General features: G+C 43.7%; 3 protein-coding genes and 1 pseudogene across 4 annotated transcripts in view; all 4 read right to left on the bottom strand.

The window, feature by feature from the left end:
- LOC115356928 (NACHT, LRR and PYD domains-containing protein 3-like) overlaps positions 1 to 9346 on the bottom strand; it is a 22222-nt gene extending 12876 nt beyond the window's left edge. The window contains exons 1-4 of the mRNA XM_030048231.1: positions 9310 to 9346; positions 5353 to 7153; positions 5080 to 5253; positions 4834 to 4925 (exon numbers count right to left, since the gene is read on the bottom strand). Coding sequence (XP_029904091.1) covers positions 4834 to 4925; positions 5080 to 5253; positions 5353 to 7153; positions 9310 to 9346 — 2104 coding nt within the window. The remainder of the gene's footprint in view (positions 1 to 4833; positions 4926 to 5079; positions 5254 to 5352; positions 7154 to 9309) is intronic.
- A 41925-nt stretch (positions 9347 to 51271) lies between these two features.
- LOC115359846 (stonustoxin subunit beta-like) lies at positions 51272 to 53269 on the bottom strand (the record flags this gene model as incomplete). Its single annotated transcript, XM_030052535.1, has 4 exons — positions 51272 to 51971; positions 52566 to 52612; positions 52784 to 52957; positions 53112 to 53269. Coding segments are annotated over 4 exons (906 nt in total), but the record flags the coding sequence as incomplete, so codon positions are not given.
- A 13119-nt stretch (positions 53270 to 66388) lies between these two features.
- On the bottom strand, positions 66389 to 132881 carry LOC115357308 (protein CXorf40A). Of its 2 annotated transcripts, none has more exons than XM_030048738.1 (2): positions 132190 to 132881; positions 66389 to 66624 (listed from the first exon to the last, which is right to left on the bottom strand). In XM_030048738.1, exons 1-2 carry the CDS (start codon positions 132446 to 132448, stop codon positions 66416 to 66418), a joined length of 468 nt encoding a protein of 155 aa, XP_029904598.1. In that variant the 5' UTR covers positions 132449 to 132881; the 3' UTR covers positions 66389 to 66415. The 2 variants fall into 2 exon arrangements, with proteins under 2 accessions (XP_029904598.1, XP_029904606.1); XM_030048746.1 differs by lacking the exon at positions 66389 to 66624 and adding an exon at positions 129020 to 129670 and having other exon boundaries at positions 132190 to 132492.
- Positions 132882 to 137708: 4827 nt separating this feature from the next.
- LOC115357263 (wiskott-Aldrich syndrome protein family member 3-like) overlaps positions 137709 to 144179 on the bottom strand; it is a 9089-nt pseudogene continuing 2618 nt past the window's right edge.

Here is a 144179-nt window from a genome sequence, read left to right as displayed (position 1 = left end):
CAGGCACTTTCATATGACATACACAATCTCCCACGCACGCACGCACGCACGCACGCACGCACGCACACACGCACGCACAGTTTGACAAGCTGTTGTTGTGATGAAGTGATGAACCACAGGATTCACTCTTCAGACAATATTTACATACTTAGATCTTTAATAAGAAATAAATTAGCAGGGCTGCCTGTTGCTCCTGACAGAAGTGTGTGCTGAATGATGTGATGTAACCTAAACATCTCATACACACCTGCACGCTCCACCTGTACAGTCACAGGTGTGTTTGGGCCAGGGCCTGATACCGCCCAGACAAAAATGTAACAACTATGTTCAGATTCGGTCACGTCAGCATTATTTTAGTGAAACTTTAGAGTGAAATAAATAAAAACAAAGGACCTACTGTCTGTTCTGGGCAACTTCCTGCACAGTGCTGGAGTTTACATGATGACACTGAAGGCAACACGTAGGCTGCTCCAGGTGGTAAATTTCACCTGGAGCAGAATGTGGGCCCCGGTCGGGGTCAAAAGAAAAGATTTACATTAACCTTGATAAATGAGAGAACTGTGAGAAGACAATATATTGTAAGATTAATGCACATATTTGGACATCGTGGACACAGTTTTGTTTACATATTCTAAGGCACATATTTTTATATTTCTTTTGTTTTTTTCTACTTCTTATAATTGAATTCTTCTCTTTAGAAGTTAAGCAACTGCAACTAACCAAGTTTCACCTCAGGGATCAATAAAGTATTTCTGATTCTGATTCTGATTGTTCCTGGGGTTATTTTCTACTTGTAAATAGTTCAATAAGTTTATAATAACAATTAAAAATAAAAATCCATTGCAGTGAACTGTCATGTCAGCAGCTGTCTCTGATCAGCAGTGTGAAGACGTGACTCTCACTCCTCAGATCTCACACAGAGACACTGAGGAACCAGACCCAACCCAAAAGCCTGGGTACAGAGGTTCAGTGAAGGTGCTGTTGAAGGTGCGGAGGTGGATCAGTGTGTCAGAGGAGACGCTGTAGAAGGACAGAGAGCCAGCGGGCCAGTCCAGATACACTGCCACTCTGTGAGAGGAGCAGGAGGCAGGGACGTCTGTCTCTCTGTTATTGTGTCTGGCAACAAAACTTCCATCAGTGCAGATCAGACTCCAGGAGTTTTCATTCCATCCAAGACCACAGGCGTCACTGTCTCCTCTCCTGCTGATTCCTCTGTAAGTCACTGCTGTATTAACCAATCCTTTCCACTCGACCTCCCAGTAGCAGCGACCAGTCAGACCATCACCACACATGATCTGTTCCCAGTAGTCAAACCTGTCTGGGTGATCAGGATATGGCTGCTTCTGTTTCACTGCTGTCACCTTCCTGTTGTCCTCAGACAGGACAAGGTTTCTGTTTGCTGTGTTTGTGTCCAGTTTGAGTTCACAGGAATCTGATGGAGAGAACAAGACACAACAGACCTGCTGTGGTTATTATCTGCTGATTTATTAACAGTTTGATTATTGATTTGTTAACACTTTGATGAAGACACGTGTCAGCTGTGCAATATTGGAATGGGAAGGAGTGTATGTGTGCATGTGATTGTTTTTTTTTTTAAACTCATTTTTATTATTTATTATCTTTTTGAACTGAAGGATTGCACCTAATTTCGTGGTTAACGATTACAATGACAAAAGAGTGATTCTTATTCTTATTCTTCATTCACAGCAGGATCTGAATGAATGGACGTCACAAACTGCTGTGGAAATGCACTTTACATCTGGAATTTATACACAAACTAAACTACATTTACACTTTATATATTGTTTCATAGAGATGTGGATATTTCCCTATTAGTATTTTATCCAATTTATATTTACTTGGTGAAAACTACATACACAAAATACTTCATGCATAATCTAAATTGTCCATCCATCCATCTTCTGCCGCTTATCCAGGGCTGAGTCACGAGGGCAGCAGTCTATGCAGAGACACCCAGACTTCCCTCTCCCCACTTCCGCCAGCTCCTCAGGAGGAACACCAAGGCATTCCTAGGCCAGCCGAGAGACATAGTCCCTCCAGCGTGTGTGGCATGCCCGGAACACCTCCCCAGGGAGGCATCCAGGGGGCACCCGGAACAGATGCCCGAGCCACCTCAACTGGTTCCTCTCAATGTGGAGGAGCTCTACTCCGAGCTCCTCACCCTATCTCTAAGGGAGCACCCAGCCACCCTGCGAAGGAAACTCATTTCAGCCGCTTGTATCTGCGATCTTGTCCTTTCGGTCATTACCCAAAGCTCATGATCATAGGTAAGGATAGGAACATAGATTGACTGGTAAATCGAGAGATTTGCCTTTTGGCTCAGCTCCTTCTTCACCACGACGGATTGGTACACCGACCGCATCACTGCGTAGACTGCACCGATCCGCCTGTCAATCTCACTCTCCATCCTTCCCTCACTCGTGAACAAGACCCCGAGATACTTGAACTCCTCCACTTCAGGCAGGACTTCTCCGCCAACCCGGAGAGGGCATGCCACCTTTTTCTGATTGAGAACCATGGCCTCGGACTTGGAGGTGCTGATTCTCATCCCAGCCGCTTCACACTCGGCTGCGAACCGCCCCAATGCCTGCTGAAGGTCCTGCCTCGAAGGAGCCAACAGGACAACATCATCCGCAAAAAGCAGCGATGAAAAACCGCATTGTTCCTCCTGAATCTGAGGTTCGACTATCAGCCGAATCCTCCTCTCCAGTACCCTGGCGTAGACTTTCCCGGGTAGGCTGAGAAGTGTGATCCCCCTGTAGTTGGAACACACCCTCCGGTCCCCCTTTTTAAAAAGAGGGACCACCACCCCGGTCTGCCACTCCAGAGGTACTGTCCCCAACTGCCACGTGATGTTGCAGAGGCGTGTTAGCCAAGACAGCCCCACAACATCCAGAGACTTGAGATACTCAGGGCGGGTCTCATCCACCCTGGCCACCCTGCCACTGAGGAGCTTACAAACCTCCCCAGTGACCTCAGCTTGGGTGATGGACAATTCCACCTCTGGGTTCTCAGCCTCTGCTTCCTCGATGGAAGACGTGATGATGGGATTGAGGAGGCCCTCGAAGTATTCCTTCCACTGCCCGACAATATCCCCAGTCGAGGTCAGCAGTCCCCCATCTGCACTGTAAACAGTGTTGGCAGAGTACTGCTTCCCCCTCCCGAGGCGCTGGACTCTTTGCCAGAATCTCTTCGAGGCTGACCTCCTCCATGGCCTCACCGAACTCCTCCCAGCTTCGAGGTTTTGCCTCCGCTTCTGCTCGAGCCGCGGCACGCCTGGCCTGCCGGTACCCATCGGCTGCCTCAGGAGTTCCACAGGCCAACATGGACCAGTAGGACTCCTTCCTCAGCTTGACAGCATCCCTTACTTCTGGTGTCCACCACCAGGTTCTGGGATTGCCGCCACGACAAGCACCAGAGACCTTTCGGCCACAGCTCCGAACAGCTGCATCGACAATGGAGGCCGAGAACATGGTCCATTCGGACTCAATGTCCCCAGCCTCCCTCGGGGGCTGGGAGAAGCTCTCCCAGAGGTGGGAGTTGAAGACCTCCCCAACAGAGGGTTCAGCCAGACATTCCCAACAGACCCTCACAGTACGTTTGGGCCTGCCAGGCCTGTCAAGCTTCCCCCTCCGCCAGCGGATCCAACACATCAACAGGTGGTGATCAGTTGACAGCTCAGCCCCTCTCTTCACCCGAGTGTCCAAGACATACGGCTGGAGATCAGATGAAACAACAACAAAGTCGATCATTGACCTCCGGTGTCCTGGTGCCACGTGCACTTATGGACACCCCTGTGCTCGAACATGGTGTTCATTATGGACAAACTGTGACTGGCACAGAAGTCCAATAACAGAACACCACTCGGGTTCAGATCGGGGAGGCCGTTCCTCCCAATCACCCCACTCCAGGTGTCACTGTCCACGTGGGCATTGAAGTCCCCCAGTAGAACAATGGAGTCCCCAGTTGGAGCACTATCCAGTACCCCTTCCAGGGACTCCAAGAAGGCCGGGTACTAAACTGCCATTTGGCCCGTAAGCACAAACAACAGTGAGAGCCCACTCCCCAACCCGAAGGCGCAGAGAGGTGACCATCTTGTTCATCGGGGAGAACCCCAACACATGGCGGCTAAGCTGGGGGGCTATGAGTAAGCCCACACCTGCCCGCCGCCTCTCACCGAGGGCAACTCCAGAGTAGTGGAGGGTCCAGCCCCTCTCGAGGAGATGGGTTCCAGAGCCCAAGCTGTGCGTAGAGGTGAGCCCGACTACTTCTAGCCGGTACCTCTCAACCTCCCGCACAAGCTCAGGCTCCTTTCCCCCCAGTGAGGTGACATTCCATGTCCCCATCGCCAGCCACTGTGTCCGGGGATCGGGTCGCCGAGGCCCCCGCCTTCGACTGCCGCCCAATCCACAAAGCACACAAAGCACACCAAGCATAGAGCAGAAACTGCAGCTGTACCATCTAAACAGCTGAAGGTTTTGTGTTGATGAATCAAACTAAATCCACACTTACACTTCCTCAGGCCTGGTTTCAGCCTCTGCTCTCCACCATGGTCCACCCTGGAGGAAGAAACAGAGTCAGAGCAGCAGATTCTCTTTGAGGATGGAAACATGGGCAGTAAATAACCTTCCCTATGAAGGATTTAGCAGACCACGGCACTCATATCCACCATTTAACATGAAACAATACTCCCCAGCCCCCTGTAAGACATTGTGTGTGTCTCTCCATACCTGAGAGCCTCCAGTCTCCAGGTTGGATCCTCCAGTCCAGCAGAGAGCAGCTTCACTCCTGAGTCTCCTGGATGATTGTAGCTCAGGTCCAGCTCTCTCAGATGGGAGGGGTTGGAGCTCAGAGCTGAGGCCAGAGAAGCACAGCCTTCCTGTGTGAGCAGACAGCCTGACAGCCTGCACACCATCACAAACACAATCAGTCCACCACATCATCTGCTTTGTGTTTTCACAAAAACCTACACAGCTTAGGAATGTGTTCAGTGACATGAAGCTGCATGGAAATCAGGACTGAACTGGTCATGTGTTGAGTAGGTTGAGGAATCCTGACCTGAGAGCCTCCAGTCTGCAATGTGGACTCTCCAGTGCAGCAGAGAGACGCTTCACTCCTGAATCCTGCAGCTGGTTGTCACTCAGGTCCAGCTCTCTCAGACTAGAGGACTGGGAGCTGAGAACTGAGGCCAGAGCTGCACAGCTTCTCTCTGACAGATTACAGCCACTCAGTCTGAGGAGGAATCAAAGATGAAGAAAACAGCTGTCATTTTTCTCTCTCTTGAGTAGAAAGCATCATGTGTTTAATATGTCCAGTTTTCTATGAACCTACACAGATTTCCTGGAGGCTTTGACCACTGGCAGCAGCCTCAGAAGAGCCTCCTCTGAAGCAGAGTATTTCTTCAGGTCAAACACCTCCAGATCTTCTTGAGATGACAGTAAGATGAAGACCAGAGCTGACCACTGATCAGGGGACAGTTTGTCTGTGGAGAGAAGTCCTGATCTCAGGTACTGTTGGATCTCCTCCACTAGAGAATGGTCATTCAGCTCATTCAGACAGTGGAACAGGTTGATGCTTCTCTCTGGAGAGAGATTCTCCCTGATTTTCTCCTTGATAAACTCAACTATTTTCTGATTGGTCTGTGAGCCACTTCCTGTCCTTTTCATCAGGCATTGTAGGAGAGTCTGACTGCTCGGCAGTGAAAGACCCAGGAGGAAGCGCAGGAACAAGTCCAGGTGTCCATTTGGACTCTGTAAGGCCTTGTCCACAGCACACTGAAGGAGGTGTTTTAGTTTAGATTTCTTGTTGAACAGTACAGACCAGCAGGAAGCTGATTGTTGGAAAAGCAGATTGACTCCAGAGTTGATGAATGTCAGAAAGACATAAAGAGCAGCCAGAAACTCCTGAAGGCTCAGATGGATGAAGCAGAAAACCTTGTCCTGGTGCAGCCCACGCTCCTCTTTAAAGATCTGTGTGAACATTCCTGAGCACACTGAGGCTGCTCTGATATCAATGCCACACTCTGCCAGGTCTGCTTCATAGAAGATCAGGTTGCCTTTCTCCAGCTGCTCAAAAGCCAGTTTTCCCAGAGACAGGATCATCTCCCTGGTCTCTGGAGTCCAGAGTGGATCTGTCTCAGCTCTCCCATGATAATTGACGTTCTGCACTTTGGACTGAACCAGCAGGAAGTGGATGTACATCTCAGTGAGGGTCTTGGGCAGGTCTCCTCCCTCACTGGTCTTCAACACGTCCTCCAGAACTGTAGCAGTGATCCAGCAGAAGACTGGGATGTGGCACATGATGTGGAGGCTTCGTGACGTCTTGATGTGGGAAATGATCCTGCTGGCCTGCTCCTCATCTCTGAATTTCTTCCTGAAGTATTCCTCCTTCTGTGGGTCAGTGAAGCCTCTCACCTCTGTCACCATGCCAACACACTCAGGAGGGATCTGATTGGCTGCTGCGGGTCGTGTGGTTATCCAGAGGCGAGCAGAGGGAAGCAGGTTCCCCTTGATGAGGTTTGTCAGCAGAACGTCCACTGAGGTGGACTCTGTAACATCAGTCAGGATCTGGTTGTTGTTGAAGTCCAGAGGAAGTCGACACTCATCCAGACCGTCAAAGATCAACACAACCTGGAACTGCTCAAACCTGCTGATTCCTGCTTCTTTGGTCTCAGTGAAGAAGTGATGAACAAGTTCCACCAAGCTGAACTTTTTCCCTCTCAGCAGATTCAGCTCTCTGAAAGTGAATGGAAATGTGAAGTGGACATGCTGGTTGGCTTTGTGTTCAGCCCAGTCCAGAGTGAACTTCTGTGTTAAGACTGTTTTCCCAATGCCAGCCACTCCCTTTGTCATCACTGTTCTGATTGGTCCATCTCTTCCAGGTAAAGGTTTAAAGATGTCCTCACATGTGATTGTTGTTTCTGGTCTGGCTGGTTTCCTGGCTGCTGTTTCAATCCATCTGACCTCATGTTCCTCATTGAGCTCTCCACTCCCTCCCTCTGTGATGTACAGCTCTGTGTAGATCTGATTCAGAAGTGTTGGGTTTCCTTCTTTAGCAATCCTCTCAAACACACACTCACACTTCTTCTTCAGCTTAGATCTGAGTTCACGTTGGCACACCGCAGCCTCAGTTTCTTAATGAACAAACAACAAAAACATCAGTCAATGAATGTCACATTAATTAGAGAAATGTGAATATTTGCTGGTAAATGTATCTGAGTGTCAGGACTGGGATGCCGGGAATGGACCCAATTGCACTACTCTAAGACAGGCGGTATAATAACAAGTCTTTTATTCCGCAAACAGAGTTCATTCACAGGAGGCCGTCAGGATCTCGGCAGTCAAACACAGAGGCCTAGGCAAAAGGCAGCACCCAAAAACCAAAAGTAGTAACAAAAAAAACAAAAAAACAAAAAACAATGAGGGCTTAATATGAGGAAAGAATACTGGAACGTGAAGACACAAAAGGCAACAACGAACTGGCACAGAGAGCAGGGAACACAGACTAAATACACAAGCAGGGAAGACAACAAGGCACAAAACATAACTTAAGGTGCTGGATGAGACATGACACTGAGTTGTGGCTGCATGGCATCGATTTAGCTCATAGCTGCTGGTGGAAAAACGGGTCCTGACTGTTTGCAGCCAAATGTGAAAGGCAACATTTTCCATGTCAACTTTGTGTTCAGCATTTTACACAAATATGAACAAATCAACACTTTAACCAGGTTCTCCATGAGGATTGTGCTCATTTCCCTTCCAATCAGGGATTGCTGAGCTCTTGTTTTAGAAATGTCTGTATTTACAGCAGAGGTTACAAATGCAAACATTCAGTTTTCCTATCATTCCTCCTTTCCATTCTGTTAAAGGAGTTAAAAGCCTCTTACTGCTCCACAGACGCTCAGCCAGCTCCTCCTGCTTCATTCTCCTTAGGAGGTGCAGTGTGATCTGCAGAAAAGCCTCCCTGCTGCTCCTCCTCTGCTCTTCCTCCTCACCGTCCAACACCTCCTCATCCTCCCTCTGCCTCTCTGAGCATTCTGGGTAATCTGGACTCAGAGACCTCTGAAGGTTTTTCAGCTCCTTCTTCACAAAGGTGTTGATGTTCTCCTCCAGCAGCTGCAACAGAAAAATCAAAGAATTCAAGTTCCATTTTGAAATTTGGACCCAAAACACAAAATCAGATCCAGATTGAAGAGCCTGAAAGTCCAAAGTGCAGCATGGAGACCATTATGAGCTGAGCTGCTGCTCAGTTTGGACCTGGTTGTTGATTCTACAACAGGTAGTGCCAGTGGAGCAATCTGATTGGACAAGAGGCGTTCCATGAGAGCTGATGTTCAGTAGAACAGCACTTGCTCTGGTGTCATATCGCTGCATTTACACACCAGAAATATGGAGGCCAGGTGTGTTTGATGCTCCTGGGCAGACTGACCACTGGGAACCTCTGAGCTCTGCTGCTGGATTCTGAGGAGGACACACACACACACACAGAGAGAGACACACACATACATACATATACACACAGACACACGTGATTAAAGGTGCTGTGCTCTGTCAGGATGAATCCTGGCAGAAACACAAAATGAACTCCATGTTAGAAGCTGCTCTGATTATTGGATGTGATGTTTTGAAAGAGGAAACTCAGTCGACAGAGTCTGAGGGGCCGAACCGATTCTGGATCTTTAAATAATTACCCATCATCAGCAGAGGGCTGTGTGTCTTTGAAGTGAATAGGTCGACCCCTAGACCGGTCGCTCTTGAAGGACACACAGCTGGGTCCAGGGGAGTCTGGTCTCTCCTCCTGGATCCTGATAGAAACATCATGAACACAGCAGTGGTTTAAAAACTCATCAAATCCATACTTAAGGAAAAGTAAAGATACATCGTTCAACAACAACTCAGGTAAGACTGAAAGTTCCCCATTACAGTACTACTTAGGTAAAAATCCTAAAGAATTTGTTCAGTAGTAGTTCTAGATAGTAATTTATTTTTCCAAGTGTCTTGCAGCAAAAGGTGGCCAGCCTGCATGGGCTGCCAGGACACTACAGAACATAACAGACAGGGGACTTCCGATTGAGCCTTTGGAGAGATGTAGACGTTTCGCCCTGAGCTCCCCATATTAACCTTTATTTTAGTCAACAAAGCCAGTTTCCATTAAGGTTTGGTTGTACCGCAATATAAGCTGAGTGTAGACATTTATACCGTGAATTTTTTTTTTTTTTTTTTTACTTTATTGAGTTTTCTGACAATATTTTGCCTCAGAGATGGGTGGTCAGGGTAAGCCGATTATTACCACAAGGAGCCAGGGTGGTGCTAGCGATGATGAACATGTGGGCGAGGAAGGACAATCAGCCATTCTCGATGCAATCACGTCTTTAAAAACTGAACTGTTAGCCAAAATAGACGAGAAAGCAGAGTCACAGAACACCGAATTCTGCAGGCAGATCAACTTGTTGTGAGGGGAAATGAAAGCTGCCACTGACCAGGCCAATGCCAGGGCTACGGCACTGGAACAACACACTGCCAGCCTGGAAGATTCAGCTAACACACATTTCGACGACATCGCGACCCTTAACCGACAGGTTGCTAAACTGAAACAAGAAGTGGCCAGTCTTACGGCTAAGAGTGAGGACTTGGAGGCACGTTCGCATAGATGCAATCTGCGCATATTTGGTGTAAAAGAAGGATGCAAGCATGGCGTTCGCCAGAGCACATTCATTGCTGAGATGCTGGGGAAGGCACTAAAAATGGACAAACCACCCGTCCTGGACAGGGCGCATCGCAGCTTGCAGAAAACCCCAGAGGAAGGACAGCAACAATGGGCCTTCGTGATTAGGTGCCACTACTACCAGGAGAAAGAAGAGATCTTGAGGAGAGCATTGGCAACACCAAATCTGGTGACTGAGCAAGGAGACAGGATCTGAGTGTTTCCTGATTTCACACAGGAAGTCGCCTGGCAGAGAGCCGCTTTCAAACAAGTGAGAGAACTACTACGGCAATGTGATGGAGTGAAGTATGGAATGTGGTATCCTGCCAAGCTGAAGATCACAACTTGAGAGGGTGTACAGAAAACCTTCACAGACCCAACGAAGGCTGAAGCTTTTGTGAAAGAACTTTCCACTGGACCATAATTGAGAAACAGACAGGATCACACTCGTAGTCCTGGGGGTAAGAAGTAGGCTAATCGAGCCTGACATACGACATTATAAGAAGGGTTTTCTAGCTAATGTTTTCTCTACTGTTAATTAATGAGGACTGGTAATGACAAATTGTCAATAATAATAATAATAATAATAATAATAAATGTTATTTAAAGGCGCCTTTCTTGGCACTCAAGGTCGCCGTACAGGACACATTTAAAAAACATCAGAACACATTTAAAACATCAGGACATATTTAAAAAAAACAACAGCAGCAATAAGAATAAAGAATAAAACACCAGAAAGAGGCAGAGAAATTAACATCAGGTGAGGTAAGCAGTTTTGAACAGATGTGTTTTGAGTTGTGACTTGAAATGGGTGAATGAGTCAATGTTTCTGAGTTGGTGTGGTAATGAATTCCAGAGACGGGGAGCAGAGCGGCTGAATGCTCTGCTCCCCATGGTGGTGAGACAGGCGGAGGGGCCAGTTATGATGCGGGCAGCTGAATTCTGGACCAGTTGAAGTTTATGGAGGGATTTGTGAGGGAGGCCGAAGAGGAGAGAGTTGCAGTAGTCCAGGCGGGAAGTGATGAGGCTGTGAACAAGGATGGCGGCAGTGCGGGGGGTAAGGGAGGGGCGGAGGCGATTGATGTTCCGTAGATGAAAGTAGGCAGACCGGGTAATGTTGTTGATGTGGGATTGAAAGGATAGTGCGCTGTCCAGGATGACACTGAGGCTCTTGACTTGGAGGGAGGGTGAAACAGTGGAGTTGTCAATTGTGAGAGAAAAGCTGTCGGTTTTGGATAAAGTGGATTTGGTGCCAATGAGGAGAACCTCGGTTTTATTGCTGTTTAGTTTGAGGAAGTTTTGGGTGAACCAGGTCTTTATTTCAGAGATGCAGTCGGTAAGGGAGGTGGGCGGGAGAGAGGACGAGGGTTTGGTGGTAAGGTAGAGCTGGGTGTCATCAGCATAGCAGTGGAAATGAATGTTGAATTTGCGGAAGATATTGCCGAGGGGAAGGAGGTAGATGATGAAGAGTAGGGGCCCCAGGACAGAGCCCTGGGGCACGCCAGAAGTAACGGAGGAGGGGATGGATTTAAGGGACTTGAGCTGAATGAACTGAGTGTGGCCAGAGAGGTAAGATGTGAACCAGTCCAATGGAGTGTGGGTGATGCCGATGGAAGATAGCCTGTTGAGGAGGGTGGTGTGACAGATGGTATCGAAGGCTGCACTCAGGTCGAGGAGGATGAGGATGGTGAGGAGTCCAGAATCAGCTGCCATGAGGAGGTCGTTGGTGATTTTGATAAGTGCTGTTTCTGTGCTATGGAGTGGACGGAAACCGGACTGGAACTGTTCATACAGGTTGTTGTGGGATAGATGAGAATGGAGTTGGGAGTTGGGAGGATTTTGGAGATGAACGGTAGATTAGATATAGGACGGAAGTTGTTGAAGTTGGAGGGGTCGGCACCGGGTTTTTTCAAAATTGGAGTAATGGCAGCAGTTTTGAAGGATGTAGGGACAGTTCCAGAGGTGAGAGAGGAGTGGATGATGGCAGAGATGAGGGGGACCAGGGAGGGGGAGCAGGCTTTAACAAGTTGTGTGGGGAGGGGGTCCAGTTGGCAAGTGGACGGCTTGGATTTCTGGATGAGTTCTGTGATTTCTGAGAGAGTGGGGAGATGAAAGGAGGAGAATGGGCGTGTGGACGGGTGAGAGTCGGCTGAGATGCTGAGGTGAGGGATTGATCCGAGGTGCTCGTGGATGTTCTTGATTTTTTCAGTGAAAAATGACATAATGGAGTTGCAGAAGGAGGTTGTGTAGAAGTGAGGAGGGAGAGAGTCCTGGGGTTGGGTGATATTGTTGAGTAGGGAGAAGAGTGACTTGGAGTTTCCTTTCCTTTCCTTTCAATAACAGCTGAAGCAAGCTCTTGTTTTATTTTGTGTTTTTTTTTTCTCATTTGCTGGAGTAGGCTCAGCTCTGAATATTATATAAACGTAAGACATCAGTGAATGGGCTATGCATGAGTGACGCATGTACAGAGACTCCCCAAACTGATCCCTTTATTCCGATGTGAGTACCCAATTCACTCGGCTGCACAAACATTCATTGCTTGGGCTGGAGAGGGGACGCCCATTAGTCAGGATGATGATGCTATGAGAGCCAATTATTAATTTATCATTTACTAGCCTACTGTTATTGCTTTGCTCTACAGTCATTGTAAGAGCCATATTTGTTTACATCGGTTACCAAGGTTACCAGTGCATTGTCAAGGCCGAGGGCTGGGTATTTAATCAGAGTCTAATCAAGCACAGGTGTTGCTGATTCAGGGAGGCACACAGTTTTAGACTGTGCTCAATGTGTGGTTTCAAGCATAACCGGCATGTATGTATTTTGAGTTATTTATGTAAACGTTATGCCATAAGTGATGGACATTTATTTGTTTTGTTTAGAAAATAAATCATTTTATTTCAACACTACATAAAGTTTGGACAATCACTATTTTGGGCACAAGTCGGAATAGTCAGCAGCCAGTACGGCTAATGTATAGAGCTTAGCCACTACAGTCATGATTGAGCTGTTAGTTTTATTTCTGTTCTTCATCACGAGTACACACTCAAACACACACTTTGTCACACTTACATACATACATGCTCACAGGCTTTTTACTGACATACACTCACTGATGACACATTAAATACACAGGCACACTCACACATACACATGCACACACACGCACACTCACATACACATAGCCTACACACACACACACACACACACACAGACCAGCCAATATTACACTCACACAGTTACTAAACAGGCTTTGTTGACTTAAAATTTGGATACCGATTAAGCTATATAGTATATTTCATATGGTTTTTATGGGGCTTCAGCCCCGTTAGATTAGAACTTGTTGAATGTTTACACTTTGCCATAGTGGCTTGGGATGGTGGGAGGGTGCAGCCTCTCAGTTAGGGAGAGGCCGGCATGGGATGTTAGTTATATTAGGGTTTTGCTGGTATGCATTTTGTATTGCTCCAGGGTTAAAGGTGTGGATCAACCATCAGTCGAATTGAACCTTTTCATTCCCCCCTCTCAGACATGGATCTCGCAGATAAGAACAGGACCACAACCAAATTTGTAAGTTGGAATGTGAGGGACTGAACCACCCCGTTAAACGGAGCAAAGTGTTCTCACATCTGACGAAACTCAGGGCAGAAGTAATTTTCCTGCAGGAGACACATTTGCGCACGTCAGATATCTCTAGACTGCAAAGGGGTGGGTTGTCACAGGTATTCCATTCTAGGCTCAATGCCAAGTGTCGTGGGACAGCTATTTTAATTGGGAAAAATGTTAAGTTCTTTTCCTCAAAGGTAGTAGCAGATATCAATGGGAGCTTTGTGATTGTTCAGGGCAAGCTGTATGACCACTCAGTGGTTTTAGTTAACATATACGCCCCTAATTGGGACAACCCCCATTTCTTTTAAGAGTTATTTGAGAGCATTCCAGAGATGGGGACACACCATGTGATACTGGGAGGAGACTTCAATGCAGTTCTGCATCCCTCGCTGAACAGATCTAAAAAGCCAGTGGGTGCTACCTCTAAAGCTGCTCAAATTATAGGGACATTTTGTCAATTCAGTGGGATAGCAGACCCGTGGAGCTTCAAAAATCCGACAGTGAAAGAGTTCTCCTTTTTCTCTGCAGTACACCAGATGTACTCGAGGATAGATTTTTTTTCTTTTGGACAAACAAATGCTGCCCCTGTTAAAATCTTGTAGTTACGATAGCATTGTTATCTCAGATCATTCACCAGTCATTATAGAACTCTGCCTCCTAGATAAGCCAGCCACACGGTGAAATTGGCGACTTAACCCCTCCCTTCTATCGGACAAGGATTTTGTGAATATGATCTCGACACAGATTGATTTTTTTCTTGAAACAAACCACCTACCAGACACTAATATATTTACCTTATGGGAAACATTAAAGGTTTATCTTTGGGATCATATAATTGAATATAAAGCCCGTCTGAACAAGAGTAGGTCACAACGCCTTACAGAATTAATTCAGCTCATCCATGATGTTGACCAACAACATTCGGCCTCTCCATCTGCGGACCTCTGTAAGAAGAGATTTGCTTTGCAGATGGAGTTCGATCTTCTTACAACTAAGCAAGCAGCGGAAATATTTTTGAAATCAAGACAGAGCAACTATGAATATGGAGAACGGGCAAGTAGGCTACTTTCCTATCAGCTGAGGCAATACTCGGCGGCCAACTTCATTAACGAAATACAGGCTACAGATGGCAGTATTAAGTCAGACCCGAAAGACATTAACAAGCAGTTTAAGCTTTTCTACTCTGCTCTGTACACTTCAGAAAGCATACATGATCATAGATTCTTAGATAATTTGGACTTACCTACCATAAGTGAAGAAGACAAAGCCAGCCTAGAACAACCAGTATCAGTGGTAGAGATCAGTCAAGCGATTAAACTGATGAAAACTAAAAAGGCCCCGGGCCCTAACGGGTACCCTATTGAGTTTTATAAGATATTCGCTAATAAATTGTCACCCTGACTGCGCTCTGTATATGTGGTGTCACTTCTTCAAGAGAAACTCCATTTATCTATGATGCAAGCCACAATATCTGTTTTATCAAAAAAAGGTAAAGACCCAACCAAATGTGAGTCCTACTGGCCAGTCAGCCTTCTCACATGTGATTATAAAATACTTACAAAAATCCTTGCCCTCACATTAGAATCTATAGCACCAACCATTGTCCACCCGGATCATACGGGGTTCATAAAGGGCCGACAATCATTTTACAATTTGCGTCACCTCTTTAATATATTATATTCCAAGCACTCGACCCAGACACCTGAGGTAGTCATTTCACTAGATGCACACAAAGCTTTTGACCGCATCGAATATAATCATCTTTTCAACACTTTAGGCAAATTTGGATTTTGGGCAGACTTTTATTTCTTGGATTCAGACAGTATATACTCTTCTGCAGACGGCAGTTAGGACTAACAATATTGACTCGGCCTATTTTACTCTGCAAAGGGGCACAAGACAGGGTTGTCCCTTGTCCCCTCTCCTCTTTGATCAGGCTATCGAACCTCTAGCTATAGCATTAAGGCAAAATGATGGGATAAGGGGTATAGCCAGGGGGGGGTGAGGTCCACAAGGTAGCGCTATACGCCGATGACCCCTTGCTGTTTGTGTCAGACCCTGAGGTCTCGATTCCAGAGTGCCTGGAAACCATCACACAGTTTGGCGCAGCCTCAGGTTACAAAATCAGCCTGACAAAGAGTGTGATACTCCCAATTAACAGTAAAGCAGTAGCAATGTCCCTTGATGCATATCCTTTCCGAGTAATGACTGAGGCTCTGACATATCTGGGAGTTGAGGTAACTATCTAAAGAATTTCCCAGTTTGGGATCAATAAAGTAAATCTATCTATCTATCTATCTATCTATCTATCTATCTATCTATCTAGTCTATTAAAGACCTTACTCGCTGGTCGGCTCTCCCACTCTCCCTGGCTGGTCGCATCAGTTCGGTCAAGATGGTTATCCTCCCTATATTCCTTTACTTATTTCAGACAGTCCCTGTTTTTTTTTTTTTTTTTTTTTTTTTTGTGCTGATCATTTTTTAAGGGTATAAGGGTATATAAGGGTATTTATAAATGTATAAGCACTTTTATTTGGAATAAAACGATAGCTCATGTATGCAAAGCTATATTGGAGAGGCGTAAGGCCAATGGTGGCCTGGCATTGCCTAATTTTTTAGATTATTACTGGGCAGCTAACATGCACAAAGTAACTATTTGGTATGACACTCTCATGAAGGTTGAAGGCCAAAACTGGTCCTTCATGGAACCGAAGTTGTGTGCACCTGTCTCCCCGGCTTCCATGGTCTGTGCTCCTCTGCCACTGGTCATGGGGGTCCATACGGATAATCCACTTGTGAGGGCCGCCCTACGTGTATGGACCAAACTCCGCAAGCACTTTGGCTACATTCAGGCACTAGTGTCCATGCCTACTTCCTCCAACCCTTTGTTTAGACCTTCCTTGTTGGATACTACTTTTCAAATCTGGGAAATCAAGGATCCATTTTGTGGGGGACCTGTTCATAGATGGGGTGTTTAGTTCGTTCGACCAACTGGTTAAAAAGTACAACTTACCAAGGTCCCATTTTTTCAGGTACTTACAAATCCGTGACTTCACTCGCACACAGTTCTCAACATTCCCAACCAAACCACCAACCAACGCATTGGACGAGTGTCTTAAGACTAAGCCATATCAACGTGGCTATGTGTCTAATTTATATAGTAGGATTCAAGAAATGGAAGGCTGCTCTTTTGAACACCTAAAAGCGCAGTGGGAGGAGGACTTGGGCTCAGACCTCCCTGACACGACTTGGCAATGGGCTATTGAAAGAATGCACAAGTCTTCAATCTGTGTGAGACATGGATTGATACAGTTTAAAGTGGTCAATCATTTACATTATTGTAGAACCAAACTAGCACATATATATCCGGGTTCAGACCCACACTGTCTCAGATGTCTTCAGGCCCTTGGCACCTTAGGACATATGTTTTGGCTGTGTCCGAAATTGCACAAATTCTGGTCAGAGATCTTTAACACCTTCTCCTATATCTGTGGAAAAGAAATTAAACCAGACATGGCCATTGCAATATTTGGGGTAGTCCCTAGCGACACCAAGGTGTCTACGCACCACTCAGATCTAATGGCATTCACAACATTATTGGTCCACCGCCTTATACTTCTCAACTGGATATTCCCCACTCCCCCATCCCACCCACGCTGGGTCCATGAAGACATGTCATTCCTAAAATTAGAAAAAAATTAGATGTACAGTGCTGGGCTCCTCAAATAAATTCAAGAAGACATGGCAGCCCACTAATATCGCTAATATCTTTGTGCAATATGTTTTCTTTACTGGTGATGTTTTAACCCGATATCACCTGTTTAAGTCACTGTTACAGACATTTGCAATGTGTTTGTTTTTGTAACAAGGTGCCAGCGACTATTGTGCCAGTATGTCACCATTCTACATTCTGTGTTTTTTCTTGTTTATATTGTTGAAAATTCAATAAAAACAATTTGAAATAAATAAGAACATAACAGACAGCAGCAACAATATCATGAGAGCCAAAGAACAAATATGATCCACCTTCATTGGTGTTAAACAATGTCCAAAGCAAATGTGAATAGCAGCTCCAGACATCACTGCTCTAAAACAGAGCTTTGCCACTTCTTAGCCACAGACTGTGCATTTCACTCTGAGCACTTTTAAACATAAAGCGTCTCCACACACTGTTGATAAGCATTTAACACAAACTGAGCCACATGGAACCCTTTGTACCGCAATCTGCATTCATCAGTCAAGGAAAACAAATTATTTTTAAGAAAAGCCTCTATCGATTATGATATAATGGACAATAAAACAACCAGTGCATCTCATTTTCCACCTGTCCCAGGTAACACAGGTGACACTTTCTATCCTCCTCTGGAAGTGAATGGAAAAGATCCCACATCTCAGCACAGACACACCTCTGAGCTCTGCTCAGGTTAAGGGTCACCTCGTGCTCTGACTGTCTCGTGTTCTGAAGAATTAAATATTGACCTTTATATATTGACCAGAATATATTGAGCTTTTTGGTCAGATTTATTTAGAATGAAAACTTGGTCACTTTTCCTTGTGGCAAAAATTAACATTTCATAATTCACATTTTTAGCAAAATAAATTCAACATCTCAGTGACTGTAACTTAAAAGAATGCTTGTTGAATTTCACAATCTTAAGCAAAATTGACAAGATGACACAGTTTGGTTCAATAAGTCGACTGCACGTAACTGTGAAACTGATAACAGCAAACCATCTGTTTTATCAGCAGTTTGACATATTTACCCATCATCAGCAGAGGGCTGTGTGTCTTTGGGATGAAAATGTCGATCCACAGAGCGGTCGCTCTTGAAGCACACACAGCTGGGTCCAGGGGAGTCTGGTCTCTCCTGCTGGATCCTGATAGAAACATCATGAACACAATGAAGGGATCTGTGTCTCTATGAACAACACTGTTTTACTTTCTTAGGAACACTAACATACTCAGATAATAATCACATACTTATTTTCAGAAGCAACATTATGTGTAAGAGATAATGTGAACACACACAGAGCTTTTCCTGTGAATAATGCTGCTGTGCTGATTTGCCTGCTGAGCTCTGAGATGGAGAACAGTCATGGACAGTCAGAGATCCTCATCTCACCTCTTAGCTTTGGTCTGGCTGTCATGTTCCCCAGACAGAGTGCTTTCAGAGGCAGGGAGCCCCTCCTCTCTCTCCTCACACACATCCATAGCCGAGCCGACACCTTGACACAAACACAGCGGCTGATTGATGACAACAAGCTTTCCATGACAGGATGTGTGCTGTCTTCCTGTCAGCACCATGTCACATATACAGAGTGGACGTAACACTCAGAGCAGCCGCCCTTTCCATCAAACCCACTGAGCAGCTTCATCTACAGAGGACTTTGAATCCTCTGGGACTCTTCACACATGGACTGGAAACTACTGACGTTTACAAAGCTCTCATTTCAGCCTCTCAGCAACATTCACTGCATTTTTGCTTTTCATTTTCAGCAGAGAATTTGGAGATAACTCGACGTTTAAATGTGTATTTATAATAGTTATAAATCATGTCTATTTGTTTTATTGATTACTTTTCTGTTTTTTTCTGGTAATAATTCTGCAAATGTTCATTTTTGTTTGTTTTTTTTAAAGAAAAGTTAATTTACTCATGTTTCAAAGGGTCAGCATTGAATGGTCGGTGATAGCAGTGTTACAAAAATGAAAGTAAAACAGGTGAAATAAATGATAAACATGTTTTTCTCTCTTGTTGAGTCAACAGCAGAAAAAGGGAAACTTCAGTCAAGCCGATCGAAACTGTCACACTGGCTGTTTTCTGCTTTGTTCACCAGTGAAATGAGTTCAAATTACAATCCACCTTAACTGACTTTGAACATGGATAAAAAGAAAGAAAGAAAAACACATTTTAAACATTTCAGACAAAGTTGATTTTTCCATGTCAGACATTAAAAGTGAACATGACGGCACAATGAATATTTATTTCTGTAAAACATATAAATCCCATGTTTACAGACCCTCCCACCATCTTGTGCTCCCAGTCTGCTCTGCAGTCTTCCAGCTGTGAGACACAAACATCTGTACTGATCCCTGGTTGGGTCTTTACCTGCTGAATCACATCCACATCAAATCCAAGAGACTTTCCAGCTTCATGTGGAGAGGAAACCCAGAGAGAGAAGACGCCGCTGCTTCTCCTGTTGCTCCGAGGCTGCAGTCACTTCCTCATGACTTCAGTGTCACAGTGTGGAAACGTCAGAGCCACATCCCAGCTGAGAGCGTAGAAGCTGTCAGAGACATGAAGGGGCTGCTCAGGATGAAGGACTTGTCCTGAGCTGCAGGGAGAGCGGCCAGTCCAGTGGAGTCCAGCTGCTTCACAGCAGCAACATGGACAATCTCAACTTTCAGCACAGAGGGAGCAGCACGGCCTGTTCAAAGCAGCACCAGGCTCTGCTTTCACTCTCACATTCTGTTTATGGAGCGTGAGCGCCACCGGGTGGACAGGAATGGAAGTTCTCTGGATCCTTTTCATCCATCCAGAGAATATCAAAGTGAACAGCAGGCTTCTGAACTTTTAGAAATGGCTTTGAAATCCACAGTTTTGAGGAGTTCTCATTCCAGAGCTTCTTGTCCTCCATGCCAACACTGTAAACAGCTGAGAAATATTTCTCATGAATCACCGTCCTCCCTCCAGGCTTCTCACTTGTCTCTCTGTTTTAAATGACCTACTTTTTTCATAATATTGTTTATTTTGTGTGAATTTGTCTCTTTTTACTGTGAAGTGTCTTTGAGTACCAAGAAAAGCCTAATCAAATAAAATGTATTATTATTATTATTATTATTATTGTTGTTGTTGTTGTTGTTGTTGTTATTGCTACTATTAATATTATTGCTATTATTATTGTTATTATTATTATTATTATTATTATTATTATTGTTGTTGTTGTTGTTGTTGTTAATACTTTGTTATAATATTGTATGCAGACTCAAATGACTGTGCTGTTCTTTGTATCCCTTGGTTTGATGTATTTTCAATGTCATTCAATAAATCCACTTCTTTTAGGGCTGCAGTATATTTTTGTCCACAAGGTGGCAGTCTATGGGCCGCTTCCAGCTGTGCCGGGTTCAGCCTAACCTCACTGTGACGGAGGAAGATAACAAACATCATGAAGGTCATTTGTCACAGAGCAGCAGAAGCACCAAACTGGTTCTCCTGACAGACAGTGTGAGGGGAAAAGCTGCTGGTTTCCATACAGGAACGCAGATCAGCGGCTCCGGCACAGCATAGGTAGTGTTTCCCCTGGGACTCTGGCTTTGGCCCAGGGTGAGGGCGCGCTTGGCCCGGGAACACACTCATCTTGGTGGTGATGAGTGGACCTGAGCGGCCTGTCAGGGGGAGGGAAGGCCATTTCAAACAGGAGGCCGCCGCTTTGCTTGGAGCTCGAACCCGCGGCTGTAGTGCTTGGAACGGCCGTGTGGGCGTCCATTTGACTTGGACCAGGAGTGCAAACGCGCTCATCCTCGCCACTGGTGGTGCACTCAGGCTGTGGTACAATGCGGTTAAAAAACGCTGATATTTTTGTCTGTTCTTCAGGCGGCTGGAGCGACGTGACATGAAATATTTATTTGACTTACAGGGGTTCAGGTGTGATTCTCCTCTGTTCTCCTCCTCTCTCTGGATGGGTTTGCAGGTGTGACTGCTGTGTGATCAGAGCAGAGCCCCGCCCTCCTTCTCACAAGACAGCAGAGCGCATTCCCACCAGATAGACCCCAAATTGAAATTACAGGTTTTTCCAATCGCTTTACCTCCTCTGTCAGCTCAGAAACCTTGGTATCAAAACAGTAAATTCATCGGCCTGATGAGAGGCTCTCTGGCCAAAATAACAGATTTTGTTTACAAAAGGTTCTTATGGCAAAACATTTGTAGCAGAACACAAAATACAGCTATCAGTTTGAACAAGGTTCTCCTGTGTGCTACTGTAACCCGGATGCAAAATGCAGTCAGTCACATGCGTCACGTGACTGACGTGCTGCCAGTCAGTGCCGCATAAAGGTGTGTGCGGAAGTGGCATAGCGGGTTTTTTGCTAAGTCACAGGTGTGCCGAGTTGCTGCAGGAGCCTTGTGTCCGGTCCGCCGAGAGCGAGTGTGTTTGGTCCGCCGACAGCGAGTGTGTTTGGTCCGCCGACAGCGAGTGTGTCCGGTCCGCCGAGAGCGAGTGTGTTTGGTCGTTCATAGCGAATTGGCCAGAAAAGCTGGTGAGTGTTTGAATAATTGTCTCTGTTAGCTTCGCGGTTAGCGCGGCTAACACGATGCGGCTAGCATGGCTATAGCGGCTAGCGTGGTTAGCCTAGTGTTATGAGTGCCATAGCGGCTAGCACGGCTACCGCGGCTAGCTTACATGAGCTGAATTGATTGAATTACTTTATTTTCCTTAATTGTTATTTACTTTATTTATTATTTATTTTACACTTCAGTGGAAGTGTACTCTGTGTTGAATGCTTGTTAACATGATTACATAATTGAATGTGTGCACAATAATGAACCCAGGATCCTGTCCTATACACAGACCAGGTTGATGGCGAGCTACCAGGACTGTTGACTTCATAGCCAAGCTTCTACTTCTCTCCTGCCGGTCCTGGTAGGAGGCTCCTTGCAGCCAGTGTTTTTTTTTCTCTTTTGGGAAGGACTTTTCTTTTGGAGGACTCTATTCTTTTTCTAAAGGAACTCTGGTTGATAACTAAAACCACAACAAATAACCTTCACGGACTTCGGACTATACACTTATATGGACAGCTGCCTTAACTGGCAGTAAGGGTTGAGTGTGTTATTCCGCTTGTGCTATGAAATGAATTGTGGAAAAAAAGAATTGAAGAATTAAGTTGTGAACTGTGAATTTATTTAGAATTGTTTTGTTTTGTTTTGCTTAATGGCCATTCTCCAAATGTAACAGTTGTTGCATATATTTTTTATTTTTTTGTTGTCAATACATGGTACCATTTCTTCACCAAATTGCGTCTTGTGTGATTCAGTACTGTTAATTTCCTCCCTGAGCCGAACCCTCTTCTGATTTCTAGTCCAACTGTTATTTAAATTTACTTTATATAACACATTTTTATAATTTGCTATTCATATAGGTTGCATAATTTCATGGCGAGCTAGCCAGGAGTAACTGTTACAGTGCTGAAATCACACCAGTGGGCAATAATAAGTAATCATGGATATCCTTGCTAAATATGGTATTAAAATACCCAATGCAGTGGTGATTGAGGGAATTACAAAGACAGAAACTGATGATGAAGTCCTTGACTTTTTGCAGCAATATGGTTCTGTCTCTAAATCTGAAATGATAGATGAGTCCGGCTCCACTTTCGACTCATTGTTGAATACAGTTCTGGTGACGCGTTAGCTGCATTGCGGCCCATCCTGCCACACTCTTACCAGGCAAGTAATTCAAAAGTAGTGTATAAAATTTCTGACTTATCAACCGTCTGCGTAGCCCAGGTTGAGAGCTCTGCAACAAAAACTTACCTTGCAGAGCTGCAAAATCTTGCGAAACTTACCGGGAAGGACATTGCAGATGTCCTGAAGGGTGCGATGTCTCAAATTGGTCACTCTATCCCAGTTCTGCATCCTGTCCCTGTCTCAGTGAAGGAGTTCATTGCCGCCTGAGCCTTCACACCCTGTGTCTTCTGTCACATTCCCAACTGCAAATCCTGCTGTTCTTAGCACCACTCGCCACAGCCTGAGGGGGGAGCCATTCTCTTTTCAGTCTGCATCTCAGCCCAGAACTACACCAGCCGGGCCAGCCATAGCTGCTCGTGAGATCAACCCACCAGAAATACAACGGTATGTTGTCGAGCATATAGTCAAGAATGAAGATAATGCCTTTCACCTCTCAGCACAGAGGCTCAGATCTTTCTCTGGAAAGGTGCCACGGCCACAGAATGAAACAGACTATGATACATGGCGCTCTGGTGTAGAGTTGCTGCTGCAAGACCCTGCAGTGTCCGATCTACAGAGTTCAAGGAAAATTTTTGAAAGTTTGCTGCCCCCTGCTGCTGACATGGTCAAGCACCTTCGACCTGACACACCACCAGTCATCTATTTGCAAACTCTAGACTCTGCATATGGCACGGTACAAGATGGAGATGAACTTTATGCAAAATTTATATACACTTTTCAAAATGCTGGAGAGAAATCATCCGCATATCTTCAGCGACTACAAGTTGCCTTGAATGCTGCTGTAAAGAGGGGAGGAATCTCAGAAGATGAAGTCAATAAGCATCTTCTCAACCAGTTCTGCAGAGGTTGCTGGAATGACGCTCTCATTGCCCAGTTGCAACTTAAACAGAGGAAATTGAACCCCCCTTCATTCTCTGAGTTGCTACTCTTGCTTCGCACTGAGGAAGATTGTGAAGCTGCTAAAGCAGTGAGAATGAAGCAACATCTGGGCCCCAGTAAGCCAAAAGCCATCACCCAAGCTCAATATGCCTTTACAGACAGCGATGGGAAGGGTGCATGCGCCACCTTGACAACACTCACCCAGCAACTCACAAAGCAACTGGCCGATATTCAACGACAACTAGCAACACTAACAGCTGCCCAATCTGGTCCAAAGAACCCAGCACTCCCAAAGACCACTAGTGGCAGTAAATTGGGTGGAGGTCCACGAGCTGGGAAGTCAACTGTCACACCATCAGCCATAACCCCCCCTCTTGGACCAAAGCCCGGTTACTGTTTCTGCTGTGGTGAAGACGGCCACATTAAGTTGCAGTGCGACAAACCCCCAAATCCAGCTCTTGTCACCATAAAGAGAAAAGAGTTCACAGAGAAACAGCAGAAGTGGCGGAGTTCTAATAGCCACGTTCGGCCTTTAAACTAGAGCCGGTTCCTGTTAAGGGGCGAACAGGCACCACCGTGGACCAACAGTGTCCCACCAATCAGAAACCTGCTGAGTGTGCAAAACTGAAGAGATCAAGCACAACCTGGCGGCTGCCCAAAGGACTTGTGGGCTCACGATGTACTGCAGTTGTGAATATTTCAGGCCAAGATTTTCATTGCCTTCTGGACACAGGTTCGCAAGTAACAACCATTCCAGTCTCTCTCTACAACCTGCATTTCTCAGATCAACCAGTCCAATCACTGCATGACCTCCTCCAAGTAGAGGGTGCAGCAGGTCAAGCTGTCCCATACCTGGGTTACATTGAAACAACCATAACCTTTCCCCAGGACTTCCTTGGCACAGCATTCACTGTTCCCACTCTTGCTCTCATTGTTCCTGATGTCAGATCAGACTTTCAATTATCTGTCTTGATTGGTATGAACACTCTGGAAGCATTGTATGATCAATACTCTCAGGATGACAACAACTTCTTGCCTTCATTGCATGGATATCGTGCAGTATTAAAGGTGTTGCAGATACGTCACCGACAGAACCAGGATGGAGTCATCAGACTAGCCAGCAAGGCTCCTGTATTGATTCCTGCTGGACAAACTATTGCCGTTGACGGCAAAATTGAACCCCCAGTACCCTCTACAGGACATTGTGCACTCATTGAACACCCTTCAACCCCTCTGCCTGGTGGACTCTGTGTTTCAAACTGTCTGATAACACTACGGGATCGGTCACTGTACACAGTCCCTGTTGTCTTGTGCAACAAATCTGAGCAAAATGTCTTTCTTCCACCCACCAGTATCATTGCAGCGATTAGTCCTTCCCCATGTGTTTTGTCACACCATGTGGTGCCCAACCCGCCAACATCTGAGAACCATCCCGTAACCCCCCTGAACTTTGATTTTGGAGCTTCACCTATACCAGAAGAATGGAAAGAGCGTATAACCAATAAACTCAACAATCTACAGGAGGTTTTTTCACATCATGATCTTGACTTTGGCTGTACTGATAAGGTGAAACATTCCATAAAACTCCACGATGAGACCCCCTTCAAGCATCGCGCTCGACCAATCCATCCCCATGACCTTGAAGCAGTCCGGAACCATCTGCGGGATCTGCTTGAAGCTGGTGTAATTCGTGAGTCAGATTCACCTTTCTCATCACCTATTGTTGTGGTCCGTAAAAAGAACAATGACGTTCGGCTTTGTATTGACTATCGGAAACTGAATCTCCAAACCATTAGAGATGCCTATGCTCTTCCAAACCTGGAGGAGTCGTTCTCAGCATTAACAGGTTCTCGGTGGTTCAGTGTACTTGACCTGAAATCTGGCTACTACCAGATTGAAATGAATGAAGAAGACAAACCTAAGACGGCTTTCGTGACACCCCTTGGGTTCTGGGAGTTCAACAGGATGCCCCAAGGTGTTACAAATGCTCCCAGCACTTTTCAACGCCTTATGGAGAAATGTGTGGGTAGTCTGAACTTGAAAGAAGTACTCGTCTTTCTTGATGATCTGATCATCTTCTCTGACACAAAAGAGCATGAACGCCGCTTGTTGAGAGTACTACACAGATTGAAGGAGTTTGGTCTCAAACTATCTCCTGAAAAGTGTAAATTCTTCCAGACATCAGTGCGTTATTTGGGGCATGTGGTGTCAGAGCGAGGAGTGGAAACTGACCCAGAAAAAATCAACACCTTAAAATCCTGGCCAGTGCCTACTAAACTGAAGGAGTTGAAGTCTTTTCTTGGATTTGCTGGCTATTATAGGCGCTTCATTAAAGACTATTCCACCTTGGCCAAACCTCTCAATGAGCTCACCCGAGGTTATGCGCCAACCCGAAAATCCACCAAAGGAGCTGCCCCCAGCAATGCAAAGTTCCTCAATCCTGCAGTACCCTTTGGAGAGCGGTGGACAACTGAGTGCCAGCAAGCCTTCGAAACACTGGTTGAGAAACTCACCTCTGCTCCTGTTCTTGGATTCGCCAACCCAAAGCAGCCCTATATCCTCCATACTGATGCTAGCACTATTGGATTGGGTGCTGCCCTATACCAAGAACAAGAAGGGGAGTTGAGGGTGATAGCTTACGCCAGTCGAGGTCTGACAGCCAGCGAATCCAGGTACCCAGCACACAAGTTGGAGTTCCTGGCACTGAAATGGTCAGTTACTGAGAAGTTCCATGACTATCTGTATGGAACCGCCTTCACCGTTGTCACCGACAGCAATCCATTAACATCCATCCTAACATCAGCAAAGTTGGACGCTACCAGCCATCGATGGTTAGCTGCCCTGTCAACCTACTCCTTTAAGCTGCAATACCGCTCTGGGAAGCAAAACGTGGATGCCGATGCCCTGTCCCGCCGTCCCCATAGCAATGTCTCAGATGACCTGTCCCAGAAGGAAGAGGATGCGCTTCAACAGTTTGGCTGCCAGCACCTCACTGAACTTGAGGATATGGAGGAGATTTCATGACATTCCACAGGCCATGTTGGCATGATCACTGTTTTTTATTATTTGTAAAATGCAATTATACAACCATTACCAACAAAATAAAATGTATAATGAAAATGTATCCATACTGTGGGCATTTCGCTCTCAAAATATCAAAGTTTTTTTTAGCTAGTATTCTCTCTGTTTCAGTGGAAATACAATCATCATGTCTAGAAAACATGTTAAGCCCAAGTTGGCTGACAAGGACTAGTTACCATAAGATCTCATATCTTATGGTAACTCAGTTTGAACAAGCCATAAGATCTCATATCTGACGGTAACTAGTCCTTGTCAGCCAACTTGGGCTTATCATGTTTTCTAGACATCGTGATTTCCCAAAACTGAATAAATACCACACATAGCAACACAAAACGGCTTTGCTAGCTCAATCATGTTGTAACTAGAATATCTGCTGGAAAAAAATAATTTTTTCATGGACTGATGGTTATACTTCTGCCGACTTCTCAGTCATTTTTAATCTAACAGTTGCCGTGACAACGACTCAGCAACACAGCTGATCTTTATCTACAACCAACTTATATGAACAGTTATATTTAAATACAGGCTACTGCTTTCCAGTGTCGGCACCACAACAAACATCTGTCTTTTCATAAACTCACCGGCAGATGTTTTATTTCAGCTGGGGGTGTGTCACTCCAATTTAACGTCAGCTCAGATTAATGTGGCTAAGCAGCAAAAGTAAGGACAGTAAGCAGTCACATTAAGGCTGAACAGAGTTATAGAATCACCTTTTCAGGCTCTTATCAATTTACCTCTGAAATAAAGACCACAGCTTTCACAGATGTGCTGATTTATTAAATGTTCTTTTCAATGTACAGATACAAACAAATTGGCAAATTAATTAAATCAATGGCCTAAGAAACTCATAAAGACTAAACAAATTAATAACGATTAATAGGCTAATTAATAACTGATAACATTAACACATTAATAACAAGAACAAAGTTACAGCCGCACATCTCCATGGAAACGCTGACAGGTACTGTCTGTGGTGCTGAATCTGCCTCAGCTGGTACTGTCCATGGTGCTGAATCCGCCTCAGCAGGTACTGTCTGTGGTGCTGAATCTGCCTCAGCAGGTACTGTCCGTGGTGCTGAATCTGCCTCAGCGGGTACTGTCCATGGTGCTGAATCTGCCTCCGCGGGTACTGTCCGTGGTGCTGAATCTGCCTAAGCGGGTACTGTCCGTGGTGCTGAATCAGCCTCCGCGGGTACTGTCCGTCGTGCTGAACCTGCCTCAGCAGGTACTCTCCGTGGTGCTGAATCTGCTGAGGCATTTCATTCTCTTTATTATAGAAATTAAAGCTCCATAAAATTCATGGAGGATCTTGTTTAGCTCTTCTTTCCTTACAGGTGAGAAATCAGCTGTTTGCCCGGTGTTTGTCAGGTAGTCTTGTAGACATTTGACGGCCCAAGACGTTGACCGGGCCGTACGGGCTTCATTTCCTGACCTCTCCAGCTGATCCAGCTCTTCACTCGTCTCTCTCGCGTATCTCTCCTTTTTCTCTTCTGTCTTGTCTTCCTTGTTCAGCCATTTATCCAAACTTAGGTCACCAAATAAATCAGAATTGACAACAAAATGGTCCAATATGCAGACTAACAAAGCTGACAGTGGCTTTTAATGCGGATTTCAGTGAAGCCTTTCATGTTGCCATGGAAACCACACGATGCAACACTATCTATCTATCTATCTATCTATCTATCTATCTGTGATTCTGTCTGTACAGACAGAATCAGAGATGGTCATTTCTGTGTGCTTTATGCTCTGCAAAGAGACAACAACATTATTAACATCAACTCTGATCTCAGCAGAAATTATTTCAGATCAAATCACAAACCACTGCAGCCGCTGGCTCTGCTGCCTTCACTTGGCTGATTTATTCTCACTTTAAACAAAATGAACAAAACATTTCCAAGTCTAACATGAGGTCAAAGACTGTGCCGATGTCCTGTTTTCCACACGTTTCCTACACCCCCCCCCCCACCCTCCCCCCCCTCACAGCTGATCATCATCTGATTAATCACCAGACATCCAAAATAACTGCTCAGAGGATTCATTTGACATCAGGTCATGTGTTAAATCAAAAGATTTACATTACTTTGATAAATTAGAGAACAGGAAGAAGATAATTTGCAATCAACACAACAAATGGCTCCAACAGTGACTCAGCAGTTTCCACGTCACATCGCTCCTGTGTGGAAAAAAAAAAAGACGAGTCAGGCTTAGTCTGTTACCACAGCTGATGTCAACCTGTGGTTTTCTGTTTTTGCTCATAAATAGTTCAATAAGTTTATAATAATAATTTTATAAAAATGTCTCTGCAGTGAACTGTCATGTCAGCAGCTGTCTCTGATCAGCAGTGTGAAGACGCAACTCTCACTCCTCAGATCTGACACAGAGACACTGAGGAACCAAACCCCATATAAAAGCCCGGGTACAGAGGCTGAGTGAAGGTGCTGCTGAAGGTGTGGAGGTGGATCAGTGTGTCAGAGGAGACACTGTAGAAGGACAGAGAGCCAGCAGGCCAGTCCAGATACACTGCCACTCTGTTAGAGGAGGGGGGGACAGGGATGTGTGTTCCTCTGTTATTGTGTCTGGCAGTGAAACTTGTCTCAGAGCAGATCAGACTCCAGGAGTTTTCATTCCCTCCAAGCCCAGAGTCATCAGTGACTCCTCTCCTGCTGATTCCCCTGTAAGTCACTGCTATATCAACTCCTCTTTCCCTCTGGACCTCCCAGTAGCAGCGACCAGTCAGACCATCACTACACAGGATCTGTTCCCAGTAGTCAAACCTCTCTGGGTGATCAGGATATGGCTTCTTCTCTTTCACTGCTGTCACCTTCCTGTTGTCCTCAGACAAGACGAGGTTTCTGTTTGCTGTGTTTGTGTCCAGTTTGAGTTCACAGGAATCTGATGGAGAGAACAAGACACAACAGACCTGCTGTGGTTATTATCTGCTGATTTATTAGCAGTTTGATTATTGATTTGTTAACTCTTTGACAGAGGTGGCAAAAGTACTGACATTCTGTACTTAAGTAGAAGTAAAGATACTTGTGTGAGAAAAGACTTTGGTAAAAGTAGAAGTACCAATTCAACTTCTTTACTCAAGTAAAAGTAAGAAAGTACAGGCTCTGAAATGTACTTAAGTACAAAAGTAAAAAGGATTTTTTTTTTTATTTTATTTTTTTTACCATTAATGATACATATACCTTTTTGATAACTTTTTGACGAAAAAAAAGTTCAGGGCACACAAAACAGGAACTTTTCCTCTTTTATTAACAACCTGCAATGTGCTGGTACAGAGAGAATGAAAATCACGCAACATTCTAGTTTTGCTGCAAGCCCAGTTTCACACAATAATCAAGACTGAACTGACCAGAGGTCTTGAATGAGTACCTTGATAACAGCTTTGGTACTCTCAATACTTAATATACTTAACATATATGACTTTTAACAGATTTTTTCTTGCTTCTCCGACTCTGTTTTGTTGTCGGCTAACGTTATCTTCCCTGGCAACTGTCTTCCTCCATGTCTCCAGATTTCTCTATATGGTTTTCTTTTTCTTAACTGCTCTCACGCCCCGCGCCCTCTCTCCCTTTCCCTCTCTGTGCAGGGTTTCCTCCAGGATTTTTTGAAACTGTGGGGGAGGGCTTCAGCATTAATGTTAATAATTTTTACCATGGATCTGTTGTAGCACAGAGGAGATATGCTGCTCAAACACTCAGTATGTAGTGTTAGTGTATGTTTATGAGTTGTAGAACATAAAAAATTATCTTGAAGGAGTAGATGTTGACTCCAATAATTTAAAAATGTTAAATTATTATTTGTTTTAAAAATGTAAATTACTTATCAAACAGACCTAACAATTCAACTACCAGTGAATGAGCAGTAGTATGCCTGTGATAACATAGAATGAAAAATAAGCCGAAGTGATACCACTTCTCTGAATAGACAAGCTAAGCCAGTGTGCTGCTGTTAGCCAGTGAAAATACAGCGGAGTGGCGACTCTTCACTTTGTTTCACAATCTATGTCAGTGCGCTGCTGTAGCCTGGAAAGTTTCTCTGCCTTTTGTTCTGGTACGGTGCCGGTGCAGGTGTTGTAATGTTTTTCTTGGTGGTAACGAGCCTGCCCGCCTGCACCAAAAAGAGAGAGAGAGGGAGAGAGAAGTAATGAGCCTGTTTTGACAATGTAAGGAGTAGAAAGTACAGATATTTGTGTTCAAATGTAGGGAGTAAAAGTAAAAAGTCGGCAGAAAATTAAATACTCAAGTAAAGTACAGATTAGGGATGAGCGAGTACACCACTATCTGTATCTGTATCTGTATCTGTTTAACCATCTACATTATCCGTATCCGTATCCGTACTCGGAGTGGGCGGGGCCGAAACCGGAAGTCGGCGGGGTTTGCCCCCGAAGTCGGCTGAGTTTGACCGGAAATGGGTGGGGCTTATCCGGTAGGTTATTTTAAGCCTGAAATTGATACGGGTTGATCAGAAGTTGCTATACTAAACTATTTACAGAACAAGCTTTTTATGAACACAGAACATGAATATTCTTAAGTGCATCAATGAATACAACACATGCATTAGGCAATTATGAAGTACTAGAGAGTGTGTGTATATATATATATATATATATATATATATATAGAGAGAGAGAGAGAGAGAGAGAGAGATTTATATAGCTTAATTTGTAATATTTATACTACTTCTATATTTATTTTTTATGAACTACAGTGAGAAAGTGTCAGACTCTCAGTGCATGCGGCCAAAATTAAATCAAAATAACAATATACTTTGTGTGTTGAGCTAATGTGTGTGTAAGTGGTGTGTGTGACTCTGCACCGCGTCCGGTACGAGCAAAGTTTTCCAACTAACTTTATATCAGAAACCAGCCGGTAAGAGGGAGCAGACGGTAAAAAAAAAAAAAAAAAAAAGCGCTGCGTCGGCAGTGAGAGACGCGACGCGCATTCAGCCCCAACCCCCAACCCCTAACCCTAACTCTGCTCAAAACCAGCGCGTCTGTTACCAGTCAAGTTTAGCAGAAACTCTACTGACTATCAGTGATTACAGACTGAGGGAAGAGCGAGCTGGAAAAACCCTGACTGCTACTGAAGAGAGACGCGACTGACACCTGAGTGAGTGACAGCTGAGGTTGTCCCTGTGTGTGTGTGTGTGTGTGTGTGTGCGTGTGTGTGAGCGGGGCACACGGCATAGGGGAGGGTCACTGTGTGTGTTGTGTGTGAGCAGCGCACCACTGTACTGTGTGTATGTAGGGGCGGGTCGCTGTGTGTGACTGGACTATCACACAACGTGGACACAGTCAGCTACCTAATGAAGATTTTCATTCATCACGAGCACGGATATTGACTCATATTACTCGGATCATACTCGTACTCGGCAAAAGTGCTATATCCATACCGGATACTCGTTTCAGCCGAGTATCCGGCTCATCCCTAGTACAGATACCTGAAAAATCTACTTAAGTACGGTAACGAAGTATTTGTACTTCGTTACTTCCCACCTCTGCTCTTTGATGATGACACATGGTGTCAGCTGTCCTCTTCATTCACAGCAGGATCTGAATGAATGGACGTCACAAACTGCTGTGGAAATTCACTTCTGGAAAGGCCATTTATACACAAACTAAACTACATTTACACTTAATATATTGCTTCATAGAGATGTGAAGATTTCTTAGAAATTAGTTAGAATTATTTTCAAGTTATTTTCACTTGGTATAAACTACATACACAAAATGCGTCATGCGTAATCTTTATTGTAAAAAAATAACAATCATAGGGCTACAACAAACGATTATTTTGATGATCAATTAATCTGTCGATTATTTTTTTTAAATACATCGATTAATCAAAAAAAAAATCCATCCCTTCTTTAAAAAACAGAACATTATTTTAAGTTGACGGTGCAAAAAGGTGCTCAAACAATATTGCATGAATGTCCACGAGCTGTTTAAGTTATCTTAAATTATAAATACTTTAATAAATGTTAAATTTAAATTACTATATTATTACTGACTATATTATTCTTAATGGTTTCACACACCACTTTGAAAAAATACAGCAATGTGTCTGTGAAGCTACACATCCTTGAGGGGGAAAGAACTCATAACATCCAAAATATAATTTTTAAAAGATATTTTTTAAAACTATTGGTGGAAATGTTTACTTAGGTGCAAATGAGATGCAAATGAGACACCAAAGTTCCACTGTTGAATTGTGGTTTAAAATTATTTGGTAGTGACAAGTTTTATTTTTTCCCCTATAAGGCTTCCATACATTATGTGCGCTAGATGCCTCCTGCTCTCATCTCCTACTGCTGACTGTTCAACCCTCTCAGCAATTTGAAGCTGCTAGTTCACAAACTATATAGTTTGCGTATGACACCACCATCATTGGCCAGATTTCCAACAATGGTGAGTTTTTATATCGGGAGGAAATCAACCATCTTGTAGAATGGTGCACAGAAAACAACTGACTGCTCAACGTCAGCAAAACCAAAGAGCTGATAGTTGATTTTAGAAAAAAGGAGGCAAAGACACACAACCCTGTCTACATCAATGGAGCTGAGGTGGAGCAATTGAGCAGTTTTAAGTTCCTGGGAATCAATATAGCAGAGAACCTGACATGGACTTCACATATCTCTGCCCTGGTTAAAAAAGCTCAGAAATGGCTGTATTTCTTAAGGAAACTTAAGAAAGCAAAATTCCCACGCCAAGTTCTTGTCAGCTTCTACAAAGGAGCGACTGAAAGCATCCTGACTGGAAACATCACAAACTGGCATGGGATGTGCACGGCCCAGGACAGGAAGACTCTGCAACGAGTGATTAAAACTGCCCAAAACATCACTGGAACCCATCTACCAAGCATCAGTGATATCGGAGAGGTGAGGTGAGATCCTAAAAGACAACAGCCACCCCCCCAGCCACAGCCTGTTCACCTGCTGCCGTCAGGCAAAAGATACAGAAGTATCCGCTGCCGTACCACCAGACTACAGAGCAGCTTATTCCCTCAGGCTGTGAGACTACTGAATGCACCATCTGCACTCCTCCATGTTTAATAATTTTATTTTATATACAATCAATTAATCAATCAAGAGGGAACCACTTTTTAATTTCATTATACAACCTGTTGTATAATGACCAATAAACGTCCTTATATCCTTGTATCCTTGTATATGAGGGAGCCCACTACAACAACGTTAATGATCCACACGGTGACATTATGTTATTGATGTGACATGTAAATGAGTGATAGAAAAAAAAGATTGTCTTTTTGGTGTGGGTGTGTGCGCATGTCCGTGCACTCCGTGCCTCTGCCGCCGTTAATCCCGCACTCTACTTTTATGTTAAAGTTCTCCCACACTTACAAGATTTGGGTCGGACCATTTCCTCCACCTCTGCCATGACAGCAGCTCATCTCAGCTCCGTCTGTAGGTGAAGGAAACTGCTCCGCGACATGGCAAGTGACACGTTAATCACGTGACACAACGAATCCATAACGAAATTCATTGACCTTTTAATAATCGATTTTTATGGACTATTGATTTGTTGTGGCAGCCCTAAACAATAATTATTATTATTTTTAAAATTTGTGACGACCCCTCCTCCTTTGACTGTTGGGCTGGCTTCTTTTCTTTGTGTTGCAGAAGGCCAGGAGGTGTGGTTGGGTCTTCACTTGGACCCGGTGTCCCAGTAGTATAACAGCATGCCCCATTTGAGATTCAGAGTTAAGATTCACATTTCAGATCTGTTTGTGTTTGGTTCAGCAGGTAAAAGCAGCTGAGAACAAACAGCAGAAACTGCAGCTGTACCATCTAAACAGCTGAAGGTTTTGTGTTGATGAATCAAACTAAATCCACACTTACACTTCCTCAGACTTGGTATCAACCATTGCTCTCCACCATGGTCCACCCTGGAGGAAGAAACATAGTCAGAGCAGAGGATTCTCTTTGAGGATGGAAAAATGGGCAGTAAATAACCTTCCCTATGAAGGATTTAGCAGACCACATCACTCATATCCACCATTCAACATGAAACAATACTCCTCAGCCCTCTATAAGACATTGTGTGTGTCTCTCCATACCTGAGAGCCTCCAGTCTCCAGGTTGGATCCTCCAGTCCAGCAGAGAGCAGCTTCACTCCTGAGTCTCCTGGATGGTTGTAGCTCAGGTCCAGCTCTCTCAGATGGGAGGGGTTGGAGCTCAGAGCTGAGGCCAGAGAAGCACAGCCTTCCTGTGTGAGCAGACAGCCTGACAGCCTGCACACCATCACAAACACAATCAGTCCACCACATCATCTGCTTTGTGTTTTCACAAAAACCTACACAGCTTAGGAATGTGCTCAGTGACTTGAAGCTGCATGGAAATCAGGACTGAACTGGTCATGTGTTGAGCAGGTTGAGGAATCCTGACCTGAGAGCCTCCAGTCTGCAGGGTGGACTCTCCAGTCCAGCAGAGAGCAGCTTCACTCCTGAATCCTGCAGATCGTTGTTACTCAGGTCCAGCTCTCTCAGACTAGAGGACTGGGAGCTGAGAACCGAGGCCAGAGCTGCACAGCTTCTGTCTGACAGATTACAGCCACTCAGCCTGAGGAGGAATCAAAGATGAAGACAATATCTGTCATTTTTCTCTCTCTTGAGTAGAAAGCATCATGTGTTTAACATGTCCAGTTTTCTATAAACCTACACAGATTTCCTGGAGGCTTTGACCACTGGCAGCAGCCTCAGAAGAGCCTCCTCTGAAGCAGAGTATTTCTTCAGGTCAAACACCTCCAGATCTTCTTGAGATGACAGTAAGATGAAGACTAGAGCTGACCACTGAGCAGGGGACAGTTCCTCTGTGGAGAGACGTCCTGATCTCAGGTACTGTTGGATCTCCTCCACTAGAGAATGGTCATTCAGCTCATTCAGACAGTGGAACATGTTGATGCTTCTCTCAGGAGAGGTATTCATCCTGATCTTCTCCTTGATGAATTCAGCTGTTTTCTGATTGGTCTGTGAGCCACTTCCTGCCTGTGTCATCAGGCCTCGTAGGAGAGTCTGATTGGTCGGCAGCGAAAGACCCAGGAGGAAGCGCAGGAACAAGTCCAGGTGTCCATTTGCACTCTGTAAGGCCTTGTCCACAGCACTCTGGAGGAGTTTTAGTTCAGATTTCTTGTTGAACACTGCAGAAAACCAGGAGGCTGATTGTTGTAACAGCAGATTGACTCCAGAGTTGATGAAGGTCAGAAAGACATAAAGAGCAGCCAGAAACTCCTGAAGGCTCAGATGAATGAAGGAGAAAATCTTGTCCTGGTACAGCCCACACTCCTCTTTAAAGATCTGTGTGAACACTCCTGAGTACACTGAGGCTGCTCTGATATCAATGCCACACTCTGCCAGGTCTGCTTCATAGAAGATCAGGTTGCCTTTCTCCAGCTGCTCAAAAGCCAGTTTTCCCAGAGACAGGATCATCTTCCTGGTCTCTGGAGTCCAGAGTGGATCTGTCTCAGCTCTCCCATGATACTTGACGTTCTGCACATTGGACTGAACCAGCAGGAAGTGGATGTACATCTCAGTCAGGGTCTTGGGCAGGTCTCCTCCCTCACTGGTCTTCAACACGTCCTCCAGAACTGTAGCAGTGATCCAGCAGAAGACTGGGATGTGGCACATGATGTGGAGGCTTCGTGACGTCTTGATGTGGGAGATGATTCTGCTGGCCTGCTCCTCATCTCTGAATCTCTTCCTGAAGTATTCCTCCTTCTGTGGGTCAGTGAAGCCTCTCACCTCTGTCACCATATCAACGCAATCAGGAGGGATCTGATTGGCTGCTGCGGGTCGTGTGGTTATCCAGAGGCGAGCAGAGGGAAGCAGGTTCCCCTTGATGAGGTTTGTCAGCAGAACGTCCACTGAGGTGGACTCTGTAACATCAGTCAGGATCTGGTTGTTGTTGAAGTCCAGAGGAAGTCGACACTCATCCAGACCGTCAAAGATCAACACAACCTGGAACTGCTCAAACCTGCTGATTCCTGCTTCTTTGGTCTCAGTGAAGAAGTGATGAACAAGTTCCACCAAGCTCAACTTTTTCCCTCTCAGCAGATTCAGCTCTCTGAAAGTGAATGGAAATGTGAAGTGGACATGCTGGTTGGCTTTGTGTTCAGCCCAGTCCAGAGTGAACTTCTGTGTTAAGACTGTTTTCCCAATGCCAGCCACTCCCTTTGTCATCACTGCTCTGATTGGTCGATCTCTTCCAGGTAAAGGTTTAAAGATGTCCTCACATCTGATTGGTGTTTCTGGTGTGTCTGGTTTCCTGGCTGCTGTTTCAATCCATCTGACCTCATGTTCCTCATTGAGCTCTTCACTCCCTCCCTCTGTGATGTACAGCTCTGTGTAGATCTGATTCAGAAGTGTTGGGTTTCCTGCTTTAGCAATCCCCTCAAACACACACTCACACTTCTTCTTCAGCTTAGATCTGAGTTCACGTTGGCACGCTGCAGCAGCAGTTTCTAAATGATGAACAACAAAAACATCAGTAAGTGTATGTCACATTAATGAGAGAAATGTGAATATTTCCTGGTAAATGTATCTGAGTTGTGGCTGCATGGCATCCATTTAGCTCATAGCTGCTGGTGGGAAAACCAGTCCTTACTGTCTGCAGCCAAATGTGAAAGGCAACATTTCCATGTCAACTTTGTGTTCATCATTTGACACAAATATGAACAAATGAACAATTTAACAGGTTCTCCATGAGGATTGTGCTCATTTCCCTTCCAATCTGGGATTGCTGAGCTCTTGTTTTAGAAATGTCTGTATTTCCAGCAGAGGTTACAAATGCAAACATTCAGTTTTCCCATCATTCCTCCTCTCCATCCTGTTAAAGGAGTTAAAAGCCTCTTACTGCTCCACAGACGCTCAGCCAGCTCCTCCTGCTTCATTCTCCTCAGGAGGTGCAGTGTGATCTGCAGAAAAGCTTCCCTGCTGCTCCTCCTCTGCTCTTCCTCCTCACCATCTAACACCTCCTCATCCTCCCTCTGCCTCTCTGAGCATTCTGGGTAATCTGGACTCAGAGACCTCTGGAGGTTTTTCAGCTCCTTCTTCACAAAGGTGTTGATGTTCTCCTCCAGCAGCTGCAACAGAAAAACCAAAGAATTCAAGTTCCATTTTGAAATTTGGACCCAAAACACAAAAACAGATCCAGGTTGAAGAGCCTGAAAGTCCAAAGTGCAGCATGGGGACGATTATGAGCTGAGCTGCTGCTCAGTTTGGACCTTGTTGTTGATTCTACAACAGTTAGTGCCAGTGGAGCAATCTGATTGGACAAGAGGCGTTCCATGAGAGCTGATGTTCAGTAGAACAGCACTCGCTCTGGTGTCATATCGCTGCATTTACACACCAGAAATATGGAGGCCAGGTGTGTTTGATGCTCCTGGGCAGACTGACCACTGGGAACCTCTGAGCTCTGCTGCTGGACTCTGAGGAGGACACACACACACACACACACACACACACACACACACACACACACACACACACACACACACAGACACGTGATTAAAGGTGTTGTGCTCTGTCAGGATGAATCCTGGCAGAAACACAAAATGAGCCCCATGTTAGAAGCTGCTCTTATTATCTTATTATTGGATGTGATGTTTTGAAAGAGGAAACTCAGTCAACAGAGTCTGAGGGGCCGAAGCGATTCTGGATCTTTAAATAATTACCCATCATCAGCAGAGGGCTGTGTGTCTTTGAAGACATAAGGTCGACCCTTAGACCGGTCGCTCTTGAAGGACACACAGCTGGGTCCAGGGGAGTCTGGTCTCTCCTGCTGGATTCTGATAGGAACATCATGAACACAGTGAAGGGATCTGTGTCTCTATGAACAACACTGTTTTACTTTCTCAGGAACACTAACATACTCAGATAATAATGACTTACGTATTCTCAGAAGCATCTCTATCTTTAAATTGAATAGGTTTATCCATCGACCAGTCACTCTTCATGGACACACAGCTGGGCTCCGGTCCAGGTCTAGGTCCACGTCCAGATCTCTTAGAGGCAGGGAGCCCCCCCTCTCTCTCCTCACACACATCCATAGCCGAGCCCACACCTTGACACAAACACAGCGGCTGATTGATGACAACATGCTTTCCATGACAGGAACACTCTGTATATATGATACTTAAGGATTAACAGAATGCATTACCTCTTACATTAATTTCTGCCAGAACCACATCATGCCACCCAGGGAAATTCGTTGCTTTCCCAACAACAAACCATGGGTTACCCACAGTCTCAAGGCCCTTCTTAATAAGAAGAAAAAGGCCTTTAGGGAGGGGGACAGGAATAAAACCAAATAATTGCAGAAGGAACTTAAAGTGAAGATTAAGGAAGGAAAGGAAGCATATAGACTCAAATTGGAACAACAGTTGGAACAAGATGGAGTGAAGCAGGTGTGGGTTGGAATGTGTAAGATAACAGGCATGAAGCAGAGGAGTGGCTCACTGCCTGATTGTGATCAGAATCTGGCTGATAATCTGAACAGATTCTTCAACAGATTTGACAGTCCTGTTCCGCTCCAGCCCTCCCTTCCCTGTCCGTTGTCCAAAACTGCTCTCTCCCCTTCCTCCCATTCACATAATACAGGCAACTCATCTATTACATCAACACATCAGAGCCCTGCCCTCCCCCTCCGTCTTCCCCTATATCAGGGGCCATGCTGCTCCAGCCAGTTCAGGTCGCTGGGAGCTTGGTCGACCGTAGCAGGGGAAAGCACTGGGGCCTAATAACATAAGCCCAAGACTGCTGAAGACCTGTGCTGTAGAGCTGGGTAGTATTTTAACACATCTGTTCAATCTCAGCTTGAACCTACAGAAAGTCCCTAGGCTGTGGAAGACCTCCTACTTGGCCCCTGTCCCAAAGAGGAGTAATCCTTTTGACTACAACAACTACAGACCCATCACACTCACCTCCCATGCCATGGAGACGTTTGAAAGACTGGTGCTCTCCAACATCAGGGCTGGTCTGTCTACTCATATGGACCCCTTGCAATTTGCATATCAGCCAAGAATTGGTGTTGATGGTGCTCTTATTTTCATGCTGCAGAGGGTCTATGCACATCTGGACACCCCCAATACATCTGTGGGGTTCACCTTTTTTTATTTCTCCAGTGCATTCAGCACAATATGGCCCTGCCTGTTAGGGGAGGAGATGAGAGGGATGGGTGTGGATCCATCACTGGTGTTGTGGTGCTTGGATTACTTGTCTGAACGACCACAGTATGTGTGTCTGCAAAACAGCACCTCTGCCACAATACTTCTCAGCACCGGGGCACCGCAAGGAACTGTGTTGGCCCCCTTCCTGTTCACTATTTATACATATATATATATATATATATATAGATGACTTCCAGCACAACACTGACAGCTGCTTCTTACAGAAATTCTCTGACAATTCAGCTGTCATTGGCCTCATCACAGGAGGGGAAGAGGAGGAATACAGACAAACCACCAATAACTTGGACTGGAGTGAACGCAACCATCTCCTTCTGAACACCACCAAAACCAAAAAGCTGGCTGTGGACTTCAGAAGAGGGAAGGGGAAGACCAAACTAACACCAATTATCAACAGGGGCACAGAGGTGGAGGTGGTCCCCAAACCACAGATACCTAGGTGTGCAGCTAGACAGCAAAGCCTGACTGGTAGAGCCACATGGAGGTGGCATACAGCAAGGAGCAAAGCCGTCTTTATTTCCTAAGGAGGCCCTTCAACATCTGCCAACCCCTGCTGCATAATGTCTACCATACAGCAGTGGCCAATGCTCTGTTCTTGGCAGTAGCCTGCTGGAGAGAGAGTGTGTGCACAGCAGATCAGAACAGGGCAGACAAACTAGTCAAGAAGGCTGATTCTGTGGTGGGGGTCAGACTGGAGCTGGTCCAACAGGTGGCAGAGAAAAGAATCCTGTCCAAGTTCAAGGCTATACTGAGCAACTCTGCACACCCTCTCCATTCCCTGGGGGTAATTACTAGCAGCATCTTCAGTCAAAGACTGATTGCACCAGCATGCAAGTTGGAGCGCTTGAGGGAGTCTTTTATAAGACTTTTTAATCCACAAAAACCCTCAATTTAAATCTCTGCGTTCTGTATGATCCTCATCCTCATCATCAACTGCTTTCCGAATTCAGGTCGCGGAGGAAACAGTTTCAGCAGGGGACCCCAAACTTCCCTTTCCCTGGCAACATCAACCAGCTCTGACTGGGGGATACAGATGCGCTCCCAGGCCAGTGTGGAGATATAATCTCTCCACCTGGTCCTAGGCCTGTCCCGTGGCCTCCTCCCAGCTGGACGTGCCAGGAAAACCTTCCTTGGGAGGCGCCCTGGTGGCATCCTTACCAGATGCCTGAACCATTTCAACTGGCTCCTTTCCACATAAAGTCTTTCAGTCCAAGTCTTTCACAGATGACTGAACGGATGACTGAACCTCTCACCTTATCCCTTAGGGAGACACCAGCTATCCTCCTGAGAAAACCCATTCTGTCCGCTTTTATCCACGATCTTGTTCTTTTGGTCATGACCCATCGCTCAAGACCATAGGTGAGAGTAGGAACAAAGACCGGTAGACCGAGAGCTTTGCCTTCTGGCTCAGCTCTCTTTTCGCCACAGCAGCGTGGTACAGTGAATGCAGTACGGCCCCTGCTGCTCCAATTCTCCGTAAATCTCACGTTCCAATGTTCCCTCACTCGTGAACAAGACCCAGAGATACTTAAACTACCTCACTTGGGGTAAGAACTCATTCCTGATCTGCAGTGGGCATTCCACCGGTTTCCTGCTGAGAACCATGGCCTCAGATTTAGAGGTACTGATCCTCATCCCAACTGCTTCACACTCGGCTGCGAATCGGTCAAAGTAAGTGCTGAGGGTCACAGACCAATGATGCCATTAGGACCACATCATCTGCAAAAAGCAGCGAAGCTATCCTCAGCCCACTGAACTGCAACCCCTCTCCTCCACGACTACGCCTCGATATCCTGTCCATGAAAATCACAAACAGGATTGGTGACAAAGCACAGCCCTGGCAAAGGCCAACACCAACAAGAAACAGGTCCGACTTACTGCCGAGAATCCAGACACAGGTCTTGCTTTGGGCGTACAGGGACGACCAGGACGAAAACCACATTTTCCGCTTCAATCTGAGGTCGAACCCTCCTCTCCAGCACCTTAGAGTAAACTTTCCCAGGGAGGCTGAGGAGTGTGATGCCTCTATAATTGGCACACACCCTTTGGTCCCCCTTTTTAAACAGGGGATCCACCATCCCGGTCTGCCACTCCTTCGGCACTGCACCAGCCTTCCACAAAATGTTGAAGAGGCATATCATCCATGACAGCCCCTTAACACCCAGAGCCTTCAGCATTCCCCGGGGCCTTGCCACTGCGGAGTTGTTTAACTACGTCAGTGACTTCCTCTCTAGAGATTGACAGATCCCCTGTCATCCTCCAGCTCTGCCTCTACCCTAGAGGGCGGGTTAGTTGGGTTGAGGAATCCTCAAAGTGCTCCTTCCACCTAAGGACAGCATCCTCAGTTGAGGTCAACAGCGTCCCGTCCCATCTGTATACAGCCTGGATGGTCCCCCGCTTCCCCCTCCTGAGGTGCCAGACGGTTTTCCAGATGCACCTTGGTGCCAACCAAAAGTCCTTCTCCATATCTTCTCCGAACCTCTCCCACGTCCGGTGCTTTAACATGTCCTGGAAGGCCTCCTTCTTCAGTCGGACGGCTTCCCTGACCACTGGTGTCCTCCACGATGTTTGAGGGTTACCGCCCCTTGAGGCACCCAAGACCTTCAGACCACAGCTCACAACTGCAGCTTCAGCAATGGAAGCTTTGAACATTGCCCACTCTGGTTCAATGTCCCCAGCCTCCACAGGGATGCAGGAAAAGCCCCGCCGGAGGTGGCAGTTGAAGGTTTCTCTGACTGAGGCCTCATCCACATGTTCCCAGTTCACCCTCACTATACGCTTGGGCTTACCAGGTCTGTCCAAAGGCTTCACCTGCCATCGAACCCAACTCACCACCAGATGGTGATCAGTTGACAGCTCTGCCCCTCTCTTCACCCGAGTGTCCAGAACATATGGCCGCAGGTTAGATGATATGATTACAAAATCGATCATTGACCTCTGGCCAAGGGTGCTCTTGTACCACATACACTTATGAGCATCCCTATGTTCGAACATGGTGTTGTTATGGACAATCCATGACTAGCACAGAAGTCCAGTAACAAACAACTGCTCGGATTCAGATCGGGGAGGCCGTTCCTCCCAATCACGCCCCTCCAGGTGTCTCCATCATTGCCCACGTGTGCGTTGAAATCCCCAAGTAGGACTACGGAGTCCCTTGCTGGAGTCCCATGTAGAATTCCATTCAGGGTCTCAAAGAAGGCCGAGAACTCTGAGCTGCTGTTCATTGCATAAGCACAAACAACAGTCAGAGCCCCCTGCCTCCACTGCCACCTAACGGGCAGCGCACCCGACCCCAGTGGTTCTCCCTGTAGGTGGTGGGCCCACAGGGTGGAGAGGTTGCCATGTAGCTTTTTTGGGCTGGGCCCGGCCGGGCTCCATGGCTTGCCCAGCCACAAGGCGCTCGCAAACAGGCCCTCCTTCTGGGCCTTCCTCCGGAAGTGGTCCCCAGCCTTCCAACGGGCAGGGTCACTCTTCCTCTTCCTTGTTCTTTCATGAGGTCTTTCTTTGAACCATTCTTTGTCTGGCCCCTCGCCTGAGACCAATTTGCCAAGGGTGACCCTACCAGGAGGTAACTCCAGACAACACAGCCCTCAGGGTCATAGGCACACCCAAACCTCTCCACCACGATAAGGTGATGGTTCCCGGAGATGTTCCTGTATGATGCATATATTTATTTATTTATTCACCCACTCATCAACCCTATTTTTCTGTTTATTATCATTAGACTTAAAGTGGCCAATTAGTATTGTATGAGTGTGCAATTTCATGTGCGTTGAAATGATGAAGCTGCCATGACAATGTAATTTCCTGCAAAGGATTAATAAAGTATCATTCATTCATTCAGAGCAGCCGCCCTTTACATCAAACCCACTGAGCAGCTTCATCTAGAGAAGACTTTGAATCCTCTGGGACTCTTCACACATGGACTGGAAACTACTGACGTTTACAAAGCTCTCATTTCAGCCTCTCAGCAGCATTCACTGCATTTTTGATTTTCGTTTTCTGCAGGGGATTTTTTTGGAAACTTTGAAATGTTTGTTCTCAGTAGTTATAACACATGTCTATTTGTTTAACTAATGACTTTTCTGATTTTCTCATAATAATTCCATGAATATTCTTTTTTGTGTCTTTTTTTTTTAAATTAAAGTTAATTTACTCATATGTCAAATAGTCAGTACTGAATGGTAGGTGATAGCAGTGTAAAAAAATATAAAAATTGACTCTTGGTGAGTCAACAGCGGAAAAGGAAACTTCGGTCAAGCCTCTCCAAGCTGTCAGACTGGCTCTACAACATATTTGATCCATGAGGTGTGATCATATTACAATCTGCCTGACACTGACTTTACCATTAAAAAAAGAGTCAAGTAAGACATTTCAGACAAAGTTTGTCTTCGGTGTTAGACATCAGCGCTGAAAATAATAGTACAATAATTAATTAGATCAGTAAAACATATAAATCACATCTGACAGACCATCTCGCCATCTTGTGCTCCCAGTCTGCTCTGCAGTCTTCCAGCTGTGAGACACAAACTTCTGTACTGATCCCTGGTGGGGTCTTTACCTGCTGAATCACATCCACATCAAATCCAAGAGACTTTCCAGCTTCATGTGGAGAGGAAACCCAGAGAGAGAAGACGCCGCTGCTTCTCCTGTTGCTCCGAGGCTGCAGTCACTTCCTCATGACTTCAGTGTCACAGTGTGGAAACGTCAGAGCCACATCCCAGCTGAGAGCGTAGAAGCTGTCAGAGACATGAAGGGGCTGCTCAGGATGAAGGACTTGTCCTGAGCTGCAGGGAGAGCGGCCAGTCCAGTGGAGTCCAGCTGCTTCACAGCAGCAACATGGACAATCTCAACTTTCAGCACAGAGGGAGCAGCACGGCCCGTTCAAAGCAGCACCAGGCTCTGCTTTCACTCTCACATTCTGTTTATGGAGCGTGAGTGCCACCGGGTGGACAGGAATGGAAGTTCTCTGGATCCTTTTCATCCATCCAGAGAATATCAAAGTCAACAGCAGGCTTCTGAACTTTTAGAAATGGCTTTGAAATCCACAGTTTTGAGGTGTTCTCATTCTAGAGCTTCTTGTCCTCCATGCCAACACTGTAAACAGCTGAGAAATATTTCTCATGAATCACTGTCCATCCACCGTCCTCCCTCCAGGCTTCTCACTGTCAAGTCCAAGGTCAAAGGTCGAAATAAATCAGCCAGTCCAAAGTAATGATGCTCCCTGAAGGCTGAGTGGAGCAGTGCATAGTGTCCCTGTTGAGGAGAGGGAAACCCTGTTGCTAATCAGCAGTCATTAGCTGAGTGAGATCACCTGCCTGCAGTGCTCCAGCAGAATCACTCTGCACCTCAGAGTGGCTTCAGCAGACAACAGAGGGAAACACTGTTCAGCTTGGGTCAAACCACAAAGAAGCTACTGGTATGGATTAACCGATTATATGGACTCTGATTGATAATGTTTACTGTGTAACCGGTTTAATGATTTGATACAATGATTAAATGAAATAGCAGCTCATCATGTTGAGTAGCAGTCAAGTTGCCTGCTTGGATTTGATTTTCTCTTTTGGCTATAGTTTCTGTTTAAAGTATAATGCTGCAGGTTACATATTTGTTGTCATTCTTTAAGGTTAATTGATGGTAAATGCTAGTGAAATGTGTGTAATATTAAAATAGCAAATGTGCACTGTAAAACCATTTAATTTAAAGTTAAATTACTTAAAATATTTAAGTGAGTTAAGACATTGTTTTCTTTGAAAGTGGTGATTGTAAATTTCTGTTTCCATTTGAAGGTTTTCAACCTGATATTCCTCCTATGACAAAATAAAAGCTGGAGAGAGGAAAAGAGTTGTCCTGTGCATACTTTCTGGTTGACCAGGCCTGTTTCAAGTTTGGGCAGAGGCTGAACAAAGAAAGTACACCCATGATAACTTGACACTCACTGACTCTTGAGCGCCAAGAAATGCCTAGATATATAAAATGTATTATTATTATTGTTATTATTGCTATTATTATTATTGTTGTTGTTGTTGTTAATACTTTGTTATAATATTGTATACAGACTGAAATGACTGTGCTGCTCTTTGTATCCCTTGGCTCGATGTATTTTCAATATCGTTCAATAAATCCACTTCTTTTAGGGCTGCAGTATATTTTTGTCCACAAGGTGGCAGTCTATGGGCTGCTTCCAGCTGTGCCGGGTTCAGCCTAACCTCACTGTGGCGGAGGAAGATAACAAACATCATGAAGGTCATTTGTCACAGAGCAGCAGAAGCACCAAACTGGTTCTCCTGACAGACAGTGTGAGGTTTCCATACAGGAACGCAGATCAGCGGCTCCGGCACAGCATAGGTAGTGTTTCCCCTGGGACTCTGGCTTTGGCCCGGGGTGATGAGCGCGCTTGGCCCGGGAACACACTCATCTTGGTGATGATGAGTGGACCTGAGCGGCCTCTCAGGGGGAGAGGAGGCCGTTTCAAACAGGAGGCCGCCGCTTTGCTTGGAGCTCGAACCCACAGCTGTAGTGCTGCGTCTCAAATTTTGTATGTATTTTTTTTTTAATGTGACTTGTATGTGTGACCCCGAAACTATTCATCTGCACCATTGAAATTTCTCCCGGTAACTCCGTAGTTGCACAGCTTTCAAGGCAGCCAGCAGGTGAACAATACTTCACTTGTGCCTGATGGTTTATTGTCGCCTCGCACGCAATTCACATGTTGTTGAGCTTCGTCTTTTTTGCCTGTCTTCAACACTTTGATGACTGAGGGAAGGACTATGGTATTTAATGTTGCATTCCCTGGAGAGCGCAGCGAGGTATGTTTGATATGACCATGTGGGTACAAATTTTTGCGTTATGATTTTATTTACTTGCATAATATTTGTGTGAGCCATTTGTGTGCAGAGACACGTTTGTGAAATGTTTGCGTATCCTTTAATGCAGTTTCCACGGTGCTGTGAGGAGTGGAATTTGATTAGTAAAGAAAACTACACATCAGTCGAGACTCTCAACCGTTTTACTCCGGGGGACTGCTACAGTGAAAACTCGACGCTACACCTGAGTCTCTGCCATGTTGCAGATTGTCATCTTCGTCACCTGCGAACCTGGCTTCGTTTGATTCATCGACTCATTCAGTCAAGGTCGTAAATCAGTCACAGTTTAAACAGAAATTGCAGATGAGGTGAGAGACTGTGGTTAACGCTATTATCACTCAAACAAACTGTCCTGTTTACAGGATTATTCTATGATGAACTGAATTGCTGCTTGGTGATTTTTGATTGAGTTTGCCATGTGGAAATGCTCAAATGTTTGTGTTTGAAACTTGTTTGAAACTTGTGTTTAAATAATGAATGGTTTAAGCTGAAATTGTTGCATATGGTAAAAGTTTTATTTGAAGGTTAAACAATCAAGCTAAATGTGCTCCAAGCAAAATTCCTCCTTGTCACTGACCTTGCCTCCCTCGGCCACTCACTCTCCACAACAGATGAGCCTTTTCCATTATTAGGCCTTCTTTAATCACAATGAGGCTCCTCCGTAGAGGAGCCTCATTGCCTCCGTATACTTGTTTTCTCTCGTCTGGAAGGAATATACCTTGCTTTACACTATCCTAGACACATACACTCCCTGCCACACACTTGCACACACACACCCTGTCTCTTAATTTCTCTGGCCTTCTCCAGGCTCCACACACTCATACACACACACACTCTGCCTCTCTCAAGGTTGGTGAGGATCTATGCTGCTCGCCCCCTGTTTCATACAGAGTCGGCAGTGAGCAAAGCTTTGCCAGCCCCCTACTTCATATAGAGTCTGCAAAAACGTTTACTGCTTGGCCTACTCTCCCTAAGCAGGAATAACAGAAAAGAGTCTTTTTTTCTCGTCCCTCTTTTTCTAGACGGTATAACTAAATCTACTTAAAAATAATTACAATCCCTACCGCTTGCTTCTGTAAAACAGTTATCTATTCTTGACAACTTTTTATTTTCAGCCACATTCAATCTTACCCCTATTCTCATAAATCTCACTCTAACCGTATACACTAGATAAAACAGCTGTCTATAAATCACTTCCCTACATACACAATCCCTTCACATACAACTTTCAGAACTTATCTCAAGGCTACTCTCAGTTCTACTCTACGCTTTCTTATAAACGAACCAAAACCCTTTCTTTCCTACACTCTCCTCTTACGCTGTCATATACATGTACCAGAACCCTTTTTATCTCTTTTTTCTTTACTCTCTCTCTCCTATTGTTTTCTCCTTTTTGCCGTTATTTTCACTTACCAGAACTCTTTTTTCCTGTTCTCTTACTACTATTGATAGCCAAATAAGACTACCTCAAAAAATCAGACACACAAATAGCCACTCAACTATCAGTAACTGCAACACAAGCTCTTTCATTCTTACCGCACCATGGTTAAGCATACAATAGATTCATGCAACATGCAACACAACAAATACATGCAACAAACATGCGTGCTCTTAACTCTGCCTTTATTTTGTTACTTTTTGACACATTTAATTTAGTACTAGGTTCTTTTGGAGGAGGGAGAATTACCTTTAACCTGGGCGGACTTCCTGCACTCAGACACACTCAGAATTGAGCAGAAAAAAAGGTCTGCCTTACCTTATTTTTGTGGCGCACCTGGTGTCTCTGAGATGCAGGTCGTCCTCCAAGGTCACAGGTCCCATCACCTCCTGGCTGGCTCGCCAAATGATGTGGAAACTTCTGTCCAGATCAGGCCAGATTGACTGCAGAAAACTTCTTAGGCTTGGTACCAAAAAACACCAATAAAATAAGTCTTGGAGGCTTCAAATATTAAGACTAAGAACCAGGCAGAGTCTTAAGCAGGCAGGTTTATTTTCATTCAAGATCTCAAATGGAAACAGTGAGTCGATCGCTGAGGAAGACTGCTGTTCTTAGTTTATGCACCCGTTTATATGTCCTTCCAACTGTCGTGTCAGCGATTCTGTTCATACAAAGAGATCATACATGATCTCAGGAGTAGCAGTGCCAGTGTTAAGCTAGCTGGTGAGATAACGGCTTTTAATTGGGCCAGATTTACTTTGGGTTTGTAGAACTTAGACTCAGGCCGATGCTTAGAGGTCCCTTTTCTGGATAAGAAAAGGCTGACTGGACACATTCGAACTAAGTCAGGCTTTGATCTGCATTAAAGCATGGCATTAGTGGCCAGTGCAGGTGGAGCTTTGCTCACTACAGAATATCACTTGATCCTTGTGAGCCTCTATGTCAACCCAGTGAAAAAGCATCACCTCATTGCTAGGCCTCTGCTACAAAGCATCACTGATACTGCTTAAGCCCTAACGTTTCTAGACTAATGCTGATTTATGTTCTTCATTATGAGCTCTCTTATCTTTATTACCCTCTACAGTGTTGATATTTTTCAGGCTCAGAATTACCTCTACAGGGGACTGAAGAGTGTGTTCCAATTACAGGGGGATCACACTTCTCAGCCTACCCGGGAAGGTATACGCCAGGGTACTGGAGAGGAGGATTCGGCCGATAGTCGAACCTCAGATTCAGGAGGAACAATGCGGTTTTCGTCCTGGCCCTGGAACACTGGACCAGCTCCATACCCTCCGGAGGGTGCCCGAGGGTTCATGGGAGTTTGCCCAACCAGTCCACATGTGTTTTGTGGATCTGGAGAAGGTATTCAACCGTGTCCCCCGTGGTGCCCTGTGGGGGGTGCTCCGGGAGTATGGGGTCCGAGGCCCTTTGCTAAGGGCTGTTCGGTCCCTGTACGATCGGAGCAGGAGCTTGGTTCGTATTGCCGGCAATAAGTCGGACCTGTTCCTGGTGCATGTTGGACTCAGGCAGGGCTGCCCATTATCACCGGTTCTGTTCATAATCTTTATGGACAGAATTTCTAGGTGCAGCCGGGGGCCGGAGGGAGTCCTGTTTGGGAGTCACAGGATTTCATCGCTGCTTTTTGCGGATGATGTTGTCCTGTTGGCTCCTTTGAAGCAGGACCTTCAGCAGGCACTGGGGAGCCAACATGGCCGTCTGCTGACACGCCGATGACATCACAGCAGGAGCCTGGCAGCAGCTGAGCTGTGATGAATATTCCATTAAGTGATAACAAATTACAACCTGTATTTATTCAGTTTTTACTGTTTTATGGTTCATGAGGCATTAACATTTAAATACAGCACAATATCTAAATGTCTAAATATCTAATTTTAATGATCATAAATATAGTTTTCTTGTATTTTTTTCAGTTGTTTATTTTTGTTCAGGCAGGTAATTTTCTGGTAACTGCCTTGTAATTTTGTTTTGTTTGTATCACTGTTACTATAATGTTAATTAAACATTTTTTAAACAAAGCAAAACAGTAAATTTTGATGCTGCAATTTGCAATTTGCTACAAATGAATATCAGTCCTAAATATCAGCCATCAGTGTCCTGGATTACCAAAAATCACTATCACCATCGTTCCTGAAAAATCAATATCAGCAGATCCCTAATCAATATGGAACCAAAGCTGTTAGAATAAGCCTTTATTGTCATTGTGTAATATAGTGAAATTGCAGGTGCCCTTCACAGTGCCATATACAAACCCTGAGCTATACAAACAAATGAACAACATGAAGAGACAAATGACAATAATCCAGAAGAATTAAATGAGGAAATACATGGAACTACTTTCTTTGTCATACATTTCTCTGTTTGTGTAATTAATCCAGACCATTTGATGTTATTACAAGAGAAGTTCTTGTGGCAATAAAGAGCTTTTATTGTGAAATCTGCCACCTCACGGGCCCTAATGTGGGTCCTCACGTCCACTCTCTGCTGTCCCTCGGCTGCAGGCCTCACCAGTTTGGTTCAGTGCCTCCTTAACAGGGCTGCTCCTCTGGACTCCCACGTTAAACCGTCCAAATCACAAACCACTGCAGCCGCTGGCTCTGCTACCCTCACTTGGCTGATTTATTCTCACTTTAAAAAAAATGAACAAAACATTTCCAAGTCTGACATGAGGTCAAAGACTGTGCTAATGTCCCGTTTTCCACTCGTTTCCTACAACCCCCCTCACAGCTGATCATCATCTGATTAATCACCAGACATCCAAAATAACTGCTCAGAGGAGTCATCTGACATCAGATCATGTGTTAAATCAAAAGATTTACATTAACCTTGATAAATTAGAGAACTGTGAGAAGACAATATACTGTAAGATTAAAGCACATATTTAGACATAATGGACATTGTTTACAAATTCTAAGGCACATATTTTTATATTTCCTATTTTTTTCTATATCTTATAATTGAATTCTTCTCTTGAAAAGCTGAGCAACTGCAACTGACCCAGTTTCCCCTCAGGGATCAATAAAGTATTTCTGATTCTGATTCTGATTGTTCCTGAGGATTTTTCTGCTTGTAAATAGTTCAATAAATTTATGAAAATGCCTTTGCAGTGAACTGTCATGTCAGCAGCTGTCTCTGATCAGCAGTGTGAAGACGCAACTCTCACTCCTCAGATCTGACACAGAGACACTGAGGAACCAAACCCAACCCAAAAGCCTGGGTACAGAGGCTGAGTGAAGGTGCTGCTGAAGGTGTGGAGGTGGATCAGTGTGTCAGAGGAGATGCTGTAGAAGGACAGAGAGCCAGCAGGCCAGTCCAGATACACTGCCACTCTGTTAGAGGAGGGGGGAGCAGGGATGACTGTGTCTCTGTTATTGTGTCTGGCAGTGAAACTTCCATCAGTGCAGGTCAGACTCCAGGAGTTTTCATTACATCCAAGACCACAGGCATCACTGCCTCCTTTCCTGCTGATTCCTCTGTAAGTCACTGCTATATAAACCCATCCTTCCCTCTTGACCTCCCAGTAGCAGCGACCAGTCAGACCATCTCTACACAGGATCTGTTCCCAGTGCTCAAACCTCTCTGGGTGATCAGGATATGGCTGCTTCTGCTTCACTCCTGTCACCTTCCTGTTGTCCTCAGACAGGACGAGGTTTCTGTTTGCTGTGTTTGTGTCCAGTTTGAGTTCACAGGAATCTGATGGAGAGAACAAGACACAACAGACCTGCTGTGGTTATTATCTGCTGATTGATTCACAGTTTGATTATTGATTTGTTAACACTTTGATGATGACACATGGTGTCAGCTGTCCTCTTCATTCACAGCAGGATCTGAATGAATGGACATCACAAAAAAATCACTTTACATCTGGAAGAGCCATTTAGACACAAACTAAACTATATTTACACTTCATATATTACTTCACAGAGATGTGGAGTTTTCCCTATTAGAATTATTTTCAATTTATATTCACTTGGTATAAAGTACATACAGAAAATGCTTCATGCATAATCCTCACTGTAAAAAAAAGAAAGTGATTGCAGTGCATCAGTTTTTTTTATTTTATAATTACATGCCGTTTTTCTCATTTCTAACACATTGAACTGTTTTGAGAGAAATGTGTAAAATGCTAATGGAGAAACTGTGATCATGCTTGCAGTGGAGCATCAGATTTGTTTGTGTTTGGTTCAGCAGGTAAAAGCAGCCGAGAACAAAGAGCAGAAACTGCAGCTGCACCATCTAAACAGCTGAAGGTTTTGTGTTGATGAATTAAACTAAATCCACACTTACACTTCCTCAGGCCTGGTTTCAACCTCTGCTCTCCACCATGGTCCACCCTGGAGGAAGAAACAGAGTCAGAGCAGCAGATTCTCTTTGAGGATGGAAACATGGGCAGTAAATAACCTTCCCTATGAAGGATTTAGCAGACCACGTCACTCATATCCACCATTCAACATGAAACTAAACTCGTAAGGCCTCTATAAGACATTGTGTATGTCTCTCCATACCTGAGAGCCTCCAGTCTCCAGGTTGGAACCTCCACTCCAGCAGAGAGCAGCTTCACTCCTGAGTCTCCTGGATGATTGTAGCTCAGGTCCAGTTCTCTCAGATGGGAGGGGTTGGAGCTCAGAGCTGAGGCCAGAGAAGCACAGCCTTCCTGTGTGAGCAGACAGCCTGACAGCCTGCACACCATCACAAACACAATCAGTCCACCACATCATCTGCTTTGTGTTCTCACAAAAACCTACACAGCTTAGGAATGTATTCAGTGACATGAAGCTGCATGGAAATCAGGACTGAACTGGTCATGTGTTGAACAGGTTGAGGAATCCTGACCTGAGAGTCTCCAGTCTGCAGGGTGGACTCTCCAGTCCAGCAGAGAGCAGCTTCACTCCTGAATCCTGCAGATCGTTGTTACTCAGGTCCAGCTCTCTCAGACTAGAGGACTGGGAGCTAAGAACTGAGGCCAGAGCTGCACAGCTTCTGTCTGACAGATTACAGCCACTCAGCCTGAGGAGGAATCAAAGATGGAGACAAATTTAAATCTGTTTCTCTAGTTTAGAAAAGGTCATGTTGGAGCCTATTGATTTTTTATACAATTATTTGAATGATTTGGAAAGTTATATTTCTTTGATGCTCATGTCCCTCCTCCTGGCCAGGCCAACCTCCTCCTGTGATTGGAAGTTTCTTTGGTTTTTTCCTTGGTGCTGAAGGAGTGAGGCGAGTGAGGAATGAAACAGTTTATCTACCGCTAAATTATATTTTTTATTTGCTGATTGTTTGAAGTCAACCCGGAGAATATTTCTGTTCATTTAAATTAATTCAAGACCCTTTTGTTAAAATGGAAAAATCTCCGTGAGTGCTTATTTTTTAGCGAGCTGTAGACCTCCTCCTCACAAACTACTCTGATGTTTTTTGGCATTTTTTTTGAACGCAAGAGTAGCCATAACAGGTCATGTTATGTGTTTAATATGTCCAGTTTTCTAGGAACCTACACAGATTTCCTGGAGGCTTTGACCACTGGCAGCAGCCTCAGAAGAGCCTCCTCTGAAGCAGAGTATTTCTTCAAGTCAAACACCTCCAGATCTTCTTGAGATGACAGTAAGATGAAGCCCAGAGCTGACCACTGAGCAGGGGACAGTTTGACTGTGGACAGACGTCCTGATCTCAGGTACTGTTGGATCTCCTCCACTAGAGAATGGTCATTCAGCTCATTCAGACAGTGGAACAGGTTGATGCTTCTCTCTGGAGAGAGATTCTCCCTGATCTTCTCCTTGATGAACTCAACTGTTTCCTTATTGGTCTGTGAGCCACTTCCTGTCTGTGTCATCAGGCCTCGTAGGAGAGTCTGATTGGTCGGCAGTGAAAGACCCAGGAGGAAGCGCAGGAACAAGTCCAGGTGTCCATTTGGACTCTGTAAGGCCTTGTACACAGCACTCTGGAGGAGGATTTTTAGTTCAGATGTCTTGTTAAACAGTGAAGACCACCAGGAGGCTGATTGTTGGAACAGCAGATTGACTCCAGAGTTGATGAATGTCAGAAAGACATAAAGAGCAGCCAGAAACTCCTGAAGGCTCAGATGGACGAAGCAGAAAACCTTGTCCTGGTGCAGCCCACGCTCCTCTTTAAAGATCTGTGTGAACACTCCTGAGTACACTGAGGCTGCTCTGATATCAATGCCACACTCTGCCAGGTCTGCTTCATAGAAGATCAGGTTGCCTTTCTCCAGCTGCTCAAAAGCCAGTTTTCCCAGAGACAGGATCATCTCCATGGTCTCTGGAGTCCATAGTGGATCTGTCTCAGCTCTCCCATGATACTTGACGTTCTGCACTTTGGACTGAACCAGCAGGAAGTGGATGTACATGTCAGTCAGGGTCTTGGGCAGGTCTCCTCCCTCACTGGTTTTCAACACGTCCTCCAGAACTGTAGCTGTGATCCAGCAGAAGACTGGGATGTGGCACATGATGTGGAGGCTTCGTGACGTCTTGATGTGGGAGATGATTCTGCTGGTCTGCTCCTCATCTCTGAATCTCTTCCTGAAGTATTCCTCCATCTGTTTGTCAGTGAAGCCTCTCACCTCTGTCACCATGCCAACGCACTCAGGAGGGATCTGATTGGCCGCTGCGGGTCGTGTGGTTATCCAGAGGCGAGCAGAGGGAAGCAGGTTCCCCTTGATGAGGTTTGTCAGCAGAACGTCCACTGAGGTGGACTCTGTAACATCAGTCAGGATCTGGTTGTTGTTGAAGTCCAGAGGAAGTCGACACTCATCCAGACCGTCAAAGATCAACACAACCTGGAACTGCTCAAACCTGCTGATTCCTGCTTCTTTGGTCTCAGTGAAGAAGTGATGAACAAGTTCCACCAAGCTGAACTTTTTCCCTCTCAGCAGGTTCAGCTCTCTGAAAGTCAATGGAAATGTGAAGTGGACATGCTGGTTGGCTTTGTGTTCAGCCCAGTCCAGAGTGAACTTCTGTGTTAAGACTGTTTTCCCAATGCCAGCCACTCCCTTTGTTATCACTGTTCTGATTGGTCCATCTCTTCCAGGTAAAGGTTTAAAGATGTCCTCACATGTGATTGGTGTTTCTGGTGTGTCTGGTTTCCTGGCTGCTGTTTCAATCCATCTGACCTCATGTTCCTCATTGAGCTCTCCACTCCCTCCCTCTGTGATGTACAGCTCTGTGTAGATCTGATTCAGAGGTGTTGGGTTTCCTGCTTTAGCAATCCCCTCAAACACACACTCACACTTCTTCTTCAGCTTAGATCTGAGTTCACGTTGGCACGCTGCAGCAGCAGTTTCTGAATGAACAAACAACAAAAACATCAGTAAGTGAATGTCACATTAATGAGAGAAATGTGGATATTTGCTGGCAAATGTATCTCAGTTGTGGCTGCACGGCATCCATTTAGCTCATAGCTGCTGGTGGAAAAACCAGTCCTGACAGTCTGCAGCCAAATGTGAAAGGCAACATTTTCCATGTCAACTTTGTGTTCAGCATTTTACACAAATATGAACAAATCAACACTTTAACCAGGTTCTCCATGAGGATTGTGCTCATTTCCCTTCCAATCTGGGATTGCTGAGCTCTTGCTTTAGAAATGTCTGTATTTCCAGCAGAGGTTACAAATGCAAACATTCAGTTTTCCCATCATTTTCATTTTCATTTACTTGTTTCACACATGTACAAATACAGAGAGAAAAGCGAGGAATCACATAAAAAAATACAACAACAACAAAAATCAAGAAAAATTATAGCTGCTGCGCAGCAATGGTCGGGGCCGTGCAATTTTAGGTAATTCTGAGCAACAAGTGGAGAATTGGAAGATGAAAAGAAAGATGGCATTCTTATGTGCATTTTGCATCAGTTGAGGCTTGAACTCACAGTTTCTGGCATGCAGCACAACGCTTTATCTCATTGAGCTAATTGGCTAAAAAAAAAAAAAAAAAAAGTCATCAAGCCAAAAATCTGACAATGATGATCTGGCATGGGACTGGACCTTTGTGCAAAGTTTGCTGAGTTTTGGCACATGGGAATGTTGCACAAGCTGAGGCTTGAACTCACAATCTTCGACACCGAGGCCTGGCCTCTATCTCACTGAGCTAAAACTTCACATGCAGCTTCACAAACTGACTGAGCCAATCACTGACCTGCAGGACAGCAGCCAGCCATGCATGGAAAGGCAGATTTTAAACAGCTGTCAAAAATTCAGTTATTAAGACAAATATCTGAAAATACACATATTGCATCTAGACAGCATGGAGATGTTGATCATTTGTTTTTAACAATGAGGGATTGGCTCCATAAGTGAAAAAGTGATGTTTTAAAATGTCATTCTTGCATTGACTAATTGTTCACATGAGAGCAAAATTCAAAATGCTGTCAAAAATTCAGTTTGAGATAAAACTCTGAAATTTGCCACACATCATCTACCATGACTCCAAAATTTTGTCCATCTTTTTCATGAACACTGAAGATTTATTTACCAAGAATTTGCAAGTGTATGTTTATAGTACCGTTTACAGTCAAACATTCTGATGCACTGTAGGCTCAATTTTTGATAAATCAAAAATCTGAGAAACAACGTTTGTATAGGACAGTCTGAAGATGCTCTGTATCAAATTTGGTGACATTTGAGCAAAAATTGTGGGAGGAGATAGGTTTAACAAGTTTTACAGTTTTTGAAAAAATAGAGTGATGGACTTCATAATTTGCAATAGGTTTAAGTGCACAAAAGTTTCTTCAGTATTGGGGCTACAGTTTGATGAAAGTTGCAAAGCTGTAGCACATATCGTTGATTTGTTATGAATTTTCAAAGTTCTGAGCTTTAGAGGCTTGCTGTAGCGCCACCATCAGGACTATTGGCTTGTGTTTGCATCTGAGGTAATCTGGCATGGGACTGGACCTTTGCATGGGAAGTAGGACTTCCTCAGAAGAAGAAGGAGAAGAAGAAGAAGAAGAAGAAGAAGAAGAAGAAGAAGAAGAAGATTCATGAATACAAGAAGGTCCTGGCAGCTTAGGCTGCCCGGTAGAAACCGATAGAGGCTTATATGAAAACCACACCCAAGAAATATATTAACGTTAAGATACACACAATACAAAAATCACAACTACATATTAAATGTTTAAGCTGAAAATATCATGTAAAAAGAAAAAAGAAAGGAGTTAAAAGCCTCTTACTGCTCCACAGACGCTCAGCCAGCTCCTCCTGCTTCATTCTCCTCAGGAGGTGCAGTGTGATCTGCAGAAAAGCCTCCCTGCTGCTCCTCCTCTGCTCTTCCTCCTCACTGTCCAACACCTCCTCATCCTCCCTCTGCCTCTCTGAGCATTCTGGGTAATCTGGACTCAGAGACCTCTGCAAGTTTTTCAGCTCCTTCTTCACAAAGGTGTTGATGTTCTCCTCCAGCAGCTGCAACAGAAAAATCAAAGAATTCAAGTTCCATTTTGAAATTTGGACACAAAACACAAAATCAGATCCAGGTTGAAGAGCCTGAAAGTCCAAAGTGCAGCATGGAGACAATTATGAGCTGAGCTGCTGCTCAATTTGGATGTTGTTGTTCATTCTACAACAGTTAGTGCCAGTGGAGCAATCTGATTGGACAAGAGGCGTTCCATGAGAGCTGATGTTCAGTAGAACAGCACTCGCTCTGGTGTCATATCGCTGCATTTACACACCAGAAATATGGAGGCCAGGTTTGTTTGACGCTCCTGGGCAGACTGACCACTGGGAACCTCTGAGCTCTGCTGCTGGACTCTGAGGAGGACACACACACACACACACACACACACACACACACACACACACATATGATTAAAGGTGCTGTGCTCTGTCAGGATGAATCCTGGCACAAACACAAAATGAACTCCATGTTAGAAGCTGCTCTGATTATTGGATGTGATGTTCTGAAAGAGGAAACTCAGTCAACAGAGTCTGAGGGGCCGAACCCATTCTGGATCTTTAAATAATTACCCATCATCAGCAGAGGGCTTTGTGTCTTTGAAGAGAATAATTTGATCCATAGATCCGTCGCTCTTGATGGACACACAGCTGGGTCCAGGGGAGTCTGGTCTCTCCTGCTGGATCCTGATAGAAACATCATGAACACAGCAGTGGTGTAAAAACTCATGTTTTGTAAAGATACATTGATCATTCAACAACAACTCATGTAAAAGTGAAAGTCACCAATTACAGTACTACTTAGGTAAAAATCCTAAAGTATTTGGTGGGTAGTAGTACTAGGTAGTCTGCTTCGTGTTGCCAGTAGTGGCAGATTGCTAGTCAACTGCCATCTACATGGTAACGGGAGTTGATTGGGCTTGGTGTGCTGGGGCAGCTTGTAGACAACACTAAACCTGTCTGGTCTCATGTGGTGTGAGTCTGTAATCCATTACCTGGAAGACAATAGGTTTGACGGAAGCGAATAACAAATCAACTCCATCCCACCCCCACTGGCCAGTGATGGTCAATGGTTGAACATAGGGCTAGCAACCCTATTCTGTAAAAAAATATTATATGCTATGGAAACAGCAACAAAAGAATCCTCAACATCTGGATGTGAAGGCCCACATGAGCACCAGGCTTTTATGACCGTCTCCAGTCAAAGCCCTCGGGAAGTTGGTGGCACGAAGAAGAGGGTCCTGAACACCAAAACCAAGCTTAAGAAGAGATGATGGCCGACATCACGAAGGAGTTGCCATCATTCTCTAAAAAGGCATAGAGAAATCACTAATCAAATGGAAACCCATCAACAATAGAATAATAAAAGCCAGATTAAAGGACAACATAACATCCTCACAGTTATACAGTGCTATTTCCCCACTAATGATGCCAAAGATGAAGAAAAAGACCTCTTCTATAACATCCTCCAATCAGAAGTCCAGAGAACACCTGCCCAGGATCTCCTCATAGTCAGTGGCGACTTAAATGCTAAGGTGGGCAGTGATGACAACAGCTATGAGAGGGCTATGGGTAAACATGGAAGTGGAGAAATGAACAGCCATGGTGAGAGACTAGCTGCATTCTGTCTAGCAAACAACATGGTTATTGGAGGCACTCTGTTTCCCCACAAGAACATCCACAAATTGACATGGATCTCACCAAATGGGAAAGACCAAAACCAGATTGACCACTTATTGATCAACGGTAAATGGAGAAGCTCATTGAGAGATGTCAAAGTCAGAGGAGGAGTGGATGTCTCTAGTGACCACCACCTTGTAACAGCAGATATCAAACTGAAGCTTAAAAGAACAGGACCAACACCCAAGGGGTCCCTAAGATTTGATGTTTGCATGTTAAAAGACCCATCCATAAAGAAGAAATTCACAACTCCAGAACAGATATCAAGCTCTCTCCAGTGCTACAGGAGATGATGATGTAAACGAGATCGACATCAACAAGCACTGGACAAACATAGTTGAAACTTATCAAGATGCAAGCAAGAAAATTATTGGACACAGGAAAAAGCAACATAAAGAATGGATCAGTAATGAAACTTGGAAGACTATTGAAGAGAGAAGCTACCTGAAAACCAGAATAAAAAACACCAAATCATCCAGGATCAAACAAGAACTACAAGTCCAGTACCAAAACACCAACAAGCAGCTGGAAAGGCTAGTAAGGAGAGATAAGAGAGCGTACCTGAAGGAGCTGGCAAGCGCAGCCGAAAAAGCAGCTTCCCATAACCAGCAAGGAATAATGTACAAAATCACTAACCTGATATGTGGGAGAAAAAGTAGAAACAGCAAGCATATCAGAAACTAACAAGGACAATTACTCACCACAGTAAAAGAGCAAGAAGAATGCTGGGCATAACACTTCAGAGAGATCCTCAACAGAGATCCCCCTCTACACCCAATAGATACACAAGAAGCTGCAAAAGACCTGGACATCAATACTAACCCACCAACAAAAATAGAAATCATCAAGCCATCAAGTCACTCAAAAACGGAAAGTTGCGCTGACAACCTAAATGCAGAACTCTTCAAAGCTGATCCAGAACTAGCTGCAAACATCCTCCTTCCACTGTACACCAACATCTGGGTGGAAGGGAAAATACCATCCGACTGGACAAAGGGAGTGATCATTAAGGTTCCAAAGAAAGGCGCATCAACCGACTGCAACAACTGGAGGGGCATCACACTTCTTTCTGTACCCAGAAAAATATTCTGCAAGATCATTATACATTGTATCACATCAGCAGTTGACAACGTACTCAGAGACGAACAAGCAGGATTTAGAAAAGGAAAGGGATGCGTCGACCAGATCTTCATTCTCAGGAACATCATTGAGCAGTGCAGTGAATGGCAACAACAGCTATATATGAACTTCATTGACTTCCAGAAGGCTTTTGACAACATCCATCGGGATAGCCTCTGGAAGGCATCCCTTCCCCCATAATCAACATCATACAACAATTCTATACCAGCTTTTCATGCACAAATACAGCCAGCTTTGCAGTAAGATCCGGAGTCCGCCAAGGATGTGTGATGTCGGCATTACTTTTCAATCTTGCTATGGATTGGGTGATAAGGAAAACCACAGAGGACAAGGCAAGAGGGATCCGATGGACCCTCTATTCCAACCTCGAAGACCTTGACTTTGCGGATGACCTTGCCCTCCTATCACATACACACACACACTTGCAGGAAAAAACAGACAGACTCCAACATTATGGCCAGCAAGTCGGACTGGTCATAAACAGCAGTAAAACCAAGGTTATGCCCATCAACACCAATACAGCGACACATATAAAAATAGAGGAAGAGGTTTTGGACAACACAGATCACTTTACATACCTGGGAAGCATCATTCACCATGATGGGGGGACAAGTCAAGATATTCAAAACCAGATCAACAAAGCACACACAACCTTCATAAGACTCAGACAAATCTGGAAATCCAACCAATACAGCACCAAAACAAAACTCTGGATATACAATGGCTGTGTACTGTCAACACTCCTGTATGGCACAGAATGCTGGAAGACCACAGAAACAGACATCCACAAACTATCCACCTTTCACACATCTTGCCTGCGCAAAATCCTGCATGTATTCTGGCCCAAGACCATCTCGAACAATAAATTCTTCAACATCAGTCAGCAAGATGACATGCACACCACAATCAACAGAAGTAGATGGACCTGGATTGGACATGTCCTCCGAATGAACATCAACGCTATCCCAAGAGTCGCATTACACTGGACCCCATAGGGCAAGAGAAGGACAGGGAGGCCCAAGGTGACATGGCGTAGGATGATAGAGAAGGAACTCCAGCAATACCATCAGAGCTGGGGGACCATTGAGAAGATGGCCCAAGACAGACAGAAATGGAGAGACTTAGTTGCTGCCCTATGTGCCAGAAGGCATAGTGGGGATAAGTAAGTAATAAGTACTAGGTAGTAATTTATTTTTCCAAGTGTCTTGCAGTAAAAGGTGGCCAGCCTGCATGGGCTGCCAGGACACTACAGAACATAACAGACAGCAGCAACAATATCATGAGAGCCAAAGAACAAATATGATCCACCTTCATTGGTGTTAAACAATGTCCAAAGCAAATATGAATAGCAGCTCCAGACATCACTGCTCTAAAACAGAGCTTTGCCACTTCTTAGCCACAGACTGTGCATTTCACTCCGAACCCCTTTAAACAGAAAGCGTCTCCATACACTGTTGATAAACATTTAACATAAACTGAGCCACATGGAAACCTTTGTACCGCAATCTGCATTCATCAGTAAAGGAAAACAAATCATTTTTAAGAAAAGCCTCTATCTATCGATTATGATATAATGGACAATAAAACAACCAGTGCATCTCATTTTCCACCTGTCCCAGGTAACACAGGTGACACTTTCTCTCCTCCTCTGGAAGTGAATGGAAGAGATCCCACATCTCAGCTGGGCACAGACACACCTCTGAGCTCTGCTCAGGTTAAGGCTCACCTCGTGCTCTGACTGTCTCATGTTCAGTAGAATTGAATATTGACCTGAATATATTGACCGTTTTGGTCAGATTTATTGAGAATGAAAACTTGGTCATTTTGCCTTGTAGCAAATATTAACATTTCATAATTCACATTTTTAGCAAAATAAATTCAACATCTCATTGACTGTTACTTAACAGAATGCTTGTTGAATTTCAAAATCTTAAGCAAAATTGACAAGATGGAAATTTGCACGATGGATATCACGCCTTCCTCCTGTCACCATATTCCTGTCTGGTCTCCTCTCTGTGTCACACTTTGGTTCAATAAGTTGGCTGTAGGTAACTCTGTGAAGCTGAAAACAGCAAACCATCTGTTTTATCAGCAGTTTGACATAATTACCCATCATCAGCAGAGGGCTGTGAGTCTTTGAAGACAATAATTTGATCCATAGAGCGGTCGCTCTTGAAGGACACACAGCTGGGTCCAGGGGAGTCTGGTCTCTCCTGCTGGATCCTGATAGAAACATCATGAACACAGTGAAGGGATCTGTGTCTCTATGAACAGCACTGTTTTACTTTCTTAGCAACACTAACATAATCAGATAATAATCACATACTTATTTTCAGAAGCAACATTATGTGTAAGAGATAATCTAATGTGAACACACACAGAGCTTTTTCTGTGAATAATGCTGCTGTGCTGGTTTGCCTGCTGAGCTCTGAGATGGAGAACAGTCATAGACAGTCAGAGATCCTCATCTCACCTCTTAGCTTTGGTCTGGCTGTCATGTTCCCCAGACAGAGTGCTTTCAGAGGCAGGGAGCCCCTCCTCTCTCTCCTCACACACATCCATAGCCGAGCCGACACCTTGACACAAACACAGCGGCTGATTGATGACAACAAGCTTTCCATGACAGGATGTGTGCTGTCTTCCTGTCAGCACCATGTCACATATACAGAGAGGACGTAACACTCAGAGCAGCCGCCCTTTACATCAAACCCACTGAGCAGCTTCATCTACAGAGGACTTTGAATCCTCTGGGACTCTTCACACATGGACTGGAAACTACTGACCTTTACAAAGCTCTCATTTCAGCCTCTCAGCAACATTCACTGCATTTTGGCTTTTCATTTTCTGCAGGGAATTTGGTGATAACTTTAAATGTGTATTATAGTTATCAATTATGTTTATTTGTTTTAATAATTAATTTTCTGATTTTCTTGTAATAATTCTGTCAATATTCTTTTTTGTTTGTGTCTTTTTTTTTTTGAAAGAAAAGTTAATTTACTCATGTGACAAAGGGTCAGTACTGAATGTTCGGTGATAACACTGTAAAAAATAAAAATAAAAGTAAAACAGGTGAAATAAATGATTGACATGTTTTTCTCTCTTGTTGAGTCAACAGCAGAAAAAGGAAACTTCAGTCAAGCCTGTCCAAGCTGTCAGACTGGCTCTACAACATATTTGAGGTGTTCTAGTCTGACATTTGTCTTGCACCTTGGTAGCTCCATTTACAAACATTTAACTTGACATTATACAAACAGCATTATACAAAAAGAACATCACATAGTGACCAAAGACAATAACCCTTCAGCGTGCATTCAACTCAGTCTCATTCCAAATTGTGTAATAGCTACGTTGGTCCACAAGGCAAAACGTAGTCATTTCACAAAAACGGCTCTGAAATTGTGACATGGGTACGTTTTATCTGCCAAGTCTTTTCTGCGGGCATACTTTCGGTCATGTGACTGCCCAGTTTCTCCCCGGTGTAAACAAAAAACATGGCGGACATCCCTTCTACTTTCAGTGGAAATTGCTATATTTTAAGATAACTTGTGGCTTTAGCTTTGTTTTGATAACTTTTCTAGCGACAAATGTACACTCTCTTTTCATAGTATCTATTCGGTTTATGTATACGATCCGTAGTTTTGTCGTTTCGACGTACATTCTTTCAGATCTCCCTATGAAATTGTAGTAAAAATACGTTTTTGTTGTTGCTACAGTGGTAGCCACGGACGCTATTAACAACGAACTGGAAGGAAGTTGATGTCAGTCACGGACCGAGTTGCTCTCTCTCTTTGTTGTCATGGTAACGTGACGTTTTCTGCGTCATATAACGTGGTAATAGAGTCTGCCCAACCTGATCTCACAGAAATCAGTGAAATGAGCACAACCTCTTAATAACACATTGCGTGCTCCTCGCATGAAAACTGTTTTAATCATAGATTTCTATGGTTTGAATTCCACACCACACAAACAGTGTCCACTGAAAGTCAACAAGGATCCGTGCTGGACACACGGATTCTCCGCTTCAAAGACGTCACGCTGTAGGTGGTGGTTCATAAATCCCGAAGTGCAAATTTAATCGATATTCTGAAAAATAGTTCTGATTATTAGCCATAACGTTGTAACCATCCAAGGCAGACTTACCACAAGCTATGAGGTTGTGTAATGATGGCATGTGTCCACAAGTCCCGTATAATATCAACTTTATTTTACGAAAACACGTTTTATTTGCGATGTCATATCACGAAGAAGCACTACATTACCCATAATCCTAATCAGCAACGTGTCTGATTTGACAACTTTCATCAATAAAGTGCATGAAAGTTGTCAAATCTTCTTAAAAGAAGATTATAATATGCTGATATGTTACGCCATTGAACACCACCCTTTCAGTCAGCAAAACAGAGTGGGTGGAAAAACCGTGGAAACACGTCAAAATAGCACTAAAGATTCATTTTTTTTTTTTTTTTTTTTTTTCATAACACATCTTTACTCGTGATATAAATATAGGCTACATGTTAAGGTTATACTTTTGCTGTTGAAAAACTACCGTATGTATGTTTTTTTAAACCTAATTTCACAATTTATACCCAAACCCGGAAGAGGGGTACCAGAACTACAATCTGCGCGGAGTTGCAACACACAGAGGTGTCCTGCGCCATGGGTTTTGTAGTTCCTACATGTTTTGTCTATTATATGATGTTGTGATCACTAATTTTGCAATCTTAATTAAAATTTTTGGGTGTGGGAAGAACGCCTGTTTGGTCAGATTTTATTTATTTTTTTCTTAAGATAGTGTGATCATGTTTTTTCCATGTTTTGACACTAGTCAGTGGCGCCCCCTATTGGTTTGCCATCGGGCATGATAGTAGAGGTCAAGAGCTTTCCAAAAATGTTGACCCCATGTCTGTGCCATTTTTTGTTGCTGCACTGTAAGCCTTTAATCAGGCAGACGGTACAGGGCGAAAACAAAAAAACAAAAAAAACAGCAGACTGAAAAATAGTTTTTATCCCAGTGCTGTGAACCAGTTAAATACCACCAACTTCCACTTAACAATTCTCCTGTGCAATATTGAAATGTGTGATTGAAAAGTGTTTCTGTTTCTGTGCAATACTGACTCTTACAATAACAAATCTGTGCAATATTGGAACGTGCAGTATCTTTTAGAATGTGAAGGAGTGTATGTGTATGTGTGACTGTGACTGTTTCTTTCCCTTACTTTTTTTAAAATTATTTATTATGTCTGTTTTTTTTTTGTTGTTGTTTTCTCCGTACTGCGCTGAAGGGTGGAACCTAATTTCGTTGTTAACCATGAGAATGACAATAAAGAGATTCTTATCTTATCTTATAAATGATTGACATGTTTTTTCTCTCTTGGTGAGTCAACAGCAGAAAAGGAAACCTCAGTCAAGCCTCTACAAGCTGTCAGACTGGCTCTACTACATATTTGATCCATGAGGTGTGTTCAGATTACAATCTACCTGACACTGACTTTACCATTAAAAACAAGAGTCAAGTAAAACATTTTAGACAAAGTTTGTCTTCAGTCTTAGACATCAGTGCTGAAAATAATAGTACAATAATTAATTAGATCAGTAAAACATATAAACCACATCTGACAGACCCTCCCACCATCTCCCAGTCTGCTCCCAGTCTGCTCTGCAGTCTTCCAGCTGTGAGACACAAATCTGTACTGATCCCTGGTCGGGTCTTTACCTGCTGAATCACATCCACATCAAATCCAAGAGACTTTCCAGCTTCATGTGGAGAGGAAACCCAGAGAGAGAAGACGCCACTGCTTCTCCTGTTGCTCCGAGGCTGCAGTCACTTCCTCATGACTTCAGTGTCACAGTGTGGAAACGTCAGAGTCAGAACCTTTTCAAGAGCAGGCTTTAGAGTGTGTGTGTGTGTGTGTGTGTGTGTGTGTGTGTCAGGGCAGCAGGTGGGTGGGGATCTCCACAGTCCAGACGTCTCTGCAGCCTCTGGCGGGCAGCGGCGCCTGCAGCCAGCGCGGGTTGGTCAGACGGGTCAGGTGCTTCCCCTCCAGACCAATCAGAACAGCCGATCTCTCCAGCTGCCGCAGCTCCTCCTCCGGCAGGGAGGCGGGGCACAGCCAAGTCCCGCCCACATCCACCAGCCCTGCAAAAGAAAAGGGAATTAACCCGGTGCTGCGTTCAGGTGCTGCGGTGTGTTTCCACCACACGGCTGTGCTCTGACGCCGCGGGACCGCGAGGCAGCAGACTGCTGAGGCCCTGAAGGTTTCAGAGGGACGAGAAACAAATCCAAACGTTTCTGGAGCATGACAGGTCCAGATTCTACCTGCTGCAAAACCATGCGAGTCGGCGAGTCTCAGCAGGCCACCCTGAACTCCTCTTTCAGAACATAAAAAACACAATCTGCTGCTTTGACTTGGAAATGACATGAGCTCAGTGAGGAGAAGCAGCGTGTTTTGTTGTTAGTCTCTGTGAAATGACAGAGAAACGCTCTCCACCAGGGGGGAGACTCATGTTTGACTTTTAGGTCTCTATTTTCCCGATCTGAGCTCCGGGTCTGCAGAGCCTGGTGCTGCTGCATTCAGGGCCTGTCCAGGCATGCCTGCCAAGGTAGGCCACTATTACTATCTTGATAATGAGCTTCAAATAAAATAAATACACCAGATGGACACAAGAGACTCTGCTGCGTCCACAGCGTGGTCCACATGCACACAAGTCATAATCATGATATTTCGTACAGCGCCTGAAGGCAACACCGTGCACACTGACACCCAGCAGGAGTGAGTCTGCAGGGCGGGAACAGTGAAGTCCCCCTCCAGTCATGTGACACACAGCTGTTTAATTTAACTCCAAAAACTAGTCATAGAGCTGTTTTGTTCCGTTAGCTAGTCCAGTGATTTTATGAAAAACCCTAGGACAAAGTGCAAGAGCAGCAAACTCAACTGATTTTGTATCCTCAGTTTGTCCTGAGTGAGGGGGAAAAGTCCCAAGAAATCCCATTGGTGGAAAGTTTTGAAAATCCCCTCTATATGACCATATAATACCAAAAAAACAGCCTTTTAACACACAGGGGAAAGGGGTTCAACATTTTACTTTCAGATATCACTATAAAAATTCACAAGATGATTACACACACCAAGACAAGAAAAAAAGTCAATTACAAGTTCTTTGAATTATTCTGTTTACACATGCATATCACACATTATCTGATCTGATATGCACTAATAAGGAATATAAGGAATAAATGCCAGAACAGATATTTAAACAGTGAATTAAAAGGTTACTATATACCTTTTAAAATGTTGAACCCCTTTCCCCTGTTAGTTAAAAGGCTGTTTTTTGGTATTATGTGGTCATATAGAGGTGATTTTCAAAACTTTCCAGCAATGGGATTCCTTGGGACTTTTTCCCCCTCACTCAGGACAAACTGAGGATCCAAAATCAGTTGAGTTTGCTTCTCTCGCAGTTTGTCCCAGGTTGACCCCGATTTTGGCCTAAAATTACTGGACTAACATGTGTTTGAAGTATTTCCATATGGATTCACCAGAAAAAACACATATTTTATACTGCTTTCACTGTTCATATAATAATTTAACTGTGCAATAATTTATACCTGTAGGACGTGACAACTATTGAACAGTGCAATTATTGTTGCAAAATTCCTGGAATTTTCATAGTCGGAAAATTTCCATGGGAATTTTTGGAAATTAACGGGAATAAATGGGAATAAACGGGAATTTTCAGGGAATTTTTGTGAATTTATATTCACTGCATTCACCTGGTCATACACATGTATACATAATAAACATTTTGGTTTGTTATAAGCAGATATGCATGCAAACATGTTACATTATAATTAATTTCCAGGGAATTTTCGGGAATTTTCATAACTGGCAATGAGTCTTTTACATCGCTATGGAGGAATTTTGGCCAACTCCTCTTTACAGAAATGTTTTAATTCAGCCAAATTGGAGGGTTTTCGAGCATGAAAGGCCTGTTTAAGGTCATGCCACAGTATCTTAATTGGATTTAAGTCTGGACTTTGACTAGGCCACTCCAAAACCTTCATTTTGTTTTTTTTTTTTTTGTTTTTTTAAGCCGTTCAGAGGTGGACTTGCTTGTGTGTTTTAACCCAAGTGCGCTTGAGTTTGAGGTCATGAACTGATGGCTGGACATTGTCCTTCAGGATTTTCTGGTAGAGAGCAGAATTCATGGTTCCATCAATTATGGCAAGTCATCCAGGTCCTGAAGCAGCAAAGCAGCCCCAGACCATCACACCACCACCACCATGTTTGACTTTTGGTATGATGTTATTTTCATGAAATGCTGTGTTAGTTTTATGCCAGATGTAACGGGATGCACACCTTCCAAAAAGTTCAACCTTTGTCTAACCCACAGAATATTTTCCCAAAAGTCTTGGGGATCATCAAGATGTTTTTTTGACAAATGTGAGTTCAAGGTTCAGGTTTTCTCCATTTGTTGGATAATGGCTCTCACTGTGGTTCACTGGAGTCAAAAAGCCTTAGAAGTGGCTTTGTAAAGCTTTCCAGACTGATAGATGTCAGTTACTTTGTTTCTCATCTGTTCTTGAATTTCTTAAGATTGCAGCATGATGTGTTGCTTTTTGAGATCAATTACTTTTACACATAGGGCCAGGTAGGTTTTGATAGCCTTTTTCCCTTAATAAACGAAATCATCATTTAAAAACTGTATTTTATATTTACTCGGGTTATCTTTGTCTAATATCAGAATTTGTTTGATGATCTGAAACATTTAAGTGTGACAAATATGCAAAAAAATAAGAAATCAGGAACTTTTCACAGCACTGTATGTCCCCCTCAGCAACTAAAAAAAGTGGTGATATTATTGCTGACATTCATTTTATTGATTATTGTTTTTTTCCCCATTCACCTTAAGTTAACAACAACAAAAATGAAAATTTCCAAATTTCCCAAGCTAAAATTTCCCGAGCCGAATATTCCTGGGAATTTTCGGAAAAATTGGAAAAAGAGTGAAAGCAAAAATCTCCTGAAAATTTCCAATATTCCAGAGTGAAAATTCCCACGGGAATCTTCGGAAACTTTCCAGGAAATTTACCGGAAACTTTCCACCCCTTTGCAACACTAAGTGCAATACCCCTGTGTGTATGGTATATTGAATATTTATTTTTTCATATACTCAATTTCTTATTTCCAAATTTATTGTTGTACTATCTTCGTAGGATTAATGCACAATTTTATACGTCATGCACCTTTTTTTTCTTTTTTCGAAAGTTCTAAGGCATATATTTTGATATTTCTTATGCTGTTTTCTATTTCTTTTAATTTTTTAACTCTTGTCTTTAGAGTCTGAGCAGCTGCACCTGAGCCAGTTTTCAGTAAAGTCGTCCTGATTATTTTGTGGGTGCCTGTTCTTGGTGGGAATTGTGTGTGTGTGTGTGTGTGTGTGTGTGTGTGTGTCCTGAGTGACAACCAGCTGCAGGATTCAGGAGTGAAGCGTCTCTCTGCTGGACTGGAGAGTCCACACTGCAGACTGGAGGCTCTCAGGTCAGGATTCTTCAACCTGCTCAACACATGACCAGTTCAGTCCTGATTTCCATGCAGCTTCATGTCACTGAACACATTCCTAAGCTGTGTAGGTTTTTGTGAAAACACAAAGCAGATGATGTGGTGGACTGATTGTGTTTGTGATGGTGTGCAGGCTGTCAGGCTGTCTGCTCACACAGGAAGGCTGTGCTTCTCTGGCCTCAGCTCTGAGCTCCAACCCCTCCCATCTGAGAGAGCTGGACCTGAGCTACAATCATCCAGGAGACTCAGGAGTGAAGCTGCTCTCAGCTGGACTGGAGGATCCAACCTGGAGACTGGAGGCTCTCAGGTATGGAGAGACACACACAATGTCTTATAGAGGGCTGAGGAGTATTGTTTCATGTTGAATGGTGGATATGAGTGACGTGGTCTGCTAAATCCTTCATAGGGAAGGTTATTTACTGCCCATGTTTCCATCCTCAAAGAGAATCTGCTGCTCTGACTCTGTTTCTTCCTCCAGGGTGGACCATGGTGGAGAGCAGAGGTTGAAACCAGGCCTGAGGAAGTGTAAGTGTGGATTTAGTTTGATTCCTGAACACAAAGCAACAAACATTCAGCTGTTTAGATGGTGCAGCTGCAGTTTCTGCTCTTTGTTCTCAGCTGCACCCTTCCGGAAAGAAAATATATTTACCAATATATGAAATGCAATGTATTGTAATGTATTAGAATATATTACATTTAATATGCAAACAACAATGTATAGAAATATATTATATATTTGAAAATGTCTCAGAAATAAATGGTGTAATATATAGGTGAATCATATATGTGGCATATATTTATATATTGCATCAATATATTGCAATATACACTATATTACCAAAAGTATTCGCTCACCCATTCAAATGATCAGAATCAGGTGTCCTAATCACTTGGCCTGGCCACAGGTGTATAAAATCAAGCACTCAGGCATGCAGACTGTGAAACAAGACATTTGTGAAAGAATGGGCCGCTCTCAGGAGCTCAGTGAATTCCAGCGTGGAACTGTCATAGGATGCCACCTGTGCAACAAATCCAGTCGTGAAATTTCCTCGCTCCTAAATATTCCACAGTCAACTGTCAGCTCTATTATAACAAAATGGAAGCGTTTGGGAACAACAGCAACTCAGCCACGAAGTGGTAGGCCACGTAAAGTGACGGAGAGGGGTCAGCGGATGCTGAAGCGCATAGTGCAAAGAGGTCGCCGACTTTCTGCACAGTCAATTGCTACAGAGCTACAAACTTCATGTGACCTTCAGATTAGCCCAAGTACAGTACGCACAGAGCTTCATGGAATGGGTTTCCATGGCCGAGCAGCTGCAGCCAAGCCACACATCACCAAGTGCAATGCAAAGCGTCGGATGCAATGGTGTAAAGCACGCCGCCACTGGCCTCTAGAGCAGTGGAGACGCGTTCTCTGGAGTGATGAATCACGCTTTTCCATCTGGCAATCTGATGGACGAGTCTGGGTTTGGAGGTTGCCAGGAGAACGGTACATTTCAGACTGCATTGTGCCGACTGTGAAATTTGGTGGAGGAGGAATTATGGTGTGGGGTTGTTTTTCAGGAGCTGGGCTTGGCCCCTTAGTTCCAGTGAAAGGAACTTTGAATGCTTCAGGATACCAAAACATTTTGGACAATTCCATGCTCCCAACCTTGTGGGAACAGTTTGGAGCGGGCCCCTTCCTCTTCCAACATGACTGTGCACCAGTGCACAAAGCAAGGTCCATAAAGACATGGATGACAGAGTCTGGTGTGGATGAACTTGACTGGCCTGCACAGAGTCCTGACCTCAACCCGATAGAACACCTTTGGGATGAATTAGAGCGGAGACTGAGAGCCAGGCCTTCTCGACCAACATCAGTGTGTGACCTCACCAATGTGCTTTTGGAAGAATGGTCAAAAATTCCTATAAACACTCTCCTCAACCTTGTGGACAGTCTTCCCAGAAGAGTTGAAGCTGTAATAGCTGCAAAAGGTGGACCGACATCATATTGAACTCTATGGGTTAGGAATGGGATGGCACTTCAGTTCATAGTATGAGTAAAGGCAGGTGAGCGAATACTTTTGGTAATATAGTGTATGTTTAATATATGGAAAAATACAGCAACAATTGCGCATTTCATATATTTGCCATATATTGCAATATAAATATATAATATATGTGTTCATATATTGACTTTTATATGTATAAAAGTCCTCCATAATGTATTTACATTTATGTGATGAACACTGGGTTAATATATTTATAAATACATGATCTATGACATTCCAATTATATGGGAACATGTATTGGAAATATACGTAAAATTACAGCTGCTGTGCAGCGATGGGTGGGGTCCAGGCATTTTTAGGAAGATGCTGCTCAGTGATCAGTCACACTCACGCAGTTTGGAGCACATGATTAAGATGTTCACATTACAATGTGGATTCTGCACCAGTCAAGGTTTGAACCTGCAACCTCTGGAGCCAAAGACAGTCGTTTACCGCCCTGAGCTAATTGGCAAGTAGCAGCTCAGTAGCAGCTTGACAATTTGACTAAGCCAGTGGTTACATTGTGTTTTCCTGAAACTGAATAGATACCAAACATAGCAAAATAAAATTGCTCTGCTCTCTCAATCATGTTGTAACTAGAATATCTGATGGAAAAAATTTTTTTTTCATGGACTGATAATTATACTTCTACCGACTTCTCAGTCATTTTTAACTGGCAGATGTTTCATTTCAGCTGGGGGTGTGTCATTCCAATTTAACGTCAGCTCCGATTAATGTGGCTATGCAGCAAAGGTAAGGACAGTAAGCAGCCACATTAAGGCTGAACAGAGTTATAGAATCACCTTTTCAGACTGTTATCAATTTACCTCTGAAATAAAGACGACAGTTTTCACAGATGTGTTGATTTATTAAATGTTCATTGCAATGTACAGACGCAAACAAACTGACAAATTAATTAAATAAATGGCCCAGGAAACTCATAAAGACTAGACAAATGAATAACGATTAATAGGCTAATTAATAACTGATAACAATATATGGCCGCACATCTCCGTGGAAAATCTTACAGGTAGCCTACTGTCCGTGGTGCTGACTCCGCTGAGGCACTTTATTATAGAAATTAAAATTCACGGAGGATCTTGTTTAGCTCTTGTTTACTTAAGTTGAGAAATCAGCTGTTTGCCTGGTGTTTGTCAGGTAGTCTTGTAGACATTTGACAGATTGCTCGGTCGGATCTACGCAACGCAGTCTCGTGTTATAATTTAAAAAAATCTCAAGTACCCCCTGGAGTTCCTCTAAGTAGCCTACCCCAGGCGTACGCGTACCCCCATTTGAGAAACACCGATCTAGACAACAGGGAGATGATGTTAATTTGTTTTTAACAATGATTGATTGGCTCCATAAGTGAAAAATTGATGTTTAAAAATGCCATTTTTACATTGACTCCAATTTTTCACATGAGAGCAAAATTCAAAATGCTGTCAAAAATTCAGTTTTTGAGATACAATTCTGAAATTTGCCACACATCATCAACCATGACTCCAGAATTTTGTCAATTTTTTTCATGAACATTGAAGATTTATTTAGCAAGAATTTGCGGGTATATGTTTACAGTAGCGTTTACAGTAAAACATTTTGATGCACTGTAGGCTTAATTTTTGATAAATCAAAAATCTGTGAACATCGTTTGTGTAGGACAGTCTGAAGATGCTCTGTAGCAGGTTTGGTGACATTTGAGCAAAAATTGTGGGAGGAGATAGGTTTAAGAAGTTTTGCAGTTTTTGAAAAAAAAAACAGAGTGATGGCTTCATAATTTGCAATAGGTTTAAATGTACAAAAGTTTCTTCTATATTGAGGCTACAGTTTGATGAAAATTGTGAAGCTGTAGCACATATGGTTGATTTGTTATGAATTTTCAAATTTTTGAACTTTAAAGGCTTGCTATAGCGCCACCATCAGGACTATTGGCTTGAGTTTGCAGCTGAGGTAATCTGGCATGGGACTGGACCTTTGTGCAAAGTTTGGTGAGTTTTCACCCATGGGAAGTATGATTTCCTCGGAAGAAAGAAGAAGAAAGAAAGAAAGAAAGAAAGAAAGAAAGAAAGAAGGAAGACGTGGGAATACAATAGTGTCCGGTGTCCTAAGCTGCCCGGACCCTAAATATATGCCATGCGTGGTCCATGCATATGTTATGGTTGTTTATTGGAAAATATGCAATGTTAAGAAAAATCCCAATATATTTTTTTATATATTATGTTGCGATATATATACATATATGGTATATGCATATATTGCAGTATATTTGAACATATAAAGACAAACTATTGCATGTAAAAATATAGTGCCGTTTTTGGTCTTGATTGCAATATTTTTTTTTTATATGTATCAATATATAGACATGTATGGTCTATGCATATATTTCAATATATTGTAAAATATAAAGACTAGTTCCAATGTATGGAAATGTATTATCTAATATATCACATGATATTTTCCAGTATACTGCAATATATTTTTGTTTCATAAGGGCATGCTTACACCAAGTGAATAATAATATAAATCTTCATACCTCTATAACGCCATATATGAAATGTAAATGTAGTTTAGTTTGTGAATAAATGGCTCTTCCAGATGTGAAGTGAATTTCCACAGCAGTTTGTGACGTCCATCCATTCAGATCCTGCTGTGAATGAAGAGGACGGCTGACACCATGTGTCTTCATCAAAGAGTTAACAAATCAATAATCAAACTGTTAATAAATCAGCAGATAATCACCACAGCAGGTCTGTTGTGTCTTGTTCACTCTATCAGATTCCTGTGAACTCAAACTGGACACAAACACAGCAAACAGAAGACTCGTCCTGTCTGAGGACAACAGGAAGGTGACATCAGTGGAAGAGGAGCAGCCATATCCTGATCACCCAGAGAGGTTTGAGGACTGGAAACAGATCCTGTGTAGTGATGGTCTGACTGGTTGCTGTTACTGGGAGGTCAAGTGGGAAGGAAAGGTTTATATAGCAGTGACTTACAGAGGAATCAGCAGGAGAGGAGACAGTGATGACTCTGGGCTTGGATTTAATGAAAATTCCTGGAGTCTTTTCTGCTCTGATGGAAGTTTCTCTGCCAGACACAATATCAAAGTGAACAGCAGGCTTCTGAACTTTTAGAAATGGCTTTGAAATCCACAGTTTTGAGGAGTTCTCATTCCAGAGCTTCTTGTCCTCCATGCCAACACTGTAAACAGCTGAGAAATATTTCTCATGAATCACCGTCCATCCACCGTCCTCCCTCCAGGCTTCTCACTGTCAAGTCCAAGGTCAAAGGTCAAAATAAATCAGCCAGTCCAAAGTAATGATGCTCCCTGAAGGCTGAGTGGAGCAGTGCATAGTGTCCCTGTTGAGGAGAGGGAAACCCTGTTGCTGATCAGCAGTCATTAGCTGAGTGAGATCACCTGCCTGCAGTGCTCCAGCAGAATCACTCTGCACCTCAGAGTGGCTTCAGCAGACAACAGAGGGAAACACTGTTCAGCTTGGGTCAAACCACAAAGAAGCTACTGGTATGGATTAACTGATTATATGGACTCTGACTGATAATGTTTACTGTGTAACTGGTTTAATGATTTGATACAATGATTAAATGAAATAGCAGCTCATCATGTTGAGTAGCAGTCAAGTTGCCTATAGTTTCTGTTTAAAGTATAATGCTGCGGGTTACATATTTGTTGTCATTCTTTAAGGTTAATTGATGGTAAATGCTAGTGAATGTGTGTAAAATTAAAATAGCAAATATGCACTGTAAAGTTAAAGTTAAATTACTTAAAATATTTAAGTGAGTTAATACATTGTTTTCATTGAAAGTGGTGATTGTAAATTTCTGTTTCCATTTGAAGGTTTTCAACCTGATTTTCCTCCTATGACAAAATAAAAGCTGGAGAGAGGAAAAGAGTTGTCCTGTGCATACTTTCTGGTTGACCAGGCCTGTTTCAAGTTTGGGCAGAGGCTGAACAAAGAAAGTAAACCCATGATAACTTGACACTCACTGACTCTTGAGCGCCAAGAAATGCCTAGATATATAAAATGTATTATTATTATTGTTATTATTGCTATTATTATTATTGTTGTTGTTGTTGTTAATACTTTGTTATAATATTGTATACAGACTGAAATGACTGTGCTGCTCTTTGTATCCCTTGGCTCGATGTATTTTCAATATCGTTCAATAAATCCACTTCTTTTAGGGCTTCAGTATATTTTTGTCCACAAGGTGGCAGTCTATGGGCTGCTTCCAGCTGTGCCGGGTTCAGCCTAACCTCACTGTGGCGGAGGAAGATAACAAACATCATGAAGGTCATTTGTCACAGAGCAGCAGAAACACCAAACTGGTTCTCCTGACAGACAGTGTGAGGGGAAAAGCTGCTGGTTTCCAAACGCGCTCATCCTCGCCACTGGTGGTTCACTCAGGCTGTGGTACCGTGCGGTTAAAAAACGCTGATATTTTCGTCTGTTCTTCAGGCGGCTGGAGCGACGTGACATGAATCATTTATTTCACTTTCAGGGGTGCAGGTGTGCTTCTCCTCTGTTCTCCTCCTCTCTCTGGATGGGTTTGCAGGTGTGACTGCTGTGTGATCAGAGCAGAGCCCCGCCCTCCTTCTCACAAGACAGCAAAGCACATTCCCACCAGATAGACCCCAAACTGAAATTACAGGTTTTTCCAGTCGCTTTACCTCCTCTGTCAGTTCAGAAACCCTGGTATCAAAACAGTAAATCCATCGGCCTGATGAGAGGCTCTCTGGCCAAAATAACACATTCTGTTTTCAAAAGGCTCTCATGGCAAAACATTTCATCATGCAGGAAAAGCACATTTTGTCAGCGCCCAACACAACTAATCCAGCCACTCACTCACTTCATACTCAACACCAAAATATAACTCACCCTTTTCAGTCTGAGCAGCTTCAACCTTACTTTCTCCTGTGTGTATTGCAGTCATTTTTTTTTTTTTTGACAGTTTACACAGTGTAAAGGACCATAAAGATTAAGATTGAGATTTTGTGTTTGTTTATTTTAAAACATAACATGGGATGGTTTATGGGCATGTCTTTAATTTATTTTGTTACATCTGGAACGTCTCAAATTTTGTATGTTTTTTTTTTTTTTTTTTTATGTGACTTGTATGTGCGACCCAGAAACTATTCATCTGCACCATTGAAATTTGTCCCAGTAAGTCCGTAGTTGCACAGCTTTCAAGGCAGCCGGCAGGTGAACAATACCTCACTTGTGCCTGATGGTTTATTGTCGCCTCGCACGCAATTCACATGCTGTTGAGCTTCGTCTTTTTCGCATTGCCATCTTCGTCACCTGCGAACCTGGCTTCGTTTGATTCGTCGACTCATTCAGTCAAGGTCGTAAATCAATCACAATCTAAACAGAGACTGCAGAAGCGGTGAGAGACTGTGGTTAACGCTATTATCACCCAAACGAACTGTCCTGTTAACAGGATTATTCTATGACGAACTGAATTGCTGCTTGGTGATTTTTGACTGAGTTTGCCATGTGAAAATGATTAAATGTTTGTGTTTGAAACTTGTGTTTAAATGCTGATGGATTTATAGCCTACATAAAATTGAATGGTTATTGCAATGTTTCAAATATTGAAAGGTTTAGGCTGAAATTGTTGCATATGGTAAAAGTTTTATTTGAAGGTTAAACAATCAAGCTAAATGTGCTCCAAGCAAAATTCCTCTTTGTCACTGGCCTTGCCTCTCTCGGCTACTCACTCTCCACAACAGATGAGCCAGTCAGAAATCCTGCTGTATTTACTATAAAATGTTTGCACCAACAAATATACAAATCTGTATCTCTACTTTATTTAACAAACGTTTTATTTTTACACAATAAATGCTCCAACACACAAATACATGAACAATCTAGCTATTGTATTTACATTTACTTTCCCAATTCACTTCTTATTACACTTTACCAAAAAAAAAAAAAAAGATTTATGCTACTTTTAACTATTTTCAAAGCTTTATTAGACAAGCATTGTACAAATTTATACAACATTTATGACTAGCTGGCTATTATATTATTATCTTCTTACTTATGAGACACACTATATCCCGAACACTACTACTATCCTTTTCCAACTATAACGGAGCACCTGCTGTCATCCGTTAAAAACATCGGAAAGCATCTACTGACTTTTCCATTATTTGGCCTTCTTTAATCACAATGAGGCATCTACTATCCTCCGTATACTTGTTTTCTCTCGTCCGGACAGACGGAATATACCATGCTTCACACTATCCTACACACTTCCACACACACACACACACACACACACACACACACACTCCCTGCCTCACACTTGCACACACACACACACACACCCTGTCTCTTAATTTCTCTGGCCTTCTCCAGGCTCCACACACTCATACACACACTCTCTGCCTCTCTCAAGGTCGGTGAGGATCTATGCTGCTCGTCCCGTTTCATACAGCGTCGGCAGTGAACAAAGCTTTGCCAGCCCCCTACTTCATATAGAGTCTGCAAAAACTTTTACTGCGAGGCCTACTCTCCCTAAGCAGGAATTTTTTCTCGACGGTATAACTAAATCTACATAAAAACAAACAAAAAAATACAATCCCTACCGCTTGCTTCTGTAAAAGTTATCTATTCTTGACTACTTTTTATTTTCAGCCACATTCAATCTCACCCCTATTCTCATAAATCTCACTCTAACCGTACACACCAGATAAAACAGCTGTCTATAAATCACTTCCCTACATACACAATCCCTTCACATACAACTTTCAGAACTTATCTCAAGGCTACTCTCAGTTCTCCTCTACGCTTTCTTATAAACGAACCAAAACCCTTTCTTTTCTACACTCTCCTCTTATGCTGTCGTATACACATACCAGAACCCTCTTCATTTCTTCTTTTTCTTTATTCTCTTTCCTATTGTTTTCTCCTCTATGCCGTTATTTTCACTTACCAGAACCCTTTTTTCCTGTACTCTTACTACTATTGATAGCCAAATAAGACTACCTCCAAAAATCAGACACACAAATAACCACCAAACTATCAGTAACTGCAACACAAGCCCTTTCACTCTTGCCGCACCATGGTTAAGCATACAATAGATTCATGCAACATGCAACACAACAAATACATGCAACAAACATGCGTGCTCTTAACTCTGCCTTTATTTTGTTACTTTTTGACACATTTAATTTAGTATTAGGTTCTTTTGGAAGAGGGAGAATTACCTTTGACCTGGGCGGACTTCCTGCACTCAGACACACTCAGAATTGAGCAGAAAAAAAGGTCTGCCTTACCTTATTTTTGTTGCACACTTAGTGTCTCTGAGATGCATTTCGTCTTCCAAGGTCACAGGTCCCATCACCTCCTGGCTGGCTCACCAAATGATGTGGAAACTTCTGTCCAGATCAGGCCAGATTGACTGCAGAAAACTTCTTAGGCTCGGTACCAAAAATCACCAATAAAATCAGTCTTGTTTGTAGATCTTGGACTTGGCCGATGCTTAGAGGTCCCTTTTCTGGATAAGAAAAGGCTGATTGGACACATTCAAACTAGGTCAGGCTTTGATCTGCATTAAAGCATGGCATTAGTGGCCAGTGCAGGTGGAGCTTTGCTCACTACAGAATATCACTTGATCCTTGTGGGCCTCTATGTCAACCCAGTGAAAAAGCATCATCTCACTGCTAGGCCCCTGCTACAAAGCATTGCTGATACTGCTTAAGCCCAAACGTTTCTAGACTAATGCTGATTTATGTTTTTCATTATGAGCTCTCTTATCTTTATTACCCTACAGTGTTGATATTTTTCAGGCTCAGAATTACCTCTACAGGACCGAAGAGTGTGTTCCAACTACAGGGGGATCACACTTCTCAGCCTACCCGGGAAGGTCTGCGCCAGGGTACTGGAGAGGAGGACTCAGCCGATAGTCGAACCTCGGATTCAGGAGGAACAATGCGGTTTTCGTCCCAGCCGCGGAACACTGGACCAGCTCTATACTCTCTGGAAGGGTGCTTGAGGGTTCATGGGAGTTTGCCCAACCAGTTCACATGTGTTTTGTGGATCTGGAGAAGGTGTTCGACCGTGTCCCTCATGGTACCCTGTGGGGAGTGCTCTGGGATTATGGGGTCCAAGGCCCTTTGCTAAGGGTTGTTCGATCCCTGTACGACTGGAGCAGGAGCTTGGTTCGCATTGCTGACAATAAGTCAGACCAGTTCCCAGTGCATGTTGGACTCCAGCAGGGCTGCCCTTTATCACCGGTTCTGTTCATAATCTTTATGGACAGAATTTCTAGGTGCAGCCGGGGGCCGGAGGGAGTCCTGTTTGGGAGTCACAGGATTTCATCGCTGCTTGTTGCTGATGATGTTGTCCTGTTGGCTCCTTTGAAGCAGGACCTTCAGCAGGAATTGGGGAGCCAACATGGCCGTCTGCTGACACGCCGATGACATCACAGCAGGAGCCTGGCAGCAGCTGAGCTGCGATCAGTATTCCATTAAGTGATAACCAATCACAACCTGTATTTATTCAGTTTTCACTGTTTTACGGTTTATGAGGCATAAACATTTAAATACAACACAATATCTAAATGTCTAAATATCTAATTTTAATGATCATGAGTATAGTTTTCTTGTGTTTTTTTTTTCAGTTGTTTATTTTTGTTCAGGCAGGTAATTTTCTGGTAACTGCCTTATCATTTTGTTTTGTTTGTTTCACTGTTACTATAATGTTAATTAAACATTTATTAAAGCAAAACAGTAAATTTTGATGCTGCAATTTGCAATTCGCTACAAATGAATATCAGTGCTAAATATCAGTGATCAGTGTCCTGGATTACTAATAATCACTATCACCATCGGTCCTGAAAAATCAGTATCAGTAGATTCCTAATCAATATGGAACCAAAGCTGTTAGAATAGAATAGAAGCCTTTATTGTCATTGTGTAATACAGTCAAATTGCAGGTGCCCTTCCACAGTGCCATATACAAACCCTGAGCTATACAAACGAATGAACAACATGAAGAAACAAATTACAATAATCCAGAAGAATTAAATGAGGAAATACATGGAAATACTTTCTTTGTCATACATTTCTCTGTTTGGGTAATTAATCCAGACCATTCGATGTTATTAGAGGAGAAGTTCTTGTGGCAATAAAGAGCTTTTATTGTGGAAGCTGCCGCCTCACTGGCCCTAATGTGGGTCCTCACGTCCACTCTCTGCTGTCCCTCGGCTCCAGGCCTCACCAGTTTGGTTCAGTGCCTCCTTAACAGGGCCGCTCCTCTGGACTCCCACGTTAAACCGTCCAAATCACAAGCCACTGCAGCCATTGGCTCTACTGCCTTCACTTGGCTGATTTATTCTCACTTTAAACAAAATGAACAAAACATTTCCAAGTCTAATATAAGGTCAAAGACTGTGCTGATGTCCTGTTCTCCACACGTTTCCTACACCCCCCCTCACAGCTGATCATCATCTGATTAATCACCAGACATCCAAAATAACTGCTCAGAGGATTCATTTGACATCAGGTCATGTGTTAAATCAAAAGGATTTACATCACGTTGATAAATGAGAGAACTGTGAGAAGACAATATATTGTAAGATTAATGCACATATTTAGACATAATGGACATGGTTTTGTTTACAAATTCTAAGGCACATATTTTTATATTTCTTATTTTTTTCCTATATCTTATAATTGAATTCTTCTCCTGAAAAAATGAGCAATTGTAACTGACCAAGTTTCCCCTCAGGGATCAATAAAGTATTTCTGATTCTGATTGTTCCTGAGGGTTTTTTCTGCTTGTAAATAGTTCAGTAAGTTTATAAAAATGTCTTTGCAGTGAACTGTCATGTCAGCAGCTGTCTCTGATCAGCAGTGTGAAGACGTGACTCTTACTCCTCAGATCCGACACAGAGACACTGAGGAACCAGACCCAACCCTAAAGCCCGGGTACAGAGGCTGAGTGAAGGTGCTGCTGAAGGTGTGGAGGTGGATCAGTCTGTCAGAGGAGACGCTGTAGAAGGACAGAGAGCCAGCAGGCCAGTCCAGATACACTGCCACTCTGTCAGAGGAGGGGACAGGGATGACTGTTGTTCTGTTATTGTGACTGGCAATGAAACTTCCATCAGTGCAGATCAGACTCCAGGAGTTTTTATTACATCCAAGACCACAGGCATCACTGTTTTCTCTCCTGCTGATTCCTCTGTAAGTCACTGCTATATAGACCCATCCTTCCCTCTCCACCTCCCAGTAGCAGCGACCAGTCAGACCATCTCTACACAGGATCTGTTCCCAGTCCTCAAACCTCTCTAGGTGATCAGGATATGGCTGCTCCTCTCTCCCTGCTGTCACCTTCCTGTTGTCCTCAGACAGGACGAGGAATCTGTTTGCTGTGTTTGTGTCCAGTTTGAGTTCACAGGAATCTGATGGAGAGAACAAGACACAACAGACCTGCTGTGGTTATTATCTGCTGATTTATTAAAAGTTTGATTATTGATATGTTAACACTTTGATGATGACACATGGTGTCAGCCGTCGTCTTCATTCACAGCAGGATCTGAATGAATGGACGTCACAAAATGCTGTGGAAATTCACTTTACATCTGGAAGAAGCAATTTAAACACAAATTAAATGACATTTCCACTTCATATATTACTTCACAGAGATATGGAGATTTCCCTATTAGAATTTTTAATTGATATTCACTTGGTATAAAGAACATACACAAAATGCTTCATGAATAATCTTTATTGTAAATGAAAAAGTTATTGCAGTGCATCAGTTTTTTATTGTATAATTATGTTTTTCTCATTTCTAGCACATTGAACTGTTTTGAGAGAAATGTGTAAAAATCTAATTCAGAAACTGTGATCATGTTTGCAGTGGAGCATCAGATCTGTTTGGTTCAGAAGGTAAAAGTAGCTGAGAACAAAGAGCTCAAACTGCAGCTGCACCATCTAAACAGCTGAAGGTTTTGTGTTGATGAATCAAACTAAATTCACACTTACACTTCCTCAGGCCTGGTTTCAACCACTGCACTCCACCATGGTCCACCCTGGAGGAAGAAACAGAGTCAGAGCAGCAGATTCTCTTTGAGGATGGAAACATGGGCAGTAAATAACCTTCCCTATGAAGGATTTAGCAGACCACGTCACTCATATCCACCATTCAACATGAAACAATACTCCTCAGGCCTCTAGAAGACATTGTGTGTGTCTCTCCATACCTGAGAGCCTCCAGTCTCCAGGTTGGATCCTCCAGTCCAGCAGAGAGCAGCTTCACTCCTGAGTCTCCTGGATGATTGTAGCTCAGGTCCAGCTCTCTCAGATGGGAGGGGTTGGAGCTCAGAGCTGAGGCCAGAGAAGCACAGCCTTCCTGTGTGAGCAGACAGCCTGACAGCCTGCACACCATCACAAACACAATCAGTCCACCACATCATCTGCTTTGTGTTTTCACAAAAACCTATACAGCTTAGGAATGTGTTGAGTGACATGAAGCTGCATGGAAATCAGGACTGAACTGGTCATGTGTTGAGCAGGTTGAGGAATCCTGACCTGAGAGTCTCCAGTCTGCAGGGTGGACTCTCCAGTCCAGCAGAGAGCAGCTTCACTCCTGAATCCTGCAGATCATTGTCACTCAGGTCCAGCTCTCTCAGACTAGAGGACTGGGAGCTGAGAACTGAGGCCAGAGCTGCACAGCTTCTCTCTGACAGATTACAGCCACTCAGCCTGAGGAGGAATCAAAGATGAAGACAAATTTAAATCTGTTTCTCTAGTGTAGAATACGTCATGTTATGTGTTTAATATGTTCAGTTTTCTATGAACCTACACAGATTTCCTGGAGGCTTTGACCACTGGCAGCAGCCTCAGAAGAGCCTCCTCTGAAGCAGAGTATTTCTTCAGGTCAAACTCCTGCAGATCTTCTTGACATGACGGTAAGATTAAGCCCAGAGCTGACAACTGAGCAGGGGACAGTTCCTCTGTGGAGAGACGTCCTGATCTCAGGTACTGTTGGATCTCCTCCACTAGACAATGGTCATTCAGCTCATTCAGACAGTGGAACAGGTTGATGTTTCTCTCTGGAGAGGGATTTTCCCTGATCTTCTCCTTGATGAACTCAACTGTTTCCTGATTGGTCTGTGAGCCACTTCCTGTCTGTGTCATCAGGCCTCGTAGGAGATTCTGATTGGCTGGTACTGAAAGACCCAGGAGGAAGCGCAGGAACAAGTCCAGGTGTCCATTTGGACTCTGTAAGGCCTTGTCCACAGCACTCTGGAGCAGTTTTAGTTCAGATTTCTTGTTGAACAGTGTGGGCCACCAGGAGGCTGATTGTTGGAACAGCAGATTGACTCCAGAGTTGATGAAGGTCAGAAAGACATAAAGAGCAGCCAGAAACTCCTGAAGGCTCAGATGGACGAAGCAGAAAACCTTGTCCTGGTGCAGCCCACGCTCCTCTTTAAAGATCTGTGTGAACACTCCTGAGTACACTGAGGCTGCTCTGATATCAATGCCACACTCTGCCAGGTCTGCTTCATAGAAGATCAGGTTGCCTTTCTCCAGCTGCTCAAAAGCCAGTTTTCCCAGAGACAGGATCATCTCCCTTGCCTCTGGAGTCCAGACTGGATCTCTCCCAGCTCTCCCATGATACTTGAGGTTCTGCACTTTGGACTGAACCAGCAGGAAGTGGATGTACATCTCAGTCAGGGTCTTGGGCAGGTCTCCTCCCTCACTGGTCTTCAACACGTCCTCCAGAACTGTAGCAGTGATCCAGCAGAAGACTGGGATGTGGCATATGATGTGGAGGCTTCGTGACGTCTTGATGTGGGAGATGATTCTGCTGGCCTGCTCTTCATCTGTGAATCTCTTCCTGAAGTATTCCTCCTTCTGTGGGTCAGTGAAGCCTCTCACCTCTATCACCATGCCAACGCACTCAGGAGGGATCTGATTGGCCGCTGCGGGTCGTGTGGTTATCCAGAGGCAAGCGGAGGGAAGCAGGTTCCCCTTGATGAGGTTTGTCAGCAGAACGTCCACTGAGGTGGACTCTGTAACATCAGTCAGGATCTGGTTGTTGTTGAAGTCCAGAGGAAGTCGACACTCATCCAGACCGTCAAAGATCAACACAACCTGGAACTGCTCAAACCTGCTGATTCCTGCTTCTTTGGTCTCAGTGAAGAAGTGATGAACAAGTTCCACCAAGCTCAACTTTTTCCCTCTCAGCAGGTTCAGCTCTCTGAAAGTGAATGGAAATGTGAAGTGGACATGCTGGTTGGCTTTGTGTTCAGCCCAGTCCAGAGTGAACTTCTGTGTTAAGACTGTTTTCCCAATGCCAGCCACTCCCTTTGTCATCACTGTTCTGATTGGTCCATCTCTTCCAGGTAAAGGTTTAAAGATGTCCTCACATCTGATTGTTGTTTCTGGTGTGGCTGGTTTCCTGGCTGCTGTTTCTATCCATCTGACCTCATGTTCCTCATTAAGCTCTCCACTCCCTCCCTCTGTGATGTACAGCTCTGTGTAGATCTGATTCAGAAGTGTTGGGTTTCCTGCTATAGCAATCCCCTCAAACACACACTCACACTTCTTCTTCAGGTTAGATCTGAGTTCACGTTGGCATGCTGCAGCGGCAGTTTCTGAATGAACTAGCAACAAAAACATCAGTAAGTGAATGTCACATGAATGAGAGAAATGTGAATATTTGCTGGTAAATGTATCTGAGTTGTGGCTGCATGGCATCCATTAAGCTCATAGCTGCTGGCGGAAAAACCAGTCCTGACTGTCTGCAGCCAAATGTGAAAGGCAACATTTTCCATGTCAACTTTGTGTTCAGCATTTGACACAAATATGAAGAAATCAGCACTTTAACCAGGTTCTCCATGAGGATTGTGCTCATTTCCCTTCCAATCTGGGATTGCTGAGCTCTTGTTTTAGAAATATCTGTATTTACAGCAGAGGTTACAAATCACTGATTCTTGGGAATTTGGATAAATCATGTCCCACTAAGAAAAATGCTATTTCTGTTGGAAATTTACAACATTTTAATTAATAAAAAGAATTAAGGGCATAATCAGGGGGTCCCTGCGATGGACTGGCGACCTGTCCAGGGTGTTTCCTTGCCTTTGCCCTATGAGCGCTGGGATACGCTCCAGGGTTTAGAAGATGAATGAATGCATGAATGAATGAATCAGGGGGTCCTTTGCACATTTGTAGGGTTAGGGTTAGGGTTTTATTAATTTATGATTATATGTTGGCCCATGGCCTACAAAACCAGTTGTCCTTGGATAGGAGATAATCATTTCAACTTGATTAAAACAACAAAAAGTAATAATTTCATTGAAAAATTTATTTACCACATGATAGAGTACATCATAATATGTATTAAAAACTACAAACGATGAGTTTTGAACAATATTTACTATTATTTTGTGGTTGCTCAATATGTGTCCCACATATTCATCACCACCGTTAGATATTTATTTAAAAAATACTAATAAAAAAACAACAAGGTCAATTACATTCCTGAGGAGCCCTTTTCAAACCTTCAGTTCTACTGCATGCTTCAAGACCGCTCAGGCTCCTGGAAGTTTGCTATTTTCTCGTAAATCTCTTCATATTTTTGGACACTGCTACTGTCACAACCATAACATGTCAACACCGTCACTTCTATATAAAAAATATTAAATTAGATTATGGAATAAATGTATACTTTTTAAGAAGAGGTCTGATGCAGGTAGCAACAGGGCGAAAACAAGCTGGCTAATGTGAACAACTCATGCTTATCATGTGAAAGAGCAGGTTTTTGTCACCAGCGTCAGACGTCACCACCGTCAGGTTTTCTGTGTGACGGTGATGACTGAAGTCTGAAAAATGCTTATAACAGTGTTCAGGATTCTTATTTTTTGTACCAAATAGTTAAATAAAGTTGTTAAGCAAGAGGCCATTGACTTGAGTGGTATAAATTTTGGAAATGTATGTTTTAATGAGGCGACTGTCACCACCGTCAGATTAGTGTCACCACTGTCAGAGGCAGTTATATTTGTTTTCAATCAATATGCTTACAATGTGTTTCTTTGGTGCTGTTGAGTCATTAAAGTAATAGTCTCTTTTAATACAAAAATATGTTTTTCAAATAAATAAAAAAAAAACATTACAGTGACAGTGTTGACAAAAACAAAGTAGCCTAATAACTGGAAAAGCGCCTTTTTTATGAAAAAAATGCAAAATGAGGAGGTTGCACCGGAACATTGCTGAACAGCCAAGACCTTGGCCTATAATGATATACCTTCAGATTTTCTAATTTAACTCACTTTTTTTTTCAAAGTTAAAACCTGTTTTATCCAAATTCCCATTAATCAGTGAAATGCAAACATTCAGGTTTCCCATCATTCCTCCTTTCCATCCTGTTAAAGGAGTTAAAAGCCTCTTACTGCTCCACAGATGCTCAGCCAGCTCCTCCTGCTTCATTCTCCTCAGGAGGTGCAGTGTGATCTGCAGAAAAGCCTCCCTGCTGCTCCTCCTCTGCTCTTCCTCCTCACCGTCCAACACCTCCTCATCCTCCCTCTGCCTCTCTGAGAATTCTGGGTAATCTGGACTCAGAGACCTCTGCAGGTTTTTCAGCTCCTTCTTCACAAAGGTGTTGATGTTCTCCTCCAGCAGCTGCAACAGAAAAATCAAAGAATTCAAGTTCCATTTTGAAATTTGGACCCAAAACACAAAATCAGATCCAGGTTGAAGAGCCTGAAAGTCCAAAGTGCAGCATGGAGATGATTATGAGCTGAGCTGCTGCTCAGTTTGGACCTTGCTGTTCATTATACAACAGTTAGTGCCAGTGGAGCAATCTGATTGGACAAGAGGCGTTCCATGAGAGCTGATGTTCAGTAGAACAGCACTCGCTCTGGTGTCATATCGCTGCATTTACACACCAGAAATATGGAGGCCAGGTGTGTTTGATGCTCCTGGGCAGACTGACCACTGGGAACCTCTGAGCTCTGCTGCTGGACTCTGAGGAGGACACACACACACACACACACACACACACATGTGATTAAAGGTGTTGTGCTCTGTCAGGATGAATCCTGGCAGAAACACAAAATGAACTCCATGTTAGAAGCTGCTCTGATTATTGGATGTGATGTTTTGAAAGAGGAAACTCAGTCAACAGAGTCTGAGGGGCCGAACTGATTCTGGATCTTTAAATAATTACCCATCATCAGCAGAGGGCTGTGTGTCTTTGAAGTTAAAAAGTCGACCCTTAGACCGGTCGCTCTTGATGGACACACAGCTGGGTCCAGGGGAGTCTGGTCTCTCCTGCTGGATCCTGATAGAAACATCATGAACACAGTGAAGAGATCTGTGTCTCTATGAACAACACTGTTTTACTTTCTTAGGAACACTAACATACTCAGATAATAATGACGTACTTATTTTCAGAAGCAACATTATGTGTAAGAGATAATGGAATGTGAACACACACAGAGCTTTTCCTATGAATAATGCTGCTGTGCTGATTTGCCTGCTGAGCTCTGAGATGGAGAACAGTCATGGACAGTCAGAGATCCTCATCTCACCTCTTAGCTTTGGTCTGGCTGTCATGTTCCCCAGACAGAGTGCTTTCAGAGGCAGGGAGCCCCTCCTCTCTCTCCTCACACACATCCATAGCCGAGCCGACACCTTGACACAAACACAGCGGCTGATTGATGACAACAAGCTTTCCATGACAGGATGTGTGCTGTCTTCCTGTCAGCACCATGTCACATATACAGAGTGGACGTAACACTCAGAGCAGCCGCCCTTTCCATCAAACCCACTGAGCAGCTTCATCTACAGAGGACTTTGAATCCTCTGGGACTCTTCACACATGGACTGGAAACTACTGACCTTTACAAAGCTCTCATTTCAGCCTCTCAGCAACATTCACTGCATTGTTGATTTTCATTTTCTGCAGGGAATTTTGTGATAATTTTAAATGTGTATTTATAATAGTTATTATAAGAGCCATATTTGTTTACATCCGTTACCAAGGTGACCCGTGCATTGTCAAGTCCGAGGGCCGGGTATTTAATCAGGGTCCAATCTAGCACAGGTGTTGCTGATTTGGGGAGGCACACAGTTTTAGACTGTGCTCAGTGTGGTTGAAAGTGTAAGCGGCATGTATTTTGAGTTTATGTAAACTTTATGCCGTAAGTGACAGACATTGGTTTTGTTTAGAGAATAAATCATTTGATTTCAACGCTACGTAAAGTTTGGACAATCACTATTTTGGGCACACGTCGGAACAAACCCAGTCAGCAGCCAGTAGGGGTAAGGTATAGGGCTTAGCCACTACAGTTATAAATCATGTCTATTTGTTTTACTCATTAAATTTTCTGATTTTCTGGTAATAATTCTGTGAATATTCTTTTTTTGTTTGTCTTTTTTGAAGGAAAAGTTAATTTACTCATATGTCAAAGGTTCAGTATTGAATGTTCGGTGATCGCAGTGTAAAAAAAAAATAAAAATGAAAGTAAAACAGGTGAAATAAATGACTGACATGTTTTTCTCTCTTGGTGAGTCAACAGCAGAAAAAGGAAACTTCAGTCAAGCCTGTCCAAGCTGTCAGACTGGCTCTACAACATATTTGATCCATGAGGTGTGTTCAGATTACAATCTACCTGACACTGACTTTACCATTAAAAAAAACAGTCAAGCAAAACATTTTTGGAAATTAACGGGAATAAACAGGAATAAATGGGAATTTTCAGGGAATTTTTGGGAATTTATATTCACTGCATTCACCATGTATACCATGTATACATATACATGTATACCTAATAAACATTTTGGTTTGTTATAAGCAGATATGCATACAAACATGTTACATTATAATGAATTTCCAGGGAATTTTGGGGAATTTTCATAACTGGCAATGAGTCTTTTGCATCGCTGTGGAGGAATTTTGGCCCACTCTTCTTTACAGAAATGTTTTAATTCAGCCAAAATGGAGGGTTTTCGAGCATGAAAGGCCTGTTTAAGGTCATGCCACAGTATCTCAATTGGATTTAAGTCTGGACTTTGACTAGGCTACTCCAAAACCTTCATTTTGTTTTTTTTTTTAAAGCCACTGAGAGGTGGACTTGCTGGTGTATTTTAGATCATTGTTCAAGTGCGCTTGAGTTTGAGGTCATGAACTGATGGCCGGACATTGTCCTTCAGGATTTTCTGGTAGAGAGTAGAATTCATGGTTCCATCAATTATGGCAAGTCATCCAGGTCCTGAAGCAGCAAAGCAGCCCCAGACCATCACACTACCACCACCATGTTTGACTGTTGGTATGATGTTATTTTCATGAAATGCTGTGTTAGTTTTATGCCAGATGTAACAGGATGCACACCTTCCAAAAAGTTCAACCTTTGTCTTGTCAGTCGACAGAATATTTTCCCAAAAATCTTGGGGATCATCAAGATGTATTTTGGCAAATGTGAGATGAGCCTTTGTGTTCTTTTTGGTCAGCAGTGGTTTTCGCCTTGGAACTCTCCCATGGATGCCATTTTTGCCCAGTCTCGTTCTTATTGTTGAATCATGGACACTGACCTTCACTGAGGCAAGTGAGGCCTGCAGTTCTTTAGATGTTGTTCTGGCTTCTGTTGTGACCTCTTGGATGAGTCGTCGATGCACTCTTGGAGTATTTTTGGTAGGCGAGCCACTCCTGGGAAGGTTCACCACTGTTCCAAGTTTTCTCCATTTGTGGATAATGGCTCTCACTGTGGTTCACTGGAGTCAAAAAGCCTTAGAAGTGGCTTTGTAAACCTTTCCAGACTGATTCCACCCCTTTGCAACACTAGTCCCTGCTACGTGCCAATGATCTGTGGGCGCGCATTGGGGCTTTTGTACAAATCATGTCTATTTGTCTTACTAACTACTTCTCTGTTTTTCTGGTCATAATTCTGCAAATATTTTTTTTTGTTTGTTTGTGTATTTGTTTTGGAAAGAAATCAAGTTAATCTGCTCATGTTTGGAAGGGTCAGTATTGAATGTTCGGTTATAGCAGTGTGGAAAAACAACCTGACAAACACCGGGCAAACAGCTGATTTCTCACCTATAAGGAAAGAAGAGCTAAACAAGATCCTCCGTGAATTTTATGGAGCTTTAATTTCTATAATAGAGAATGAAATGCCTCAGTGGATTCAGCACCACGGACAGTACCTGTCAGATTTTCCACGGAGATGTGCGGCTATAACTCTGTTCTTGTTTATTATCAGTTATTAATTAGCCTGTTAATCGTTATTAATTTGTTCAGTTTTTATGAGTTTCCTGGGCCAAAGATTTAATTAATTTGTCAGTTTGTTTGCATCTGTACATTGAAATGAACATTTAATAAATCAACACATCTGTGAAACTGTGGTCTTTATTTCAGAAGTAAATTGATAACAGCCTGAAAAGGTGATTCTATAACTCTGTTCAGCCTTAATGTGACTGCTTACTGTCCTTACTTTTGCTGCTTAGCCACATTAATCGGAACTGATGTTAAATTGGAGTGACACACCCCCAGCTGAAATAAAACATCTGCCGCTGAGTTTATGAAAAGACAGATGTTTGTTCTGGTGCCGACACTGGAAAGCAGTAGCCTGTATTTAAATATAACTGTTCATATAAGTTGGTTGTAGATAAAGATCAGCTGTGCTGCTGAGTCGTTGTCACGGCAACTGTTAGATTAAAAATGACTGAGAAGTCGGCAGAAGTATAACTATCAGTCCATGAAAAAAATATTTTTTCCAGCCGATATTCTAGTTCCAACATGACTGAGCTAACAGAGCAGTTTTGTTTGGCTATGTTTGGTATTTATTTAGTTTCGGGAAATCAAGATGCACTAGAAGACTAGAGGATGCGTCGAAACGCGAATCTCCCCGCTGATATTATAACTTAGCTGTTATTATCTGCTGTTCGGTCGCATTTGGACAGCCCCGCCGGACCAGCACTCACTAGTGACTGAATGTGACTCTGGTTGCGTCTCCAGCACTCTGGACACGCCCAAAGTATTGTAGCAACTCTGCTGTTATTTTGATGTTGGATGCTGTTAAGTGCAGACGTTCTGTAAGTACCTGTTATGTTACCTGAATGCACCTTGAGAGTTGGGCTAGGCATGTGAATGGCTGAGAGGGGTGAGGGGGCAGGAGAAGGGTGAGAAGGTCAGGGAGACTGTGTGTGTGTGTGCATGTGCCCCCGTGTGAGAGCGAGCGAGAAGGAGAGCAGCCAAGTTAATCTGTGCCATTCGTTTTTCTGTTGAGTTGGCGTGGTTACGGCCAACAGTAACCGGCATTTTAGCAATAAAGCACATTTCCGACAACCTGTCGCCTTCCTTCGATTGTCCAGCGGGACGCTACAGTATCTTTGACGCGCCTAAAAAAATGGATGTGTACACAGGATGTGTACTCTTCTAAAGTGTCTGGTAGTGCCGTTGCAGTGCAGGAAAGGTTCCACACGTCAGAAAGTAGTGACAGCTGTGATGCGGTGGTTGCATTGGGTTGGGATCAGGCCAGGGTGGCCAATAGGGTGGTGAGGATTCAGCGTGAGGTGGCCACGGCCACTCCCTGCCACCCCACGCCTCCGCCGGAGCGTACCACCTGCCTGATAGCCTCCACTATAGTCCCCCTGCCCAAAAAAGCAACCATCACTGCACTCAATGACTACCGGCCAGTGGCACTCACCCCTGTGTTGATGAAGTGTTTTGAGAAACTGGTCCGGAGTCATATCACATCCTTTCTCCCTCCAACCTTCAACCCTCACCAGTTTGCATACAGGGCAAACAGGTCCACAGAGGACGCCGTCGGCACAACCCTCCACACTGCACTGGCACCCGGAGCACCAGGGCTGCTACGCACGGCTGCTCTTCATAGACTACAGCTCTGTGTTTAACACCATCCTCCCCCACAGGCTGGTGTCCAAACTGTTGGACCTGGGACTCCCATACTTCACCTGCAGCTGGATCAAAGACTTCCTGACAGACCGCACTCAGAGGGTTAGAGTTGGCCCTCACACTTCCACAGCTCAGCACCTCAGCCGGTGCTGAGGCTGAGAGAACCTGACCTGGGGCGCAAACACGACCTGCTGAAAGACCAGCAGAGACTTTACTTCTTGAGGATACTGAGGAAAAACAACATCCCTCAAATACTGCTGGTGGCCTTCTACCGCTGCTCTATCGACGGTACAGGGCGATAAAAACAAAAACCAGCAGACTGAAAAACAGTTTTTATCTCAGTGCTGTGAACCAGTTAAATACCACCAACTTCCACTAAACAATTCTCCTGTGCAATATTGAAATGTGACACTGCCAAGTGTTTCTGTGCAATACTGACTCTTACAATAACAAATCTGTGCAATATTGGTACGTGCAATATCTTTTAGAATGTGAAGGAGTGTATGTGTATGTGTGACTGACTGTTTCTTTCCCTCACTTTTTTTTTATTATTATGTAATTTTTTTTTGTTGTTGTTTTCTCTGTACTGCACTGAAGGGTGGAACCTAATCTCGTTGTTAACCATGACAATGACAATAAAGAGATTCTTATCTTATCTTATCTTATCTTATAAATGATTGACATGTTTTTTCTCTCTTGGTGAGTCAACAGCAGAAAATGGAAACTTCAGTCAAGCCTGTCCAAGCTGTCAGACTGGCTCTACAACATATTTGGTGTGTTCAGATTACAGTCTACCTGACACTGACTTTACCATTAAAAAAAGAGTCAAGTAAAACATTTTAGACAAAGTTTGTCTTCAGTTTTAGAAATCAGTGCTGAAAATAATAGTACAATAATTAATTAGATCAGTAAAACATATAAATCACATCTGACAGACCCTCCCACCATCTTGTGCTCCCAGTCTGCTCTGCAGTCTTCCAGCTGTGAGACACAAACATCTGTACTGATCCCTGGTCGGGTCTTTACCTGCTGAATCACATCCACATCAAATCCAAGAGACTTTCCAGCTTCATGTGGAGAGGAAACCCAGAGAGAGAAGACGCCGCTGCTTCTCCTGTTGCTCCGAGGCTGCAGTCACTTCCTCATGACTTCAGTGTCACAGTGTGGAAACTTCAGAGCCAGACCCGTGTTCAAGGGCGGGCTTTAGAGGGCTGATCATCAGCTGGGCCCGCCCTGAAAGAAAAGTGACGAAAAGCTTCTTTTTTTTGACACGAGACATTGTACTGCTGTCTCTTTAAGTTAAATCCCCTCTCTCTCTCTCTCTCTCTCTCTCTCTCTCTCTCTCTCTCTCTCTCTCTCTCCCTCGTTAAGTTAAATCTCCATCACATTAAATCTCTGTGGTGACTCCCAGGCTATTCTGCATCTTATTTGCTTGCCTGATATTACTTTAACCAATCGAACTCCTGTGGACTAAAACCTGACCAATCCCAACCAAGGAACATGTTCGCCTGCCGCGCAAGGGAGAGAGACTTAACGTTAGTCTGTTAAAATTTGTATTATTTGTAATAAATTCGATTATACAACTATTACCAACAAAATAAAATGTATAATCAAAATGTATTCATACTGTGGGCATTTCGCTCTCAAAATATCAAAGTTTTTTGCTAGTATTCTCTCCGTTTCAGCGGAAACACATGAGATCTGACGGTAACTAGTCCTTGTCAGCCAACTTGGGCTTATCATGTTTTCTAGACATCGTGATTTCCCAAAACTGAATAAATACCACACACAGCAACACAGAACTGTTCTGCTAGCTCAATCATATTGGAACTAGAATATCCGCTGGAATTTTTTTTTTTTTTTTCATGGACTGATAGTCCATAATCTAACAGTTGCCGTGACAACAACTCACCAACACAGCTGATCTTTATCTACAACCAACTTATATGAACAGTTATATTTAAATACAGGCTACTGCTTTCCAGTGTCGGCACCACAACAAACATCTGTCTTTTCATAAAGTCACCGGCAGATGTTTTATTTCAGCTGGGGGTGTGTCACTCCAATTTAACGTCAGCTCCGATTAATGTGGCTAAGCAGCAAAAGTAAGGACAGTAAGCAGTCACATTAAGGCTGAACAGAGTTATAGAATCACCTTTTCAGGCTGTTATCAGTTTACCTCTGAAATAAAGACCACAGTTTTCACAGATGTGTTGATTTATTAAATGTTCATTTCAGTGTACAGATGCAAACAAATTGAACAAATTAATTAAATCAATGGCCCAGGAAACTCATAAAGACTAAACAAATTAATAACGATTAATAAGCTAATTCATAACTGATAACATTAACACATTAATAACAAGAACAAAGTTACAGCCGCACATCTCCGTGGAAAATCTGACAGGTAGCCTACTGTCCGTGGTGCTGAATCTGCCTCAGCAGGTACTGTCCGTGGTGCTGAATCTGCCTCAGCAGGTACTGTCCGTGGTGCTGAATCTGCTGAGTCATTTCATTCTCTTTATTATAAAAATTAAAGCTCCATAAAATTCATGGAGGATCTTGTTCAGCTCTTCTTTACTTACAGGTGAAAAATCAGCTGTTTGCCCGGTGTTTGTCAGGTAGTCTTGTAGACATTTGACGGCCCAAGACGTTGACCGGGCCGTACCGGCTTCATTTCCTGACCTCTCCAGCTGATCCAGCTCTTCACTCGTCACTCTCGTGTATCTCTTCTGTCTTGTCTTCCTCGTTCAGCCGTTTATCCAAACTTAGGTCGCCAAATAAATCAAAATTGAGAAAACGGTCCATTATGTAGGCGAACAAAGTTGACAGCAGCTTTTGATCCGGGTTTCAGTGAGAACTTAGACAAACAATCAGAAATGAGATATCCCTCTAAATCTGGCTGAAAAAATGGCTGAAAATTTTTTCGACAGCGCGGGCACTGCCCCCCCTGGGATCTTTAGTGCCACCCCCACCCCATATTCTATACAAACGTGCCGTTAAATTACTTCTGTTGTGTTTTTAGCCTACTTATTTTTCAATTTGAAAATTAATTAAATAACGTTACCTGCACCCCGTCAACAGAATGACAGGGGAAACACTTAAAGGTCTGCACCAGCAGCTCATTATGCCCTATAATGACGTTTTGAAGTTGAGCGCCCCCTAGTGGTGTGTTAAGTAATGACAGTAATGGTGTGTGTGGGGGAGCGTCGACAGAGGACTTCCAACCCGGAGACCAGAGTCTGATCTCTGACTTGCGCAATTTTTGCAATTCCAATTTTACGGAAAATTTTGGCCATCCGAAATGAATGGCCAAAAATTCGGGAGGCTCCAGGGCCCAAAGTTTTTGACCTGTGTCCACGCACCAAAACGAAAAACGTGCGTCTTGTGGAGAAGAAGCGGTGTGTCGATTTTCAAACCGATCAGACTTTCCGTTTTTCCGCAATAGCTGGGTTTCAGTCACGTGGTTATGATGACGCGCGAAGGCGGCGCAATTTCAGATGGAGGGCAGGAAGTAAAAATGGAGAGAACATCTATGGAGGAAACCGTTGCAGAGAGTCTGTATTGTACGGATTTAGATCCAGTTTCAAGACAAAGATACAATCAATTAATTAACAAATATGTTGGACGTGACCCGAATCTCATGAAGATGAGTGACTTTTCGACAGAACTTAAAGATTTGCCGACAATCAAGGCTGTTGATATCACAAACTATCTGGTCCTTCAGACATCATACTACACCAGACAGCAGATGAAAGCCTATAAAAGTCTGGAGGCATATAACTTTTTTGTCTGCAGGTGGGTCCACAACCTCGGTACCAAATGGCTCCACGATGATTATCGTTTGGTCTTCGCCAGGGTGAGTGTTTGTTCTTATATTGTTTTATGTGTTAAGATGCTAGCAGCTAGCAGTAGCGGCTATAATGTCAACAAACATGCAACACATCTTAACGACGATGTTAGCCTGACAGTCGTTTTAGTTTTTTTGGTAACCGAGGTTGACTGTCGGAGTCCAGTCTACCGCAGACGTAGATTTAAAATCCACTTTTTACGGCGTTGTTCTGTGAGCTTTTTACATTTCTCACCTTTGTGAACGACAATCTTTGGTACTCTATAAAACCCCTTTTCCTTTTCTCGGTTAGAACGTTTGGAGCAGCCGTAAACTACACAAAACATGGGCATTTTTTCAGACAGCAGGTCCTCAGTAATTAAGCTACTTCAGTTCCTGCCCTCCATCTGAATTTCGCGCTCTCACAATGCAGCAATGTGACGTCATGTGAAAGCAACCTATTCCAGTTTGAAGTCGGAATTTCGGACGCAATACACACTAATGGCGGAATGCCAGAGTGAGTGACATCACAGCTAGAGTGCAGCAGCCCTGAAAAATCATCTAAAAATTTGGTCTTTTACTCGCTCCCATGGCCACAATTTTCACTCCACATGCATAATTTCTTGGAAAGTAGTAGGGAAACTAGTTATGCTTTGAAAAATGTAAATACAAAAGCAAAGTAGCTTCAACTTTTTAAACGGTTACACTTAACGAGGCAGGAGTGTCAGCTCTCTCCCTCATAGACTCCCATTATATCTGGAACCCACCAGCTGGGGAGAGAAGGAGAAACACACACTTTTTGAACTCGCTCTAGGGCCGGCATTTTGGGAAGATGAAAAATAATTTTGACACAGTTTGAAAGCCCAAAGCCTTACCTTTCTCATGATACATTTTATTTACTGCTCAGACTTACTGTCATTGAGGAAAAAAACATTGGTTTGACCACTACTTTCAGATGATTCTCTCCCAAGCACCTCAGTCACTCTTCCAGCTTGCCCACGCAGTTTCCCCAGAACCTGCACTTTTCTAGTTATTATTGTTATACCGTTTTAAATCAACTCAGTTTTAAATCAAATCAATCAATGAACAAAGTTTTCCGTTCGGAAGCAGCGGTCGACTCCACAATGATCAAAATTACAATCAATCAATTTTCTCAGTCTATTAAAGAGCTGTTTATTTCTGCAATCAATATCAGGATAAGTCCCTGATTTATTGGTCCTCACAAGTGTAAGTGTGTGTGTGTGTGTGTGTCAGGGCAGCAGGTGGGTGGGGATCTCCACAGTCCAGACATCTCTGCAGCCTCTGGCGGGCAGCGGCGCCTGCAGCCAGCGCGGGTTGGTCAGACGGGTCAGGTGCTTCCCCTCCAGACCAATCAGAACGGCCGATCTCTCCAGCTGCCGCAGCTCCTCCTCCGGCGGGGAGGCGGGGCACAGCCAAGTCCCGCCCACATCCACCAGCCCTGCAAAAGAAAAGGGAATTAACCTGGTGCTGCGTTCAGGTGCTGCTGTGTGTTTCCGCCACACGGCTGTGCTCTGACGCCGCGGGACCGTGAAGCAGCTGACTGCTGAGGCCCTGAAGGTTTCAGAGGGACGAGAAACAAATCCAAACGTTTCTGGAGCGTGACAGGTCCAGATTCTACCTGCTGCAAAACCATGAGAGTCAGTCTCAGCAGACCACCCTGAACTCCTCTTTCAGAACATAAAAAACACATTCTGCTGCTTTGACTTGGAAATGATGAGCTCAGTGAGAAGAAGCAGCGTGTTTTGTTGTTAGTCTCTGTGAAGTGACAGAGAAACGCTCTCCACCAGGGGAGAAACTCAAGTTTGACTTTTAGGTCTCTATTTTCCTGATCTGAGCTCCGGGTCTGCAGATCCTGGTGCTGCTGCATTCAGGGCCTGTCCAGGAATGCCTGCCAAGGTAGGCCACTATTACTATCTTGATAATGAGCTTCAAATAAAATAAATACACCAGATGGACACAAGAGACTCTGCTGCATCCACAGCGTGGTCCACATGCACCCAAGTCATAATCATGATATTTCGTACAGCGCCTGAAGGCAACACCGTGCACACTGACACCCAGCAGGAGTGAGTCTGCAGGGCGGGAACAGTGAAGTCCCCCTCCAGTCATGTGACACACATCTGTTTAATTTAACTCCAAAAACAGATATTTAAACAGTGAATTAAACGGTTACTATATACCTTTTAAAATGTTGAACCCCTTTCCCCTGTTAGTTAAAAGGCTGTTTTTTGGTATTATGTGGTCATATAGAGGTGATTTTCAAAACTTTCCACCAATGGGATTCCTTGGGACTTTTTCCCCTCACTCAGGACAAACTGAGGATCCAAAATCAGTTGAGTTTGCTTCTCTTGCAGTTTGTCCCAGGTTGACCCCGATTTTGGCCTAAAATTACTGGACTAACATGTGTTTGAAGTATTTCCATATGGATTCACCAGAAAGAACACATATTTTATACTGCTTTCACTGTTCATATAATAATTTAACTGTGCAATAATTTATACCTGTAGGACGTGACAACTATTGAACAGTGCAATTAGTGTTGCAAAATTCCTGGAATTTTCATAGTCGGAAAATTTCCATGGGAATTTTTGGAAATTAACGGGAATAAATGGGAATAAACGGGAATTTTCAGGGAATTTTTGTGAATTTATATTCACTGCATTCACCTGGTCATACACATGTATACATAATAAACATTTTGGTTTGTTATAAGCAGATATGCATGCAAACATGTTACATTATAATTAATTTCCAGGGAATTTTCGGGAATTTTCATAACTGGCAATGAGTCTTTTACATCGCTATGGAGGAATTTTGGCCAACTCCCCTTTACAGAAATGTTTTAATTCAGCCAAATTGGAGGGTTTTCGAGCATGAAAGGCCTGTTTAAGGTCATGCCACAGTATCTTAATTGGATTTAATTCTGGACTTTGACTAGGCCACTCCAAAACCTTCATTTTGTTTTTTTTTTTTTGTTTTTTTAAGCCGTTCAGAGGTGGACTTGCTTGTGTGTTTTAACCCAAGTGCGCTTGAGTTTGAGGTCATGAACTGATGGCCGGACATTGTCCTTCAGGATTTTCTGGTAGAGAGCAGAATTCATGGTTCCATCAATTATGGCAAGTCATCCAGGTCCTGAAGCAGCAAAGCAGCCCCAGACCATCACACTACCACCACCATGTTTGACTGTTGGTATGATGTTATTTTCATGAAATGCTGTGTTAGTTTTATGCCTGATGTAACGGGATGCACACCTTCCAAAAAGTTCAACCTTTGTCTAACCCACAGAATATTTTCCCAAAAGTCTTGGGGATCATCAAGATGTTTTTTTGACAAATGTGAGTTCAAGGTTCAGGTTTTCTCCATTTGTTGGATAATGGCTCTCACTGTGGTTCACTGGAGTCAAAAAGCCTTAGAAGTGGCTTTGTAAAGCTTTCCAGACTGATAGATGTCAGTTACTTTGTTTCTCATCTGTTCTTGAATTTCTTAAGATTGCAGCATGATGTGTTGCTTTTTGAGATCAATTACTTTTACACATAGGGCCAGGTAGGTTTTGATAGCCTTTTTCCCTTAATAAACGAAATCATCATTTAAAAACTGTATTTTATATTTACTCGGGTTATCTTTGTCTAATATCAGAATTTGTTTGATGATCTGAAACATTTAAGTGTGACAAATATGCAAAAAAATAAGAAATCAGGAACTTTTCACAGCACTGTATGTCCCCCTCAGCAACTAAAAAAAGTGGTGATATTATTGCTGACATTCATTTTATTGATTATTGTTTATTTTTTTCCCCATTCACCTTAAGTTAACAACAACAAAAATGAAAATTTCCAAATTTCCAAAGCTAAAATTTCCCGAGCCGAATATTCCTGGGAATTTTCGGAAAAATTGGAAAAAGAGTGAAAGCAAAAATCTCCTGAAAATTTCCAATATTCCAGAGTGAAAATTCCCACGGGAATCTTCGGAAACTTTGCAGGAAATTTACCGGAAACTTTCCACCCCTTTGCAACACTAAGTGCAATACCCCTGTGTGTATGGTATATTGAATATTTATTTTTTCATATACTCAATTTCTTATTTCCAAATTTATTGTTGTACTATCTTCGTAGGATTAATGCACATTTTTATACGTCATGCACCTTTTTTTTTTTTTTTTTCGAAAGTTCTAAGGCATATATTTTGATATTTCTTATGCTGTTTTCAATTTCTTTTAATTTTTTAACTCTTCTGAGTCTGAGCAGCTGCACCTGAGCCAGTTTTCAGTAAAGTTGTCCTGATTATTTTGTGGGTGCCTGTTCTTGGTGGGAATTGTGTGTGTGTGTGTGTGTGTGTGTGTGTCCTGAGTGACAACCAGCTGCAGGATTCAGGAGTGCAGCATCTCTCTGCTGGACTGGAGAGTCCACACTGCAGACTGGAGGCTCTCAGGTCAGGATTCCTCAACCTGCTCAACACATGACCAGTTCAGTCCTGATTTCCATGCAGCTTCATGTCACTGAACACATTCCTAAGCTGTGTAGGTTTTTGTGAAAACACAAAGCAGATGATGTGGTGGACTGATTGTGTTTGTGATGGTGTGCAGGCTGTCAGGCTGTCTGCTCACACAGGAAGGCTGTGCTTCTCTGGCTTCAGCTCTGAGCTCCAACCCCTCCCATCTGAGAGAGCTGGACCTGAGCTACAATCATCCAGGAGCCTCAGGAGTGAAGCTGCTCTCTGCTGGACTGGAGGATCCAACCTGCAGACTGGAGGCTCTCAGGTATGGAGAGACACACACAATGTCTTCTAGAGGCCTGAGGAGTATTGTTTCATGTTGAATGGTGGATATGAGTGATGTGGTCTGCTAAATCCTTCATAGGGAAGGTTATTTACTGCCCATGTTTCCATCCTCAAAGAGAATCTGCTGCTCTGAAACTGTTTCTTCCTCCAGGGTGGACCATGGTGGAGAGCAGAGGTTGAAACCAGGCCTGAGGAAGTGTAAGTGTGGATTTAGTTTGATTCCTGAACACAAAGCAGCAAACATTCAGCTGTTTAGATGGTGCAGCTGCAGTTTCTGCTCTTTGTTCTCAGCTGCACCCTTCCGGAAAGAAAATATATTTACCAATATATGAAATGCAATGTATTGTAATGTATTAGAATATATTACATTTAATATGCGAACAACAATGTATAGAAATATATTATATATTTGAAAATGTCTCAGAAATAAATGGTGTAATATATAGGTGAATCATATATGTGGCATATATTTATATATTGCATCAATACATTGCAATATATGTTAATATATGGAAAAATACAGCAACAATTGCGCATTTCATATATTTGCCATATATTGCAATATAAATATATAATATATGTGTTCATATATTGACTTTTATATGTATAAAAGTCCTCCATAATGTATTTACATTTATGTGATGAACACTGGCTTAATATATTTATAAATACATGATCTATGACATTCCAATTATATGGGAACATGTATTGGAAATATACGTAAAATTACAGCTGTTGTGCAGCCATGGGTGGGGTCCAGGCATTTTTAGGAAGATGCTGCTCAGTGATCAGTCACACTCACGCAGTTTGGAGCACATGATTAAGATGTTCACATTACAATGTGGATTCTGCACCAGTCGAGGAACCTGCAACCTCTGGAGCCAAAGACAGTCGTTTACCGCCCTGAGCTAATTGGCAAGTAGCAGCTCAATAGCAGCTTGACAATTTGACTAAGCCAGTGGTCACATCGTGTTTTCCTGAAACTGAATAGATACCAAACATAGCAAAATAAAATTGCTCTGCTCTCTCAATCATGTTGTAACTAGAATATCTGATGGAAAAAATTTTTTTTTCATGGACTGATAATTATACTTCTACCGACTTCTCAGTCATTTTTAACTGGCAGATGTTTCATTTCAGCTGGGGGTGTGTCATTCCAATTTAACGTCAGCTCCGATTAATGTGGCTATGCAGCAAAGGTAAGGACAGTAAGCAGCCACATTAAGGCTGAACAGAGTTATATAATCACCTTTTCAGACTGTTATCAGTTTACCTCTGAAATAAAGACGACAGTTTTCACAGATGTGTTGATTTATTAAATGTTCATTTCAATGTACAGACGCAAACAAACTGACAAATTAATTAAATAAATGGCCCAGGAAACTCATAAAGACTAGACAAATGAATAACGATTAATAGGCTAATTAATAACTGATAACAATATATGGCCGCACATCTCCATGGAAAATCTTACAGGTAGCCTACTGTCCGTGGTGCTGACTCCGCTGAGGCACTTTATTATAGAAATTAAAATTCACGGAGGATCTTGTTTAGCTCTTGTTTACTTAAGTTGAGAAATCAGCTGTTTGCCTGGTGTTTGTCAGGTAGTCTTGTAGACATTTGACAGATTGCTCGGTCGGATCTACGCAATGCAGTCTCGTGTTATAATTTAAAAAAATCTCAAGTACCCCCTGGAGTTCCTCTAAGTAGCCTACCCCAGGCGTACGCGCACCCCCATTTGAGAAACACCGATCTAGACAACAGGGAGATGATGTTAATTTGTTTTTAACAATGATTGATTGGCTCCATAAGTGAAAAATTGATGTTTAAAAATGCCATTTTTACATTGACTCCAATTGTTCACATGAGAGCAAAATTCAAAATGCTGTCAAAAATTCAGTTTTTGAGATACAATTCTGAAATTTGCCACACATCATCAACCATGACTCCAGAATTTTGTCAATTTTTTTCATGAACATTGAAGATTTATTTAGCAAGAATTTGCGGGTATATGTTTACAGTAGCGTTTACAGTAAAACATTTTGATGCACTGTAGGCTTAATTTTTGATAAATCAAAAATCTGTGAACATCGTTTGTGTAGGACAGTCTGAAGATGCTCTGTAGCAGGTTTGGTGACATTTGAGCAAAAATTGTGGGAGGAGATAGGTTTAAGAAGTTTTGCAGTTTTTGAAAAAAAAAAACAGAGTGATGGCTTCATAATTTGCAATAGGTTTAAATGTACAAAAGTTTCTTCTATATTGAGGCTACAGTTTGATGAAAATTGTGAAGCTGTAGCACATATGGTTGATTTGTTATGAATTTTCAAATTTTTGAACTTTAAAGGCTTGCTATAGCGCCACCATCAGGACTATTGGCTTGAGTTTGCAGCTGAGGTAATCTGGCATGGGACTGGACCTTTGTGCAAAGTTTGGTGAGTTTTCACCCATGGGAAGTATGATTTCCTCGGAAGAAAGAAGAAGAAAGAAAGAAAGAAAGAAAGAAGGAAGACGTGGGAATACAATAGTGTCCGGTGTCCTAAGCTGCCCGGACCCTAAATATATGCCATGCGTGGTCCATGCATATGTTATGGTTGTTTATTGGAAAATATGCAATGTTAAGAAAAATCCCAATATATTTTTTTATATATTATGTTGCGATATATATACATATATGGTATATGCATATATTGCAGTATATTTAAACATATAAAGACAAACTATTGCATGTAAAAATATAGTGCCGTTTTTGGTCTTGATTGCAATATTTTTTTTTTATATGTATCAATATATAGACATGTATGGTCTATGCATATATTTCAATATATTGTAAAATATAAAGACTAGTTCCAATGTATGGAAATGTATTATCTAATATATCACATGATATTTTCCAGTATACTGCAATATATTTTTGTTTCATAAGGGCATGCTTACACCAAGTGAATAATAATATAAATCTTCATACCTCTATAACGCCATATATGAAATGTAAATGTAGTTTAGTTTGTGAATAAATGGCTCTTCCAGATGTGAAGTGAATTTCCACAGCAGTTTGTGACGTCCATTCATTCAGATCCTGCTGTGAATGAAGAGGACGGCTGACACCATGTGTCTTCATCAAAGAGTTAACAAATCAATAATCAAACTGTTAATAAATCAGCAGATAATGACCACAGCAGGTCTGTTGTGTCTTGTTCTCTCCATCAGATTCCTGTGAACTCAAACTGAACACAAACACAGCAAACAGAAGACTCGTCCTGTCTGAGGACAACAGGAAGGTGACATCAGTGGAAGAGGAGCAGCCATATCCTGATCACCCAGAGAGGTTTGACTACTGGAAACAGATCCTGTGTAGTGATGGTCTGACTGGTTGCTGTTACCGGGAGGTCAAGTGGGAAGGAAAGGTTTATATAGCAGTGACTTACAGAGGAATCAGCAGGAGAGGAGACAGTGATGACTCTGGGCTTGGATTTAATGAAAATTCCTGGAGTCTTTTCTGCTCTGATGGAAGTTTCTCTGCCAGACACAATATCAAAGTGAACAGCAGGCTTCTGAACTTTTAGAAATGGCTTTGAAATCCACAGGTTTGAGGAGTTCTTATTCCAGAGCTTCTTGTCCTCCATGCCAACACTGTAAACAGCTGAGAAATATTTCTCATGAATCACCGTCCATCCACCGTCCTCCCTCCAGGCTTCTCACTGTCAAGTCCAAGGTCAAAGGTCAAAATAAATCAGCCAGTCCAAAGTAATGATGCTCCCTGAAGGCTGAGTGGAGCAGTGCATAGTGTCCCTGTTGAGGAGAGGGAAACCCTGTTGCTGATCAGCAGTCATTAGCTGAGTGAGATCACCTGCCTGCAGTGCTCCAGCAGAATCACTCTGCACCTCAGAGTGGCTTCAGCAGACAACAGAGGGAAACACTGTTCAGCTTGGGTCAAACCACAAAGAAGCTACTGGTATGGATTAACTGATTATATGGACTCTGATTGATAATGTTTACTGTGTAACTGGTTTAATGATTTGATATAATGATTAAATGAAATAGCAGCTCATCATGTTGAGTAGCAGTCAAGTTGCCTGCTTGGATTTTTTTTCTCTTTTGGCTATAGTTTCTGTTTAAAGTATAATGCTGCGGGTTACATATTTGTTGTCATTCTTTAAGGTTAATTGATGGTAAATGCTAGTGAATGTGTGTAAAATTAAAATAGCAAATATGCACTGTAAAGTTAAAGTTAAATTACTTAAAATATTTAAGTGAGTTAATACATTGTTTTCATTGAAAGTGGTGATTGTAAATTTCTGTTTCCATTTGAAGGTTTTCAACCTGATATTCCTCCTATGACAAAATAAAAGCTGGAGAGAGGAAAAGAGTTGTCCTGTACATACTTTCTGGTTGACCAGGCCTGTTTCAAGTTTGGGCAGAGGCTGAACAAAGAAAGTAAACCCATGATAACTTGACAGTCACTGACTCTTGAGCGCCAAGAAATGCCTAGATATATAAAATGTATTATTATTATTGTTATTATTGCTATTATTATTATTGTTGTTGTTGTTGTTAATACTTTGTTATAATATTGTATACAGACTCAAATGACTGTGCTGCTCTTTGTATCCCTTGGCTCGATGTATTTTCAATATCGTTCAATAAATCCACTTCTTTTAGGGCTGCAGTATATTTTTGTCCACAAGGTGGCCGTCTATGGGCTGCTTCCAGCTGTGCCGGGTTCAGCCTAACCTCACTGTGACGGAGGAAGATAACAAACATCATGAAGGTCATTTGTCACAGAGCAGCAGAAACACCAAACTGGTTCTCCTGACAGACAATGTGAGGGGAAAAGCTGCTGGTTTCCAAACGCGCTCATCCTCGCCACTGGTGGTTCACTCAGGCTGTGGTACCGTGCGGTTAAAAAACGCTGATATTTTCGTCTGTTCTTCAGGCGGCTGGAGCGACGTGACATGAATCATTTATTTCACTTTCAGGGGTGCAGGTGTGCTTCTCCTCTGTTCTCCTCCTCTCTCTGGATGGGTTTGCAGGTGTGACTGCTGTGTGATCAGAGCAGAGCCCCGCCCTCCTTCTCACAAGACAGCAAAGCACATTCCCACCAGATAGACCCCAAACTGAAATTATAGGTTTTTCCAGTCGCTTTACCTCCTCTGTCAGTTCAGAAACCTTGGTATCAAAACAGTAAATCCATCGACCTGATGAGAGGCGCTCTTCCCAAAATAACACATTCTATTTGCAAAACGCTCTTATGGCAAAACATTTCATCATGCAGGAAAAGCAGCGCCCAACACAACTAACCCAGCCACTCACTCACTTCATACTCAACTCCAAAATGCAACTCACCCTTTTCAGTCTGAGCAGGTTTAACCTTACTTTCTCCTGTGTGTATTGCAGTCATATTTTTTGACAGTTTACACAGTGTAAAGGACCATAAAGATTAAGATGAGATTTTGTGTTTGTTTATTTTGAAACAATAATAACAGGGGATGGTTTATGGGCATGTCTTTAATTTATTTTGTTACATCTGGAACGTCTCAAATTTTGTATGTGTTTTTTTTTTTTTTAATGTGACGTGTATGTGTGACCCGGAAACTAACTCTGCACCACTGAAATTTGTCCCGTTAACTCCGTAGTTGCACAGCTTTCAAGGCAGCCGGCAGGTGAACAATACCTCACTTGTGCCTGATGGTTTATTGTCGCCTCGCACGCAATTCACATGTTGTTGAGCTTCGTCTTTTTCGCATTGCCATCTTCGTCACCTGCGAACCTGGCTTCGTTTGATTCGTCGACTCATTCAGTCAAGGTTGTAAATCAATCACAATTTAAACAGAAATTGCAGATGCGGTGAAAGACTGTGGTTAACGCTATTATCACTCAAACAAACTGTCCTGTTAACAGGATTATTCTTTGATGAACTGAATTGCTGCTTGGTGATTTTTGATTGAGTTTACCATGTGAAAATGCTCAAATTTGTGTTTGAAACTTGTGTTTAAATGCTGATGAATTTATAGCCTACATAAAATTGAATGGTTATTGCAATGTTTCAAATATTGAAAGGTTTAGGCTGAAATTGTTGCATATGGTAAAAGTTTTATTTGAAGGTTAAACAATCAAGCTAAATGTGCTCCAAGCAAAATTCCACCTTGTCACTGACCTTGCCTCTCTCGGCCACTCACTCTCCACAACAGATGAGCCAGTCAGACATCCTGCAGTATTTACTATAAAATGTTTGGACCAACAAATGTACAAACCTCTATCTCTACTTTATTTAAACTAATTTTTTATTTTTACACAATAAATGCTCCAACACACAAATACATGAACAATCTAGCTATTGTATTTACATTTACTTTCCCAATTCACTTCTTATTACACTTTACCAAAAAAAAAAAAAAAAAAAAAAAAAAAAAAAGATACATGCTACTTTTAACTATTTTCAAAGCTTTATTTGACAAGCACTGTACAAATGTATACAACATATATGACTAACTGGCTATATATCTATATCTATCTATCTATCTATCTATCTATCTATCTGTCTATCTATCTAGATAGATAGATAGATAGATAGATATAGATAGATAGATAGATATATAGTTATTATCTTCTTACTTATGAGACACACTATATCCCGACCACTACTACTATCCTTTTCCAACTATAACAGAGCACCTGCTGTCACCCATTCAAAAAAAAAAAAAAATCCTACTATAACGGAGCAGCTGCTGTCATCAGTTAAAAAAACATTATTAGGCCTTCTTTAATCACAATGAGGCATCTACTATCCTCCGTATACTTTTTTTCTCTTGTCCGCACGGAATATACCTTGCTTAACACTATCCTACACACTTACACACACACACACACACACACACTCCCTGCCTCACACTCGCACAAGCACACACACACACACACACACACACACACACCCTGTCTCTTAATTTCTCTGGCCTTCTCCAGGCTCCACACACTCATACACACACACACTCTGCCTCTCTCAAGGTTGGTGAGGATCTATGCTGCTCGCCCCCTGTTTCATACAGAGTCGGCAGTGAACAGAGCTTTGCCAGCCCCCTACTTCATATAGAGTCTGCAAAAACGTTTACTGCTTGGCCTACTCTCCCTAAGCAGGAATAACAAAAAAGAGTCTTTTTCTCTCGTCCCTCTTTTTCTAGACGGTATAACTAAATCTACTTAAAAAAAAAATACAATCCCTACCGCTTGCTTCTGTAAAACAGTTATCTATTCTTGACTACTTTTTATTTTCAGCCACATTCAATCTTACCACTATTCTCATAAATCTCACTCTAACCGTATACACTAGATAAAACAGCTGTCTATAAATCACTTCCCTACATACACAATCCCTTCACATACAACTTTCATAACTTGATTGTTTCATTCTGTGTTATATGAGTTGTCATTCTGTGTTGTGGCTGATTGTTTTTGTCCTACTATTGCTGGCTGCAGAGCAACTTGCCCTACGGGGATAATAAAAGACTCCTTGAACCTTGAACCTTGAACTTATCTCAAGGCTACTGTCAGTTCTCCTCTACGCTTTCTTATATACAAACCAAAACCCTTTCTTTCCTACACTCTCCTCTTACGCTGTCATATACATGTACCAGAACTATCTTTATCTCTTTTTTCTTTACTCTCTCTCTCCTATTGTTTTCTCCTCTATGCCGTTATTTTCACTTACCAGAACCCTTTTTTCCTGTTCTGTTACTACTATTGATAGCCAAATAAGACTACCTCAAAAAATCAGACACACAAATAACCTCTCAACTATCAGTAACTGCAACACAAGCTCTTTCATTCTTACCGCACCATGGTTAAGCATACAATAGATTCATGCAACATGCAACACAACAAATACATGCAACAAACATGCGTGCTCTTAACTCTGCCTTTATTTTGTTAGTTTTTGGCACATTTAATTTAGTACTAGGTTCTTTTGGAAGAGGGAGAATTACCTTTAACCTGGGCAGACTTCCTGCACTCAGACACACTCAGAATTGAGCAGAAAAAAAGGTCTGCCTTATCTACCATTTTTGTTGAGCACTTAGTGTCTCTGAGATGCAGGTTGTCTTCCAAGGTCACAGGTCCCATCACCTCCTGGCTGGCTCGCCAAATGATGTGGAAACTTCTGTCCAGATCAGGCCAGATTGACTGCAGAAAACTTCTTAGGCTTGGTACCAAAAAACACCAATAAAATAAGTCTTGGAGGCTTCAAATATTAAGACTAAGAACCAGGCAGAGTCTTAAGCAGGCAGGTTTATTTCATTTGAGATCTCAAATGGAAACAAACAGTGAGTCAATCCCAAAGAAAGACTGACATTCTTAGTTTATGCACCTGTTTATATGTCCTCCCAACTGTCGTGTCAGCGATTCTGTTCATACAAAGAGATCATACATGATCTCAGGAGTAGCAGTGCCAGTGTTAAGCTAGCTGGTGAGATAACAGCTTTTAATTGGGCCCGATTTACCTTGGGTTTGTAGATCTTGGACTTGGCTGATGCTTAGAGGTCCCTTTTCTGGATAGGAAAAGCCTGACTGGACACATTCGAACTAGGTCAGGCTTTGATCTGCATTAAAGCATGGCATTAGTGGCCAGTGCAGGTGGAGCTTTGCTCACTACAGAATATCACTTGATCCTTTGAGCCTTTATGTCAACCCAGTGAAAAAGCATCATCTCACTGCTAGGCCTCTGCTACAAATCATCACTGATACTGCTTAAGCCCTAATGTTTCTAGACTAATGCTGATTTATGTTCTTCATTATGAGCTCTCTATCTTTATTACCCTCTACAGAGTTGATATTTTTCGAGCTCAAAATTACCTCTACAGAGGACCAGAGAGTGTGTTCCAACTACAGGGGGATCACACTTCTCAGCCTACCTGGGAAGGTCTACGCCAGGGTACTGGAGAGGAGGACTCGGCTGATAGTCAAACCTCGGATTCAGGAGGAACAATGCGGATTTCGTCCCGGCCGTGGAACACTGGACTAGCTCTACACCCTCTGGAAGGGTGCTTGAGGGTTCATGGGAGTTTGCCCAACCAGTTCACATGTGTTTTGTGGATCTGGAGAAGGTGTTCGACCGTGTCCCTCGTGGTACCCTGTGGGGAGTGCTCCGGTAGTATGGGGTCCGAGGCCTTTTGCTAAGGGCTGTTCGGTCCCTGTACAACCGGAGCAGGAGCTTGGTTCGCCTTGCTGGCAATAAGTCAGACCTGTTCCCAGTGCATGTTGGACTCCGGCAGGGCTGCCCGTTATCACTGATTCTGTTCATAATCTTTATGGACAGAATTTCTAGGCGCAGCCAGTGCAGCCTCCGCAGTGATGCAGTCGGTGTACCGGTCCGTCGGGCCGGAGGGAGTCCTGTTTGGGAGCCACAGGATTTTATCGCTGCTTTTTGCGGATGATGTTGTCCTGTTGGCTCGTTTGAAGCAGGACCTTCAGCAGGCACTGGGGAGCCAACATGGCCGTCTGCTGACATGCCGATGACATCACAGCAGGAGCCTGGCAGCAGCTGAGCTGTGATCAGTATTCCATTAAGTGATAACCAATCACAACCTGTATTTATTCAGTTTTCGATGTTTTATGGTTTATGAGGCATAAACATTTAAATACAACACAATATCTAAATGTCTAAATATCTAATTTTAATGATCATGAGTATAGTTTTCTTGTATTTTTTTTTTCAGTTGTTTATTTTTGTTCAGGCAGGTAATTTTCTGGTAATTGCCTTATAATTTTGTTTTGTTTGTTTCACTGTTACTATAATGTTAATTAAACATTTATTAAAGCAAAACAGTAAATTTTGATGCTGCAATTTGCAATTCACTACAAATGAATATCAGTGCTAAATATCAGTGATCAGTGTCCTGGATTACTAATAATCACTATCACCATCGGTCCTGAAAAATCAATATCAGTAGATTCGTAATCAATATGGAACCAAAGCTGTTAGAATAGAATAGAAGCCTTTATTGTCATTGTGTAATACAGTGAAATTGCAGGTGCCCTTCACAGTGCCATATACAAACCCTGAGCTATACAAACAAATGAACAACATGAAGAGACAAATGACAATAATCCAGAAGAATTAAATGAGGAAATACATGGAACTACTTTCTTTGTCATACATTTCTCTGTTTGGGTAATTAATCCAGACCATTTGATGTTATTAGAGGAGAAGTTCTTGTGGCAATAAAGAGCTTTTATTGTGGAAGCTGCCGCCTCACGGGCCCTAATGTGGGTCCTCACGTCCACTCTCTGCTGTCCCTCGGCTCCAGGCCTCACCAGTTTGGTTCAGTGCCTCCTTAACAGGGCCGCTCCTCTGGACTCCCACGTTAAACCGTCCAAATCACAAACCACTGCAGCCGCTGGCTCTGCTGCCTTCACTTGGCTGATTTATTCTCACTTTAAACAAAATGAACAAAACATTTCCAAGTCTAACATGAGGTCAAAGACTGTCCCGATGTCCCGTTCTCCACACATTTCCTACACCTCCCCTCACAGCTGATCATCATCTGATTAATGACAAGACATCCAAAATAACTGCTCAGAGGATTAATTTGATATCAGGTCATGTGTCAAAAGAAAAGATTTACATCACCTCAACAAATTAGAGAACTGTGAGAAGACAATATTTTGAAGGATTAATGCACATACACTACCAGTCAAAAGTTTGGACACACCTTCTCATTCAATATTTTTTCTTTATTTTTACTACTTTCTACGATGTCAATACATACTGAAGACATTAAATATATGAAGCAAGATATATGGAATTATGTAGCAAAGAAAAAATTGTTAAGTAACTCTAAATATGTTTTATATTTTAGATTCCTCAAAGTAGCCACCCTTTGCTTTGTTGACAGCACTGCAAACCCTTGGCCTTCTCTCAATGAGCTTCATGATGTAGTCACCTGAAATGGTTTTCACTTCACAGGTGTGCCTTGTCAGGGTTCATTTGTGGAATTTCTTGCCTTCTTTATGGGGTTGGGACCATCAGTTGTGTTGTGCCGAAGTCAGGTTGGTACACAGCTGACAGCCCTATTTGACAACTGTTAGAATTCATATTATGGCAAGAACCAATCAGCTAAGTAAAGAGAAATGACAGTCCATCATTACTTTGAGAACTGAAGGTCAGTCAGTCTGGAAAATTGCCAAAACTTTGAATGTGTCCCCAAGTGCAGTCGCAAAAACCATCAAGCGCTACGACGAAACTGGCACACATGAGGACCGACCCAGGAAAGGAAGACCAAGAGTCACCTCTGCTTCTGAGGACAAGTTCATCCGAGTCACCAGTCTCAGAAATCGCAAGTTAACAGCACCTCAGATTAGAGCCCACATAAATGCCACACAGAGTTCTAGTGGCAGACACATCTCTACATCAACTGTGCAGAGGAGACTGCGCCAATCAGGCCTTTATGGTCAAATAGCTGCTAAGAAACCACTACTAAGGAGAGGCAACAAGCAGAAGAGATTTGTTTGGGCCAGGAAACACAAGAAATGGACATTCTTTGTGTTTCTTGACCCAAACAAAGTGGAAATCTGTGCTTTGATCTGATGAGTCCAAATTTGAGATCTTTGGTTCCACCCGTTGTGTCTTTGTGCGACGCAGAAAAGGTGAACAGATGGTCTCTACATGCTTGGCTCCCACCGTGAAGCATGGAGGAGGAGGTGTGATGGTGTGGGGGGGCTTTGCTGGTGACACTGTTGGGGATTTATTCAAAATTGAAGGCACACTGAACCAGCATGGCTACCACAGCATCCTGCAGCCCGATGAAATACATGAAATTAGAAGGTGTGTCCAAACTATTTTTTATAATTTCATTCTTCTCTTGAGAAGTTGAGAAACTGCAACTGACCCTGTTTTCCCTCAGGGATCAATAAAGTATTTCTGATTCTTATTCTGATTGTTCCTGAGGTTTTTTTCTGCTCATAAATAGTTCAATAAGTTTATAAAAATGGCATTGCAGTGAACTGTCATGTCAGCAGCTGTCTCTGATCAGCAGTGTGAAGACGTGACTCTCACTCCTCAGATCTGACACAGAGACACTGAGGAACCAGACCAAACCCAAAAGCCCGGGTACAGAGGCTGAGTGAAGGTGCTGCTGAAGGTGTGGAGGTGGATCAGTGTGTCAGAGGAGACGCTGTAGAAGGACAGAGAGCCAGCAGGCCAGTCCAGATACACTGCCACTCTGTGAGAGGAGGGGGGGGCATGGATGAGTGTTGTTCTGTTATTGTGTCTGGTAGAGAAACGTCTATCAGAGCAGTACAGACTCCAGGAGTTTTCATTCCCTCCAAGCCCCGAGTCATTAATGCCTCCTCTCCTGCTGATTCCTCTGTAAGTCACTGCAATCTCAACATCTCCTCTCCACTCGACCTCCCAGTAGCAGCGACCAGTCAGACCATCTCGACACAGGATCTGTTCCCAGTCCTCAAACCTCTCTGGGTGATCAGGATATGGCTGCTCCTCTCTCACTGCTGTCACCTTCCTGTTGTCCTCAGCCAGGACGAGGAGTCTATTCACTGTGTTTGTGTCCAGTTTGAGTTCACAGGAATCTGATGGAGAGAACAAGACACAACAGGCCTGCTGTGGTTATTATCTGCTGATTTATTAAAAGTTTGATTTTTGATTTGTTAACTCATTGATGATGACACATGGTGTCAGCTGTCCTCTTCATTCACAGCAGGATCTGAATGAATTCAGCAGGTAAAAGCAGCTGAGAACAAAGAGCAGAAATTGCAGCTGCACCATCGAAACAGCTGAAGGTTTTGTGTTGATGAATCAAACTAAATCCACACTTACACTTCCTCAGGCCTGGTTTCAACCACTGCTCTCCACCATGGTCCACCCTGGAGGAAGAAACAGAGTCAGAGCAGCAGATTCTCTTTGAGGATGAAAAAATGGGCAGTAAATAACCTTCCCTATGAAGGATTTAGCAGACCACATCACTCATATCCACCATTCAACATGAAACAATACTTCTCAGCCCTCTATAAGACATTGTGTGTGTCTCTCCATACCTGAGAGCCTCCAGTCTCCAGGTTGGATCCTCCAGTCCAGCAGAGAGCAGCTTCACTCCTGAGTCTCCTGGATGATTGTAGCTCAGGTCCAGCTCTCTCAGATGGGAGGGGTTGGAGCTCAGAGCTGAGGCCAGAGAAGCACAGCCTTCCTGTGTGAGCAGACAGCCTGACAGCCTGCACACCATCACAAACACAATCAGGCCATCACATCATCTGCTTTGTGTTTTCACAAAAACCTACACAGCTTAGGAATGTGTTCAGTGACATGAAGCTGCATGGAAATCAGGACTGAACTGGTCATGTGTTGAGCAGGTTGAGGAATCCTGACCTGAGAGCCTCCAGTCTGCAGTGTGGACTCTCCAGTCCAGCAGAGAGACACTTCACTCCTGAATCCTGCAGATCGTTGTGACTCAGGTCCAGCTCTCTCAGACTAGAGGACTGGGAGCTGAGTACTGAGGCCAGAGCTGCACAGCTTCTCTCTGACAGATTACACACACTCAGCCTGAGGAAAGATATATGGACATAGAAATGTTACTCTCTGGTCTCTAAAGTGATTCATATATGAGCTCTGACAGTCAGTGTTTAAATATTCTGTATGTAAAGTTGAGTGAAAAGAAGACTGGTTCACAAAAGTTTAAGAATTTCCATTCCAGTGGGAATGAACAGGAAAATGCCTTTTAAATCCTGAAGTTAAAGTCACAAGGTCAGCCTTTAAAGGCCCCATGCTGTCCACTTTTCCAGGGTTTTATTTGAACTGTTGATCTCCCTGCATGATGTATTTGTGGTTTTGAACCTGTGGTCTGATAAATATAGTTTCACAGCTCCTTTCTCTGGCCTTTCTCCCGGAGCTCTGGCAGCACGGTTTAGCCAATCAGAAGAGAGAATCAGCACCACACCACTGATGACTGTTTTGAGTGACATATGGTCGGGCCAATCACAGGCAAGTGACTGAAATCTACTCTGAGCCAAACAGAAAAGCAAATTTGGACTAAAATCCTGCGGAACCTTCAGCCGCTGGTCTGTCCTGTGAGTTTCTTTTGGAAGAGTGAGCAGTGAAACATGAGTCTGCTTGCATCGTCTGTGGTGCTGCAACGTTTTGGGACACGTGGCTAACCTGTTAGCTTGTTACCTGGCGAGAGGAGGTGGGCTCGCTACCTTAAGTGTGCGGAGTCGCCTTATGTGTGATATCACAGAAAGGAGGATGTGCTGTCCGCTTGTCAATAAGGGAGAGTTTCAAAGAACGGGCTGTGTGCATTTCTCTGTTTATCACAGGTTTAATGCATGGGACACTATTTATGTGGCCCTGAGACCTTCCCTATCACAAAAAAAAAACAACCATAATTGCATTTTTCATGCCATGGGGCCTTTAAATATTCAAAAACACTGACTCAAGTGCCTCCAGTCTGCAGTGTGGACTCTCCAGTCCAGCAGAGAGATGCTTCATTCCTGAATCCTGCAGCTGGTTATGACTCAGGTCCAGCTCTCTCAGACTAGAGGACTGGGAGCTGAGAACTGAGGCCAGAGCTGCACAGCTTCTCTCTGACAGATTACAGCCACTCAGCCTGAGGAAAGATATATGGACATAGAAATGTTACTCTCTAGTCTCTAATGTGATTCATATATGAGCTCTGACAGTCAGTGTTTAAATATTCTGTACGTAAAGTTGGGTGAGAGGAAGACTGGTTCACAAAAGTTCAAGGAATTCCATTCCAGTGGGAATGAACAGGAAAATGCCTTTTAAATCCTCATGTTAAACTCACAAGGCCAACCTTTAAACATTCAAAAACACTGACCTGAGAGCCTCAAGTCTGCAGTGTGGACTCTCCAGTCCAACAGAGAGTAGCTTCACTCCTGAATCCTGCAGCTCGTTGTACCTCAGGTCCAGCTCTCTCAGACTGGAGGACTGGGAGCTGAGAACTGAGGCCAGAGCTGCACAGCTTCTCTCTGACAGATTACAGCCACTCAGCCTGAAGAGGAATCAAAGATGAAGAAAACAGTTGTCATTTTTCTCTCTTGAGTAGAAAGCATCATGTGTTTAATATTCTATTTCTATGAACCTACACAGATTTCCTGGAGGCTTTGACCACTGGCAGCAGCCTCAGAAGAACCTCCTCTGAAGCAGAGTATTTCTTCAGGTCAAACACCTCCAGATCTTCTTGAGATAACAGTAAGATGAAGCCCAGAGCTGACCACTGATCAGGGGACAGTTTGTCTGTGGAGAGACTTCCTGATCTCAGGTACTGTTGGATCTCCTCCACTAGAGAATGGTCATTCAGCTCATTCAGACAGTGGAACAGGTTGATGCTTCTCCCTGGAGAGGGATTCTCCCTGATCTTCTCCTTGATTAACTCAACTGTTTTCTGATTGGTCTGTGAGCCACTTCCTGTCTGTGTCATCAGGCCTCGAAGGAGAGTCTGATTGGTTGGCAGTGAAAGACCCAGCAGGAAGCGCAGGAACAAGTCCAGGTGTCCATTTGGACTCTGTAAGGCCTTGTCCACAGCACTCTGGAGGAGGAGTTTTAGTTCAGATTTCTTGTTGAATCCTTCAGACCAGCTGGAGGCTGATTGTTGGAACAGCAGATTGACTCCAGAGTTGATGAAGGTCAGAAAGACATGAAGAGCAGCCAGAAACTCCTGAAGGCTCAGATGGACGAAGCAGAAAATCTTGTCCTGGTGCAGCCCACACTCCTCTTTAAAGATCTGTGTGAACACTCCTGAGTACACTGAGGCTGCTCTGATATCAATGCCACACTCTTTCAGGTCTCCTTCATAGAAGATCAGGTTGCCTTTCTCCAGCTGATCAAAAGCCAGTTTTCCCAGAGACAGGATCATCTCCCTGGTCTCTGGAGTCCAATGTGGATCTATCTCAGCTTTCCCATGATACTTGAGGTTCTGCACTTTGGACTGAACCAACAGGAAGTGGATGTACATCTCAGTCAGGTTCTTGGGCAGGTCTCCTCCCCCACTGGTTTTCAACACGTCCTCCAGAACTGTAGCAGTGATCCAGCAGAAGGCTGGGATGTGGCACATGATGTGGAGGCTTCGGGACGTCTTGATGTGGGAGATGATTCTGCTGGCCTGCTCCTCATCTCTGATTTTCTTCCTGAAGTATTCCTCCTTCTGTGGGTCAGTGAAGCCTCTCACCTCTGTCACAGATCTGAGTTCACGTTGGCACGCTGCAGCCGCAGTTTCTGAATGAACAAACAACAAAAACATCAGTCAGTGAATGTTACATTAATGAGAGAAATGTGAATATTTGCTGGTAAATGTATCTGAGTTGTGGCTGCATGGCATCCATTTAGCTCATAGCTGCTGGTGGAAAAACCAGTCCTGACTGTCTGCAACCAAATGTGAAAGGCAACATTTTCCATGTCAACTTTGTGTTCAGCATTTTACACAAATATGAACAAATCAACACTTTAACCAGGTTCTCCATGAGGATTGTGCTCATTTCCCTTCCAATCTGGGATTGCTGAGCTCTTGTTTTAGAAATGTCTGTATTTCCATCAGAGGTTACAAATGCAAACATTCAGTTTTCCCATCATTACTCCTCTCCATCCTGTTAAAGGAGTTAAAGCCTCTTACTGCTCCACAGATGCTCAGCCAGCTCCTCCTGCTTCATTTTCCTCAGGAGGTGCAGTGTGTTCTGCAGAAAAGCCTTTCTGCTCCTCCTCTGCTCTTCCTCCTCACCGTCCAACAGCTCCTCATCCTCCCTCTGCCTCTCTGAGCTTTCTGGGTAATCTGGACTCAGAGACCTCTGCAGGTTTTTCCGCTCCTTCTTCACAAAGGTGATGTTCTTCCCCAGCAGCTGCAACAGTGTGTCTTTGAAGTTAAAATGTCGATCAATAGACCATTCGCTCTCGAAGGACACACAGCTGAGTCCAGGGGAGTCTGGTCTCTCCTGCTGGATCCTGATAGAAACATCATGAACACAGTGAAGGGATCTGTGTCTCTATGAACAACACTGTTTTACTTTCTTAGGAACACTAACATACTCAGATAATAATGACGTACTTATTTTCAGAAGAAACATTATGTGTAAGAGATAATGGAATGTGAACACACACAGAGCTTTTCCTGTGAATAATGCTGCTGTGCTGATTTGCCTGCTGAGCTCTGAGATGGAGAACGGTCATGGACAGTCAGAGATCCTCATCTCACCTCTTAGCTTTGATCTGGCTGTCATGTTCCCCAGACAGAGTGCTTTCAGAGGCAGGGAGCCCCTTCATTCTTCTCCAAAATAGCTCCATAGCCAAGCCGACACCTTGACACAAACACAGCGGCTGATTGATGACAACAAGCTTTCCATGACAGGATGTGTGCTGTCTTCCTGTCAGCACCATGTCACATATACAGAGTGGACGTAACACTCAGAGCAGCCACCCTTTACATCAAACCCACTGAGCAGCTTCATCTACAGAGGACCCTCGAATCCTCTGGGACTGTGCACACATTAGAGAATGTTTTATTTCGGTCATTTTCAAGTTGCAGAAATCAAATATACATATGAATAGACAATACCTTATGCACATATTTTTAAACAATAAATAATATTTTATTTCCTTTCAGTGGAAAACCAAAACAAATATATGACAAATTAACACTGACCGAAAAGGTATAGGCCTTAGCTTATTTTTCCTATTCTTCTGACATTATTAAGCTTTCGTCAGCTCACTTAAATAATAAAATAAAGTAAATGAAAGACACAAAAACAAAAACAATTATAGCTGCTGCGCAGCAATGGTCGGGGCCGGGCAATTTTAGGCAATTCTGAGCAACAAGTGGAGAATAGGAAGATGAAAAGAAAGGTGGCATTCTAATGTTTTGCATCAGGTGAGGCTTGAGCTCACAATTTCTGGCATGAAGGACAAAACACTATCTCACTGAGCTAATTATCCATCCGTCCATCCATCTTCTGCCGCTTATCCGGGGCCAGGTAGCGGGGGCAGCAGTCTAAGCAGAGACACCCAGACTTCCCTCTCCCCAGACACTTCCGCCAGCTCCTCGGGAGGAACACCAAGGCGTTCCCAGGCCAGCCGAGAGACATAGTCCCTTCAGCGTGTCCTAGGTCTTCCCCGGTGCATCCTCCCGGTGGGGCATGCCCAGAATACCTCCACAGGGAGGTGTCCAGGGGGCATCCGAAACAGATGCCTGAGCCACCTCAACTGGTTCCTCTTGATCCGGAGGAGGAGCGGCTCTACTCCGAGCTCCTCCCGAGTGACCAAGCTCCTCACCCTATCTCTAAGGGAGCGCCCGGCCACCCTGCGAAGGAAACTCATTTTGGCCGCTTGTATCCACGATCTTGTCCTTTCAGTCATTACCCAAAGCTCATGACCATAGGTGAGGGTAGGAACGTCGTGAGCTTCACCTTTTGGCTCAGCTCCTTCTTCACCACGACGGACCGGTACACCGACTGCATCACTGCGGAGGCCGCAATAGAGCTGGTCCAGTGTTCCATGGCCGGGACGAAAACCGCATTGTTCCTCCTGAATCCGAGGTTCAACTATCGGCTGAATCCTCCTCTCCAGTACGCTGGCACAGACCTTCCCGGGTAGGCTGAGAAGTGTGATCCCGCTGTAGTTGGAATACACTCTCCGGTCCCCCTTCTTATAAAGAGGGACCACCACCCCGGTCTGCCACTCCAGAGGCACTGTCCCCAACCGCCACGCGATGTTGCAGAGGCGTGTCAGCCAAGACAGCCCCACAACATCCAGAGACTTGAGATACTCAGGGCGGATCTCATCCACCCTGGCCACCCTGCCACTGAGGAGCTTACAAACCACCTCAGTGACCTCAGCTTGGGTGATGGACGAGTCCACCTCCGGGTCCTCAGCCTCTGCTTCCTCAGCGGAAGACGTGACGATGGGATTTAGGAGACCCTCGAAGAATTCCTTCCACCTTCTGACAATATCCCCAGCTGACGTCAGCAGCCCCCCACCTGCACTGTAAACAGTGTCGGCAGAGTACTGCTTCCCCCTCCTGTGGCGCCAGACAGTTTGCCAGAATCTCTTCAAGGCCGACCAATAATCCTCCTCCATGGCCTCACCGAACTCCTCCCAGCTTCGAGTTTTTGCCTCTGCCACTGCCCGAGCTGCGGCACGCCTGGCCTGCCGGTACCCGTCAGCTGCCTCAGGAGTCCCACAGGCCAAGATGGACCGGTAGGACTCCTTCTTCAGCTTGACGGCATCCCTTACTTCCGGTGTACACCACCGGGTTCTGGGATTGCTGCCACGACAAGCACCAGAGACCTCCGAACAGCTGCATTGACAATGGAGGACGAAAACATGGTCCATTCGGACTCAATGTCCCCAGCCTCCCTCGGGAGTTGGGAGAAGCTTTCCCGGAGGTGGAAGTTTAAGACCTCCCTAACAGAGGGTTAAGCCAGACGTTCCCAACAGACCCTCAGTGCAGGCCAGGCCTGTCAAGCTTCCCCCTCCACCAGTGGATCCAACTCACCATCAAGTAGTGATCAGTTGACAGCTCAGCCCCTCTCTTCACCGGAGTGTCCAAGACATACGGCCGGAGATCAGATGAGATGACAACAAAGTCGTTCATCGACCTCCAGCCTAGGGTGTCCTGGTGCCACGTGCACTTATGGACACCCCTGTGCTCAAACATGGTGTTCGTTATGGACAAACTGTGACTAGCACAGAAGTCCAATAACAGAACACCACTCGGGTTCAGATCGGGGAGGCCGTTCCTCCCAATCACCCCACTCCAGGTGTCACTGTTGCTGCCCATGTGGGCGTTGAAGTCCCCCAGTAGAACAATGGAGCCCCCAGTCGGAGCACTATCCAGTACCCCTCCCAGGGACTCCAAGAAGGCCAGGTACTCTACACTGCTATTTGGCCCGTAGGCACAAACAACAGTGAGAGCCCTTTCCCCAACCCGAAGGCGCCGAGAGGCAACCCTCTCGTTCACCGGGGTGAACCCCAACACATGGCCGCTAAGCTGGGGGGCTATAAGCAAGCCCACACCTGCCTGCCGCCTCTCACCGAAGGTAACTCCAGAGTAGTGAAGGGTCCAGCCCCTCTCGAGGAGCTAGGTTCCAGAGCCCAAGCTGTGCATGGAGGTGAGCCCAACTATTTCTAGCCGGTACCTCTCAACCTCCCGCACAAGTTCAGGTTCCTTCCCCCCAGCGAGGTGACATTCCATGTCCCCATCGCCAGCCGTTGTGTCCAGGGATCGGGTCGCCGAGGCCTCTGCCTTCGACTGCCACCCAATCCACAAAGTACCAGCCCTTTACAGCTACCCTTGTGGGTGGTGAGCCCACAGAGGGTTGGACCCACGTCACCAGCTCGGGCTGGGCCCGGCCAGGCCCCATGGGCAACCAAACCCCTCCACCACAGTAAGGTTGCAGTTCAAGGGGAAAAAAAAAAAAACAGTCATCAAGACAAAAATCTGAAAATACACATATTGCATCTTGACAGCATGGAGATGTTGATCATTTGTTTTTAACAATGATTAATTTGCTCCATAAGTGAAAAACTGATGTTTAAGTGTAAAGTGTACAAAAGTTTCTTCAGTATTGGGGCTACATTTTGGTGAAAGTTGCAAAGCTGTAGCACATATGGTTGATTGATTATAAATTTTCAAAGTTTTGAAATTTAGAGGCTTGCTGTAGCACCACCATCAGGACAACTGGCTTGTGTTTGCAGCTGAGGAAATCTGGCATGGGACCTTTGTGCAAAATTTGGTGAGTTTTGGCACATGGGAATGTTGCACAAGCTGAGGCTTGAACTCACAACCTTTGACACCGAGGCCTGGCCTCTGTCTCTCTGAGCTAAAACTTGACCTTTACCTTCACAAACTGACTGAGCCAATCACTGACCTGCAGGACAGCAGCCAGCCATGCATGGAAAGGCAGATTTTAAACAGCTGTCAAAAATTCAGTTATTAAGACAAAAATCTGAAAATACACATACTGCATCTAGACAGCATGGAGATGTTGATCATTTGTTTTTAACAATGATTGATTTGCTCCATATGTGAAAAACTGATATTTAAAAATGCCATTCTTGCATTGACTCCAATTGCTCTCATGAGAGCAAAATTCAAAATGCTGTCAAAAATTCAGTTTTTGAGATATAGTTCTGAAATTTGCCACACATCTTCTACCATGACTCCAGAATTTTGTCTATATTTTTCATGAACATTGAAGATTTATTTTGCAAGAATTTGCAAGTGTATGTTTACAGTACCATTTACAGTCAAACATTTTGATGCACTGTAGGCTCAATTTTTGATAAATCAAAAATCTGTGTGGGTCGTTTGTGTAGGACAGTCTGAAGATGCTCTGTAGCAAGTCTGGTGACATTTGAGCAAAAATTGTGGGAGCAGATAGGTTTAATAAGTTTTACAGTTTTTGGAAAAAAAAAAACAGCTGAGTGATGGATTTCATAATTTGCAATAGGTTTAAGTGTACAAAAGTTTCTTCAGTATCGGGGCTAGAGTTTGATGAAAGTTGCAAAGCTGTAGCATGCATGGTTGATTTGTTATGAATTTTCAAAGTTTTGAACTTTAAAGGCTTGCTTTAGAGCCACCATCAGGACTATTGGCTTGTGTTTGCATCTGAGGTAATCTGGCATGGGACTGGACCTTTGTGCAAAATTGGTGATTTTTCACGCATGGGAAGTAGGACTTCCTCGGGAGAAAGAAAGAAAGAAAGAAAGAAGGAAGGAAGAACTTTCACGAATACAAGAGGGTCCTGGCAGTTTAGGCTTCCCGGCCCCTAAAAATGGACTGGAAACTACTGACCTTTGCAAAGCTCTCATTTCAGCCCCTCAGCAACATTCACTGCATTTTTGGCTTTTTCTGCAGAGATTTTGGTGATAAGCTTAAATATGTATTTATAATAGTCATAAATCAGGTTTAATTGTTTACTCATTAATTTTCTTTTTTCCTGGTAAAAATTCTGTGTATATTCTGTTTTTTGTTCGTCTTTTTCTCGAAAGAAAACCGGACCGGGCAGGTGTCTTGGTCAGTGACCAGGGTTAGCTTGTAGATAAGTATATAGGCTACCGTATTTCACCAATTAATCGCCGGTCCGCAAATAGCCGCCTGGTTCTTTTAAACGCCTGGGGTCCAAGTTGATTTTGCGTATTGAACGCCCGGGCTATTAATTGGGGGAGATATGCTACATGCATAGGCTATATCTATGAACGTTAGCAAGTGTTATCTAACACTGTGTTCACATCACAACACTGTAAAGTTTGCTATCACGTATCAGGCTATAACTAGTAATGCTCGTCTAATACCAGCAGGAGTACAGATACTTACCTATAACGGAAACTAATGAGCTTCTGTCAGTCGTATTTCGCACTGCATAATATAACTTCGCACTGCGTTGTATAGTGCATTACCGGTACAGCAGGAGAGAGAGAGGGAGATAAACAGCTTCCTGATAAACGATAAACTGATTTTAAAGCCCCCACCTTGCCGTCTGTCGCGGTCCATGGTGCTGCTGCAACCGTGTATAAACAAAAGTTGATTTATGATGAAAGGTATATATGGCAGTCTCTGTGCGCCGCACACCTGTCAGATCCGGCAGACCTGACCGGGTGGGCGCGGTGCCGGCCAGCATCAGGTGGGCCGGCCGCAGACACCCGGCTTAAAGTAGCAACCAGCTGACATGCCGCTGCAGCTGTCAGTTGGACGCTTTCTTAAGAAGGAGGAAGTTACGTCCGAAACTGTCAAGGTAAATAAACATCCCTTAACCTATGTCTGATTAAAACAAAAACGTCTTTTAGTTAAAAGGAAGACATGATGAACTGTATTGATTTATGATGACATCGGACCATGCCTGTTGTCTTATTTCAACGTGACGACGTGCATACTGGGGGTGATCGGCCCTAATGTGAGCAGGCCTTTACAGTAAAGTAACGAGTGTAGTTGTTGTCAACTCAGCCTGGTTGACTGTCTCTCCTCTGCTTCGCTCAGTGGAGACACACGGAGCTCAGCTCTGCCCGCGGTGAAATGGAGAGGAGAGAAACTCAGCGCAATCATAAATGACAGCAAAACGCAATAGGGCCTGTTTATTTATGTTATTTACCTAATTTATGTGAACTTGTTTAATTTCAGCTCAGTGTGAGCGTCTACTGTGTTTTGCTGTCATTTATGGTCGCACTGAGTTTCTCTCCTCGAAAACGGTGGAGCCGATGTCCTGACAGGCTGGAGCACAAACACAATAATTTACCATGATGATGATAAATAAATGCTATGTAAAACTACTGAAAACAGACCAATTCACTACACCACGACCGCTCAGACTTACTACCACCTAAGACTGCGCACTAAGCTGGAGCAGAGCTGAGGAGACCGACTCCCTCTTGTTACGTCATATGACGTGATGTTGAAAAAAAAAAAAAGCGTTTTTAGGCGGTTTGCTCAAAACGGCCACTTTTTCCTCTGAATATGTGCCCTAATATCTTGTAAGACATATGAAATCCTGCATTAACCTTTCACATGGTCATTTTCACACAAGGTTAAGTATAAATTTTGTAAAAATTTTAACCTGCAATATGCTCTTTAATTTGCTCATGTGTCAATGGGTCAGTATTGAATGTTCAGTGATAGCAATGTAAAAAAAAAAAAAAAAAAAAAAAAAAAAAGGAAAAGTAAAACAGGTGAAATAAATGATTGACATGTTTTTCTCTCTTGGTGAATCAACAGCAGAAAAAGGGAACTTCAGTCAAGCCTGTCCAAGCTGTCAGACTGGCTCTACAACATATTTGATCCATGAGGTGTGTTCAGATTACAATCTACCTGACACTGACTTTACCATTAAAAAAGAGTCAAGTAAAACATTTTAGACAATGTTTGTCTGCAGTGTTCAGTTACTCAGAGAACTGTAGTCACTAATGTAACTGAACTGACGGTCACTCAGAGCCTAATCAGCGCATTGTATCGTGGCAGCAACAATCAATACCAACGAAGTGGAAAACAGCCAAAGGTGTGCATTTTGCTGAAGTTCAATTCTCTACAGGTGAGAGAACATGGATGGAAGCTCACCTGGCTCACTCACACACACAAATCCACACAAGTCAAGGAAGAAAAGTTAATTGTCCATGTCGAGCAGAACCAAGCGCTCTGAGGCTCGCAGCGTTAAAGGGCATGTCGGTGCGCGACTCTGCTACGTGGCAATGATCTGTGGGTGCGCATACAGGCTTTTGTACAAACCATGTCTATTTGTCTTACTAACGACTTTTCTGTTTTTCTGGTAATAAATCTGCAAATATTCTTTTTTTTGTGTGTCTTTGTTTTGGAAAGAAATCAAGTTAATCTGTTCAAGTTTGGAAGGATCAGTATTGAATGTTCGGTGATAGCAACACAAATAAAAATAAAAGTAAAACGGGTGAAATAAATAATTGACATGTTTTTCTCTCTTGGTGAGTCAACAGTAGAAAAGGGAAACTTCAGTCAAGCCTCTCCAAGCTGTCAGACTGGCTCTACAACATATTTGATCCATGAGGTGTGTTCAGATTACAATCTACCTGACACTGACTTTACCATTAAAAACAAGAGTCAAGTAAAACATTTTAGACAAAGTTTGTCTTCAGTCTTAGACATCATGAAAATAATAGTACAATAATTAATTAAATCAGTAAAACATATAAATCCCATGTTGACAGACCCTCCCACCATCTTGTGCTCCCAGTCTGCTCTGCAGTCTTCCAGCTGTGAGACACAAACATCTGTACTGATCCCTGGTCGAGTCTTTACCTGCTGAATCACATCCACATGAAATCCAAGAGACTTTCCAGCTTCATGTGGAGAGGAAACCCAGAGAGAGAAGACGCCGCTGCTTCTCCTGTTGCTCCGAGGCTGCAGTCACTTCCTCATGACTTCAGTGTCACAGTGTGGAAACGTCAGAGCCAGACCCTTTTCAAGGGCAGGCTTTAGAGGGCGGTGCCCGCCCTGATCATCAGCTGGGTCCGCCCTGAACGAAAAGCATCAAACAGCTTCTTTTCTTTTGTTTTCGACACGAAACGCTGTACTGCTGTCTCTTTAAGTTAAATCCCCCCTACCCTCTCTCTCTCTCTCTCTCTCCCTCCCTGCCTCGTTAAGTTAAATCTCCATCATTAAATCTCTATTCTGCATCTAATTGGCTTACCAACAAAATAAAATGTATAATCAAAATGTATTCATACTGTGGGCATTTTGCTCTCAGAATATCAAAGTTTGTTGCTAGTATTCTCTCCGTTTCAGTGGAAACACATGAGATCTGATGGTAACTAGTCCTTGTCAGCAGCCAACTTGGGCTTATCATGTTTTCTAGACATTGTGATTTTCCAAAACTGAATAAATACCACACACAGCAACACAAAACTGCTCTGCTAGATCAATCATGTTGGAACTAGAATATCCGCTGGAAAAAATCATTTTTTCATGGACTGATAGTTACACTTCTACCGACTTCTCAGTCATTTTTAATCTAACAGTTGCCGTGACAATGACTCAGCAGCACAGCTGATCTTCATCTACAACCAGCTTATATGAACAGTTCTATTTAAATACAGGCTACTGCTTTCCAGTGTCGGCGCCACAACAAACATCTGTCTTTTCATAAACTCACCGGCAGATGTTTTATTTCAGCTGGGGGTGTGTCACTCCAATTTAACGTCAGCTCTGATTAATGTGGCTAAGCAGCAAAAGTAAGGACAGTAAGCAGTCACATTAAGGCTGAACAGAGTTATAGAATCACCTTTTCAGGCTGTTATCAATTTACCTCTGAAATGAAGACCACAGTTTTCACAGATGTGTTGATTTATTAAATGTTCATTTCAATGTACAGATGCAAACAAATTGACAAATTAATTAAATCAATGGCCTAGGAAACTCATAAAGAATAAACAAATTAATAACGATTAATAGGCTAATCAATAACTGATAACATTAACACATTAATAACAAGAACAAAGTTACAGCCGCACATCTCCCTGGAAACTCTGACATGTACTGTCCGTGGTGCTGAATCTGCCTCGACAGGTACTGTCCGTGGTGCTGAATCTGCCTCAACAGGTACTGTCCGTGGTGCTGAATCCTCTGAGGCATTTCATTCACTTTATTATAGAAATTAAAGCTCCATAAAATTCACGGAGGATCTTGTTCAGCTCTTCTTTCCTTACAGGTGAGAAATCAGCTGTTTGCCCGGTGTTTGTCAGGTAGTCTTGGAGACATTTGACGGCCCAAGACGTTGACCGGGCCGTACTGGCTTCATTTCCTGACCTCTCCACTCTCACGTATCTCTCCTTTTTCTCTTCTGTCTTGTCTTCCTCGTTCAGCCGTTTATCCAAACTTAGGTCGCCAAAGAAATCAAAATTGACAACAAAACGGTCCATTATGCAGGCGAACAAAGTTGACAGCAGCTTTTGGTGCGGGTTTCAGTGAGAACTAAGTGAGACAAACAATCAGAAATGAGATATCCCTCTAAATCTGGCTGAAAAAATGGCTGAAAAATTTTTCGACAGCACGGGCACTGCCCCCCGGGATCTTAAGTGCCACCCCCACCCCATATTCTATATAAACATGACGTTAAATTACTTCTGTTGTGTTTTTAAGCCTACTTATTTTTTAATTTGAAAATTAATTAAATAACGTTACCTGCACCCCGCCAACAGAATGACAGGGGAAACACTTAAAGGTCTGCACCAGCAGCTCATTATGCCCTATAATGACGTTTTGAAGTTGGGCGCCCCCTAGTGGTGTGTTAAGTAATGACAGTAATGGTGTGTGTGTGGGAGCATCGACAGAGGACTTCCAACCCGGAGACCAGAGTCTGATCTCCAGGTTGGGAGAAGTGTGCTATTACTTTTATAAGGAATCCGACTTGCGGAATTTTTGCAATTCCAATTTTACGGAAAATTCTGGCCATCCGAAATGAATGGCCAAAACTTCAGGAGGCTCCAGGGCCCAAAGCTTTTGACCTGTATCCACGCACCAAATTCGAAAAACGTGCGTCTTGTGGAGAAGAAGCGGTGTGTCAATTTCCAAGGCGCTCCGACTTTCCGTTTTTCCGCAATTCCAGTTTGAAGTCGGAATTTCGGACGCAGTACACATTAATGGAGTGAGCTAGAGTGAGTGACATCACGGCTAGAGTGCAGCAGCCCTGAAAAATCGTCTAAAAATTTGGTCTTTTACTTGCTCCCATGGCCACAATTTTCACTCCACGTGCATAAATTCGGGTAAAGTAGTAGGAAAACTAGTTATGCTTTGAAAAATGTAAACAAAAAAGCAAAGTAGCTTCAACTTTTTAAACGGTGACCCTTAACGAGGCAGGAGTGCCAGCTCTCTCCCCCATAGACTCCCATTATATCTGGAACCCACAAGCTGGGGAGAGAAGCAGAAACACACACTTTTTCCACTCGCTCTAGGGACGGCATTTTGGGGAGTTGAAAAATAATTCTGACACAGTTTGAAAGCCCAAAGCCTTGCCTTTCTCATGATACATTTTATTTTCTGCTCAGACTTACTGTCATTGAGGAAAAAAACATTGTTTTGACCACTACTTTCAGATGATTCTCTCCCAAGCACCTCGGTCAGTCCTCCAGCTTGCCCACGCAGTTTCCCCAGAACCTGCACTTTTCTAGTTGTTATTGTTATTCCATTTTAAATCAAAACAGTTTTAAATCAAATCAATCAATGAACAAAGTTTGTTCGGAAGTAGCGGTCGACTCCACAGTGATCAAAATTACAATCAATCAATTTTCTCAGTCTATTAAAGAGCTGTTTATTTCTGCAATTAATATCAGGATGAGTCCCTGATTTATTGGTCCTCACAAGTGTAGGTGTGTGTGTGTGTGTGTGTGTGTGTGTGTGTGTGTGTGTGTGTGTGTGTCAGGGCAGCAGGTGGGCGGGGATCTCCACAGTCCAGACGTCTCTGCAGCCTCTGGCGGGCAGCGGCGCCTGCAGCCAGCGCGGGTTGGTCAGACGGGTCAGGTGCTTCCCCTCCAGACCAATCAGAACGGCCGATCTCTCCAGCTGCCGCAGCTCCTCCTCCGGCGGGGAGGCGGGGCACAGCCAAGTCCCGCCCACATCCACCAGCCCTGCAAAAGAAAAGGGAATTAACCCGGTGCTGCGTTCAGGTGCTGCTGTGTGTTTCCGCCACACGGCTGTGCTCTGACGCCGCGGGACCGTGAGGCAGCAGACTGCTGAGGCCCTGAGGGTTTCAGAGGAACAAGAAACAAATCCAAATGATTCTGGAGCGTGACAGGTCCAGGCAGGCGCCACCTGCTGGCTCTCAGTGGTTTCACTCCCAAAACCATGAGAGTCAGCGAGTCTCAGCAGGCCACCCTGAACTCCTCTTTCAGAACATAAAAAACACATTCTGCTGCTTTGACTTGGAAATGACGAGCTCAGTGAGGAGAAGCAGCGTGTTTTGTTGTTAGTCTCTGTGAAGTGACAGAGAAACGCTCTCCACCAGGGGAAAGACTTTTAGGTCTCTATTTTCCTGATCTGAGCTCCGGGTCTGCAGAGCCTGGTGCTGCTGCATTCAGGGCCTGTCCAAGCATGCCTGCCAAGGTAGGCCACCATTACTATCTTGATAATGAGCTTCAAATAAAATAAATACACCAGATGGACACAAGAGACTCTGCTGCATCCACAGCGTGGTCCACATGCACCCAAGTCATAATCATGATATTTCGTACAGCGCCTGAAGGCAACACTGTGCACACTGACACCCAGCAGGAGTGAGTCTGCAGGGCGGGAACAGTGAAGTCCCCCTCCAGTCATGTGACACACAGCTGTTTAATTTAACTCCAACATCCAATCATAGAGCTGTTTTGTTCTGTTCGCTACATAGTCCAGTCATTTTATGAAAAACCCTAGGACAAAGTGCAAGAGAAGCAAACTCAACTGATTCTGGATCCTCAGTTTGTCCTGAGTGAGGGGAAAAAGTCCCAAGGAATCCCATTGGTGGAGAGTTTAGAAAATCACCTCTATATGACCATATATTACCAAAAAAAAAACAGCCTTTTAACACACAGGGGAAAGGGGTTCAACATTTGACTGTCAGATATCAGTATAAAAATTCACAAGTTGATTACACACACAAAGACAAGAAAAAAAGTCAATTACAAGTTCTTTGAATTATTCTGTTTACACATGCATATCACACATTATCTGATTTGATATGCACTAATAAGGAATATAAGGAATAAATGCCAGAACAGATATTTAAACAGTGAATTAAAAGGTTACTATATTTACTTTACTTTACTTTTATTGTCAGACATAAGTCTGAAATTTGTCTTGCACCTTGGTAGCTCCATTTACAAACATTTAACATGACACACATTTAACATGACATTTTACAAACAGCATCATACAAAAAAAAAAAAAAAAAAAACACATAGTGACTGAAGAACAATAACCCTTCACCGTGCCTCAGATCGAGGATTAAGCTCTGTGTTCAGTTTTAGGATTGACTGATGCACAAAAGAGTGCTTCAGTCTGATCTTATGAAACTGTGGAACTCTGTATCTTCGGTTTGATGGTAATAATTTATATTCAGTGGTCAGGACATGGTTGGGGTTCGAAACAATGCTGTTAGCCAGCCTCAACATATTATTGTGGTAGGCTGACTCATAAAGTTCCACAAGTGGCTGACCCACAATCTTAGAGCAAATTTTAATTTGATGGAACAGTTTTGATTTTAACTTAACAGACAAACACTTGTACCATGTTGTATTGCAATACTGTAAAACGCTCATAATAACGGAAGTAAAAAATAAAAGGAGAATCCGTTTGCTCGCTCCAACAGACCTGAGGCGGCGGAGAAAATAGACTTTTTGTTTTGTCTTTTTGATGACAAAACAAAAAGTCTATTTTCTAGTAACCTCGAATTAAAAGGTTATTATATAACAGTGAAGTAAAAGGTTATAGTAACCTCATATGTTAAAAAGGCTGTTGTCTGGTTTTATATGGTCATATAGAGGTGATTTTCCAAACTTTCCACCAATAGGATTTCTTGGGACTTTTTTCCCCTCACTCAGGACAAACTGAGGATCCAGAATCAGTTGAGTTTGCTTCTCTTGCAGTTTGTCCCAGGTCGACCCCAATTTTGGCCTAAAATGACTGGACTAACATGTGTCTGAAGTATTTCCATATTGATTCACCAGAAAGAACACTTATATTTTATACTGCTTTTACTGTTCATATAATCATTTAACTGTGCAATAATTTATACCTGTAGGACGTGACAACTATTGAACAGTGTGTATATGGTGTTTTTTTTTCTTTACATATACTCAATTTCTTATTTTTATATTTACTGTTGTACTGTCTTCGTATCTTTCGACAGTTTGTAAGGCACATATTTTGATATTTCTTATCTTGTTTTCTATTTCTTTTAATTTAACTCTTTTCTTTAGAATCTGGGAAGCTGCACCTGAGCCAGTTTTCAGTAAAGTCGTCCTGATTATTTTGTGGCTGGCTCTTCTTGGTGGGAAGTGTGTGTGTGTGTGTGTGTGTGTGTGTGTGCGTGTGCGTGTGTGTGTTTTAACCCCCGCTGGCCTCTGCGCTCAGCACGCAGCAGGTGCGGGGCTGCAGCTGCGGCTCTCACCTGCCACCACGCCGCGGCCGAACCTCTCCGCGGACTCCAGGAGCGCCTCTATCTGCGGCCGGTTCATCCCCAGCGCGTCGCTCAGCACCGCCCGCCACTCCTCTCCCTCCCAGTCCCGCTGCGCGACGTGCACGGCCAGCGTGCGGCTCTCCAGCGGGGCCAGCAGCGGCCTCCAGCGGCTCTCCACCGTCTTCACCCCGTCCAGAACCAGACCGGCGTACGGCTGCCGGAACGACAGACAGGCAACCTGCACGGACATCCCCGCGGAGTCCGTCCGGCAGGAAGAAGATCCAGGCAGCAACAGTCAGTGCAGCAAGGTTCCCAGTCCCACACCCGGTTAGTCAGGAGGAGCCACGGGAGAGGCGGGTCACTTGTGCTCTTTGTCGTTCACTTAAATATTATTGTTGTTTTCTTTATGAGCCGAATTACTTAAAAGACCCCAATGACTGGATAAACATCTGGATTTCTGTTCCAGCTGTTGTGTGTTTTTGCCGGCCAGCAGCGGAACATCACTCCACTGTATTTTAAGCGGAGCTCGGTGCGGGCCGCGCTGCGCCGGGACGGGGGGCCGGGCTTCTTCGTTTCCTCTGAAAGGCGAGTCTTCTTCGTCGTGTCGGTTAGATGCAGCCGAAATGCACCGTGGTCGGTCTGCTGCCCCCTGCAGGAGAAAAACTGCCACTGATCCAACCTTCTGGGTCCGACTCACACCTATCTGTACTCATTTAAAAATGACAAAAAAAATAAAATAAAATAAATTAAAAAAAAAAATTCTAATTTAAAAAACAGAAATTCCCCTGTACTCATTTAAAAATGACAAAAAAAAAATTAAAATAAAAAATAAAATAAAATTTAAAAAAAATCTAATTTAAAAAACAGAAATTCCCCCATGAAGACATGAAGTTTGTTGTTTGATTTTGTATTTCACCTGGATGACTGACAGACAGACTGAATGACCTGTTTAACCTGTGCAAATGTACATTTGTTTACTATTTTTTTTTTTTTTTTGTATTTATCTGTGCTTAAATTGATTTACTGCTTTTTGAAATCATGGATTGTGAAACACCTTGTTACAATTATTATTATTATTCTTGTTACTATTATTATTATTATTATTATGATAGTGCCATGTTTTGACTTGATTGTATTTTTGGAGAATATTAAAGCGGCTTTACACCTGCAGCAAACGCCAGATCACATGACCTGAGGTGAGGACCTTAAAGACTCAACCGATAGAAAGATGTGGTGTAAGCATGACGGTTGAATCTTCATGGCTCTCATCATGGCCGACAAACTGATCAGTGAAGCTGATCGTTTTGTCAGTTCAATGACACCGACTTCACATAACACAGACAGGCAGACAGACAGAGAGAGAGAAAGACAGACAGAGACAGACAGGCAGACAGACAGACTGAAAGACAGACAGACAGGCAGAGACAGACAGACAGACAGGCAGTCAAAGAGACTGAAAGACAGAGAGAGAGAGACAGGCAGAGATACAGGCATGCAGATAGAGATACAGACAGACAGACAGACAGACAGGCAGGCAGTAGGAGACAGAGACAAACACAGAGAGAGAGAGAGACAGGCAGACATAGAGAGAAAGACAGACAGAGAAACAGGCAGTCAGAGAGAGAGAGAGACAGACAGACAGGCAGGCAGTCAGAGAGAGAGAGACAGACAGACAGAGAGACAGGCAGTCAGAGAGAGAGAGACAGGCAGACAGAGAGACAGGTAACAGAGAGAAAGACAGATTTGTGTGCACTTTATCATGACATTTATTATCTTGTTATTTTAGCCACTGACATGCAGACCAGATCACAGAGCAGAGGAACAGACGCGAAGATCAATATCACCCAGCTGCTCTGAACACACCTGATCACAGCTGATCACCTGATCACAGCTGATCACACCTGATCACACCTGATCACAGCTGATCACACCTGATCACAGCTGATCACACCTGATCACAGCTGATCACACCTGATCACACCTGATCACCTGACCAGCTGATCACACCTGATCACCTGATCACACCTGATCACACCTGATCAGCTGATCACACCCGATCACCTGATCAGCTGATCGCACCTGATCACCTGACCAGCTGATCACACCTGATCAGACGGAGGTGGACAGGAAGGGGCGGGTCTCTGTGTTCCAGGTGTTTTATGGCAGCAGCTGCCAGAGGCTCCCTCCCACCTGGACGGGGTCCTGACAGCAGCTCTCCACTAGAGGGCGCCGCTCACTGGCCGTTCCTCTGGTGCTCAGTCTGTAGGCTGTTCTCCAACCTCCTGAGCAAAAACACTGAGCCCTCTGGTTACCAAGACAGTTTCCATGGCAACCAGCAAAGCGTTGTATCGAGACCTCGACCAATCAGGTGCGCAGCTCTCAGGAGGCCCTCAGCGGAGCCACAGAGCCGCTCTCCGCTGGCACGAAACAGCAGAGGGAAGTCAACACCAGGAAACACTGAACCGAATAAAACAGAATGAAGAAGAGAACGGCAGAGGAGGTGATGCAGTCTGTTCAGAGGCAGGTAGGTTACTCAGCAAAAAAAAAAAAAAAAGAAAAGAAAGGAAAAAATCATACTTCTGTAAAATGTTTCACTTCCTTGCAAAAACACTCAGTTTAGCAAAAAACCAATAAGCATTAAAAAAAAAAAAAGAAAACACTTGTTATGTTCTTCAGGCTGATATGAACACAGCTGATCTGGGCTCCCGTTCACTGCCCGGCGCCCGACACCAGAAGAAGAAGACAAAACAGGTTGCCACGGTGACGCTGGCGTTTCCATGACAACGAAGCCTCAGCTCTAGCTGACAGGAGGACGTCTGATAAACCCACTGATCTATAATGTACTCATGTCATATAATAAATCACCGCTCCAAATACACACACACACACATATAATAAAGTATATATGCTACATACATTAGAGCTCCATACTCGTTATATTCTATAATACATTAAATCATGTTTTCACTCTGCGTCAGTGGATAAACTGCCTTCCCCAAAAAGCCTGTCTCCTCCCAGGGAAACAAAACTGCCGCTTCACATGAACTGAAAGCAACAGATTAATACAATACAAAATAAATAATAAATAATATAAATAAATAATATAAAAATTAAAATAGTCAGACAGCAGAAAGACCAAACTGATGCCCAGCTGGAATAAAGTTTGTGTGCTGGAGTTTGAGTTTAGTTCTCCCAGATTACAGCAGCGTTTATACGAATATCAGCGTTCCATTAGAATTATAATCCACAAGATTGTCATTATTAATCCTGTGAGCCACGTCTCCGAGCAGGAGACTTCAATAAGAGCTGCTCTACGCATCAACATCTTCCAGCTCCAAGGCCGTGTCCGCCTGCAGGGGGCGCTGCACAGCCTGAACTCTCAGAAACGTGGAACATTTAGGAAGCAGATGATTGGTTCTCCTGTGGTTCTGCAGCCAGTCAGCAGCACAGAGCCTCAATGCCAGTGCTAATCTGCTCACACTCACAGCATTTTACAGCCGTGGATTATAATCTCAGTTTATAATCCTGTCTGCAGCAGAAATATGGACAGGAACAGTCCAGTTACTGATCAATATCTGGATCAAATGGACTGATCAGTTTAGAGCATTGAGCCCCACTGACCCACACAGATTCTGCTCTGTTTAGCTCAGTGCTGCCCCCGCTGGACACAACACTGACCTGCAGGCTGTTTAGCTCAGTGCTGCCCCCGCTGGACACAACACTGACCTGCAGGCTGTTTAGCTCAGTGCTGCCCCCGCTGGACACAACACTGACCTGCAGGCTGTTTAGCTCAGTGCTGCCCCCGCTGGACACAACACTGACCTGCAGGCTGTGTGTCTGGCTCCCAGCAGTCGGGGCTTCAGCTTTCTCTGAAGCTGTGTCCCAGTTCAGGGTCTGTATCCTTTGAAGTCCGCATTTGAAGGCCACTTACGTCACAACACTGCGCGAAGGCCTGTCCCAATTCATCCAAAGTCGAAGGATCCTTCAAACTCGCACTTCAAATGCGTCCTCCTGGAAGCCGATTCAGAGGATGCACTGTCCTTCTCGGGCTCCTGTATCCCAAGATGCTTTGCGTGCTGCTGCTCAGTTGGAGAAAAGTTAACTGAAATGGCGACGGCAGCATCTAGAGGGGATTCGTATTCAGATTTCACATTATAAATATTCGGGTTTTACTCATTTGAACATCCAACGCCATATATGTTAAACCAAAACCCCAGAAAAAGACGTTATATTTTTTTCTCCGGAGTTTGTTGTCATGGGAACGGCGGTTACGCGACCAGGAAATACTCCGAAGGCAAGACCGTCCCATTTGGTTGACGGGGAGGACGTGGACTTCGGAGGATGCAGACCCTGAATTGGGACGCAGCTTTTCTCTCTGTCAGATCTGGTGAAAAACGGTGGACTGACAGGGTGGCAACATTTTTGTATGAAAATTTTCAAATGTATAGATTTTCAGTTCAGATGAATTCAAATCAGCTGTAACCCTAAAATCTGAGTCCATGTTCAGTCGAACTGCTGGGAGTCGGTTCAGGTGGAGATTTTTTTAAAGATCCCAAACTGTTTAAAGCTCCAGCACTCAGAGCAGATCAGCTGACTGCCGTTTGGTTTCCCTGCTGTTCCACAGTCACCTGCTTAGAAAAATACAACACAACTGCTGATCAATACTTTCTTCCTATTGATCACACACACACTTGCACGCACGCACACACACACTCGCACGCACACACACACTCGCACACACTACTGGACCAACTCAGTTTCAGTAGAAAGACACTGATAATCAACACATTTGTCATCTTGAACTTCAGAGTTCAACAAACAAACACCAGGAGTCACGATGTACTGGCAGGAATGTTTCAGGAATTTTCTGGGAATGTTCCAGCGACGCTCTGGAAAACGTTCCTTTCCATATCTGACAGTAACTTCTCTGGAACGTTGGAGAGGAGCTGCGGGAACGTTCTGGGAACGTTCCGTCTGAAGAAAGCGTCCGGACGGATGGACACATTAATCATAATCATGGATTCAAATCACAGAACGGCGTTATTTACAGGATCGGTGGAGGGCGGAGCCGAGGGCGGAGCCGAGTTCAGCCGCTCGGACGCTGAGTCACCACACAGCCTGACAGGCAGGGCGGCGCCACCGTGTGGACAGACGCTGCACGTGCCTTACTTTACTTCCACTTCATATTTTTCTAAATCTATTTTCCCGTCGTGTACAACAGGATTACACCAGGTAATACAGCAGCTAGCTACAGCTGCACCACACACACACACACACACACACACACACACACACACACACACACACACGTCTGTAGTGAGCTGACCACCTGTTGCTGTTGCCGTGGTTTTTAGTGTGAGTTTGTGTCTGTGCTCTGTTGTCATGTCAAATGTTTGCAGGAAAGGTCGTGATCTAAGTGTCGAGCTCTTTCCTCCTCCTCCTCCTCCTCCTCCTCCTCCTCCTCTTCCTCGTCTTCCCCCTCCTCCCCCTCCTCCCCCTCCTCCTCCTCCTCAGTCGGACCACTCCTGGTCTTCAGGCTCGGACTCCTCCTCCGACTCGCTGTACTCCACGGCGATGCGTCGCGACAGGATGGTGGCGACGTCATTTCCTGTGGGCTCTCGTTTCTTGGCCTCCTCCTGCTCCCTCTGCTCCTGCACCTTCCTCAGCTGGATGCCTGCACAGCGGTGACATCATCAGTGACATCATCAGTGAACACACACCTTACGCAGGTAAGCAGTGTACAGACAGTGTGTGTGTGTGTGTGTTGACATGCGTCAGACCTCTGCGTATGGCGGCCAGCAGGTCGCTGCGCGCGTCGTTCATCGGCACGTTTGGTCCGCCAGGCGGCTTCCTGCCATCAGTCGCCGGGGGCAACGGGGGGGGCGGCGGCCGAGGGAGGGGCCGAGGGCGGGGCTCCAGGCCGCGAGGGGGAGGGAACGTAGTTAGCAGGAGGGGGAGGAGGGGGGGAGGGGCTGTAAGGGCGGGAGAGAACAGCAGCTCCGCCTAGCAGAGAAAAACAAGGAGGAGTCAGAGTGATGGAAGCAAAACAAACAAACAAACAAACAAACAAACAAGGAGGAGTCAAGCCCAACACACACCGGCAGCGTAGCGTCGCGGTGCGTCAGGTGACGCGCGTCACCTGACGCACCCGACACAAACTGGAAGCGTCGCACTGTAGAACGTCAATCGGCGTTAACTGGGAAAAAACTACATACCACGGAAAAAAGACAAATCAACCAGATCAACCAGCATTGTCTGACAGGCTACCATAACGTAATCTCCAGTGATGGGCAGGAGCTTATTGATCAAGTAGTGCGGTAGTTTCAGTTATGTTTAAAATGGAAAACCATAAAAAACGGTGCATATAACGGACATGTTTACCGCAATATATCCTTCAAACCAGCAGAGCGCTTATTTGTAATGTAAACTAGATCTGTTTGACTGACAGTTTTATTGAACTACAGGAAAGAGCCACAGAAGTAGAGAAGAAGAACAGCTACGGAAGCTGGGATGGACATCCGCAAGGGAAAAAATACGCTTTTTCAGGCGCGTCGACGCTGGAAATAGGACAGTGGCGTAAAAGGTAGCGGCGCGGCGCGTCAACGCGCGTCTAGCCGCCGCCGGTGTGCGGACACACATAGAAAATAATGGGGGCGGCTGTTTGACGCGCGTCGTACGCCGCCGGTGTGTGTTGGGCTTCAGAGTGATGGGAGCAAAACAAACAAACAAACAAACAAGGAGGAGTCAGAGTGATGGGAGCAAAACAAATAAACAAACAAACAAACAAACAAACAAGGAGGAGTCAGAGTGATGGGAGCAAAACAAATAAACAAACAAACAAACAAACAAACAAGGAGGAGTCAGAGTGATGGGAGCAAAACAAATAAACAAACAAACAAACAAACAAACAAGGAGGAGTCAGACTGATGGGAGCAAACAAACAAACAAACAAACAAACAAACAAGGAGGAGTCAGAGTGATGGGAGCAAAACAAACAAACAAACAAACAAACAAACAAGGAGGAGTCAGACTGATGGGAGCAAAACAAACAAACAAACAAACAAACAAACAAACAAACAAGGAGGAGTCAGAGTGATGGGAGCAAAACAAACAAACAAACAAACAAACAAACAAACAAGGAGGAGTCAGACTGATGGGACCAAAACAAACAAACAAACAAACAAACAAACAAACAAGGAGGAGTCAGACTGATGGGAGCAAACAAACAAACAAACAAGGAGGAGTCAGACTGATGGGAGCAAAACAAACAAACAAACAAACAAACAAGGAGGAGTCAGACTGATGGGAGCAAAACAAACAAACAAACAAACAAACAAACAAACAAGGAGGAGTCAGAGTGATGGAAGCAAAACAAACAAACAAACAAACAAACAAACAAACAAACAAGGAGGAGTCAGACTGATGGGAGCAAAACAAACAAACAAACAAACAAACAAACAAACAAGGAGGAGTCAGACTGATGGGAGCAAAACAAACAAACAAACAAACAAACAAACAAGGAGGAGTCAGACTGATGGGAGCAAAACAAACAAACAAACAAACAAACAAACAAACAAGGAGGAGTCAGACTGATGGGAGCAAAACAAACAAACAAACAAACAAACAAACAAACAAGGAGGAGTCAGAGTGATGGAAGCAAAACAAACAAACAAACAAACAAACAAACAAACAAACAAGGAGGAGTCAGACTGATGGGAGCAAAACAAACAAACAAACAAACAAACAAACAAACAAGGAGGAGTCAGACTGATGGGAGCAAAACAAACAAACAAACAAACAAACAAACAAACAAACAAGGAGGAGTCAGAGTGATGGAAGCAAACAAACAAACAAACAAACAAACAAACAAGGAGGAGTCAGACTGATGGGAGCAAAACAAACAAACAAACAAACAAACAAGGAGGAGTCAGACTGATGGGAGCAAAACAAACAAACAAACAAACAAACAAACAAACAAGGGGGAGTCAGACTGATACCTTGGTTAGCAGCAGCGGCTGTAGGCGGCAGCGCGGTTGCCGTGGCAGCAGGGTGGGCGGAGCCGTTGGGGAATATCGTCTGTCCGGCCGAGGGCGGCATGAGAGGCGGGGGAGGAGGCGGAGCTGGCGGAATCTGGTGGTCGCTATGGAAACAAGGAGAGAAAAAGTCAACATATCGGCCAAAGGTCAGCGAGACGTTCTGTGGTGTTGACATCCCATAATAGAACTAACAACTTTAATGTGCACACTGCTGCCCCCTGCTGACACTACCACTACTACTACTGTTAGTACTACTACTACTAGTACTACTACTACTACTACTGCAACTGTTAGTACTACTACTACTACTACTACTACTACTACTACTACTACTACTACTGCAACTACAACTGCTACTACTACTGTTAGTACTACTACTACAGATGTGTCTGTACTTGGCCCCCTACTACTACAACTACTACTACTACTACTGCAAGTACTACTCTTACTATTACTACTACTAGAAATATTACTGCTACTACTACTGCTACTACTACTACTAATACAGACGTGTCTATACTTGGCCTCCTGCTACTGCAACTAGTACTGCTATGCCTGCAACTACTTCCACTACTACTACTACTACTACTACTACTACTACTACTACTACTATTACTACTGCTACTGCTACTGCTACTACTACTACTACTACTACTACTACTACTATTACTACTGCCACAACTGCAACTACTACTACTGCAAATACTTCCGCTACTACTACTACTACTACTATTAGTACTACTACTGCTAATGCAACTACCACTACTACTACTGCAACTACTTCCGCTGCTACTACTGCTACTACTACTAGTACTACTATTAGTGCTACAGATGTGTGTGTACTTGGCCTCCTTGGCTGTGTTGGCCCGTGCTCCGTTCAGCGCCTGATTGGCTGATCCGGCGTGGGGGGGCAGGTGGTGGTGATGGTGCGGTTGGTTGCGGCCCAGCGAGTGCTGCCGGCCGGTCGCCGTGGCGACGGTGGAGGAGGCGGCGGGGGGGCGGAGCGCGCGGTCCAGAGACTGCGTCTGACCGCTCCCGCTGGTCACCGCGGTAACGTGGTCCTTCCCATCATGCCCCTGGGCGTCGTGGTGGGGGCTGGCGGGGAAGGAGGGCTCGTCCGACATCCCAGACCTTGAAGGAGGCACACGGGACGTTTGAGGGCGAGTCAGTAACTGTGGCGACACGCTCACATCTGCCTGAACCACGCGGTGCGTTCAGGTGCCAGGCGACAGCGCAGGAATGCCGGAGTGTTTGCTGCAGTTTCACATCATCAGTTGTCATAGCTGCTATTTTTAATCTCATTTTTATTTCACCTCACAAATAATCACTCCTGCAAACGGCCGAGATTACGTTAATGATTCCTGTTTGCGGCTACTGAGGATTGTGTTAGTGTGCAGACTGGTGTGTGTGTGTGTGTGTGTGTGTGTGTGTGTGTGTGTGTGTGTGTGTGTGTGTGTTGGCGTGCAGGATGCTCCGTGCCAACCTGTCGGGTGACAGCGAGCCGTCGGAGGCGTGGTACGGTGACGGCGTCAGACGAGCGTCTGGGCGGAGCTCCTTGTCGTACGCCATCAGGTTCCACTCCTGCCGCCGGTTGCGGGCTTTCCGCACCTTCACACAGAGCGCAGCGTCACGCAGCAGCAGGGAAGCACACACACACACACACACACACACACACACACACACACACACACACACACACAGGTGACAAGTCCTGACTTTGCTGCCATCTAGTGGATAAAACTGTCGCCTCGCTGCTCCCAGTCTATAAGGAGATCTTCATATTACATCGACGCTATTTAATCAGAAAATCACGCTGAGACTGGGATCTCATTTGAAAGTGACACCTGAGTACAGAGTTAAAATTAATGAAGACAGAATAACTATTACAGTGATGATATAGTCAAATAATAATAATAATACAATAATAAAATACTAACAAAACAACAAAGATTTAAATATACCTTCATAAAGACCAGTGGCTGTCAAATGGAGGCCCTGCATGTGTGTACCTCTTTATACATTATACGTTATTATAGGCTTTTTTTTTTTTTTTTTGCTTTTGTACTGATCTGGTTCTGGTATATTTGATGAAAAAATATTTCAAAAGAGGGTACATGATTGAAAAAGTTTGAGAACCACAAATATAGACAACAGAATGACAAATTATAAACATATTCTTTATGTGGGCGTAAAAAGGAATAAAATACGAGCAATATTTTCAAAACAAAAATATATAAGGCCACCTCCAGGAGGGACTTTTCCAGATAATCAACTCTCTAGATGATAATTAGTATTATTATTATTATTTTTTTTTTTTGTGTTGGTGAAAATGAGCAGCCGCTGGTTCAGACGATTTCTCTGAGCTCAGATGAAGGAAATGTGGAACCATTTAGGAAGCAAATGATTCCAGACACAAAGTGGTTCTGTCTCACAGCAGACACTGATGTCAGGTGTGGTCAGAGGTCACCAGAGGTCACCAGGGGTCACCAGAGGTCACCCAGAGGTCACCAGAGGTCAGTGCCACTGTGTTTTTGTGCTTTCAGCCTTAAACATCAAATGTAGCTCTGTGCAGAAAACTCACCTTCTTCACCTCCCGTCCTGAAGACTCCTCCACATGCTTCTGTTCCTGCACACACACACACACACACACACACACACAGAGTTTAATTTTCTGTAATTCTATTTGTTAAAGCTATCTTTTCTATGAAAAAGAAAAGAAGAATGACACACAGGCAGACAGACAGGCAGGCAGACAGACAGGCAGACAGACAGACAGACAGGCAGACAGGCAGACAGACCTTCTGTCGTCTCTTCTCCTTGCGTTTGTTCTCTGTCGCCTGCAGCATCTTCTCCTTCCACAGGTTGAAGAAGTACGACGGGTCAGTGTAGAACTTAAGACCATCCTTCTTATCGTCCCTGCTCACACACACACACACACACACACACACACACACACACACACACACACACACACACACACAGGTAAGTTCATCTTTGTGAAGTGGCTATATTTCCATATAAAGGAAGGAGGCGGGCCTTTTCGCAGGAGCAGCCAATAGGGAGTGTGCAGCTGTTTGAACCGGGTATGCTAACAGTGCTAATTAGTTGCTGCTGGCTGATCACAGCACCAATACAAGTTTAAAGAAATGGCTTTGTAAATTAAGGATGATTTTAAAATAAGGATGCAAGGATTCTGAGGGGCGGGGTTTAAACTGGAATCAGGAATCCTGCAGTTGTCTTTGCTCAGGATACGTCTGCCTTTTTCACCTCCGTAACTCTGCAAAGACCGGCTCCTTCCTGTCTCAAACACAGGCAGAGGAACTCGTACAACTCCCATGGTACAAAATAGTGCTCAGAATATAATATAGGCTATGTTTCACTTAATTTAATGGTTAATTGGTAGTTTGGCCCTATTGGCCAGGGAGCACTCCATCACAACTGTAGACCAATCGCAGTAAACAGAGCACAAGACCCTCCCTGTGCCAGTAAAATTCCTCAGTTAGTTGCCTACACAGTCGGGAGAGGACAGACTTTATATTAGTTATAAGTTTATGTTCCCTGAATTCTGTGCATCATATTTCCTTTGGTGTGAGTCCCTGCCGTTCTAAGTAAGTTATTTGTAATTTGTTTACTGAATTCTATACTAACCGACATCTGTTTGAATGCAATTAGACTGTTTGTGAAATGCTGTGTGACTGCACACGCACTTCAGTTATTGAGAGCGCACCATGGCGTCATGCCGTCGGCGGCGCAGTGTAAATGCTTTAAGTCGGTTGTGGTCAAGTGACTAATACCTTTTCACCTTGCTAGCATATGCATATGTTATTCTGTGTAATATCTTACATGTTTACCGTGTATACACCCTACATTATAACAGTTTAATTGTTTGTAGTTGCAATACCTTGCCTAATTGAGTAGAACTTATATTACGTGTGTCGCCACAAG

Source organism: Myripristis murdjan, chromosome 1 (genome assembly GCF_902150065.1).
Source record: "Myripristis murdjan chromosome 1, fMyrMur1.1, whole genome shotgun sequence".
In the NCBI taxonomy this organism is placed as follows: domain Eukaryota; kingdom Metazoa; phylum Chordata; class Actinopteri; order Holocentriformes; family Holocentridae; genus Myripristis; species Myripristis murdjan.
The sequence above is the reverse complement of the archived record's forward strand: the minus strand, read 5'-3'. Positions and strand labels throughout refer to the sequence as shown.

Bases quoted from the DNA above. Each gene is read 5' to 3' on its own strand.
- LOC115357308 (XM_030048738.1), bottom strand. From the start codon at position 132,448: ATGTCCGTGCAGGTTGCCTGTCTGTCGTTCCGGCAGCCGTACGCCGGT. The intron at 66,625-132,189 runs GTGAGAGCCGCA...TTTCTTTTGCAG, and splicing joins CGGCCGCGGCGTGGTGGCAG to GGCTGGTGGATGTGGGCGGG.